Genomic DNA, 139,670 nt, shown 5'->3' with positions numbered 1-139,670 from the left:
CAATGTTTTATGACACAGGGGTGTTTGATTGCATGGTTGTAACAACACTTTAATTTCAGTGACTCTTTTAGAAAAGCTACTAATGTAGAAAACTTACAAGGTATGTAAAGTACTCTACTGAACCATACAAATGAATCTGTGGGACTCAAATGTTGCCATCTTAGATAGTCCCTGAGTCAGAACAAAATCTGGTACTACCAGATTTAGTATTTTGCAAAGTGTCTACCTGAAAATTACTTTAGAAACTTCATTATACATACATTTGTTTACCTGTGATCAGCCGAATGGGAAGAGGCAGAAGCCTACGTGTCAAAGTGTAGCTGAGACAAGTGTCTTGAACCATGGCAAGAAAATGACATGTCTGGTGTGAACCAACACTACTTAACATGGCTCCATTTGGAAGAGTTGATACAAATCTCATGGTCAAAGGATTTGGTCCTTTACGTCCAAATCTATGTTGTTGTTTGACAAAAACTGCCGCTGATGTATCAGGAGGATTTAACAGGGGCTCGTGTTCCTCACAGGTTCTGCTGGCAGGGCAGGGGCAGTGCCCCTTTCCCCCTCACCCAGCCCTGCCAAGGCTCTCCTGTTGGGACATGCATATCTTGCACACTCCCACTGGCGTTGCGAGCTTCACACCAGCACCTCCCTCCCACTCCAGGATGCTGCACATCAGAGCATATGTCAGCCAAATCCATGAGAAGGTGCCAACCAACAACATCCTGCAGCTTCACTCCACAGCCTCCTCTGCGCCCAGGCACTGCCAGGTTTTGGCATCGCATGACCTGATGCATGTCACGTTGCACAACGGGACAGAAAAAGGCTGAGAGATCATTCCCCATCTGGAAACAGCAGTAAATATCACAGCAATAAGTAACCCCTCTCCCAAGCAATGGTATTCCTTCACATCCTCTCAGCTTCCACATGGGACCAGAAGAATGGTGGCCAGGGGAGATACCACCTGGCCAAAACTGCCTGCTAAGTGTCCTGTGCAGCACTTCTGGGTACAGATAGGCCTCATCATTACATGTTTATGTGCACAATTAATGCGTTTCTTCTTTAGTGTCACTGTTGTAGATCCCATTAGGCTCTCGTACTTGGTGTTCAACAGTCACAGATCCTGGTTTTAAGAGTTTACAAGTGAAATTAGATGAGACTCCATGCAGTGAAAGGTGCTAAGAAAGGGGCAAGAGAATGACAATGATATTTGTTTACATCAGCTGGTAATTTCTACACCTCTCCAATTATTTAACATTAAATGATTAATTATTAGCATAGAAGGAGAGTGACAATCATGGCAATTCAATCGCAATGGGCACATATAGCAAAGAAAAGAATTCCAAGGTGAAGAAAAAAGAATCTTAATAGCAATCTTTTTCTGAGAGATAAAGGAGTTATCACAATTAGAACAGACAGCTGTAAATTAATCCTGTCATATGCAAGAAGCTGCTTTGCTGGGGAGATTCTCTGATGCTGATGTCTGTGCATGAATAATTATACTTGCATTTTCCAGGGTGCATGGCTTTCTTCCTGGATATGTTTTGCTGTGGATCTTTGTGACCAGGGCCCAGTAAAATTAGGATTTCAGTGCATCAAATTCTTTCTGTGGTGCATTTGAATTTCTGATTCCTCTGAAAGGTAAATTTGAGATAACACAATTCCCTTGAGGCCTCAAGCCAAGATCTCTGTTGAATCCTGTAGAACTCAAGGGCTTCACAGCAAAGGCGACTGGCCTGTTTTCTCTACTGTCTGACAAGTGTGTGATGTGAAATAAGTCACTTTATTTACTTAGATCACTTTGACCAAGCTCTCTGCCCACAACTATGTCACCATTCACCACTGTTGTTCAGAAAGTTCTGTATTCAAGAACATAAAACCAGAAATATGACATGTTGCTAAAAATTACCATGCTACGTCACTGAAAAGTCTCACTCTGACTCTGTATCTTCAATAGCTGGAACCAGCAAATACTTGGGAAATCTCAATAGATGGTCAAATAATTAGTAATTACTTACTTTCTCATGGGTTTATGGGACAGGGCATGTAATTCTACTAACTCTGAAAAAACAGCTTGTTGGTGAACATGAAAAATCAGGTCAGTACAAGGTTTGTGATGGCTATCACAATTAAGCATTCCAATCAATTATAAAGTTTTAAAGCAGACTTAGTGCATAGCACCTAATCTCAAATATTAATTTCCAGCTGTCATCTCAATGCTGGAACTCCCAAGCTTCCAGGGGAAACTCATGGCAAAGTATAATCTACATCAAGGCTAAAAAAGTACCTCCTCATTGTCTGAAATGTGCTTTTCCTAATGATTTTAAAGCCACAGTTGAAGCTTCTCCTTAATATCAAGCTCTCAATGCAGAGGTGGACAGAGCTCTCAGGACATACCTGTGTGGCAGCTCACACACTATCTCTGCACATACTGTTTTTTTCTCTTTGCAACTGCTGATGCTCAGGAATCATACCCACCGAACGAGCCTGCAAGTGTGAAAAGCCTTGAGGTCTCCTTACTCTAGACCTGTTATTAAAAGAACTGATGTGTTTAACAATTCAATTGAAAATCTGAAGTAGAAGCCAGAAAATTTGTATTGTTATTTACTGCTCACTGTTGTGCTACTGAATACAGACAGTGCTTGACTTGAAAAATTCTCCCCAAAAGGAAAAAACTACATTAATTTTTTTAATGCAATTTACAAAGCTTCTGGAATGAGCAAGATGTTAAATCAGAATAAGGAATATGGTGAAGGGTGGTATTACACACTAAATTGGTATGTAACCTCTGTAGTGCTCAGGGACATTGAACTCTCTGTTTAGATAAAGCACATGAAATACAAACCCCTCTCCTGCTAAACTGATAATTTTGGATTTAATCAAAATTTTGTGCATACAATGTGGCATTTTCCAATAAAATGTTAATTCTTGGCTTCCTAAGAAGCTCTTATCCCTATTTTAATTTCTATCATGTCTTTATTAATTTAACTCCTAAATGGCAAACCCACAATCTTTCTAAAAGTTCTTCATTGGTAAAACATCCCACCCCATTCATTTCTCTACAAATCACTTGATGTTATTTAGGCAATAAGCTCAAAAGGCTTCCTTTTTATAAGGAAGCATTAGGCCATCTCTCAGGGTGTTTATTACTGCAAAACAGGTTAGTATCAAGCTATTATTATGCTCACATGTGACATGCAGTGGGCTGCTATATTGACCAATGAGTTTAAACCAACTAAAGTAAACACAAAGTTGCCCCATCAGTGTTTGCTACAAACATATGGAATGCTGATTTCCCAGGGTAGGAGAAAATCCGCTTGCAGAGATTTTTTTTGTCTGCTTATCAGGCCCAAGAATATGAAAGGTAATCTACAGGACATGTCACAGACTCTGGGTCTTCATTGAAGAAATTTCCAGTGTAATTTTAGGTGAGCATTAATGAGCAAGAATAACAAATCAGTAGGGAAATAATGAGGAAAGTGAAAACAATAAGCAGAGAAATGATAAGCTGCATATCCAGGCTTAGTTTCTGTGCTGGCTTAAATCTAGAATTGTCAGATGAAACATATTGTCATTCAAGGAATAGTACTTTGAGTTGTCCCATGGCCCGCCATGACATTACCTGGGGAATAAGGTAGTGGCAGGAAAGTACTGGGACCTTTTGCCAAAGAAGCATGGGGATATTGATAATAGTGATAGCACCTCCACTTTTCATAACTTCATTTTCTCAAAGAAGAACCTTCCTGAAATATAATCTTCCTCTCATTACCAGAGCCTTCATGATCTTCCATATTCTGCCATGCAAACAGCACACCCTTTTATGTCCTCCCACAAGCTTACCCTTCATCTTCACTTCCTCCTAGACCAGCTCTTTGTCTCTTACAATCACCTCTGGCATTATGTCTCCTTTTGTGCTGCCCTCTTTCTTTGACACTATCAGGTGACTAGTATTTGCCTTCCCCTTCCAAGAAAACTCTGCCTGCTGTACAAGGTGTTGAAGCCATCATGTTCCATACTACAGTGTGCTGCTCCTCCAGGTTTCAGGAGTGTCAGTGCAATCAGAGAGCTCTCAAAATCTGGTGTGATGAGGCTGCATTGGTGGGTACCATAGTTCTTTTCATTAGGTTAGTGCTGACTGTAAAAAACTGGAAGATCCACCTGCTGCTCACCATTAATTGCACTGTGATCCCATAAAAGTCATACACAGGACTACTATAGTCACATATATGAAAGTGAAAAGTGTAGGATGTAAACAATACTTAGTTTAACCATCAATAGAAACAAAGGACTAATTACTATTCCTTCTAATACACATAAATTTCCCCTCTATATAATTTCAGAACCAATTCTATTATTTTAATGCTTCAATCACCTTTCATACCTTCACAGAGTAAGGACAATACATTGCTTATCCCTTGTGTAGTGCTATCTGTCCATTTTACTGCTGAGCACCTTTACTCTTCTATCTTTCAAACCCTTCACCCTTTTCTGTGAGACTCTACCTAGCGGGATGTTAGCTTTCTTATTTTTATAATTGAGGGTATATGGGCAAGAAACAGAACTTATTAAGTAATTATATAAATAAATTAAAGGTACATTTGCCCATTCAATCAGTAAAACCACCAACACTTATTTGAAAAGAATTCCAAAGCAGAAAATTTTTCATCCTGCCTAAACCCCATACAGGTTCTGGTACCTCAAACATCCTGGCTGCCCCAGGCATTTCCCCACTTAGTGCTCAGGGTTCTTTAGGGGCCCTTCACCATACGTGTCTGACCTTGGACCAGAATAGCAATGGGATCCCTTGGGATTATATATCTCACCAGTGCAGCAGTGGGTTCTGACTTGTTTGGCTGGAGAGCACTTTTGCACCCAGTTAGTATGGACAGTCAGGCTATTATTTGGCTGGGTGGTATTGTGGAGCTGTGGGTGTGGGTGTGGGTTTGTGTTTGTCAGAGTCAGGCAAGAGTTGCCAGTGTAGTTAGTTAGGGATTATATATAAAATACAGCTCATGCAATCATCCTGCACATGCTGTACACATCACTGGCAGGAGTGGATGACCTAGAACACTGTCATAGCACAAATGCCTCTTCTTCCAGGGTGTAAAGAGCAGCCTTGCTTCCACAGATTTACATGGATGCCAAGAACAGAGGTCCCCTTTGAGTGAACTCACAAACAGTGCACCCTTCTCTATCCAAGGCAAGTCAATATCCTTTGGGGAGAATAAGAAGGTCCAGAAACCCCCTATGGCTTCGACTATCTGGAAGAAGGCACAAAATTAACTTCTGGGTTTGAGTGTGAGAGGGCAGAGCAGAAGAGCAGGAGATGGTTTTACTGACATGGACTGAAATGCCTCCAGCCTAGATATGGGGAGCTTCCTCAGCATGAGGTTTGCATAGGCTCCTAGAGCAACCTGTTCTTGTGAGACCACTACGTTCACACGAGCCATGCATGGCCACGAGGGCTTCTCCCTCTCCTGCTGCTGCTCTGTGATGCCTGTGTGGGTATTTGCTCTGGGATCACTTAAGTCTCCTATATATTTTTAAAGGGTCAAAGATCATAGGATCTGGAACACCAAAATTCACACACAGCGCTTAGTTCTTTAAACATTAAAAGCACTATATAAACATTAGTGAAGCCTCATAAGATGAGGTAGGTAAGCATTATCGCTCCCTCTCAAGGTGTGGTGAAGTGACTTGGCTAAGGCCATAGGCTGAGTCACTGGCAGAGCAGGGTTTACCATCCACATCTTTTTGAACTGGTGTGTCCATGGCTGGCTGGCAAGCACAGTGTGTGGTCAGGCAACGCAGGCAGCCTGGCACCACCACCAACCAGCATTCCCACTGCCACCACAGGGAAGCCTGCTGCGAGGTTACCATAATCCCCCATCCTAAGGCCGTAGGGTGTGAAGGCCTTTCAGCTCAGCCCAACAACACACCTCTGAAACCTGCCTGAATTAGGTTTCACCGCCAGTCTGTTGAAGTTCAGGGTGTCCTTCCTCCCTGTTGGCTACCCAACACCTCTGAACATCAGGCCCTTCTTCACATTTCTCAATCCTGCCTTCTTAGCGCTGCCTTTGTGAAACCAAGGTTGGGAACATTCGGCAGCAGAAAGCGACTTCTGGAAAGGCATGATGCTCCCAAAGGTGACTCCTCAGGTGCCTCACCTGGGGAAGCAGCAGTAGGGCTGTGGGGAGATTTGGGGGAGACAGGGCAAACCCAGCTCCTTTCACACCGCAGGTGGCTTTTCATGACATTTCTGAAAAAAGTCAGAACTACACCCAAGAGAGTAAATCCAGCAGTGAACACTTCCAGGCAGGGGAAGGGTACCTGCGCTACCCTTCTGGAGGGCTGGGCAGCACATAGCAAAGCTGCCAGCCCATGCGGGGATGTCAGAGAGCTTTGCTAGATTGCCTTCTCTTCTCAGAGGAAACTGTCCAGTGGGGAGAGAGGACACCGGACCCCGGGAACGGCAGCCAGGAGACCAGACCTCTGCACCTCAGGCCAGCCCAGGGGCTGGCTGGCAAACAGCTGTCCTCGCCAGACGCGACGCCGCAACACACACAGAGCCTGGGACAGGGCGGGCGTTCGCGCTGCGGCGATGAAATCCACTGGAGAACGTGACGTGCCGGTTTAGGGCTTTTTTTGTTTTGTTTTGTTGTTTTGTTTTGTAGGGCTGCCAGCCAGACGAGGGGGACCGGGAGGGTGCGAGCGCAGGCGGCCCCTCAGAGGCAGCTCCTGTCGGGAGGGCGCAGGGTGGAGTCTCTTACTCACCTCCCGGAGCCACCTCCAGCTTCGGCGAAACCTGTCGAGCAGTTTCCCCCAGTGGCAGGGCGGAGGGCAGGAGGGCGGCGGGAGGAGGGAGGGAGGGAGGAAACGCGCTGCGTCGGAACAGGTTTGTCCTTCTCTACCTGCTGACGTTCGGCCGCCCCAGATGATGGCTGGAAACAAAACCGCCCCGTCAGTGCGAAGGCAGCCTGGAAAAACTGGTCGTGTGAGGGGCGAGGGCAGCATTCCTGGCTGCCGCGCAGGGGACGGCTCATCACCGCGAGGTACTGCGCGGGTATAAAAGGGCCCCGCACGGCCAGGCGCAGCAGAGGGGCGGCGGGGACCGGCCCAGGCTGCCGCCGCGCTGGGGCCCTTTAGGAGAATGGCTTTTTTTTGTTTTGTTTCGTTCTTGTAAAACTTTTTTTTTGTTGGGTTGTTTTTGGGGTTGTTGTTTTTTTTTTTCTTTTCACTTTTTAAAAGAAAGCTTGTTGCCGTCAAGCTCTCCCAGCGCCAGGCCGGGGGGATGCTCACGGGACGGTGGCCATCAGTAAGTGGCGGCGCCGAGTGAGGAGGTTCGGGGCGGGCGGGCGAGGCCGGGCAGGGCAGGGCACCGTCCCCGCGGCGCTGGAGCCGCCAGCCCGCCAGTCCCGTGTGTTCTGTCTCATCCCCAGGTCCGCCGTGGCGAAAGGAAGAGCCAAGCTCTGGGCAGGAGCGGGCGGGAAGCGCTCCCCCGCCCCGCTCCCCGCGGACCCTCAGCCTCCTTGGTGCAGTGGTTCTTAACAGTTCAACAGTTCTCTATCATAATTGTGAAATGTTTAGGACCACTTGACCAGCGAGGCCCGGGCATCGGTTCGGCAGCGCCGGACCAGCGCGCCCCGTGCGCCGCCGGAGACCTGCAGAGCCGGCGGCGGAGCGACCCGGAGCGGGGAAACCGCCGGGCCGGCCCGGGGAGGAGGAGCCAGAGCCAGGTCTGGAGCCAGAGTCAGAGGCCCGGGATGCTGCCCGGCCTGGCCCCGCAGCACCTGGGACGGGCAGCGAGGCGGGGGAGGCGGAGGGACGGGCCGAGGACCTGCCGCTGGCCACAGTTCCCGCTCCGGGGATGGCGGGACGAGCAGAGTCAGTGCAAGTGCTTTAAAAAACAAAACAAAACAAAGAACAACAACAGAAAAAGGAAAAGGTATTGCAAGTCCTGTGGGAACCGAGGAGTTTAATAACTTAAAAGGAACAGGTAGGATAAATCCTGCTGCTGCAGCTGTTGTCAGCTGGCTGTGCTAGAGGCAGGCTGAACACTTACTACGTACGTAACCATCTGTTCTCTCCTTTATGTTCGCCATACGCTCAAATGCACAGATTAAAAAAAAATCATATTGATTCTCCAGGCTGCATTCTTTAGAGGCTTCCCACCTTTCCACTGGTGATAATATGTGAGATTTATTCAGTGATAGCACTTATTTTTTAATTTTAGTGCCTGGCTACACTTAGGGCAGTGTAGCCTTTGTGTTGTGCTAGTTTATACTGTATTTTCTATGTATACACTTATTGCAGGCAGCTGAAGGATTATAGGTACTTTCTGTCCTACCTTCACTGAATTACTTCAGAGGATATCTGCTTTCAGGACTGTTGCATTGATGGCTTGGCTTGAAGGTCCATGGGCTTAATCAGATGGACATTAGCTACAGTGCTGGCTCTTTCAAAATTAAGCTGAAGAATTCTGAATTTTAAAAAAAATGAGGGGGGAGGAAAAAAGTATGGAAACTGTAATTATGCCAATAATTTATTTTTCTTTCAAAAGTGTAGCTTTGTAAATGAAAAGTTCTTCCTACCTTCTGCTTGTTCTTTTCACCCTTATCCCAAGTTATCAAATTGAACTAGCAAATGTAATGGGTTTCTTCCTTTCTTTTTAACTTGCATCTAAATAAAACAGGCAACAGACTAATGCATAAAATCGAATTTTACTGGTTTAAGTTTGACAAAAAAACCCTAGTGAGCCTGCCTGTGTGTATGTTTTAAATCTTTAAAGCCAACAAGTTGTATATATGTATTTTTGCCATCACTTCTATGGAATTCTGTTTGCTCCAAAATGTGCCATCTAGCTTGAACTTGAGTATATTTGCAGGGGATTCTACCCTCACTGAAATCAAGAAGAGTTCTCATGTCGTCTGCAGTTGAGCTGTGATCTTCGGAAGAAGAGCTTTCAGGAGAAGCTGGAAATATTTGAAGAGTAGGCAAGCCTGATGTGTAAAAGTTCTTCTCAGGGACAGCCTAGCAAAAGCTTGATTTTTACCTACTGCTGTAACTCAGAACAAGTTAGGCAAGGTTAATTACAGCATAATAGGGTTTAATTTAGCTGGGAATGAGGGTATGGTGGCTGCTAACAGTGTTTCTCAAACTGCAAGGCTGGCCTCCTTAGGCAAGCTTACACAAGCCCAAGGCAAATGGAAAAACAGACTTTGTCTGGGACTTGGCAAAGGTAGAACCCCCACATCTATTAATGATGATTCCTCATTTGCCAAGGCAAAAATTGAAATGTTCTCCCAAGGAAGAGATTAACGACCTGTCCCACTTAAAGGTCTGATGATTCAATACCATTCTGTCTGTGTTTAATATATGGTGCTCATTATCATGGTCTCTGAGCACCTCCCAAATATTTAAAAAGAAGTAACACTAGTGTTCTTCACAAACAGTTCTCATTAATTTCAGTGGGTGTTGTGGGTGTTTAAACAGAGCAGAGCCCTTAAGAGTTGAAAATAGACTTGCAAAACACACTAGTAGTTAGATCCACAGCTGACTTGAATCAACATAGCCCTTTTAAATTTCAGTGGAGTTACACTGATTTACACTAGCTGGGATTTGACCCAGTGTTTTTTCCTCTCCTGCCATACGTCCATTTGATAAATCTGATCCTCTCAGATGACTGTGTCTAAGCTGTCCACTGGCTTCAACAGGAATACTAACTACAGAGTAGGATTTCCTGTTTCAAGAGATTTCTCCTTGCTCTTCTTAGTGCAGCTCAAGATGATTTTTTCCTGTATTTGAGTGCAATGTGTGCTGAAAAAGTTTGAAAGAAACCTGCTTGATAGGGTTAAGAAATGAGTTTTGTTTTCTTAAGGATAGTATTAATCATTCTGGAAGAGCAAACCTGTGGGAGAGATTCTGCTTACACAAAGGGAAGACCTTGATGTTCATGTACTGGGGTGCTCATGTCAAGACAAACCTCTTCTGATTACTTAGACAAACTGATGTTTCATTGTAGGCCACGGCTGAAATTTGAGTGTCATAACATTATTGAAATGCCTCTTTTACATGTGTTTTATTCTATGACATTTTAAAGGTATGGGATCAGATTGACTTCTGACCATTGTTTTTCCTCCCTCAGTCTGGGTGAACTCCTGATGACAGCCTTGTAGTTTTCATAGGCTGGCAGTAAGCCATGTGGGTGAACAAACAAACAAACAAAAATCCCCAACAAATATGCAATGAAAACCTCTGGGCAAACAGCCCTTCCTTGTGATATTGTCTAAGCTAAGCAAAAGCCTGAGGGGATGAAGGGAGGAGACTCTTCTGCCAAACTTGGTAAAATGTTGCCCCGCAATTGCAGAGCACGTCTTTAGCTCTTACTATTAACACCCTAGATAATATTTCAGTTGCTTATCACTGGAATTTTGGCCTTTGGATAAGAACATTTAATTTTCTTACTCCTTTTTAAAATGAATAGCAAAGGTGTTATGACCAGACTGGAAGGATAGGTGGATTAAACCTTCTGGTTCTGGACTAACCCCTGGTCTAAGGAGGTGTTTCTCATTGTCTGCTCTCCCCAAGAAGAGGAAGTAGAAGCACATTCCTCCCTCCCCACCCTTTTCTGTAGGCTGCTTATGCTTTGGCAGCATCTCAGAGTTTTAGTACACACAGAGAATACATTGGGTGGGATGCTGATTGGCTAGAGATTCAGGTAGGAACATCAAGTATGCATTCAAATCAAATCCACATTTGAATTAAGAAAGGTGTGTTTTGGGTTGCGCTGTCTTTGTAATCTACTGAACAATGTCCCTCTGCATAAGAGTAATGTAGTTATTGGTGCTTCTCAGCTGTTGAGTAATGCTGTAATCAGGGCATCATAGGGACCACACTTGGGCATCATACTTACCTTCTTGAACAAGAATAATTGCATCTCTAAAAATCCTTAATAATAACAGTAAAAGTTGTTGTATGACCAACTAATAAAAAAATTAAAAGTATTCATAGACATCAGTAGCCAACATTCACAGGAGGTTTATATTTTAACTCCTGGGATTGTACTTGAAATGTTCTTCACACAGTAATTTTCATGCTGAGAGACTACACATCCACCACTTGGAGTATCAGAAATTCTTGGGCCTGATCTGACCATTTGCTTTATTGACTTAGGGGACACAGAAGGTTAACTCACTGGTGGAAGCTTTTAATCCTATAGGCATGAATTGATGGCCATCTTTTTCAGCCCATGTAGATTGGCATTTGTTCTTCCATTTCTGTATAGCTATACCAGCTTACCCCAACTCAGGTGCAGGTTTTGAAATCATTTCTCGTTGCAAGTGAATTTCTGCTCAAAACTGATGATGAAGAATGCAGATAATTTTTGAAAAATGTATTTTCCAAATACAGTTGATTGCCCCTATGAGCAGTAACAGCATCTCCATAAGATAAATGGGGTGACAAAGTCTGCGCTTGGTAACAATGAAGGCATGATTTCTTTGATAACTGCTTTGGTTTTGCTTCCTTCCTTTGCCAAAAACTATCTGAGAACCTGTAATTTAGAATTTCCATTATGCTCATTTTAAAGGTGTTCAAGATATCCAGCAATTTCTGAGAATAAAATTACTCAGTTGCTACAGTGTTTGTGGGAGTCCAGGGTGAGAGACGTGGTGTTGGGTTAAGGGTTGAACTCGATGACCTTAAAGTCTTTTCTAACCTAGAGATCTCCCTTTAGCTTACATGGTTCCTCATTATCTTTTTTATGTTCTCAGACAGATGCAGCACACACATAATTTTTGTTTTTAAAAATTATGTTTGGGAATACCAGTAAAACAAACAGCTTTTGAAAACACTAATTTCTATAAGCACTTTGTCAAGGTATAATATTTATTGTTCAAGCTTGTTTCTTTTCCTCCTTTTTTTTTTTTGGACATATTTGAATCCCACAGGGTGGAGGTTAGCAGTATTTGTAGCTGGAGTAGTGTTCTGCCGATTCACCTTTTATTGGACACTTGGATAATGTTCACCTGAAAAAGAAAAGGTAAATAAAATTTCTAGTTGCCTGAACTAATTTTATGGTTAGTGCAGACAAATGGCCATTCTCAGGCATGATTCAACACATCATCTTAAACTGGGTGGCTGATCTAAATGAGTCTCATTCTACCCTAAAAGTACTTGTTTCTCTTAGTTTGCTAGAAAGTGGGACAGCATCACTAAATCAGCCTCAAGACTTACACATTGTGGACCATGGCGACTTGAACCCCCTGTGAATCCCCCATCAGTCTTAGTCCAATACAAACCCGGTAGCTGCTCTGCTCCATCAGTTATGTCCATGTAGTTCCTCAGCTGCTGGGTTTTTGTGAATCACCTTTTTTCTTGCTTCCTGGAGTGCAGCAGGAAGCAATTTTTAGAACAACAGGCACTAAAATTAGAAATAATTCAGTGACATTTTTATAGTAGCCACATGCAGGAGTACATGTTCTGTAGTAGTTTAACCTTCACAGTATCATAAAACAGCTGTAGAGCTGGTGTTGGTGTTAAGATGAAATAAATTTATAATAATGTTTACTTACAACATTTTGTGAATCCTACACAGAACTATTTTTGCCAGTAGCTTTTTTCCTGACTCCATAAGAAATCAGGACTAGGAGAACTGGTCTCAAAACAAAGCCCTAACTGCTTTTGTGGTTTTGGTTATTTTTTTCTCCAGTAATATTTTGCATGGTTGATCTGGATTAATATAAAAAATGTAGTATATTGGCCTTTTTTTCATTTCAGGCATTTTAAATCTGTTCTAGCAAATGTCATCTTTTCTGGGTCTTGCAGCACACCCAGCCTTATGAACCTGTTCAGTGTCATAAGTTCATTAGTTGCTCGGGTATTTCCATTCTACGTATATTTTTAGCTTATTTTGTTAGATGTTTTTTCCCCCAAAGGCTGCACCTTCAGGATTTGTATGATTTAAAGATAACTGAGTATCTTTATTAAAAACAGTTCCTAGCTCCCATTGTGGCAGAAGGGTTTGAAATAGTAATCTGACGACATAGAAATCCTCAGAAACTGGTAAACAAATGGAATCAAAGCCATTTTTACTCTCGTGACTTTTGTTGAAGGGTGGGGATAAATGATTCATTATGTCTTTTTCTTCCCCTTCATTTTCCTAATACTTGGAATTGGCAATATTGCATTATAATAAGCCTCTAAAGATGTTCTCTATTAATATTATGACATCCAAACAGAAAGCCAAATCTTTTCTCTTTCACATGGGCTTAAAACCAGAAAAACACCAGTTATTTGTGTACACTTATGAAACAGAATAAACAAACAGAAGATGCTAAAACTGCAATGATCTGTGCATTTGTCATTTCAGGTAAAACCAGTGATTCCCAATCCCAAATTCCATCTGGCCTAGTCTCTGTTTTGCTGATCTGTTACCAGGTCAGAAGGCTTGTGAAGCTTGACAGGCACATGGAAAGATTACTTTGGGTGGGCTACAGAGAAGGCCAATTAAATTCTGGCATCAAGAGATATGGGAACAGGTTCCCTCCATGACTCTGTTGCCTGGGGACAGAATTCATAACCAGCTGGCTCCAGGCATGGGAGGATGTGTTGTAGGCAGAGATGTCTCTGTGCACTATATCCTTTCTCTATCCAATGTCTTGAACTTCCCTTCTGAATTCTCAGATCAGCTTCCTGAGCAGTATGATCATGTTCCTGGGCACCTTAATCTCCCTGATAGATGGATGAGCTCTAAAAGGTGATTTAGAATTAGAAGGAGGTCTGAGAAGGTTTTTATTCCAATTTGATCCATCTGCTCTCACTACAACCTGTATGTAAACTTGCCTCATTAGACCATGCTGTACTCTACCATATTCACACATCTTGATTTGGATTCAGCAGAGCTGTGCAGGTTTCTCTGCGACCACTCTTGGCTTCCTACCTCAGCAGCACATTTCCAAGTACTAAAGGTCAAAGTGGTGGCATCCCAGGCTCCCTCTAACCAGATTCAGATGTAGAATTGTAAAAGGCAGTTTTGTGCTCATGTCAAATTAAAGAATAGTGTTTTATTGTTTTCATAGACTCAAATTTATAAGGCCAGAAAAGGATATTCACATGACATTAATTTTAGATGGCATGTGTGAGAGGCTTATCTTCCCAGACTTCTCCAAAGGGAGGACAAAAGACTGTAGCAAGGCTTCTGGACAGAATCCCCTTTGCTATAGATGGAGTGTAGAAGACCGGCTTACATCAAATGCATGTCAGGAGGCAGTGTGAATGCCTTACATTGGAATGATCTAGTTCCCCCTCTTGCATAACACTGCTAATAGGATGTCCCTGGAATATTTATGTTTTGGAGTAGAACACATCTTTAACAAGGACATGTGGTCCAACTGAAAAGATTAAGGCAATTTCCAGACTTTCTAAAATAAACAGGAGATTCAGCACATATAATAATGTTGTTCACATCTTCCCTCTCTATTTTTCTTTCCCCAGTAAATACAAACATATTTTTCCTGGCTCTTCTTATGCATTCCATTTGGTAATGAGGGTTTAAAGAAAAAACAGACTGACTGCACTACTTTAAAAACACGCTCTGTATTTTTATATTTGTGCAGACAGTGTGTTAAGCATCTAATACTCCAGGAGAGACCAGCCTCCTACAAAGTTGTGCCTTTCCAGACCCAAAGCTTAAATTTAGCTCCAAAATCCATATTTAGACCTAAAATTAGGTGGTCTAGGATGTCAACTTGTAAGATACTGCATCTTTGAGCCTGTCAGCATCCAGGAATACAGGCATTGCCAGTATTCACTGGCTGTCCAATACTCATCGCATCTGGGCTGGTGTCCGTCTGAACCCATGCAGCTGTGACTTCAGATACTATGTAGGGATGCTACAGTGAACAGTGTTTCTAGGGCAGGGTTTTCAGCCTGTGGACATGGCTCCATGAAAACTATGAATTATTATAACTTGTTATTTATTGATCAATAAAAACAAATATTGAATGTGTTTGCATAAAACTAATTTTTTGTCAGAAAACCAACTTCACGCAACTTCCTACTGAGAGCAAGTATCAATACTCTTCCATGTACTACAAGTTTCAGAAAGAGCATGAAGACTATAGTCACCTTATTATACAATGTCTCTTGAAAAAATGTCTGAATAAAATGGTAATAATAATAATAATTTGCTTCCCATCTTCCTTAAAGAGCTGAATTTTCAGCATGGCTAAGCACTGTGCAACAGATTACCTTTACTGCTGGTAGCAGTTTCTCTGTCCTGGGGCAGAAGTTTGTTCATCAGAGACAAGAAGAGACACCTCTGGGACCTGTGTGCCTGTAGCCACATTTAGCTATACCTACATTCATATAACTGAGGCAGTTAAGGAAATAAAAATAGTCTATGAGCTGACCTAATTGTATTCTCAAACCATCCACTCCTGTGCTGCTCCTTCTCATGTGTAGGTTGTTAGTTAAAAAAATACAAAACAAAGAGCCATGAGTTTGGTGGTAGCATATGCCATGTCACCCAAGCTGGAGAGAAGACAGAACTGTTGAAGTCCTAGCGCCATAGGCTCTAATCTAGATGGCTTTGGTCTTTCATTCAGGTGCTTTCAATCATCACTTTTGGGTCACTGGTGTTGATAAAATGGAAACTATCATCTTCACCAAAGCAAGTCAGCATTATAAGTGAAGACTTTACTGCTGTCACCATCCCTCTAGATGTGAATTTGGCTTCTGAGTGGCTGGGAATCTCTAGTGAGTACGTGCAACTTTGTATAAACTGGGATTATTCCAGATGGTGTACTGGAAATTGAGCAAGATCTACTAAGGACCTGAAAATAATAGGTTATTGTGGGGCCAGAGGAGCTGCTGTTTTGCCAGAGGAGCTGGAAGCTCTTACTCTTTGGGAAGCAGATAAATGATGGCTTGGCAGTGGGTGGATGGGTATCTTTGCTGCAGGATTGGTGTGGTGCAGCACTGGGCTAGGAAAGCAGCCAGCCAATGTGTTTATTTTGCTGCACTAAGCTCATGCTTCTGTGTACATTTAATAAAAGAGGTGAAAGGAAGGCAAGAAGAAGATGGGTGACCTGGTGCAGGATTTAGGATAAATGTGTTAGGAAAGGGGTAGAAATAGAATGGGTATTTATTTATTTTGGGGTCTTTTTCAATTAAGGTTTGATTCCTTATGTCTCTCCCAGTGACATGTCTTCCTCTTTTTCTGCCCTTTGCCTTTACTTGCTCTCTCTGCTTCCCTTTTTTCCCCTCATGTCTTCCTGACACATCTGCTTCCTGACTGCATTTCTGAAACCCTGTTTCACTCTGACCAGTTCCTCCAGTCCCACCTGCCAGAAGGATCATCAGAGAAGAAAGTGATCTTTGTTGCTCAAAGCTGTTGCTAGTTTTTCCAGGTTAGACCCAGTTATGGTTTAGTTAGCAGAATCAGTGAACCAGAGAGATTGCCTCTCCCAGTTATTGTTTCAGTCTTCCGAAGATGATGTGTCTGAATTCTGTCCTCCCCCACTGGAAACAAACTTTTCCTTTGTTTCAGTGATCAATTTGCATCTGTTATGTGATGAACTGTTTTGTCTTGATGTGTTTAGCAGAGATGGATGAAGGCTTCTTAGCTATGCAGGCAAAGAAGCCAATCTGTGATACATTGTCCTGTAAGCAGGGGTATTCACCAGGAAATTAATGTGGTGGAGAAGAGATGTATGAGGGCCAAAGAGATCTTCCCTTTTTCCACAGCAGGGTCTGTAAATTCTGGCCTGACTTTCTAGAGCCTTGGTAAAGGGAGTAGAGGCACGGGAGATCAAGGTCATTTGGACATGTCTGGTTGCCTGTTGCACTAAACTGCTCACTTTGCCAGTAGCTGGAGCTGGTTCTGCTGTTCATTTCCTCCACGTATATTGACTACTGGTTAAGGATGCCCCAGAGATGCATTGGTAAGCCCATAGGAGCCTCATGTACCAGTAAAGTATTGGTAGCTTGAAAATGTCTGGGTCTGAGTGGGTACAGAGGGAGTGCTTTTCCAGTTTAGGGAACCATTTGTAGTTTGAACTGTCAAATTTTGCAAGAACCTGTCATCACTTTTTGTGTCATAGGCTCTCCAGCAATGTTTTCCATGTGCAAGACTGATGCTTTCTGCCCTGTTTCACAGAAAACTGCATTAATTCTCCTTTTCCTTCTCAAGCTGTCAGCGCCCTGACAGTGTTTCAGGTCTTCACCCTTTCTATTTGAGGACAGAGAACAAACAATTTACAGCCAAACTTCAGTGCCAAAGTTGAATAGCTAGAAAAAGAAGTTTTTCTGAAGAAGGTCAGTCAGTGATTTGGCTGGTCACTTGATTTTAAAACTTCTTTTGTAAAGCACCCTAATACAGGATTGGATGGGGTGAGGTGGGGAGAGAAAGAAAGAACTACTGATGGCCTGCTCTTTGACTTTTTTATTGTGACATTGTGAAATGAGAACTGGCTGATTGGCAAGTCTCAGGACATTGTGACACAGAATGTGGTACTGAGTCCAGTTCTGGGCCTCTCAGTGAAATAGAGACATAGAGCTACTGGAGTAAATGCAGAGGAGAGCTGCAAAGATGATGAGGGGACTGGAACATCTCTTGCTGGGAAGGCTGGGGAAGCTGGGGCCTTCTCAGCCTCAAGAAGAGACAACTGAGAGGGCACCTCATCAAAGTATCTGGGTATCTGAAGGGAGGTTGTCAAGCCAAGCTCTTCTTGGTAGTGCCAAGCAATAGGATGAGATGCAATGGGCAGGAACTGGAAAGCAGGAACTGCCACCTGAACATGAAGAAGAACTTCTTTCATGTGTGGGTGACTGAGCACTGGAACAGAAAGGCTGTTGAGTCTCTTGTTGTCTGGACACAATCCCTAGTATGGATTTTTTTTTAATCGGGACCTGTCTCAGTGTGCAGAAGGCAGGTCCTCATTCCAGCAGTTGCCACGCGAGTTTTCCGTGTCCCGTGCCTCCTGTCCCGTGCCCTCTGTTCCGCGTCCCCGGTGCCGCTCGGGCCCCGCGCCGGTCCCGGGTGGTTCCTGGCGGGGCAGCGCCATCTGCCGGGGGCGCCGCGCACCGACCGGCGCTGAGGGCGGCCCAGGAGCGAGGCCTCGCCTGGACGGGATGAGGGATGGATGGATGGATGGATGGATGGATGGATGGATGGATGGATGGATGGATGGATGGATGGATGGATGGATGGATGGATGGATGGATGGATGGATGGATGGATGGATGGATGGATGGATGGATGGATGGATGGATGGATGGATGGATACCCGTGTGTCTTTCCCCGGGTTTGGGATCCCAGCATCTCTCAAGATTATCAGTGTTTTTCAGTCAAAAAGTTCTTGGGAGTTGCTGCGAGTGATATCTGCTCTGAGGAGCCACTTACCTGATGAAATACAATCACCTGCCTTGTCCTGTCTCTCTTGCTGGCAAACCAGGCTCTTTTCGGTTGAGATACATAATTTTCTCTTTTCAGATTAGTATATTTAAAAACTGAATTTAGAAAATTGAGTCTCTCTTCTTGGTTAAAGGATTAATAAGGTGCTCAGCTTTGGTTGAGGCCATAATAAAAATGCACTCAAGGCCCAATGTGATGAAGGAAATAAAAGAGCAACTTCTCCAGTAACAAAAGGTGAGCTGAGAAGAGATATGAGGCCACACCGAGCTCTCTGTAGCATATTTCCTGACTTTGTTCCTTACCATGTAGTCTTCGTTCTGTAGAAAGGGATCAGGGAGGGGAGGAGGCTGCACTTTCAGGGCTGTGCTTGATATGTTCTCAAGTCACAGAAGCAGTAAATGCTTCTGCTGTTCATGGCCAGCAAAGCTGATTCTTTCTGCAACAGCTCCTTGGGTATTCTCACATTTATGATGCTATTTTATCTTTGAGGAAAATATGTCTGTGTAGAACTAGATTCTTACTTTTTAAATGAGTCTTTTATCACAAAGCAGACTGTTCCTGGGAATGCCTCCATGTGTGCTATACTGGGAAGACAGGGAACTATTTGTTGAAGACTAGAAGCCAGTGCTGCACTGTTCTCTTTCTTTTAGCCCTCCCCAATGCATGAAGTCTCCCCTAGGTACCGTTTGCTGCTCAGGGGTCTTGCAGCCCCACAAGAATGTTTCCCAGTCATCTGGACTCACTCCAATGTTGAGAGGAGGAGGAAGAGGAGTACACTTGATTAATGCCAGTTCATGCCTCTGCAGTGGAGTGAAGTTTACCGGCCCCCCAGGGGTGGGTAGCATGGGGCTGTTCTCTTGTTTAAGGAATAAACAATGATTTTTCTTTCTTCTCATGCTGTTTGTATGGGCTCGTTACCACAAACCTGTCACAGGAGAGAGCAGAACAGTCCCCAGAGCTCCCGCCCCTGCGGGAGAGTCCATTACCTCCCATCCCTTGAAGCCCGCGGAATTCCTCTGTGGGGATCCTCCCCTGAAGGAGACTAAACCACAGCACCCAGCTGCTGCAAGAAGCAATTCGCTTTTTGGCCTCTGCTCCTCACGTCCACTGAGGCCGAGTCGTGCGGGCATTATCTCCCGAGTCTGGTTCCCCGGCAGAGCGAGCGGCCGCTGGCGGAGGGAGGCTATAGCGGGGCCGCTCTCCAGGGTGCTGAACCGCCGCCCCGTTTAGCCCTGGGAGAGGCCGCAGGGACCCGTTCGCAATGGCAGCACGGAAAGGGGACTAGCCTTTGTGCCCAAACTCCGTACTGGACATCCTCGCCGGGGACTCCCCGGATGCGTGACCCGCACCGAGGGAAAAGGCAGTTTAACCAGGCGGGCAGAGTACGGAAAAAGTAAACCTCACTCCTACTCTCCCCTTTAAAAGTCACCCAACCAAACAATGAACAGAAGGCAGTTGTGGGGTTTGGTTTGGTTTTGATTTTTTTTGTTTATTTGTTTTCTGCTCTTCCTACGGGCTGTTGCTGTTCAAATGCATCTGGGCAAAAGCCATTTGAATAATGTTAGAACCCCAGATCTACAGTAGAAGCAGGGCCTTAATGTGCCTGGATAGGCTGTTTCACAGAGGACATAGTAGCTAGGGCTTAGCATAAGAAGCACCTGTGCAAGCGAGTGAGGGTTAAACTGGCATGATTAGGGTGACAAGAAATTAAATGGGAGACCATGGACTGCATACTGTCTCTCTTTATGACTTGCAAATTAGAATGGAAATTAAAAAGCTTGAACACAGAGATCCCCACGCCTCCCAGACACGGACAACTGAGCAAAAGATTGTCTGTAACTGTCTTTCATTAAGTGGTGTCAGGCTTTCCTTCCCCTGACCTTCACCAGTTGTTTACAGGAAGGTTTTCGATCTCCCCTCAGAGAACAGGGTCACGAAGAGGCAAGAGACTGAGACAGAGCAGACCTGAGATCTGCTCTGAGCTGCCAAGCCCAGGCAGTGACAGGAGCACCCTTGCACCAGTCTATTTTACCCAACCCTCCCCTACAAGGCAGGTCACGACCTAGGGCTTTCTTAAGCCCTTGCTTTGCTCCAGACTTATGAGATCATCGCTGTGGCCTGAATTGCCCCAGGTGCAGGCAGGACATGGTCTTGGCATGGCAGGGAGCCCCATTACTCTGGTGGGAAATAAAAACGGTCCTTCAGGCTGGGCTCGATCCCCCAGGACAACAGGTGTGGCAAAGAAGCACCATTGAAATGAGGAGAGGGGCGAGCTCCAGGGTTGTGGAGAAAAGGTACCGAAGGACAGAGCTGGAAGGAGAACTACCCAGAGGTAGGACAGATTTGGCCAGCCTGGTTTAGCTCGGAGGCAGAGAGGAAATCTGCCTCGGGGGGTGAATTTACGCACTCTTCTCTGGGTGTCCTCTCCATCCTTTCTGGTGCAGGCATATGCCGCCCGCAGAGCCACTGCAATGTCACAGCGGACCCGGCAGCCCTCAGACTGTAACTGGCGATGGGGAGAGGGACGGGGGCTTCTCCGAACAGACCCCGGGCCCCAGGAATGTCCCATGCGGTCTGTCCAGCCCTGCAGCTTCACCAGGGCACCCCCGGGTCCCTGGCGTGGCCGCATCCCCACCTGCGTGTGAACACGCGGCGGGGGGTAGAAGGGGCGAGGTGGCTGTGTTTGCGTTTCACGTCGGTTTCAGCCGATACGATCGTTACTTTCTCCACAGTCTGCAAGGGCTGAAGTTTCCCTTGATGGTCTCAACTGCCCGCCCCACAGATCAATTAAACCCAGCGCCGGCCTGATCGACATAAAGGGCAGGCCACATAGCAAACAAACAAACCAACCCAAAACAAACCGGCGCCCCCGCGGCTCCCAGGGCCGCCCCACGCCCCCCAGGCAGCCCGCGGTGGAGAGCGCCCGGGAACGCCCCGAAACCTGCAGCGCCCCGCGGGGAAAGCAGCTCCCCCTTTCCCCTCCGCAGGGAGCGGGTCTGGACACCCCTGGAGCTCCGCCGACCTCCCTCCTCCGCTCGGGCTGCCCCGGGGCTCCGCGGCAGGGACGGGACCGGGGCAAGCCGCCTGCGGGACGGCGGGGAAAGGGGTCCCCGAGGGTCATTGCTGCCCTCCTTCGAGGTCCGAGCCCCGCTTGTGTTGCCTCGGGGTCCGCTTTGAATCGGGCCGTGCCCGCCTCCCCTGGCCGCGCTCCCAGCCCCCTCCGCCATCGCTCTCTTTAAAGAACCACTCATTTATCGTGTTTTCCTAATTATGTTTTATTTAGCTATTCATGAGCTATTTGGTGTTCCACTGACTAGGGTTATTCCTGCTCTGCTTTCCTTTCTCTCCCTCCCCCTCTTCCCGCGCTTTGATGTCCTCTTGCATATTATACAAACAAGATCAAAAGCTACTTTTACCACCTCCGCCCACCTCACACAGTATTTGTTACGGGAGAAAGTGTGTTTCGGGTCAAAACGCTGCCTTGTTAGAGAGCGTTATTACCTAGCTGAAACCTGTGTGGGGGGATGGGAGAGGGTGGGTGTGAAGAACGGGCAGAGGGGACACAATACCAAGTACATGAACTTTAAAGTGAGCCCTATTACCACGTTATTTAAAGGTCTGATCGTGTCAGGTATAATACTGAAGAAAAATGTTATGTTGGACAAAATGCTTATATTTTCCTGCAGTATTAATGAGAAGCTTGCCCTGGGCTATTTCCTCATCTCAGAGGGCAGCAGATGCAGAAAGTCCTTGGGGAGTAGATCTTTGAAATTTCATCAGCATTCATGGGTGACCTAGCCTTTTCAAGCACAATGATAGACATGATAAATCATCTTTGCAACGAATTCTAATTATCCTTTATATGGCCAGGTTGCCTCTTGAAAAGCAGAAATCTAACACTTTTCCATATTGTTTCCGGATTTCCGTGAGGGTGTTAAGTCTTGTGCCAACCTTCTTCCCTGCTGCCGACCACGTTGTGTGACATTAGTCCTAAACCCCTGAGTGTGCCTGAGTCAAACTACTCTATTAAGTTACACGCTTGCCTGTATTGAACTAAATTTAATTCCTTTCCTCTCTTACCCAATGAAATTATGTGGCACAGTGTAAGATAGGATTAGAAGTATATCATTATAGCAATTAATACTATAATGCCTCCATGATTAGTGTGCTACATTGAATTTCATGGATTTTTGCTCACTGTTGCCTAGATTTCCCTTGGGTCCTCTAGCCCAAACCATTGTATTCTTAGTAAATTAAATGTGAAATCACAGCAATATACTTAATAAATCCACTATCACCTGTATGGTGCATTAATAAAGGAGTCCAGTGCAACCTGTACAGCATCACCTTGCAGTGTGGGATGTGCACACTGGGAAGGCCATTTCCCTTGAGGAGATGGCAGCTGTCTGCCATCCTGCCTGCTCTCCTGCTCAGCTTTCTCTCTGCTTGCAGAGCAGGCCCAGGGGAGCAGAACTGTGAAAGCCCAGCACTGCTCACCCTAAAGCAGGGAACAAGGGGGATGGATTTAGGCTTGTGGCTTGCAGAGGGAATGCCTTGCTCCATGGTTAGTTGCAGATGGGAATTCATTGCAATGCAGTAACCTCACACCTTGCCTGGGTACCTGGATGAAATCCCCCACCCAGGGAGGTTCAAGCCTTCTCCTAGTTCCCCTCGGGGAGGAGGGGGGTGGTCTTTAAAGAGAAGCCTGTTTGAAGTGGCCCTGATGGAAAGGGGGTTATTTCAGAGGTACAGCAATGGCTGTCTGGTTATCTGCAGCCAGGGCTCTGTGGTGGCGAGATAAGATATTTATTAAGAGACCTGCTTTAATGCTCAGGGATCGCTTTCAGAGGGCTCAAGAAAAATGGACTTTATCTAGTCTATTATTATGTACAGTCACCCTGTTGATGTTTTACTTGAGTTTAGACACCGTGAATAAAAGGTAATAACTTTCCCTTCAGCTTGTTTATCAGCAAGACACCTGAGGGCAGTGGGGTGGGGAGATGCTTGCTTTAATAGGGGTGATTCAAGCAAGATTCCAGAATTAGGGGTGAGGTTGGGGTTGCACAGGGCCCCTTAGTGCCTGACATTCAGGGCGTATTTTATACCCAGACCTTCCTAGGTTCTTTGCCATGAGTCAGGGAAGAAGGACAAATTGTGGTATGGAAGGGAAACCTGGTGGGCAGGAGGTGGCCTGAGGACAGTGAAGACCTCGGCTGTTCTTGAGGCTAGAACAGCATGATGTGAGTGCTTAAATTTGGTTGGCCTTATGATGTGGGGGATGGGGGCAGATGCCTCAGGCCTTCTCCAAAGCAGGCAACAAACATCCCTGGCCTGGCTGAGTTTGTCTCTACCCTTAGATGTTTCCAAGCCAAGGTGGGAAAGACCCCAGTGCATGGGAAATGACATTTCATGCTACTGGTTCTGATGATGAGCACTATTCTACCTCATGCTGAACACCTGAGCTGAGGGCCTGAGTGGGGATGCTTTTTGCCTGGACTGTTGATGTCCTTAACACCATTTTTCTTTGTTTTTCCTACTGCCCTCCCCTTCACCCACTTCTTCACAACCCCTTGATACTATGACACCTCCCAAGCCCAGGGATCTTCTGGGGCAGGCGAGTGTCCCACTTGTGCAGCAGAGGGTGGGGGAAGACTTTGAATGCACAGCAAGACAGGAGGCTGGGACAGAGTTGTTGGGATGTGGGAGGATGAGTCTGTGCAAGGTGGCATAGGGATTGAGTCCCTACAGACACCATTCCCAGGTGGGTTCAGGGACCAGCTAACACATTGGCACATCTCTGGTCTGATATATCTACATCAGGAAGGGATGCAATGAGAAGCCAAACAAATCCTTGGACCTTTGCTATATCTCATCACTCTCACCTGCTCTGCTTCCTCACAGCACTGCTTCTATGCCTGCCTATGACATCTGTATACCTCCATCCTACAGAGACACCCATTAACCCTCTTCCTTCATCTAACACAGGATCATCATCATCTAGAAGCCCGGAATAGGCAGCCCAGTAAATTCAGGATAAAGACAAGTTATGGTGTCCTTTTGTGGCCATAGAGACTTGAAGACATGTTCTGTCTTCCTCTACTTCCTTTTCCTTTTTCCGTCTCTTCTCTTCCCTGTCTCCATTCCCATTCCTCTTCCCCTTCCTCATCTTTATCCATCCTTTCCTCTTTCTCTCTGCGGTCCCCTGAAGCACCCACTGTCCGGCAGCTCACCCAAGACGTCCCAGCCTCCGGCCGGAGCCAGCCCTGCCCAGGACGCAGCTGCGGATGGGAGGAGCGGAATCCCCGCCCTCCACCCAGCAGCACCGGTGTACGGGAGGGGCGGCCGGCGCGGAGCCCGCAGCTACCCTGCGGAGCCGGGCTAAACAGATTATTCAACTCCCTTTCACTGCAGGCGATATGAAGCTGGATAATGCTTTTGTCAGGGAGGGATTATTTGTTTAGCGGGAAAGTGCGCGGGAAGGGATTAGCACTTTGCCCGGAGTCCCTTCTCCGCTTCGCCGGGAAGCCCCAGTCATCCTCCCTGCCCCGATGGGACGGGCCGCGCCTTGGCGGAGACACTCGATCCATTAGCTCTGTCCGGGCCCCCAGGCCGGGACTCCCGGCGGGAGAGGCAGCCTGCAATGTGGACTACCCTCTCCGGGGGCAGCCATCGGGTACCCGTGTCCCGACCTCTCGATCCCTCGACGAGGAGGAGCTTCCTCCATTCTGCCGTCGGCACCCACTGCAAGTAAAATTAAGCAGTGGGAGAGAAGAGAGGGGGAAGCTTTTTGGAGGAGTGAAAAGCCGGTTCCTTTCCACAAAGTGCTGCACCTCTGCTCCCTCAAGCTTTTCTTTTTTTACCTTCCCCTATTTTTTTTTTGTGTGCCAGTCTTTCTTCCCTCCTAAACTGACTTCACTGGCAGCTTTTCCCTCCTTGCGCTCATCCCAGAGGAGGAGGAGAAGGAGGAGGGAAAAAACAACCCACCAACCCAGCCACTAAACCCACCCAGCAGTGGATGGGGGGAGGCAGGAGGCTCGCAGTGCGGGCTCCTGGCCAGCGGGCGGTGGAAGCCCCCTCACTCGGCGAGCTGATGGCCAGCGGCGGGGGATCAGGGCGCTGCCGGCCCCGCGCACCAAGCGCAGCGACGGTCCCGGTCGCGGCCCCGGCGCCGGTGGGGCGCTGAGGGATCCGCGCCCGCGCTCGCTACTCAGGCAAGGTGTGCTGAGCGGGAATAAAACGGGAGAGAGAGAGGCAGGGAGGCTGGCGGGTCTGCCCGGCTGCTGGCTACCTCACCCCGGCGGCGCATCCTGGCAGATGACGGAGTAACTCACCCGCGTCTAGCTTTTTTTTTTTTTCCCTTTCCCCCCCTCCCTTCTTTTTCTTAAAGGGGTGGGAGGTGTTTGCTATTTTATCCTTTTTTTTCCCTCCCTCTGTGTGCTTGTGTGTATACAAATACATCGCCTCTGCTCAGGGAGCCGGATATTTCCAATCCCAAACTATGGCTTTTCAAAAATCGCCTGATGCCTCCAATGCCACAAGGAAAAACCCCAGCCTCCTGGAAATAGGAGCCTTGTGCTTGGACTCGGAGATCATCTTCGGCTTCACCAGCCACCTCCTGAGGAGGAAAGCCAAGGTAAGGAGACCTTGCCGGCGTTCCGGGGAACTGGGGACCGGGAGGGGGTCGGGCGGTCCGGCTGCCTGCCCCGTCCTGGGCTGGCTCACGGGAAGGGGGTGGCAAACTTGGCGGTGAGAAGTTGCGGCGGCGGTGCCGGGCAGGTTTCAGCACCAAGAACAGTCCTGGCGACTACGCGGAGCGGCTCGGGGCGGGGGGGGCGGAGGGGGGGACCGCGCCGCTGGCCCGCTCCTACGGCTCCCCAGCGGGCACTGCGGCGCCTTCTGTGACCCCGGTTTCAGATGGAGAGTGGGGGCACTGCGTTCCGCTATTTCCAGGAGGGTTTTTTTACTTGCTATGAAAAGGATGTGGCTCAGCCCCGCAGCGCGGCTCAGCCCAGTGCCGACCGGGGAGCCCACGCCTTTACCCCCCGCCCGGTCAAACCCGAGACTTGGAGCCAAGGGAGGGTTTTGCAGCCGTTGTTTGGGCACAGAAAATTTCGGAGAAAGTTCCCGGAGACCAGGCGGCACAAGGGAGCCGGGGCGCACCGCCCGGGTGCGTGTGTCTGTGCCAGACCCGCTTCCCCACTTTCCCCAAGAGCATCTCGTGGCAGCCCCCGGGCAACAGCCCGCGCCCTTCCCCCGTCTCTTCTGCTTCACTTCCCCCCTCCCCCCACCCCCAACTTTTCTAGGGGTACTGGCGGGCGATCCGGGCAGGCGGGGGACAGCGGCCGCAGTGGATGAAGGATTCGACCCGCGGTGCAGGGAGCGCCTCAGGGCTGCGCCTGTCGCTCACAGCCCCAGCCCTACTCCAGGGCACGCATCCTTGGGCATAGTGGGGGGCTCTTCAAACACGTGCTTGGAAGAGCCAGAAAAGTTTAAGCGGCAGCAGGTCCTCTTGGGGAGGGGATTTGTTTTTCCTCCCATTTATATGCATTTCCCCACTCTTTGTGCTCGGCGCTGCTCACTCCGCCGCAGGCCCTGCTCCACGGTTCAGTGTCACCAGCACCCACCCGCGCGGTGGCGGGGAAACGGCCAAGGAGGCGTGTTGGCATCGCCGGGGGAAGCCGCCGGCGCAGCCCCGCAGGGCTCTAGCTCCGGCTCCGTCCCGTGCGGGAGCGGCGGCGCCGGCAGGTGGCGCTGTGGTCACAGGGACGGCGCCGAGCTCCCCGGGCACGGCCCGGCCCGGCGCGGCCACCCTGGCACCGGCACCCGCGGGGGCGCGACAGACAGCGGCTCGTACTCCGCTCTCTGGGGGGAAAATAGCTAAAAAAGGGGGGAAGTGCTAAATATACGAGCCGGAGCGGCAGCCAAGTAGACAATTAGCTGCGAACGTTAATTTCTCCATCTGTCAGGTCAATTCTCACGTGTAGGAGCATCCCCTCGCGCCCGCCGAGCGCCTGGGGAGCTGTGCCCCGCGGCACTGCGCATCTGCCCACGAACCGGGGAGCACCGTACCCCAACCCGCTCAGGAGGGCACCAGCCGCAGGGCGGAGTGGGGGGAGCGCGCCCAGCCCGGACCCTCGACCTGCACTGGCGGCTGTTCCGCACCCACAGTGCCGCTTTCTTGTCCCCGCGCTCCGCAGTGGAACCCGCAACCTCCGCCCGGCCTTTTTCTCCCCACTTCCGAGGAACTTGGGTATTGGAGTGTGAACAGGGCAACGACTTATGTCACACTGGATTTGGGACTCTCCCGTACGGTCACAGTGAAATGGCATCTTTCGCCCTCCACCGCTATCCCTATCCCAAACCTAAACCCAAAACGCAGCCCGCCCCGGCAGAGGCTCCCCCGCCCCGCTTACCCCACCTCATCCGCCCCCGCCCAGCCCCTCCTCCCTTGCCCTTCGAGCACTTTTCCAGCTTTTTTTTGCCGACGTGCTCCCGCGTTCTGGGTCCTTCTCCGTGCCGCCGTGGGGAGCTCACTCCTCCTCCCTCTCCCATCCCAAACTTCACTCCCGTCTCAACATGGGAGGCAGCATCACCTAGAGCGGCGGCCTGGGCGGCGGGGAACGGGCGCGATCAGTATTGGCACCCCCGACCCCTGCCCGCCATGGGCGCCCCGGGCTGGCCGCGCCGCCGGGCACCTCACCGCCCGCACTAGCGCAGCGGGGCAGGGGCGCATCCCCCGCTATCATGATCGCGGCCGCCGTCAGGAAGGGTCTGGGACCTGAGCCCCGGGCACCGGGGGTAAGTTGTGACAACACTCCTCCCCACGGTTGAGCTCTTTTCTCCCTTTTTTTTAGTTCCCCCAGTTTTCTTTTTTTGTTTGTTTGTTTGTTTTCTTTTTGGGTTTTTTCCCGTTTTTGTGTTTCCCCCGGGAAGGCGTGGGGGGAGCCGTGTTGCCTCCGCGTCCCGCGTTGCTGAGCTGTGCTGTCTCCGCAGGTGGCGGAGGGGAACGCGCCGCGGGAGCTCTCCCCTCGGAAGAGGCCGCCGGCCGCCGCCGAGGAGGAGCGCTGCGCCAGCCGCCCGCCGCCCGAGGGCGCGGGGGCCGCCGCGGGGGCCGAGCCGCGGCCGCTGGAGCGGGCGGCGGCCGGGGGCTGGTGCCGGAGCTGCCAGGCGCAGCTGGCCGAGCTGAGGAGGCAGGCGGCCCGGCTCGCCGCCGGCAGCTGCCCGCCCAACGCCCCGCCGGTAAGTGCGCCCGCGCCGCGCTGGGAATGCGGGGGGTGCGGTATGCGGGAGCCTGGCCCCCGGCCTGGATATGGGGTCAGAGGTACATCCCCACGGATTTGGGAAGGGAGCGTGACGCCAAAGCCGGCGATTTCCAACTCAGGACGGTTCTTCAAAAGTTCAACGATTTTCCGTCACCGACTTTATCAAAAAGCGAAACTGTGCGGCAGGACGGTCACCCGCTGTTGCAGCGACCGGCTGCCAGGAATAGTTAAAATAGGGAGTTTGGGCAGTGGAGGGAGAGAGCAGAGGAGCGGCTGTGCGGGAGCCGTCTGGGACGCGTCCTCGGAGCCGCCTCAGAGCTCGGGTGCTGGGGGAGCTCCTTGTGCCTCTCCGCAAGACCCTGTGCCGTCCAGGCCTGCGGACACTGCCCCGAGGATGCCGGCTCGGTGCTGCAACTGGGCTTTGCCTTCATCTTTCCTAAGAGTAGCTGCTGGTGGCAGCAGTTCGGCTCCTCCTTCCGAGAAGCCCATAAAGTGCAGCTGAGAATCACACACTCGTGTTTGTGGCGCTGGAGGAAACTGAGTGGGATGATTTTGCTGTGCTTTCGCCCTCTGGGCACTTGAACATACCTGCCTGGCTGATGGGCTCACTCCTGTCTTTAATGTCCCTTGGGCGAGCACTGGCTGTGCCATTTCCCTCCAGTTTATGCTTCACGATGGCACTTCGTATCTGGTAGGGAACAGAGAAAGTGCATGTGGATGCCAGAGGTTGCCTCTAACACAGGTGCAGCTTCATTTGCATATATTATAATTCCTTCTCATGTTTATTTTCTGTGTATCAAAGGCCATTATTATCCTTGTCCCTTTTCCTTCAGTCAAAGCAGGTGAAGCAAAACTTTTGAAAGGTGGCCCAGGTGAAAAAATACAGTCTTGACACAGAATCTTGTCTAGACATCTGAAGAGATCCTGAGGATCAGCTAATGGGGCAAAATGCAACAGAAAACCCTGAGATTCTGTTTCAGGACATACAAAACGTGTGTTGGGTTTTTGATAACATTTGGAAGTAATGTATTGTTTTCTAAACAATGCTTATCTGGATGGTTGCAAGAATGGGGGGGAGGGTCTGAAGAGGAAGCCAAACCCTACTGACCTTCATTTTCATTCAAAGAGTTCCTGTATGATCTACAGAATTCCCATTGAATCTAAATATAGTTTTGTTTGGAAGTACATTGTGGAGCAGTGTCCGAATGCACAGTGAGGTTTGCATTTTCAGACTGGATCCAAAGCCCTTTGAGATCACCAGGAGTCTCCCCATTGACTTGCTGGGTTTGGAGCAGGCTTTTATTTCTGCGGTGTGAAAGGTCACGTATCTTATCTCATTGGATTCAGGACTGCTGGACCTTTTGTTTTCTGGATTGCTGCAAACGGTGGAAAGTTTAATTTCACTTGTGAAGTGCCTGCGATAGCCTCCTTCAGCAAGGAGCACAGAAACCCCTGTTCCCATTGTTGGGGTGGGACTCTGCCATAAAGCATTGTGTCTTATCTGGGAGCGGATCTCTGCCATGGGAAAAAAAATTTGCCAGTTCAGGAGAGTCTGGGGCCCTCCAGCAGGTGTTCAGGTGAGGAGACCTGTGAGCAAAGGCCTGTTTGTGTGGTCTCCTTTTCCTGCAAGTCTCAGGGGACTTCCTTGATACAACACTTGATGATGGGTAAATTAATCCCCCTTTTCTGCAGGGTTTCAAAGCATGCCTAGGAACGTAATAAAATAGTAGTCATCACAGTGTCAGAACCTTGACAAACCTGAGCACAGAGTAACAGATACCTGGAGTTTACTCATTGTGTAGCATACACTAGTGTTTTATGTTTGAAATTTTATAAAAACTCTATTCTCTGATGCTTGTGAGACCTGTAACCTAATTGCAAAGCTGAGACCTCCACTAATCCTGGTGTAGTGAGCAGCTCCTCAGGAAGGAAGATACAATAAACAGTCATACTTACTGCCTTCTGAGCGTGAAGTAGGTTAGCAGGAGATAACAGTCAGGGGTTTGGCTACTCAGCTGCTGTGAATTGGCCTTGCAGTGGGAATCTGATGCAATATGCTGGCAGGGTGAGTCCTGTGTAATGTTTGTGCCAAAAAACCAGCTTGCTCGATTCCCCTCCCTCCACTTTCTTGTTTAATTATATAACAAGACATCTGAAAAAGCAGCTCCTCTCTGTAAGAGTTTCGTGCCCATACAATGCAAGTCCAAAGTTTCTCACAAGAGCTTCTGATGCACTGGCAAACTAAGCAACTACTGGATGAGTAAACACCAGAAGGCTACTGCTTGGAGCATGCTGTTCTCAAAGGATTTACCTCCTTTGCCATAATAATTAAGAGATCTTTCAGCACAGATTCAGAAAGATTTCCACACCTGGCTGAAAACCCTTTGGAAAGGTGGGTGGGTGCCTCAGAGATGAAAGAAGGGCTAGTTTCCTGCTGTTGATATCTTTCCTCATGAAAGAGAGGAGGTGTATTCTCATGCGTGGGGCAGCTGACAAGGAATTGAATTCACATTAGAATAAAAAGCCAACATACTGTTTGCAGTCTTCAGGGATAACAAATCTAATTGCTTGAGAGGGCTATGATTCATACAGTTTATATGTTGCTGTCCTTTCAATTAGATGTATTTAAAATATATAAATAATTTAAAGTTTCGGTGTGCAGATGATGTGCATTGATTGCAGAATATTGTTAGTTGTTTGTGTCTCTTCAAAGTCCTCCAAATCTCTGTGGACAGCTGATAAAAAGATACTCCTCTTTGCTTATGTTAAAACTCTTTTAACAGTCTCCCAAGTACAAGATTTACTGCACCCTACACTCTCAATTCCCCTCGTTTTACTCCTGCTGCCTTTACACTTTGTCACCACAGTGAGGCCTGTGTGTGAATCAACATGTGATTTTCATCAAGCATGAATGGAAATGAGCAAAGTTTAATTTGAAGTTATTCCAAATTAGCGTTTTGGCATTGCAGTATCAGCATCAGTTGTTGGGTCATGTACTGAAGTAATGTAGGAGGGAAAAACAAGGTGCCTTGGTTTATCCTTAATTAAAAGTTTTGCAGGCTGTGTCCCTGGGGAGTTGGTAATGGGATACAGGATCTCCTACTACCAGAATTCTGGCTGGAGTGGAGAGCAGGTTGCTGTGCCTGGAAGTTGTTTCTGTTGGCAGCTGTGGGACAATCCAGGGGAAATGAGTTGGTGGTCTGTGTCTCGCTCCCAGCTGGCAAATAGCCTTGTCACAAAACCACCACAACAATTACCACTAATTGGCATCACTGTTGGCAGTTTCACAGGAGAGGCTGAGGACTAAATGGGATGTAGATTAAATTAGTAATAATAATACTTAGAACCTAAAATCTTCACAGTGCTTCACAAATGCTAATTAATCAGTTTGTGTGATGCTCCTGTTAGGTAAAACCTAAATATGCAGTCTTTTCTAAAGAAGTATATGTCGAAAGGAGGTGTGTGCTTCCAAAAGGAAGGGGACAGGGAGGGACTATTTATCATGAGAGATGTGCACTTGTAGCTGCATTACTGGAAGTAAACTCTGTGCTGCCTCTGGTGCAGGCAATAACTTTATGAATATACAGTACTGTAAAATGGTTTTAGCTAATCCCTTATGAGCAGAGGAAGAAAGCTCTCTTGGTGTGAGGAACACACACATGGATGCAACTACATCCACAGAAGGGTTTTATACTGATGTAAATATTTGGTTCTAGAAAAGTAGTAATTGTACCCAGCATACTGAAATAAAATATCTTTTTTATCAGTACCAAGGGGAGGCCAAGACCAGTGGAAGTTCATTTTGGAAGTGTTTTTCCCAGCCCGTGGATTCAGACACACTATTTCACTTCTCCCTAGCCACCCTCATCCCCAGCCCTACTAATTGGAAGAGTTTATATTGTACCTATTGCCAGAGGCAACTTTAAGCAGGATAGAAGCATTCATATTGCATTGTAGCTTGAGTTCAGGAGGTTCTTACTGTCTAAGTTTTTAAAAGCTTCTTTTCTTTCCTGTTTTATTGTTTTGTTTTTTCTTTTTGCCCCTATTGAATTATATGCATTGTGTGTTACATGAGACACACCACTGAATGGCTTCCAAGGGCCTGAAGGACAAGGAAGTGAGTGTGGCTCTTTATTGCTGGTGGGGTGTACATGTTATTCTCAAATACCTAAAAATCTCTGTATTCCCAGTTGCCCAGGTAAGCTATGGCTGAGTACAAAGGAGCACTCTGCCAGCCCTTGTCTGCAGAGAGTCTTATGACCAGGACAGGTCATGCTGTGGTTGCTAGAGAACCATGAATCATTCAAGGGAGCTAAGAAAGTCCTATAGGCTTTAGATCTGCTGTTTATATGGATGTGTATTACTTGTGCAAATGCCAGGCTGTGCTGCTAGACTGAACTCCTATCACTCTTCCTTCTGATCAAAGTGATGGTCTCTTGGTGGCACACCTGTATGTGCTGCTGATTGCATCACCTGAAGGGAAGATGAAGAACAAAGTTTTGGGAGGGGCGTACTCTTTTCTATGGGTTTCTCCTGTATGTTAAATAACCCCCACATGTTTCCATGAGCAGCAAACTAAGGGAGGAGGGTTTGTTCACTGCATTTGTTCTCCTCATCCTTCTGCATTAATCCCAGCTGTTCCCTCCTTGTCCCAGAAGACTGCAGCTGCCCACCCACAGTTTGGTTGACAGTAAGCTAGTACATTGACATCTGGCTTCTGCCAAACAACTAATAACATGTGGCTCCTGCCCAATTTCTATCATAGGCAGTCTGTGGAAGTTGTAGGAACTTGTTCTGGGCTTTCTACCTCAGTTTCAGATCACTTGACAGGTTCAAAAGCTGTTAAGGAGGCCTGGCAGTAAGGAGGATGGAAGGAGGGGCAGTGCAGCTGTTCTTATTGCTTTGGAAAACTGGGCTGAGAGGACAGGCATGGGATTGAGGACTGTAGTTTTAATGTGTGAGAGTCAGGTATGCTTTGATATTCCCACTGTGGCCACTCTGATGCCATGGTATCTGCAGAAGTAGTGACAAGGAATGCTCATGTGATCTCTGACTGCCAGTACCTGTATTCTCACTGTGGTGTGCACTATTGGTTGCTCAAGAAGCCTGTGCTGCCTGTGGACCTGGGAGAGGGCTCTGTGTCCTCAGTGCTTGCCTGCAGGCTTATGCTTCCCAGAAAGAGCAAGGATTTAGAGTATATGGGGACTTCTTACAACATTTGAGGTGCATGTGGAATAGGTCTAAACTTTTACAAGCAATACCTGTCTTCATTGAGTTTTCCTTTTATGCCTATTGTTTTCTATTATGTGTCAGCTCTTACTACTGAGTATCATGGTCACCTGGAATTTGGGAGTCATGATGGTGAGGCTGCTGGCCTTGGCTAAGTTTGGGGTCCTGTTACCTGAGGACTCCTTTTATTTTCATGGGATGTCTTTCTGCAACTGGACTGATATAGATAAGGGGAATTGAGTGGGAGAGCTGTCTTTTACAGATTGCTCTCTAGAGGAGTCGAATTTTCATATCTCTTTACAAGCACTAAATGCACCTTAAAATGTTCTATATTTAACATTCAAAAATGTGTAAGTGGAAAAGTAATGTCTTAGTTAATAACTATGAAACTATGGGGCATTTTTTTTAAGATGCGCATTTAACATTTAATTTTGTGAGAGAGACTCTTGCAGAGACTTGGCTGTGGAGTGCTTCAGGCAATGGTCTCAGATGTGGATTTCAGGTACGAGTGCAGTCTCATAATAGGGTTAGTGATAGCACAGTGTCAAATGTGTTGACACGAGCAATTACCTTGTTTCAGTCAGTCCAGGAGTCCCTGTGTGATATGAGAGGCTGTGGAAACTAATTGTATTGAGTTTGCTTTAGACATTTAGAATTTTCAAGCATGCTCTTTTAAAATACAGGTGAATGGGATTATCTTGCAGTTCAGATGCTGGAGACAAGAGAGCTTCTCGCTGGGGTAGTCAGGGGATTGCACAATTAACTGAAGGTACTTTGGTCTCCTGGATAGCTGAGTATTGCTCTGGCTCTTTCTCTAGCTAATTCCTTCAGCACCCTGACCTATTAGGGAAAAGGGAGGAAACATATAAACCATTTCAGAATCCCAGGGGGTGGAAAAGAGCATCTGCTCCTAACATCTGAGGTTACTTTGAACCTGTTGAAATATGTAGTAGCTGCTTTATTGTTTTTGCCAAGAGTTTCCACCTACAGTGATCCCAACCTCTGCCTTGTTAACAGTGAGGTTGTTGGAGGCAGTAGTCATCCTCCTCTTCCTTAGCTCAGAGCAGCTGATAGTGGCTGCTGCTCTGGACCTGGCACTGCAGGGTATAGGAGTGGAGATGACTGAAACCACCAAGAGGTGCTTTTTTTCCCCCCAAGACCAGGATCACCCACTGTGTTTAGAGTTGCTCTAAATGTCTCCTGCTGCTTGGGTACCCCACCACAGCTGCCCTCTGTGGGCCTGAATTGTACTTCCCACAGTGAAGATGCTAGTGTAGAGAAGAGCCACCAGTTAGTCCCTGGGTTTTCAGCTGGCAGATGAACATTTTTTTTGTGAAAAGTGAAGAGAGATTTTGCATCATCCTATTTAGATGAGGAGAATCAATCTGGAAGCATGTGCATGTTTTGTGGAAGATTTTTATGTGCCAGTGCTATTGCCTTTCTCAGGATTGGATTACCTTGAGGAACCTGATCTATTTGGATATTGCTCATGCTGAGTATGGCAGGCAGCTATCCAGTTGGGAGTATTGTATCCGCTTTTTATTATGCACTGGAAATCAATGGAATTTAATTTGTCTGGATTTGTCTCCTTGTTGTCTGACTTCAGACCTGCTGCACTGGAATAACTATTTTGTGTTTACATGTCCAGTGTATCCTGAAATGGAAGACATCATTAGGAAGATGGGAGTCTTGTCTGTTGCTGGCTGAGCTTGTGATCAAGAACTGTCTGACTTTTTATACAAGTGTCTACTAATTTTATACAGATGAGTAGCTTATGGGAGAAAACTTGGGCCTTATTTCCAGAAGAATCATGCCTCCTTCTCCCTTTGTTAACAGGAGGGATTATGTCCCATAGTAGAGATACAAGACCTGAGTTAATCCCTAGATCTGTCACCAACTGTGAATTTGAGCAAGCTGTTTAATATCCTTGTGCTTAATTTCTCCATTGCTCAGCAAAGAAAAATGCTTCCATCTTTTGTCCATTTCCAGTAAAAACTTTTTTTTTTGGTGGTGGTAACTCTCTCTTATGTGGGGATTGAGCATCGTCAACTGCTGTTCTTAATTGAGCTGACTGTTCCTGTAACATGCATAATAAGGAAGAATACACAGGGACACAGGAAACAACAGGCTCTGGGACTTTAAACTGAACTTTAAGGTCGAGTGTTGAGGAGGGGATTCTGGAATTGGGGTCACTGCAACAGTAGAAACATCACACAAAGCCAGGGACTTCAGATAAACCTTAAAGATAGTAACAGATAGTCCTGAAAATCTGCCACTTCACCATGAGTGGAGTGGTGAGTCTGTGGAAGGGGTCTGAAGGTGCTGTGGTTTACGTCCAGTCAAAGTGGAGCTTCATTAAATAGCAGGTATTAGATCAGCTCAGGGAGCAAGGGTTAGAGCTATGCTGGTGGTATCTAAAAAGGGTGTATCTGCATACTGCACTGTGCCTCCCTGTGATGAAGCTGGAAAGCTGCCTTGTGGAACTTTGGTGTGGCCATGTAAATAGAAAACTCTTCAGTGGCTTCAGTTCCTTGTACTGCTGTTGAAGTTTATATCAAAGTGTATTACTTATTAGTTTTTCCTTAAAAGTGTTTTATTTTTAAATGGAAAGAAAGGTAAATTTTATAGGGGAACAAAAGAGGAAAGTTTCAAATTGTTCTTTGAGTCATTTTGGAATATGGTGGGAATCTGTCACTTTGCAGGAGTAATTTATTCTTCTCTAGGATAAGTTAAAGTGAATGTAAACCTTTGGTGTATAGTTCTTTGGACTGACTGCTTTGAAGTTGCATGAGCTTTTAAGATGTAGCTGGCAGATGTTCATTTTCATGCTGGAGAAAGAATGTTAGTATAAATATATCCACCTATTTTAGGCATCATAATGCCATTGTTGCGTGCTTGTTTTATCACTAAGGATCTGACTGCTGTATACATCACCCTACTGTACAATGAATCAGTGAAATCTCAACACTTACTCACAAAAAGAGGCTTAGGTGAGTACATCTATCCTTCTTTGAGTCGAGTCTTAAAATTCTTCTTTGATCAGCATTCCTGAGTTTGGCAAGCTGCTCCAGATTTCAGCTGGAGTTGGGCTGGCATTACCATATGTCAATACCTCTGCAAGATTGGTTGGAACACCGGACAGCTGCCAGAAAATGATCAATTTTCATTTAGCAAATTTTCCCCTGATGTTGCTGAGGGATTTTACAGTGCTGGGTGACTGGGATGGGAAGCCCTCTGTACAAAACTGAAATGTGATACTTCTGGCTAGGCTGGGCATTTACTGGCTTTCAGCAAGAATGGTGAAAGCAAGGCATTAGTCCTAGTTCTCACAGCATTCCAAAGGTTATGTTTAAATGTGTTTCCCGTTTTACTGTTGTTACAGTGTGGTTTGTGTTGCTGTCTGTGTGTATATATTGATCAGTGCTGATTATACTGTTAATGGGCAGTGTTTGGCTTTGTGGTTTAAGTCATTTGGGAAGTTAGATGTACTCGGTTTGTATTGTACTCTTTTTTATTGCCTTGTGTTGTTCTTACTGTATTGTATGTTGTAGCATATATTTACTCATTTTGGCATTGCTGCTTGTCTCCTGGATCTCAGAGTACAGCAGTTTCCTACAGCTTTATCAAGTAAGAATTTGTTTGCAGAGTTTTCCTGCTGCTTTTGCATCCTATGTCGTTCCCAAATAGTTCAGGGGTGGTGGCTATGCCCAGGTTGCATTATGGGGCCCTCCTCAGAGTGCTGCTGCTGAGTGTTTTGGAGGAGATGAGGCTGCCAAAGTGATTGAGATCAGTGGCACTTTGCTGGAGCGGTGGCGCATATCCAATTCCCAACCCAAAACAGGGCAGCAGTTGCCGTCTCCAGACCATGAGCTCTCTCTGGGGACTCTGTGGAATCTGACGGTCTTTACAACTGTCAGAAACACGAAGGCAAACAAGTTGCTTGTACAGTCAGGAAATGTGGCCATCCTTGTTTCAATTGCTTTACTACTTTTGGGTCATCTGTAAAGGGTTTCTGTACTGCTTTGTGTTGCATGGTGAAAGCATTGTGCTTTTCTTTGTAGCTTCTGTGTCCTCTTTGAGTGCACCTGGATAAAATATGCTGGTGTTGCCACAAACCCTCTAACACCAAATTATTAGTGTGGAGTGTGAAAGCAACTGCTTATACCTACTGCCCAACTGCAGCCAGTCTGTAGTGACTAATGGCACAGTTCCTAGGAGGGCTTAGTGGCTGAGGGGAGAACCCTGTTAACATGCTCTGTGCTTCATCTGTGGAGTGCTTGGTAGATGTTGGTGTGGAAGTGGCTCCAGGAGCCAAGGCCACTGCCAGGCCTGAGTGACCAGTCACCAGCCCAGACTGGGAGCATGAAATGGCCTGTTTTCATGCAAATAAATGATTTTCCGCTGCAAATAGCTAAAGTGTTCAGCAGGTGAAGCTTTACAAATGATGCCAGAGCACCTGCCATTGAAGTGATTGATGGAAAGGTGGGGACATAGTTGAGAGAGCTAATCCATGGCAGCCAGGACAGGAGTATTTTGCTTCCCATGTGGTGAATGTGCTTAAGATAGGTGTAAAGAGTATGCCATTGTCTGCCAGTGTTGGACTGTGTGTTGTGTTGACACAGCAGCAGAGTTGTGTTAGAGTTTTGGCCTGCATTTACTAAGTGATCACTGAGCATTAGGAAAAGAGATATTTTGATGACCTGGGTATTATTTGAGAAGTGTTACCCACGTTGTAGCAATGAATCACTTATGTGTTGAACACGTGTATGCTTGCTTGTACGGAGACCTGGCTGCTCCACTGTGACAATGAGTGCACCAACAACAGAGGGAAAACTGAGTTGAATCTCTAATGTGAGCCTCACTTAATCCCCACACATGTGCCATAACATTGTCTGTGTCATGAGGAAGAGTGGTGTTCCTATACTGCTGCGTAGCCCTGGGCCATTTGGTCCCAAGGAAGCAGTCATTAATGCTGAGAAACAAATTTGCTTACAAAATTTAGCCTTCAAAGGATGGAGGTTGAGGGACAAGTGTCTTTGCCACTGTTATTTCTGGACAATGTGGGTGCTGCTTTTCTGATCGGTGAGCCGTAGATGGAAGAAATGGTTTGTCTCAAATACTCTTTCTAGAAGTAGTGCCTTAGCCTTAATATGACCTATAGGTGCTGCAGAGCTTTTGTAAGCTATCTTGAAAACTATGCTGTGGGTGAAACATGGACCAGGATTTGACCTGTAACTATTTTACCTGTAGCTTGAAATACAAAATTAAACCCAGAATCTGTAGTTAAAATGTTCAGGTGTTAGTCTAACTTGTGTAACTGTAAACTGTGAACTATTTTTCTGTCTTTCTCTGAAGATTTTGTTGCAAAGGCAGGCAAATACATTTGACGTTCTTCCAACAAGCCCTCACAAGGGTAATTTTGTGTGGATGATTGAGTGGCATGGAAACACTGTAAGATATTGTCCTTTTGTGGATTTTATAAAGAGGAGATACAGTTGAAGTAATTTATGATATGCACAGTAACTCAGCAGTCTGCTGAGAGAGCTTCTTTCAGCAATTACCTGTGAGAATAAAGTAAAAAGCATTTATTATTGATATTCACATTCTACATATTAAGAAATATTTCTTTTGATATTGTTGAATTTTTATTTGTAGGCTCCAAAGGAGTGTAGAGTAAGACAAATGTGTTTGAGGAAAAAATATGAGTTAATATGCTAAGTTTACATATTTTTCATTTGATGGATTTATGGTTTTTAATTACACCTTCATGTCTTGCACTGGAATCCCTGGGGGCCCTTTCTGAATTTCATACTTGTACTCTTATACATAAGTGATCCTTTAACTTGCCACCTCGTGCAGTCTTACTGCTGCTTGACTGACCTCTGGTAAAGTTACTTGTTATTCAAGTTTAAAATCTGAGACCTCCATAAAGAGCTAAATTAATAGAAAAATACTTGAGTGATTGAGAATTTCTCATCCTGACATGTTGTGAAACACAGGCTGTGAACGGGTTTCTGTGATTTTTGCGTGGGAGGGTGCACTTTGTGCTCAGCATTTGCTCAGTTGATCATGAGTAGCAACACCCTGGCCTCAGCCTTACTGGCTCCCTGAGGGCAGTTTGGCAGTGGAAAGTAGTCATGTCTTTGGTAACGACCCTTTGGGGAGCCATGACTGGGTTCAGGGAAGAGTATTTTCATCAATATATCATCGTGAATTTGGCTGTGCATCTCTCTGCTTCTGTCTTTGGTTACATATGATGCTGGATTTTAATTTTGTATCAGTTTGCATTGTGGTTCTTTTATTGTCAGTGGAATTAAAAATGTGTTAACAGGTGGAAAATGAAGCCTGTTGGCTCTGTGTAGTTTCAGTTGATTTACACAGGTGAATTGAAGAAAAAGCCAGACAGCAGAACTGGGTCAATATCTGTATTCCAAATCTGTCTCTCTGTGTGGGTATCATTACCTCTGCCTGCTTTTTTCTAGCATATCCTCTTCATTTCACTGTTCAGGGGAAACATAATTACCTGTTTATGTGTATATGTCTGGAAATAGTGCCAAGATCTGTTTGTTCTAACTAAGAAATAGCCTCTTATTGGAGAGGCAAACAACTCAGGCTGATAATATTCAGGCTTTTCAAAAGAAACTTGCTTTGGGACTGAGTAAGCATGAACATTCAGGCATAACTTGAGCCCCCTTTCTCAGATTTGTACTGTGTGTCCTTTTACTATTCGGGTCATGGCTGCTCATAAGCACACGCAGCTCAAGAGCAAAATAGCTCTGATATGTGCTGTAAGAATGTAGTTGGGTTTCAGCTTCTTATTGTCAAGTCTTTTGATAACATGAAAGATGTGTTATACACAGGGCTGTTTTTTCTGACTTACCCTGAGTTCTTCACTGAGCATTTTATTCCTGTGGGAGGGCTTGCCTCTTGTAGAGATTGTGTGCAATGAGAAGTGTGGAGTAGGTAGTTAAAGAACTGCAATGCAGAACAAACACTTGACCCTGGGAAGTGAACACAAGTGAGACCACAAAGGCATTGTCCTCTGAGGCGACACATCTCTACTTTTCAGTTTTTGTAGTTTCTCTTTTAATTTCTTGTACTAGAAGGGACCCACAAGGATCATCAAAGTCCAACTCCTGGCCCTGCACAAGACCACCTCAAGAATCCCACCACACTAGTCCAGGCTCAAATCTGATTTTTCTGTCTTCTTGTCACTGGAGCAACAGTTCTGTTTGCTAATTTTGGGAAATAGTCCATGGCATTTCCTCCTTTCTAAAGGCTGTGCTTGTGCTTTCTTTGAGAAGGCTGTCTCACCAATGATACACAAATGGTTCATCTGCTGCTAAAGGAGTGAGCTGAAAAATGTCTGTGATGGTTTGGTAAGAAAAAAATATAAATCCACTGTGTGACAAATGTACTTCTTTCTATACCTAAACCAGATTTCTGAAGTTTATGCAAGAGCAAAGAGTTAAGGTAATCTTGATTTTACAGAGGGGTTAGTTAAACCCAGAGTTTTGTAGCTCAGCTGAGTACAATACAGGAGTGACATCACTGAGAGATTAGAATAAGCTTTGTTATCTTCAAAGACTGTTTACTTAATGGTTGAAGAATCACTGTGTTTGTAGATAGAGGTAGGAAATGTCCTCGGGCAGGTAGGATCTGATAGCATTACACAGAGCAGTAGTGTTTCTCCTCAAGCATCCCTTCATTGCTCTGTGCTGCACCCAACCTGCTGGCTGCCACTGCTTTTGTATACACAACCGCTACCGAGGTCTTTAAGAGACTGCCAAGGTAATTTTGGATGCTAACCACTGAACTCAGGCAGTATCCTTAGCTTTTGGGTTATTTCTTCCATTTCCTGGTGAGTTTGACCCTATATAGGTTAACTATATCTACAGTTTGTAGCCTTTGGCTTGTGTTTTCATTGTCTGCCTACAATTTTGTTTGAAATAATTTTCAGGGAAGGTGTTCTTGCAGGTTAGCTTCTGAAAGCCTCCCCTGAGTTACTGTGTCTGTTTGTGGAACAGTGGGGAGGGAAAGGAGAAGGGAACAGAACCAAATGTGCTGTCTCTCAGTGCTGGGCAATAAGCAGCCTGTCCTGCTGCATGATATGGTGGGTACAGGGCCCATGTCATTCTGCAGCCTCTTCTGGGAAACACCTTCTGTCTGGGGAACGAGTCCTCTGGATAGATAACCCTGTCTGACACTCAAATCATGTAACAACCTGAGGAATCAACTTCTACCAATCCCGGAACAGTATCACTTATATTTTTCCTACATATATACATCTATAAGTTTTCCTTAAAATATCAGCTGAAGCTATTTTAAAAATCTCAGATCTGAGTTCTGAGGATAGTTATCTATCCTTGGGTATTTTGGCTATTGCTTGTTATCACATGAAAGACAGTTTGGATTTGAGTTTTTGGAGGATTCTTGTGCACCTCTTGGGTCTTTTCTGCAGAGTTCCTTTTGACAGTGAATACTGAGATACATGTCCCGCATGCAAATATTTAGCAATTCCTCTTTTTTTCCTCATGAAAATATTTGTGTAAAAATGGTCTTGAAAGCAAACTTTTGCCTCATTGGCATTTTTTCTTAAAGACAAAATATAGTTACAGTGTTCCAGGCAGATATATTTTTGTTCCCAGCTGTTTTGAATGCTCATTTGATCTTAAGCCTTTGTTCAATCCCGTCCTATGTCATTAATGACTCTGGAGTAAGTAGGTGTGCAGAGCCGGAGGAAATCCTGTTTTATATGTTCCTATTCTAGGAGAGCCTCAGAAAGACTAACAATAATTCTGCTTGATGAGGTAATGGGTAAACATAGTAAGAAATAAAATGTGCTTATTCCTTACTGAAGCAGAAAAATAGCTTATGAAGCATAATATTGCCTTTGATAAGTGTAGATAATCTGACCTGCTTCAGTCTGTGGATTAAGACATTAACTGGGGAAGGTGAAACGGCTTCTCATAAAGAACCAGTCCCTCTGGTTGTAAAAGAGGTGTCAGCAAATGTTAATGAGAATTAAAAAGAAGTAGGGGCCCAGTCATAACCCAGCAGAGTCACTTGAAAGGCTTGCGTTGCCTTCAGCGGTCAGTTAATTCCCACCTGAGGTGGAGGGTTGCATTGCTCAGTTTAGTGTTACTGTGACTCTGTTGTGGGTGCTGGTTCCAGTCAAAGGGGTGGGTGATGCACAGCAAAGCTCTGCTGGAGCCTTGGGTTTGTATGTGCTCTCTGCATGGTCCTTTCAAGATGCTGTGGGAAAAGAAAATGGGAGCATCCCCCAGCTTTTCTTTCCCTCTGCTGAACAAGTGAAGTTTGATAGAAGTGTTTGTTTTCAAGAGGAACCGGTGTTCTTGTATGAATTTCTTTACCAAATTCTTGAGGAAGTTAGGGCTGGATTTAAAGCTTTTGATCTTGGTCAGTAGATGGATAGCAGACAGAAAAACAGGATGGAATTTTGTTGACTTTTCTTTTTTGAGAAGAAAATGTAAAATGTTGTAGTTTTGCTGTCAGCCAGCTTCCACATCAGCATGTGTGAATACAGTGGAAACATCTGAACTCCAGCCCACTCACACTGTGCTGCAGGCTTCACTTGGGAGCCAGGGCAATTCAGCTAGTATTACAGTTTTAGATAAGCTTACCCCATTTAGCATAAGCATTTTGATCAGCATGTGATTACTGACTAGTGAGTTCCATGCATATACATCAGAGCCTTCATGCTGGTGTTCCCTGTATTTGCACTGGTTTTATGTGTGTATGTACTTCAACTGCATTTCTAATCCCTCTCTACCTTCATCTTTTTGACTGTGAAACAGCAGTGATCCCTTTTCTTTGAATGAGCGGGCAGAATCATACTTGTGACATGTTTTAAGACCACTTAGAAGATATAAACTTATTTAAGTGTCAATGATTTATCTTCTTTTGCTTTATTTGATTCCTTAAATGTCAGCCACTCTGAACAGTTCCTGGATTTTCCTGCTTTATATGGGAAGTCTCAGTTTATGAGATTGCAGCTGGTGTGCTGAAAGCATCATTCCCTTAAGAATTTAATGTGTGGTATGTTTAGCTGGGAAAAAAGCCCCATGACAGTTACCCTTTTGTTTTTGTTTTCTTTTTCCCTGAAAAGTTGTTGCTTTGCCTTGATGGTTTAATGGTGAAAGAATGCTGCAGTGTTGCTAAGCTGTGCAATGCCTTTCAGGTAGTGAGTGGTATCTGAGGAATGAGAGAGATCCCATGGGAATAACTGGCTGGCACTAGGTTGACCTAAGCTGGCGGGTCTATACATAGTCCTGATTGCTGCCTGCCAAAAGAGCATCTGATGCAGACAGCTTCTGGGTGTGTGACCCCTTTTGGTATGGGGTGTGTGTGGGCATGTGCCTTCCTACCTATTTGGTTGGTGTGCCTACTTCCAGTGCTTCCTGCTCTCCCCTGCTCTTGGAAAAGGCTCCTGACTTCAGGAGACCTTGTCCTAGGTGGAGGGAGCTGTTGGACCCCTGATGGCAGGAGGGAACTGGGATATCTGTGCTTGTCTTCTGTAGAGGAGCATCTGATCATGGCTCCCTTATGCAGCCAGTGCTTCTTGGTGGAGTATTTAGGGGAAAGGACGGAAGGGGTAAACACGTATTTGACAGCACAGGTTTGTAAATGCCTGGTGGGAAGTGCAAAGGGGAGGTTGCCTGGACTATCTCCTTCTAGACCCCTATAACTGTGTTATTGTCTCCAAGAAGGGCCAGTAGAAAGGATGGAAACCATCCATTAACTACCACTTTCCAGAAACACTTGAGATCAGTCTTCTGAGTATGTATCATCTCTCCTGTATCTTGCTTGTTTCAGGTTATGTTGTGATGGCAGTCCTGATCATTATCTCACATTAATTTTCTAGAGCATGATGTATGTGGATACACCTACTGCACTCAGAGATTTCACTGCAAGATTAGAGACATGTTTAGGAAATTAGTAATGAGAGAAAAACACATAATTAAAAATGATATCAGTTTGGAAGCTCATCCATCTTCAGCCAGCTTGCTGGAAGAGAAAGGAGTCTTACACAATGTTTCTTGGTGGGAAAATGCATTTGGCTTTCTCCATTTTAAACAGGAAGGAACTATTTAAATGACAGACTTACAATAGTAATCGGGGGAATTTACTTGAGAACGCTGGATCACATATTGTAGTTGCATAATGTCACAGTAACCCTGTGTAAAGTTAAGGCAGATCTCATTGTATTTGTTTACTTTTCATGATGCCTTCAGGTACTTTTTAAAACTTATTTGGACCCTTTATAAAGTGATTAGGTCATTGTACAGAAAACATCATTCGTATTTCGAGGTAGCCAGATTTATGTATGCCGTAATATTATGAGGATGCACACTTAACAATTCATTTGTTTTCTGAGATACACAATTTTATGTGAAATGTCTTAAATTCAGAATCTGCAACAGAATTTTAGCTCTTCATCCCCAATGACCATTATAAAATTGCCATATGCCTAAAAATGTGCTTACCACAACTGCAGTTGTTCAGACTGTAAATTTCCTCTCATTTTGTAGTGGGATTCTTAGTTTAGAATAATTTTATTATTTACCAGTAGGAGAAACACCATTTGGTCATCTATGGTTCATTATAAAATGCAGTAACTTTTAAGCATTTCAAACAGTACACATGCTTTATTTGAGTTTTTATGCCATTTTTCATGAACAGTTAACAGCACCTTGTTGTCATTTTTGTCATGATACATCCATAAACTCAATTATCTTTCTCTTTGGTCCAACTTGCAAACACACAGAAAGCCTAAGCAGATGTCAGAGCAATAACCAGGTGCACATTGTAGTACTTTGTAAACTTTTAATTGCTGCGGGGATGTTTCCTAGTTAATGACTCTGTTTATTAAGCACTCCTGTCTTTTGTGTCTTATTCAGGAGTGTACCTTGCATATGGTATTTTCAGGCTGAGGCTGGCTGGTTTATCTGGTGACAGAATATCCTTACAGAAAGATGTGCTTTTTCAGTTATGATGTTTGTAGTGTAGTTGGCAAAACTGCTGAATTGCTTGTGGTGGAGTGTCCTGTGTAATTTATGATTTTTGATAAAATCATTAGGTGCTTTAAAGTCGCAAGTTTGAGAGGGTCTAGGTCCCTTACAATCTAAAGGATTCTGTGATCTTTGGGTAGATGTGTTAATGGTGGCTGTTGAGAGATCATGAGTGTTGTTATCCGGGAGAATGGACAGTAGGTGAGGATGGTGTGGCCAAAATGACTTACCAAAGATCAGTTCTTGATGGTGCTTTGAGCAGGGAACCATTAGTTGGTGGCCAAGAGACCCCTTGTGTCTGTGAGCTGGAGGTCAGCAACAGTGGTGGAGAGTTTGGGCAGCTTCCTGGTATTCCCTGTGGTGCTTACCCATGGAGAACCAGCCTTCCTGGAGAGGTGTGAGGGAAAGCACAGTCTTGACAGCCACCTTTGTTTCTGTGATGTTGTGCACGAATGGGGAGATACAGATATGGTCTGAGGATGTCTCATGCATGTTGGCATCTCCCTTTCCCTTTGAAAGCAAGTTGTTAAATGGGAGCGTCCTCAGTTACAGAGTTTTGCTCCCCAGATCATTACATCCAAAAGATATTCCCATGTACATCTCATGAGATACAAAGTACAACACAAATTTAAGAGAAGGAATTGTATTCAAGATATAATGTTTCCAGTTGCTCTCTAGTCACTGCCTGGAAGCAATGGCACAGTGCGAAAAGGAGACCCTGGGTTCATGCCCCTGTGCAGACCTGCAGATTTGTACCCAGACCAGGCCAGGGAGCCAGAAGTGGGTAATTTATGAGATATAATATGTATTGATGAAACAGTGAGAAAGTATATATTTTCCTAGGAATTAAATAATTGCTTCCTTGATGAAAAGACCCAACATCTGGCTCTCGTGTTTCATGTATTTTGTCATGTAGATATAACTGTTTGCTTTGTTCCTGCAGTAATGTTAACTTACTAATGTATGAAGCTGTTTCCAGGTCAGTGAAAAACTGCATATAAATCTTTATTACATGTACTAGATTGTCTTTAACTCTTTATAAGATATAATTAGTGTCCAGTAATCATATTGCGGTGCTGTTTCTGTGATTACACTGGTAGTGTGCAGTGCAATTCTGATTTTATAGAGTGAAGCTAATGTTAGCTTCATTAAAATGAAGGTCAAACATCAGCCAGTGTTGTTGGCCAGTTAATTTTCTCACCTTTCTGCTACCCAGTTTCATTGCCTCCTGCAATTCTGAGATGTGAGGGACAGCCATCAAGCGTCTTCTGATTAAAAAGCTGTGATCTTTAATATGTGGTGCTTCAGGTTGAAGTAGGACCACTTTCAGTAATGGTGTCTGTGATGGCAGGGAAGGAGTGGATTGCAGCAGGTCTTCAAGGACAGTGACTTGGCGAAGCACTAGTGCCTAGAAATGTTTTGATCCTATTGTAATGAATAGCTGCTAGTTCCTGTTGTTGTTTCTGTTTTGATTGAGTGCCCAGCTGGTGTGTGGTGCAGATAGGATGTTGGGGCAGGGAAAGGAAGCAACTGTCGAAAGTGCATCTCCCTTAGGAAAGCAAGAATGTGGAGGCATGGTAGAACTGGTGTTTAAATAGCACTTATTTTTCCTTGGTTTTCATAGTGCACTGACCGTATGCAATTTTCCACATGCTGGGTAATGGAAAGTTGGCCCCAGAGGAGGTCACTTTGTAAGTCAAGTTCAGGATTATAAAATCAATCACTCTTGGGTCACTAATTGGTGTGGTAGATAGGAATTTCCTATACAGTATGATAAGTTCATTGGTTTTCTGGCAGTGTGCGCGCAGTGCACTGTTTAGCCAACGATACTCTTTCCTGATTCTGTTGTTAACTCAGGAAAAGCATCAGGTCATTTATAGCTACACCCAAATCACTCGTTTGTTTCTGAGTAGTAAGGGGAGGGTGGAGGGAATTTGATGTCATGTAGAATCTACATGTGTTTCATGAAGTTTGTTTTCATCTCTTTGTGGCATAATAGCGAAGCTTGCCAGCCACATGGGAATTGTGAAGATAGATTACTCTTGGTGTTAAGCATCTCACTTCTCTGAGTTTATATCAACACAAGCCTTCTTCCAGCAGCAGCATCTGGTTCGTTGGCAAGATCTGTGGGCAGTTGTTCTGCTTGCTCTGGAGATGCCTCTGGCTGTCACGTGACTGCTGCTTTGGCTGTGCTGCTTTGTTATTCTAGCTGGTCCCATTTTCAATTATTTATTTTTTGGCTTACCTTTGATTCTGAAGAATTGCTCCTGAGATTATAGTCTTGAATAAATCTTGCCTAACTTTTTCATAAAGGGATTTCCATGAGATGCTGATGCTAATTTATTTCAGTGGCTATTTGCTGATGGAGTTTGGAGCAGTAGCATCCCAGTCTGTGCCTTGTGTGCAGGTTTTGCCTGTGAATCATAGCATTGGTCATGTGAGGAAAAATCACAGATCTTTGAGCATCTCCTGCATAATAGGTTTCTCTGAGACTAGAGCTGCAAGTGTACATCAAATATTAACAGTACACAGTCAGTGTCGGTGATGGTGCTGAGAATCCTGGAATCAGCCACTCGGATTTTTCAAGTTGGCCAGTGGGAGTAGAGCTTCTGGCCCAGCTGATATAAACTGGCATAGGAGCAAAGAATAATGTGTGGTGGCTCTGGATTACATCACCTCAAGTACTGTCCCTACCTGTTTGATTACTGTATGTTTTTTATTCATAAACCTTATAAATTAAAAACGATTTTTTGAACAAGTACTGTGGCTTTGGAAGACACATGGACTTAAATAAAAGGAAGTGTTTCTTAAAATACTAAAGCATCTACTTCCATTAAAGAAGCCTATCAGGATCACTGCTTCTACTGGTTCAAATTAGCAGAGCTGTGATGTGCAGGAGGCCGGACAAGATAGTTATCTTCCCTGGCCTTTAATGATCTGTAGAACTGCTTTAGTGCTGTCCACGGCTGTTTGACAAGCTGTCAGATTTTATAAGGATGTTAGCTGGGCATCATTACACACACTTTGCTGGTTTTAAATGTGTATTTACATCTGTAATAATAATACTAAGACAACTTGGGTGCCTTTTTTTTTTTAATGATTTACTGCAAATCTAACACTTAAGTTGCTGCCACAAAACTTTGTTTTGAAAAGAAGGGTAAAACTTGCACACTAATATGTAACTTAATTCATCACTCAACAACTACAAACATGCATTTCCTGAGCATTTTATGAAGTGGAAAGGCAGGTTGGTAGAAAGAGTTCACTGCTAATTCGAAATTAGGAACAGGGACACTTCAACTGAGAGGGAGAATTATTGACTTAGCATTCAGTATGACTGTTGCCATGGATTTCTTTACAGCCCAGGTCTCATTCTGGGTCGGTAATTTCTGTTCATAAAAGAACCCTTTCTTCCTCTGTACTTGGCCTTTTTCAACAGGTGATGAGGCAGCTTCTTTTCCAAGGTCCCAGAACACAAAGTAAAAACGTCCTTTTATGTAGTATCTTCAATTAAAAGGAAACATTAATGTACCCTATGATGTTAGGCATTGTCTACATTTGTGGAATTTCTATAGAGGCAACATTAGATACAGTAAATATTTAAGAGCCCTGCTACATGTGACTGGTAGGACAAGCTAGAGCCTTTCATCTCTTAGTTGCTGGTTTTAATAGGATCTGGCTTGAAGGGTTTTGAAAGTTGTTGCCAGGTATTTGATTGCTTCTGTGTCTCAGGAGATAAGGTTTGCTGTGTGTGTGAGTATGAGAAATGTGAAAGAGCTTACAGAGGTATTTTTGCCAGTCATCTGTGGGTATGTCTACATGGGTGTGTTGTATGCAGATACAAACTCACTTTGCCCATGGGTTTAATATGTTTGTATCCTGTGCCTTAGCAGAGTTTACAAACCATATTAACATGGGTTTTGAGATGCTTTGAGCATGGGTAGAGTGGGTTTTTGTCTGCCTGTGGGCATAGCCCCATTGATTATGTTTGTAGAAGAAAGACCATAGGCAAAGGGAGTAGCTCCTCTTGAATTATACTAGCCCTTTGGATGACGAGAGGTTACAGAGCTTGTAGTTTTCACAGGACCACTGCAGGTCTTCTTAATATAAGGGTTACAGGTGGGTATTGATCAGCAGACTGTTGTTGTTCAGCTCACACAAATGTGATTTGCTGGGCTGATAAAGGCAATTTTTACTTGTTATTTAGGTTGCATAGAACATGCACAATGCCTTTTGATGCCCAGTCAGGTATTTTAAGCATTCAAGGCTGGATATATGCTTTGTTGTCAACAATGCAATACAACCACTGAAAGGCTTGTTACAAGACTGTATGATCAAAGGATAGCAGCCAACTTACAAAAAGGGGTATTAGGGAAAGCCAAAGTACTCTCATGCAAAGTAATTGATTGATCTGACATAGGACAACTAGAAAACAGTTGTTTTGTAGGTAGGATTATTTAATACTGTTCAGGTAGCGGCTATTGAAGACAAATAGTATCAACAAAACCAGCAAGACTATCTTGCTCCTAATCCAGTCTTATTCCTGCTATGAGGCCAATATGACCTGGCAATGTGTGCTTGCATCCCAGAAAGCCAGTCATATCCTGGGCTGCATCCAAAGCAGCGAGGGTAGCAGATTCAGGGAGGTGGTTGTCTCTAGTCTGCTGTCATGACACCCCACCTAGAGCACTGTGTGACTTGGAGTGAGTTCAGAGGAGGCCATGAAGATGATGAAAGGGCTGGAGCAGCTCTCCTCTGAAGACAGACTGAGAGTTGGGGCTGTTTGGCCTTCAGTACTGGAAAGCTACAGGTAGGTCATCACAAAGCCTTTTCTTTTCCAGGCTGAACAATCCCAATTCTCTTTACTCTTCCTCTGAGGAGAGGTGCACTATCCCTCTCATCCTCTTGGTGCCTCTTGTGGACCCTCTCTAACAGGTTGATGTCTTTCTTGTGCTGGGAACCCCAGAGCTGGATCCAGTGCTCCAGGTGGGGTGTCAGGAGAAGAAAGTAGAAGGAGACAGTCATCTTCCTTGTCCTGCTGGCCACACTGCTTTTGATGCAGTCCAGGACACAACTGGCTTTCTGAGCTGCCAAGTGCACACGGCTGTGTTGTGTCCAGCTTCTCATCCACCAGCGTGTCTGAGTACTTTTCAGCAGGGCTGCTCTTCACCTGTTTTTTTCCCAGCCTGTATTAATACTGGGGGTTGCCCCAACCTGGGTGTCTACCTTGCACTTGATTTTGTTAAACCTCATGAGATTTCCATGGGCCCACTTCTTGAGCTTGTCTATGTCCCTCTGGATAGCATTCTGTCCTTCCGGTGTGTCAACAGCACCACTCAGGTTGATGTCACCTGCAAATTTGCTGAGGCTGCACTTGATCCTTTTATCTATGTCATTAATGAAGATATTAAACAACACTGGTTCCAATATGAACCTCTGAGAGACATCAGTTGCCACTGATGTCCATCGAGATGGACAGATAGGAGTGGATGGACTTGCAGCATCTAATTTAGGTATCTCATTTGTATTCCTGAAGCTATCCACTGAACTTGTAGGGACTGGAATGTAGCAATTCTATACTTTGTAGCTGTGAGGGAAGATTGAAAGTGGAATATATGTGTAGCATAGTTAATAATGGAGAAAGCTTTAGGTATGATGTCAGTGGGCTGTGAGTATTTGACAAAGGCATTATTTAAGGCCGATAGAGGGTCACAACTAGGACGAGGTATGAAATGAATATAGGAATGATGCAAAGTGAAAAACTTGGTGTCAGGAAGATAGCGTAGGTTACTGAATGATCATCCAAGGAGAATAGTGTTTTCAAGTCTGTATTCCTTGTCTGTGACACTTGGACCCAAGCAACAGGTCTGTCTGCGGATGTAGTACTCACCTTTCCTAAACTAGGATCATAAGAACATAGGGCTGGGAAAGAATCTTCAGACCTTTAAAAAAATAGTCCAGCTTCTTCCACTCAAATGGGGTCGTCTATCTTTTGATCACTTCCCATGGATGTTTTTCACCTGCTCTTCAGATACTGTTTTAGAGGAAGAAGATTTTTTGATATTATTCTATTGCAATTCCCAATATTCCTTTGATAACCTTTGATAGTTTTTTCTTGAGTCATATTTGCTGAATAGTAGCATGTTTTCCTGTTTTCTTTTCCCAGGTGGATATAGAAAGTAATTTGTCACCAGTCTCTTTGTAACCACTTCTTGTGTATTGGGGGACTGATCAGTTTCTCTTTTCTAAGCTAAATAAACCACACTCCTTTAACTTCCTACAGGATTCTTGTTTCCTAAACTGCTTTTTGGCCTATAGGCACTCCGCAAATGATCTTTCTCCATCTGCATTTTGTGTGTCTGGGATCATACTTCACCTTAATGAGATTTCATAGGAGGATCATTTGATTCTTTGGGCAGTATCTCCCAATTTATCTTTTCTTTCTAATACAAGCTGGGTCCAGCAGAACGGGGTTGATTACTTCTGTGCACCAGCATCTTATCTGGAACTAAGGGATGACTATGGACCTTACTTCCATCCCAGTCCGGAGATAGTGGAGGCACAGACCCCACTATCCAATACATAGCTGATGGCAGATTTGTGAATTTACTTGCTGAAGTTCTTTTGCTGAAGAGTGCTATTTAAAATGGATGGCTTTTTTAAAGAGCAGCTGTGGGATAAACAGATTCGAGAGGGAAGTGGGTTGTCACACGTGTCACCTAGTAAGAAAAAGAACTGGAGCAGACTCTTCAAGCACAGTGTGGCCTGCTTGTGGTTGAGGAGTTAGATATTCTCTTCATCATTCATTTTTTACTCATCCCTATTTAGAGGGTTGTTTTATGTAGCTTTTTTTGTTGTTATTTGGGGTTTTTTGTTTGTTCCTTCCTTGATTAAGTCCAAGCAAGGAAAAAAATGAAAAACTGTAACCCACTACATTATTGCCTAAATTCAGATATAAACCCAAAATTTTTCAACCAACAAGGTGGTGGGTTTTTTTTTCTTTTTTTTTTTTTTTTTTGGCAGAAGCAGTTAAACTGAGGCAGTGGAACTTAATTAAGATGAAGAATAAGTGACATCCACTTTTTTAATAAAAACTGCATGGTGTGCTAACTGTGCACTGTACGCAGCAATTTGTAGCTTGCAAGAGGAGTGCACAATGGGCAGCCTTCTGGTTGTGAAAGCTAAATCGTTTCTGTGTGGTCCTCAAGTGTTCGTTTACCAAATAATTGATAAAATGAGCGAGTGAAAGAGACACTAGGAGAGTGTGATCCTATGCCAAGCACTGGTTTTCATAGTTGATTTTAAATCTACATTATGCTAATGTTGTTCACTTGGAAAATGTGTCCACTCCCTAACTTCTGCCGCTGCACGTTCTTTTAATTGGATTCAGATGGTTGAACTGAAACAGTTGCAGGGTTCGTATACAGAGCTGTGTTCCAGGCAGTTTTTTTTTCTATTCAGTCTTTGAGCCAGGGTTGCTTTCACTACGGCTGGTGACCAGAAATTCTTGAACTCTCTCATTAAAGGTCTGTCTGATACAAATGGGCATGGCTTTACCAGAACAAATGCAGTTACGATCACTTAATCATGCTGAAGATCTCATCTGAGGCGTGACTGGTCTCCCAGTCCATTGAGCTGGCTGAGCTCTGTTGCTGGTCTCTGGCCAGAGTTCATCAGTGAAGGGAGTCCATCTCACCAGGCTTACATTGCAATTTGTCATTCTGAAAACACAGGCTGTTGCCTAAATAATGCTAATGGTGGGAGCAGTTTTTTGTTTCCAATAAAATGATACTAAGAGTTGATGTTTCTGAGGCATTTTGACAAGGCCTCATGTTTCTGCGTGCTGGTGCTTTCTCTGATTCTCATCCCTTTGCTGAAATTCAGAGCTGCTTTGTTATCTGAGCAGCCTGATTGAACTCAAACTGTATGTGGAGTAGTTATCACTCATTGTGATGAAGAAGATATCAGACAGCATCATTTTCCCAAGTAGCTGTGCTAAAACATGAGCACTTGACGTGCTTTAAAGAGAAAAGGGAAGTTGTGACTTTTTAGGCAGTTGTGACTCTTATAGGCAGAGTTCTTATAATCTGATTTACTGTGCCCATAGACTAACCAAAATTTACTCTCTGGTTTCAAAGAAAAAAATAATTACGTGTGGAAAGCTCTTTATCTTTTAAATAAAAGTGTCTAATTTCTGTCAGAGGTTTTTGTGTGAATTCTGAAAGGCAAGTTCATCTAAGTGGCTATTTCTGAAAGTAGAGCCAAACAAAGGCTTTTCAGACACTAAGTGTTGTGTGGTAATAGATAGGCAACTGTTTCCCTAAATACTTGCTGCTGTTCAAGGTGATAATACTTTGCTGAAGGTTTATAAAAAATATAAGTGGAAATTTAAAAATGTTGGAAGATTGTGTTTTCTTATGAGCAAAATCAGTACTGAATTTACATTGTGAAGTTACAGTAAGCCACAGACCCAAGAGGGAAAATTAAAAGATTGCTTAAAACCAACAATAAACATGCAAATTAAAAGTCATCAATTTTAAATGAAGTCGTACACTATTAAAAATAAGCACAAAATTACATACTAGTTTGGATGTGTAGTTTATAGAATACACCAAATGTTAAAATTGAATTAAATTAAGAAAAACATTTTCCAAAGGCAAGTAAAATATCTGTTTAATTAGATTGGAAAGAAAGAAGATTAAAAGTAATATTTTGTGAAGCAGTAATTACTGTTTTTCAGAAGGAGTCAGGTTCCTGTGTGTTGATCTAAATTTAACGGTGATAGCAGATCTCTTTGGGGTCTTTTGTTTTGTTTGTGTCTTCTAATTATTTTAAATGGCAACCACTACCTTTATTTTGTTTTCTTTGCACTGAACACACTGCATAGCTGTTTGCTCCAATACTCTGCAAGCTCATGAAAACAAATCTGGGAGATCAGCTCATACCCTCTGTTTCTGTGAGGTTAAAAGCCAAATCATGACTGGGGACTATACAGCAAGATAACAGGAAAGGCAGCTGAGACCACTGGGAGGTGGGTTGAGGTGCTGATGGGAGCCTGAGATGTAAATAAACCAGATTGCTCTCATTTCCTCTTTCCACTGTATTATGCATTCCAATAGCACTATTCATCTTTATGACAGACACCTATTGGTTTAACTTTACTGTGGGCCACTGAAGTACATTAAAGTGGGCAGGAAATGGAAATAAATAGAGTTCAGTGGAGGCTGCTGAATAACTAAACACACCACAGTCATTTTTAGTTTGGGGTCTTGTGCTTTTTAGCAGATTTATCATATTGCTTGACTTTTGTTAGAAAGATGGGCACTGTTTAAAAAGAGATACAGTGTCCTTTTTTCTTTTAAGTAAGAAGATGTGCTTGGATACTTTCTTTTCAAACTCTTTGGAGTACCAGAGAAGAAAAGAAATTGAGTTGAGTCTCAGCTGGGCAAAGTCAGTGGAGTATGCCTGTATGCACTACCTCAGGCTGTGGTTAGAAACAGAACCATGTGATTGGAGATATGAAGAAATCCTGCTAGTAAATGGAATGGGAGGAGGACCATAGGCCATTGGTTTAAATTAATCTTCCATGTAAAGGTAGTGAGACATTCCTGTAGAGAGGCCAAATGGAATTTGGCTTTAAAAACGTGTTTACTTGTTTTCTAATGCCTGCACATTTTGCTCACTTTGGAAATATCGATTGCTGTCCTGCTTATTCAGAGGGATGTTTTCAAGGACACTGCAAGTTCCAGATACTCTTAACCTGCAGGAGATGGGACTTCAGGAGAATTCTGTTTTTGTGAAGGCTTCACATGTTTGTTTTTCCTTGATTGTTTATATTCTGATAAGATTAGGTCAGTAACTGAATACATTCACAACATGGGTTACTTGAAGACTTAGAGCTCATATTTTCACTTCCTTGAAATAGTCAGATAGTTGGAAACTTAAGAAAAAATTAATCATTAGTGCTGTTTTTTCCCCCTTGGTTACGTTGAGCAGCCTCTGGGTTTGCTGAGTAGAGTTCTTTCAGGTTATTTGTTTTTTGACAATGACTGCTATATAGTTGAAAGCAAGCCTCAGACTTCAAAGTATTTGTCAATATAGAAGATATTAGTGGGTATTTCACAATGTCATGTAAGATAAAAACTAATTTGTAAGCAGCACAGCAAAAATCTGGAAAGACAATTAAGACAAAAAATCATTAACATTGATTCTTTAGCACTGGGATAATACATTCCTTTCTCTGAAAGCATCCTTTTAAAATGTTGTTCGCCTAGGTCTGTATTTAATTATATATTATGGTGTGACATTCAGTGATTCTTCTTTCTTTTTAATTATATCAAGAATTTAATTTAATTCAGAATACTGCTCCACATCCACTTGCATTGCAGAAACTAGTGCCAGGCAGAATTGCAGGTAATTACTGAGGATGGTTGTTGGCAATTTGACTTTTCATCATTTGTTCGTCATCGTTTGTTCGCACTCTGTGGATAGTTCCTCACTGAAAGGATTAGGTTACAGATGGGTGGGTATTACTTCAGGGACTTCTTAAGTGAGACTCCAGATGCTTTTCTGCCTCCTTTCCTCTTGCTTAGTTTGGGAGTTACAAGTCAGTAGCTGCAGGTAAGTTTCAAAGCTTGTATCTGTTTCTCTTTTGCAATGGAAAAACCTCTATATTGCGCCTTACTAATTGAACATAAAATCTAACTGTAAACTTCAAGTACTTGGAAAATTACAGATTGAGCTAAAATGTCTAAAGGATCCCTGACAAACTGTTTTCAGAAAAGTTCAGCTGCAGTAAAGTAATTTGGTGTTTCATGCTTTGAAAACCTGGTTATGACTTAGGTGCCTAAGCTGTAGCGGGGCTTTTGAAGAACTTGGCATTTGGCCACATCCCAGATGCTTTATGTCTGTAGTTTCCAGGGCAGTGTCTCGGGCTGTGGTGTTTTGCAGTTGTGAGGTGTGGGTTTTGTTTGTGTGCCGCACAAGCAGCACATGGTGTTATCTGAATAGCTGGAACCCTGCTTGATGCTCACTTGCTTTGGTGTGGAGGCAGCACAGGTGAGGTGTACGTCAGAGAGGGAAGCGTGAATTGCAGGGACTGTTTCTTTCTCTCTGTTACATGTTGCTGGTGTGTTTTCAAATCTGTGCTCGTTTTCCCTTTGTCTAGCAGGAGAACAATCCTGGTTTTCCAAGCTTACTGTCCTGCCCAGTTGAGCTTGGAAGGACCTGTGAGCTCTTCTCACATGGGCAGTTTGCATGTCTGTGTTTAATCTCCCAGCAGCAGTTGGCAAGCTGGCTTGTGTCTGTAAGAACTGCTTGCTGGAAAACAGTGGTAAATTCAAGCACTTCAGAAAATTTGTCCTCATATGACAGTGTAATTATCTCATGCCTTGACCTTGCTGGGGGCTGCTGGACTCCACAGTACATTTGCTCCATTTATTTTACAATTCTAACAGTCTGTGATGTATGAATATCTAAAATTTGTATGTAAAAGTTAATAAGTTGAGTTTGAAACAAGGGGTTTGATTTCTACAGTGGGAGAGGAAGCTGTGAATGTTACAGCATTATAGTATTTTGCTTATCCTACTTGTTCAGGAGGTAAAGAACAGCATTTGGAAAGTAGGTGTGACAAAGGCAGCATCGTTTATTTATGCTGTGGAGGAACAAAAGAGTCATGTTCTTTGTAGCACAGCAGACTAAAGTGGTTTTGGAGTACTGTTTGTAATAGAGGCTTGGATGTTGTATGTTTAGTTTTTGTGCCATTCCCTGCAGTGATTTGCACAGCCCCTTTTTGGGGGGCTGCCTCTCTGCTAGTGGAGCTGTAACAAGGATGGCTTTAGCTGCTTCACCCCTCCCATGTGTGTGTCTAACACATTTGGTCACTCCAGTTTTATTTCTTCCCTCTGTAAAACCTGAGAGGGTACCTTCCACCCCAGCCTTGCTAGGATGTGAGCTGCTGAAGCAGGAACTCCCCAGGACCAGACATTGTCACTGGGTAGTAAAACCTCTTTAATGGGGTTGGCTAAACTTTTAAGTTATGGTTAATGTTTTTAACAGTAACTTGTGTTTCCTTCACACCCAACCATTAGCCAGATGTTTTTGTAGCACAGAGTGGAAAAATAAAAGTAAACTGTCCAGCTGGGTCCTCGCTGAGGTGCTGGAGGAGGTTGGACACAGATGCAAACTGGGAGTCACAGAGGGTGGTTGAGTGGGTTAAGAGGCTCCTTAAGAGGTCTGGAAAAATGTAAGAATAGGAAAGTAGATGCCTTTTATTTTTTACCATAAATAAATTACAAGGTTTAAATATGGCATACTATGTGCCTATGTGCTTTTGCTCTGTGTAATTTTCTAAATATTTATCTATTTTTTAAAAGCTATTTTTGTTCCCCCCTTTAATATGGCATTCACTTGATTTCTTTGTAACTGCAAGACAGGCCTTACTCTGATCTGCCTTATGCTGTAAACTGTGTTTATGGAGCTAGAATTGGGGTCATTAATTTTCTTTACATCAAAAGAAGTAATTTCTTTTAAATGAGAAGCCTGTTTCACCTAGTAATTCGTTTTAATTGCTTATTTGAAACTTTTGACATTTGATAGCAATTTAAACATTGCCAGATGAGGCTCATGCAGTTGGGACCTGCAGGTGCTTCCTTGCGTGCCCAACTTGGATCAAAGGAGTGAGCCCACGGATGTGCCTGGCCACAGCCAGGGCGCCCAGTGCTGTAAGGTGCTGTGTTCTGGGGCTGTTTGAATAGATGTTGTGTCTCAGTCTCAGCAAGAATTTGCTCAGCGGGCTCTCCCTTGGTGAAGTTTCTGCAGAGCACAGAGCATGGTGCTGTTTGTTTTTCTTGGGAGATAGACTGTGTGGCCTTCACTTTGCCTAAGGGTAAATAGTGCTTGCAGCACTGAGTCTCTTTTTTAAGTCTAACCAGTAGCACTTTCTGCTGAAGGGTTAGAAAAAAAGTTTCTAAAATATTAATTACTCCTTTTTTTTTCTGACTAATATCTGTTAATTTAGTATTGTTTTCTTCTGGGACATTTGGAGGGAAAGAATTTTCTTCCTCATGAGGATAAGCAAATGGTGTTTCTTCAAAGGCATTTTTAGTAGGATCTAAACCTCAGTGAAGAGACAAAAATGAAAGTGTCTTTCCCTTAATTTTTTATACTGGTTCACTAATGTGAATGCAATTTGTTCTTCAGTCAGCAGCAGGAGTAGCTTTTCTTAGCCTGAGAAGTATTTTTTTTAAGTCAGCAAATAAACAATAATTTAGATTATTGCAGAAAGAGCAACTTTTGTTAATGCCTTTGCCTGTGGAATGCTAGATACACTCACAGTGGTTTCTATCAACACTTTACTGTGTCTTGTGGGAGATTAAAACTATTGCAGGAGTACTCCAACAGCTGAACATGAGATAAATTCTGTGCTACTGCTTCAGAAATTAGGCAGTGTTTTAGAACTTTCTGAATTCAGAGCAAAGCAAAAGTACCAGTGCCAAGACGTCTTTAAAGGGTTTTATTCATGTGCGTTGTAATTAAAAGCAGAATTATTTTTCTAATAGGACATTCATTTCCTAGAGAGCAATTGCAGCTTGGCATAAAGTAATACACTTTTAAAAGCAAGTACTGATCTGGGGATATCCCCAGCATATGTGGGATGGCTGACTTACTAGCTGTGTGTGCCCTCCTTATTAACAAGCAAATTAAATATTTTACTTAAAATAATTATACAAATAAACCTTTGGCTGTGCTGTGATTTCATTAAAACATTATTTGTTCAGAGAGCTCAATGAATGTGTGTGATGTTGGGTCAGTTTTACTGCATGGCATTAGTTCTGATGGCAGATTTACAACGGGGCTGAATTTAATCTCTTGACTAATCTTTACAGTAGCAGGCTTGGGATGGGAAGGCATTTGTGTGTTTCAGGAGATAGGTAACTCTGTCTCTGTGGTGGAAACACAGTGCTGGGTTTAAAAATGTCTGAGCAGCCTTAAAATGAACTGGCAAAGGGGTGGTGGGGAATTGCTCTGTGGAAACAAAATAGGTGTTGCTTTTAAATCAGCTTCTTAGCCTGCACATTGTCACACCTTCACACATGGCTGTAGGCTCAAATCTATCTCTCATCAAAGCAACTGTAGCGTTAGGGAATATTATGACCATCTGGGTTGCAAAGATCAGTCCTTGCTGGCAGAGGAGCCAGCTGTGGGCAGTGCTGTGTAAACTGGCTTTCATGCCACTTGATTAATAATTTCTGAGGGTGAAGACAGCAAAACGTTTACCAGCTCATGCATTAATTTTTTTAAATACTTTAAAGTCTAATTTTCCTGGGCTTCTGGTGCTGGTATGCCTTTGAATCAAGTTATGATATTTTTAGGTTCAGCATCTTGACTAACATTGTTCCTGAGCACGGGAAACACAGGCGCTTTAGATGTCTCCAAAGGAGAGATAATTAGAAGAATGAGCAGTTATCAAGGACACCACAGCTCCACTGTTTAATTCTGATGATGATTTTCATGCTGGGTCTGATACAAATGAATTAACTTATGGTTTATTAACCCACTGTGACTTGTGAGCCTGTGAGGGTATTCAGGGTAAAAAAGATTAGGAGTTACAAGAACAGATTTAAAGCACTACCATGAGTAGAGAGCAAATGAGAGAACTTTTTTCTTTCTTTCTATCTTTTTGCATTGCTTTCACTCAGTTTGTTTTGTTTGTTTTTTTTTGCCTTTCTCCACTTCTTTAGGACCCACGATTATCAGCTTTAATTTTTGACAAGCTTCAAGTGCCTGACTATTTACAGAAAAACAGGAATGAAGGAGAGAGCAGATGTGAAACTTGTGCCACTCACTTGAATCAGCTGAAGCAGGAAGCCATTCAGATGATGCACACCCTCAGTCAAACCAGCTACCCAGAAATGCCTGACCTCCCACCTGGCACCGGGGGAGTGACCAGCATGGTACCCAGGATGGTCACTGTCTCTTCCCAGAGAGACCTGCCACTCATTGCTGGGCAGGTGGGCAGGCAGCCTGGAAAGTCGCCAAATCTCTTCTCTGCAGCAGAGAGGAAGAAGGGACTTGGATGGTCTCAAGGCATGGGCAGTTTTCCAAACTCCAGTGTTCAAGTGACGGTGGCCCCCAGCGGCCTCAGTGGCGCACTGAGCTCGGTCACCATCCAAGCTCAGCAGTACCTCGAGGGCATGTGGAGTATCTCCAGGGTGAACAGCTTCCTGCCTCAGGCTTGTCTAGTAAGTAATAATAATCCAACTGCTTGAGTTTTGTTTACATGTGTGTGGACATTACAGAGAGATAAAGATAAAACTTGAGATGTATACATGTTTATCTTAGCTGGGATCACGTAATGGTATTCTAAGCCATGTTTCAAGAGCTGAAGAGCTAAAAAAGAGTTTTGAATGATATTCTATCAGATCTCACAAGAAATTTGCTTTCTTATCTCAGATGGTGAGATCCTTTCCTCAGATGTTTTTATAGCTATTTTAGCTTCACATATGCAGGTGATGTTATTTGTCTGTCACATAGCTGGTAACCCCTTTAAAAAAAACATAAAAGGCCACATTGGTCACGTATGAAACTCTGGGGGCTTCATGGAATTATATCAAAGATGAATTTGACCCTCAAGTCTAGCACTGGGCTTCTAATGCTGTGCACACTTCAGCAGTTGCTGTTGATAGGCTGTGATGAACATTAATCTCCAGGTTAGATGTGTTGCAAAACAGTTTGCTGCTGCAGAGGTGCTCAGAAGGTTTCTTCAGAGCCACATGCTTGTAAATGTCATTGCACTTTGATTTTAAGCATTGATGTTGATTTCCTGTCTTCTGTGTGTAAGAACTCCTGTGGGAAATGAAAAAGCTTTATAGAGGTACATGTTGCCTTTAAAACCAAGTTTATTACATGTTTGTGCCTATCCATGGGACTGTGCTAAGAAGAAGGATATAGTGACTGGTTTTGACTAAGATTTATTTCCAACCGGTTTTCACATGGTACTAAACAGGGGAGTGTGTGTAATGCTGAAATGTGTACAGTTTGAAGTAATGTTTTTCACTTAAAGATGCTGTAGCAGGTCTTGCAAGGCCAGGTATGTTGGTGTTAGACAGCTTTAGATTTAACATAATGCCTTATGTGCTGTTGTGTGTAAACACTACTGAATATTGCTTGGTAGCTTCAGCTGGTTGAGCTCCAAGATCATCAGAGATAAATATTTAACAGTGCTGCTGTGGAACATTACTTTTGCAGCCTGACTGTTGTGTTTCCTTCCAGAAAAGGCTTTGGAGACATGATTCCTCCCTCCCATGCTTCTCTCTCATATGGAAATTTGTGAATTCACATATATCCCACCTCTGAGGGGCTCTTATTTAAACCCAGTGAATATCCACTGATGTCAGATCACTCATTGAGGAAAGGGTAACAACTCTCATTCAGCTCTTTATAGTTTTTAAGCAACTGCTGCTATAAGAGCTTTTCTCTAAAATGTTGCTCCATGTAATAGGTGTAGATTTGGCCAATGTAAGTGTATGATGTTACCTTTAAATTATCTTTTAAATTTTGTTTATTATCTCAGAAACATAGAAGGAAAAACAGGAAAGCTACTGGGTTAAGAAACGTGCACTCTGAAAGCAGAAGTATTTCAATTCGCCTGCTCATTCCTTGTCTGCTCTTATTCTTTTCCTAAATAATTCACTAACAGCCAGCTCCAGATTTCTTCCTGCTTTTAACCATGCTGCCTGATAGATGTGGTTTTCCCTAACCACTGTGCTGTTCTAACATAAAACTGTTGCCTCATTTAACCTCTGTGAAGGAAAAATGTGTATAATGCAACAGAGCTTAGCGTGATCTAGAAATGTGCAAAGAAACTCAGCAGCTTGGAAAACAGTGACCTTTAATGAAAGGACAAACACCGTGAGTATTTGAGACAGCTTGGATATGATCCAGTGACCTGCAAGAACAGTTTGGATTTATAAGCAGTTTTTGGAGATGAGCTAGTCTTTGGTTGTTTTATCTCTTTTCTTTTTTTTTTTTTTTTAATTAATGTAAACCCAAACATAGTTACTGAAGACTGTGTGTGCATGTCTTTCCAGCCTGTGCTCCTTTTTTCTGTCTGAATTCTTCTATTGCCTTTTTATTGTTAAGAGCCTTGAGTCTGATGAAACTGTTTGGGTGGGTGAGGCAGAAAGTACTTCCCCTACGCTCTTCCCCTGAGGAATCACAGGTGTTGAAGGAAATAGGATTGGAGAGATTTCAGGAAAAAGCTAGTATAGCCCTTGCCTAGAACAGTATCCACTGCAGGACATTCTTGTCTAATGCTTGTCTGACCTCATCTTACAATTTCTCAAAGACTGGGATTTCCCAATTTCTCTTGATTCTCAAGTGTGAACTTCCTTTCCTATTAGAAAAGTTTACTTCACTTATTTTTTTTAATGCCGTTTAGAGAGATAAATTTGGCTTTTCTTTTCTGAAGTCAAAGACAGGATTTAGGCTTCATATTAACCCCAAAGAGAGATGTGGATGTACATACTTTTAGTGATGTCTGTCTTCAGTAACATTCCCCATCTTCTTGTGGAGCAAATCTGGTCCGGCTACAGGAATTCTTGAGCAAGAAGAATAGAAAGGACAGCACTGATGTACTATTTATTATGTGTGACTGCCTCTTGTAGTCTTCGGCCCCAGTTTAGGCAAGATACTGCACAAATGCAGAAGAAAAAGATGGGTCTTTTCCCAGGGAGTTTACGCTCTTGGTTGTGATACCAGTTATTTTGACCTCTCTGTAAATACCTGTTTCATTTGGAATATGTACTTTTGCCTTTTTTCCTTACCAAAGGGTACTTAAAAGAAGTGCTGAACTCCCTGATGGGTAGCTATTACCCAATTCCTAACCTCTCAGTGGTTTAACTCACTGCTGCATATGAAGTGAGTGTGATTAATTTTCTAAAAATGGGAAGGTGGTCACAGATGAAGGCTGGGGGGTTCATCGCAAGTATTTTTAGCTGCCCAAAAGACAATTGTTAGTTCTAAGGTAATTACTGAGGCTTCCCTTATAGACGTGAAAGAACAACAGGCACCTCCAAGAGGTGCTTTGTTCTTCTTATCTTAGATGTCTGTCTTGGCTCACCTTGTCCACTGAAGGTCCCTGTGACTTTCATCTGGTGCTGGCAGAGCCCAGGTGGGTGATGTGAAGCAAATCCCTGTGTGCTCAGTGGCCTCTGGGTGTGAAAATACACTCCAGCATAGACCTGCCAAACTTCTGGAGACCTTGTATCTAGAGACATTTCTCCAGGATCCATATTTTTTTTCATGGTTAGTTTTAATAGGGGTGGTAGAGGAATTGTCTGCAGAGAGGAAAAAAATGACTTGATTTTTTTTTGCTCCTTTTACCTCCCTCCCCAGACTCACATTTATTACCTTGTAATGTCACTTACGATTGCGAAAACACTTCTGGGCTGAACGTTGGGGGTCACAAGTGCAGGACATCATAAATTTTTAATATATGTTTGGAGTTCAAGTGTGAAAAATCCATTATATAGATTATAAATTTTTTGAACAGGAACATGTGTTTGAAGCACGGAGAGGGTGCTGCTGAAACCAAAATAATAACTGGGCTTTAGGAGCCGTGAAGAGGAACAGTAATTAAGGATCTGGAGGAAGGTTCAGGGAGGGGAAGACTAGGATTGCAACCAAGGTGCAAAAGGTGAAGATGTAATCAGCTGCTTTACCCAAGTGGCCTGTTGTGAAAAATTACAAAAAATAATCACCCACAGCAGTGATAAGTTGTCTGACCAGACAACGAGCACTGTGGAGGGAGCTGGTATAACTCTGGGTAAGAGAGCTGATTTGTAGTGGTCACCTGACAACTTTAATTAATAAATAGTTTTATATTGATGTTTTTAGTTCTAGACCTGACAGGTGAATAGGGTTACTATTCAAATGAAAAAACATTAGCAGTGCTCAGCATTGCCACTCAGTGTAATGGAAAAGCAGAGATCTGAGGGGAATTTAGGCTTCCCAGATGTGTTGGAATTTGGCCGAGAGGTAAAATATTAAAACCATTGAAAATACTCCTATCAGAAGTATCAGCATTTATTTTGTGGAAAAAAGAGGTGTTACTGTATGTTTTAAATTGACTGTGTTGTTATTTTGCAGTGTTATGTACTGCATAAAAGTGCTAAAGTAGCCATGCCATGTGCTATAAAGACATCACGGTGAAATAGAGGTTATTTGCAAATTGCTTTTTCTTTTATCTTATGGAAAATGAAACTCATGTCACACTGTATTTCTTACTTGAACGTATACAATTGGTTCTGCTTATAAGTCAAAATACTGTGGCTCCTTGAACCTTTACCAGTTCGTAAGTTGTTTTAAAAATGTATTAAAAATGCATCACTATGAAATGGAAAATTTTAGTGCATTGAAAAATTTAAAGTGACTGCAGTAAAAGTTTTAAAGCATATGTATGCAAAACTGTAAAATTGTCAAAAGCTCAGTGTATGTCCCTGAGAGTATTCACAAATTTAAAGTTAGGTACAAGTTTATGGCCTGGGTCTGTGAGTTTCAGAAAGGGAGGGTTCACCCACAGCACACATAGATTCTGAAGTTAAAGGACTTATGTTTGTTTATTTTATGTGAAAAACCTCTGAGTTATTTTAATCACAACTCAAGCTTTCCTGTAGTTTCTATGAGTAAGTCTTCTCCTTACCCTAATCTAAACCAGATGGATTCACTGGGGAGTAGTTCAGCCTCTGACTTTCCTTAAAGCCTCTTTGTTTGTTTATAGCAAGGAGGACTTACATTTTGTTTAAAAGATACTAGAAAAAGCTGACTGTGGAAAACAGAAGAATGACAAGATTTACTTTTCAGCATTTACTTTTTTTGTTTGATAAATGTCATGCCAAATGGATTTTTAAATTAATTTTTAAAATCTTTCTTGATAGCTTTCTCAGTGACCTTTTATTAATACAATGTGGGAAATATATTTTGTAATGAAACAATTAAAATACAGTGCATTGACCATAAATCATATGGGTGTCTTTGAGCTTTGGGATATTTCTGACTCCACGTATACATCATGAATCTCAAGATGTCAATGTCAGACAACTGCTGGGGCCAGGACTGCATAAAGGCTTTTCTTGTTTTCCTTTTAGCTTCAGTGGTGTTGGTGACATTGCTCTTGCAGAGAAAGTACGTAAAGGAAAGGCGGTGGCAAAATACACTTATCTTCAAAGTTACTGTTGGTCCCTTTCCATATTAAGTCTTAACAGCAGAAGGAAGATTTTTGGTCCATGTTACAAAATGCTTTCTCATGCTAACTGACTTACAGCTCCCATGGAAAAGACCTTCCCTGTGACTGCTGCATCTTGCCTGGGCAGTCAGTTGTGACTTCCTTTCCACTGTGCTGCCTTAGCAAATGCAGAGCGTGGGGTGTGATGTGGGAGGACAATGTTGCTACCATCACTGAGACCCTGCCCCAGCAGCCAGGTAGCAGACTGGCTTGGAAAGCAGCTTTAAACATGCAGATGAAAGCTGTAGCCCTCCGTTTTGTGTAGCTGTAAAGATCTTCACGCTCTCTTATTCTAGGTTGTCCCCCGTGTAGGATTCTGAAGGTGAAAATGAGGTTACTTTTTAATGTATTTTCAGGTATCAGAGCGATTTAGGAAAAATGTTAAGAATTAACAGGAAGATTATTGGCTATAAGATGAAAATGAACATGTTCTTAGGTGAGGGTGTGGATTGCATTTCTTTATATTGTGGGTTTGACACTTCCGCCAAAGCATTGGTTTTATAGGTGTGGGACAGAGTAACTATTTGTAGGACTCAGACCCTCTTGTGGTTCAAATTACAACCTGAAACCAGTTCTTTTGATCTTTTACCCCTGCAGGGTAAGCGGTTGTTATTACAACTCTCAAGGGGAAACAAGTCCATACTTGCCTTTGTTGACAATTGAAGTCAACAGGCAATAATAAGGAATGTTGGCCCAGACTTCACCTGTAACTCATCAGAAGTAGATTTAAGACAAGCTGACTTCAGAGATAACATATAAATGATAATCCACTGGATTTGCCTTTAGCCCACGGGTCATTCTCTCATCTGGCAAGTGTATCATAAGCTACACTAAATACCCCAAATATTTAAATTTTTTCTACTTGCTTTTCTACTAGTTTGTTTAGAATGACCTTTTCTGTTGACTCTGTTTCCTTCAGCTTTTTTTTTTTCCTGCTGGTCCATTTCTACTGTGAATTTGCTCCCCTATGAATCCTTCAGTGAACTGATTGTTAATCAATGCATTCCATGCCATTCTAACATTAGAAATGACCATACAAGGAAGGTTCGTATTTCTTGTCTGGAGCTCAGAAGTGTCACCCAGCCTTTGAGAAAGGTTTTCTATACAACTGATGTAGAACAGCTTTTAGGAGGCTACTGTTGGCTCTGCACTGGCTACATGGGTTAAGGATGGGCTGCAGCTGAATGATGCCCTTTGTTTTCAGAAGGTAATGCTGCAGAGAAACCAGATAATTTAGGGCTGAGTTTAGACCTTAGCTGTGTGCAGGCTGGTGGAGAGAAAATCTTTTGCAGTAGTCTCTATACCACATGGAAATGGAAGGAAATGACTTGTGATTTACACAGCTGGATGCAGGTGTGGATCACCCAGTTGTCCTGCTTGGCTAAAATAGGATTTGAACTTTTTTTTTTTTTGAAAGTGCTTGGAATTTAACATTTGCTCCATAGGCGGTTTGCTATAACGATGGCATTTTGAGGTTGTGGGACTCCAGGCAGTTGAGCTTTGCACAATGTGATCTTTGCTGAAAGCATCTCCCATTGTTTTGTGGCATGAGTGGCTGAGCATGGGGCAAAAATTGATGAATTGATGCTCTTTGTTCCTTGCAACTAGAATCACTAAAGTGCCTTGGGTGGTAGCTTCTGAGAGCAGGTTTAAAAAGCATCAAGAGTAAATGTATCTATCTACTTTTGTGTTTCAGCACTTAGGAGAGAATTTATGATGTATAGATAGAGTTCATAGATATTTCAAGCATTTCATGTGTGCGTGTTTAATGGAATGGATTGCCACTTTACTGAACATAGCATCAAATCAACTCTGCTAATTGAAAAAGATTTTTCACATTATTGCTAATGATGTGACACAGTTTTGTTAGAGATGGTGCATAAAATAGTGCTGCTTCAAGTGACATTAATGTATGCATTTAAGTTCCTTTTTTCCCATTTACGTGCATTATTGATTTTATTTCATTGTTGAGCTGCTAATGGATTTATAATTTGAATACAGTCACTGTAATCAATGATGAGATTATTACACTTATAAATAGAACTTTAAAACTACAGCGAGGTAATTTCCCAGTGACATTATAGTGAGTGGGCTACCCAGCCAGGAAGACTGAGTGGATCAGGTCCTCTGTAGACTGATAGGAGAAACCTCATGTTGAGAAGCCCTGGTCCTCATGAGGGACTTCAGTCACTCTGATACCTATTGGAGGGACAGCACAGCAGGGCATAAGCAATCCAGGAGGTTCCTGGAATGTGTTAATGATAACTTTCTTCTCCAAATGATAGAAGAGCCAACAAGGAGAGTTGCTATGCTGGACCTTGGCTGTGATTGGTGGCACAGAGTCCAGCTGAAGTCCTACAGCCAGTGGTATTCCCCAGGGTTCAGTACTGTGTCCAGTCTTGTTCGTCTTACTCATCAGTGCTCTGGATGATGGGGCAGAGTGCAGCCTCAGGAAGTTTGCTGACGATGCAAAGCTGGGAGGAGTGGCTGATACCCCAAAGTGCTGTGCTGGTGTTCAGAGAAATGTGGACAGATTGGAGACATGGACGGAGAGAAACCTAATGAAATTTGACAAAGGCACGTGCAGGATCCTGCACCTGGGGAGGATTTAAAATTCCACGTACCTGTACAGACTTGGGGCTGACCTATTGGAAAGCATCTCTGGGGCTCCTGATATAGAATAAATTAAGCAAGAGCCAGCAGTGTGCCCTTGTGGCCAAGAAGGCCAGTGATATACTGGGCTGCATTAGAAAAAGCATTGCCAGCAGGCTGGGGGAGGTGATCCTGCCTCTCTACTCAGCCCTGTTGAGGCTGCATCTGCAGCACCATGTCCAGTTCTGGGCTCCTCTGTTCAAGAATGACATGGAGCTCCTGGAGAGGGTCCAGTGGAGGGGCTCTGAAAATGATGAGATGACCAGGACATCTCTCTTATGAGAAAAAGTTGATGGAGCTGGGCCTGTTTAGCCTGGAGAAGACAATTGAAAGTGGATCTTATCAATGCATAAAAATATCTTAAGGGCAGGTGCAAAAGGATGGGAGCAGACTGTTTCCAGTGATACCCAGTGACAGGGCAAGGGGTAATGGCCACAAATTGAAATACAGGAGCACTGACATAGGCTGCCCAGAGAGGTTGTGGAATCTCCTTCTCTGGAAATATTCACAGCCTGTCTGGACACAATCCTATGCAATTTGCTATAGTGAATCTGCTTAAGCAAGGGGTTGTCACTAGATATCTCCAGGGGTCCCATCCAATCCCAATCACTCTGTGATTCTGTGTAATGAAGGCTGAATGATTAGAGGGTTTTTTTGCATCTGAAAGTAATATTTGTAAGATAAAGTGTGAAATACTTCTAGGGAAGTGAGTCCATATAAATTATTATACAAACTGATGTTGTTGTCAGGCATTTTCCAATGCAGATCTAATAGTGCTATTACTTTGGTTTGGTCCCCAAATGCTTCTGAATTAATTCCTCTGGATATACTTAGCTGCCACTATCTCAGAACTGGATGAGTTTGTTCTTTTCTGATACCTTATTTGAAGGAAGTGTTTGAAAGATGCTTTTGGCAGGAGTCCACGGCTGTGTTTTTTGTGGTGTTAGGCAAAGATAATGGATGTGCCATTCAAAACTGTCCCTGTTCTGCTTCTCAAAGGGAAGCTGATGAAGTTGTGAAAGGCAGCTGGTTGTTTTTGGAGGGAGATGGCAGAGGAAGAATGAAGAAGGGGAGAGTGGCGCTTGTGATACCTACCTTGGGAAGGGTCTGTGTTTAGTTTGTTCATGCAAGGTAGCCATGTGGATATTCCCTTGAGTCTTGCCAGCTTCTGATGACTCTGAAGTACTCATGGGGGCCTGCGGGAATAGCACAATCTTCTGTTACTAATTAAGCTAAGATTTTAGTGAAAAGATTATATGGGAATGATAAGAACATTAGTAATATCCTGCTGGGTCTCAGCTGCAGCCCATCTTGCCCAGGGCTGTTTCTAGCAGTGAAGCTGGAAATGGTGTTTAGGGGAGAGCTGCTTGCTGCAGTCTGCTCATACTCTCCAGTGTGTACAGTTGGAGAATTCACAAGGACAAATACCTGTTTGTTCCCTTTACTATTTCTTTATGGACCTGCTGTCCAGGAATTGATTTAATTCCTCTCTGACCCTGTAATTGCTTTCTACTTCCACAGCCTCATATGTCAGCAGGTTCCATGAGTTCACTGTCCCAGTGCAAAGAAGTACTCACTTCCATTCAACTTCTTCAGCATCTCCATAATTTGGTAAACCTCAATCAGGCCACCCTTAGTCTTCCCCTCTCCAAACAAGAGTTTCAGCTTCTTTCATCTCTCCTCCTGGGATAGTTGCTTCGTCTTCTTGACTGTTTACTTGTTTCATCTTCTTGACCATTTATTTGCTTGTCTCTGTCATTTCCCTTACTTTACTATCCTGTCTTGAGATGCAGGACTAGGACTCATAGAGGAAGGGCAGACACTCTCTTCTTTCTGGTGACCAGTGACAGAACCTGAGGGAATGGCCTGATGTTGTGTCAGAGGGTGAACAGGTTCCCTGGAGAAATGGTCACAACACCAAGCCTGACTGTGTTCAAGAAGCATTCAAGTGATACTCTTGGGCATATGGTGTGACTCTTGGGAATGGTCCTGTGCAGGGCCAGGAGTTGGACTTAATCCTTGTGGGTCCCTTCCAACTCAGCATATACTGTGACTCTGTGGTACTCAGTATATGAATGACCTCCTTGTTTCTTTGTGACCTGCACTGTGATGTCCAAAATTTTTTTCCTGGTGTTTTTTTTTGTTTGTTTGGTTTTTTTTTGTTTTTTGGTCTGCTGCTACATCTTGATTCAGAACTACTCAGAGGAACTGTCAACAACCCTTAGGTCTTCCAAGTTGTAGCTGCAAGTTTTGGGCTCAGCACTGTTGAGGAGCTATTTAGGTTATTTTTCCATACATACATGGTCTTATCCTTGTCAAATCTCACCTGATAATTCTTTGCTTGCTCACATTTAGGAAGTTCTTCAGGAATTCCTTATCACTGACATTTGCTACTTGAAAGAGCTTTGGAACATCTGCAGGCTTGCAGATTTCACTCTAGTCATGGTGGATCACGACTGTCTGTGTGCCTGGTTTACATGGCTCCCTCATTGGCAGCAAACAGCACGCAGCAAGGAACAGTCAGAAGAAAAGAGCTGCATCTGCAGAACTCCATCCTTTTTTTGGAACCTTGCTGTCCTTCAACAATGATCCCAATGATCACAGCTGTCCCTGTCTTTGTAAACTTCGTGCTGCTTCATAAGCTTGCCTGTAATTGAATCTTAGTCTCTGGATTTGAGTGAGACCCAGTTTTCCCTTCAGATAATGAGGGTTTGTGCCTCTTCAAGTGAGATACTAGTCAATGGGTGCCTTGCATGTGGTAGCTGTCAGGCAAATTGATCCCAAGGGATGTTCTTTTTAAAAGAAGTTACGTCTAATATATAAGCAGTTCAAGCATAATTGAAATAGAAATTAGCTATGACAGCCTCTGTCCACCTTTGCCTTTATTTGATGACATTGTATGTCAATCATTATAGCAATATAGGGATTATAATAAAATTGATAACATGGTTAATTCCTCTGCTCAATAGAGAGTAATCAAAGTATAGTGAGATTTGGTTGAGTTTCCTAAATCATTGTGAAACTCTGTTGTGGAGTCAAGGTGACACAAGTTCTCCCAATTCAAAGCTCTATGTGTGTCCTGTGTTTTAGTGACTGTTTGAAACACGTCTGGCTCAGCGAAGTCAGTCCTAATGGAAAAGCATTTGACTTCTTATGGGAAACCCAATCCTAAGTTGACAGAAATTTGCATTATTATGAGCTTGTTAATGAATTTCTTTGCTTGCTCATATCAACCTCTGACAAAAAGCAGAGATTCAACTGTATATTTGCCCACTTGAATAAATACCCCGAGTACTACACAGCTATATTTTTTGGCTTTGGAGGCTGGTAACTATTGTAATATATGTCAGCAGGGAGGGCTCTGGGCAGCACTTTCTGATGCTTGCCTGGAGGCATTGGAAGAAAAAGTTCCTCCAGGCCGGCTGTTTTAAATCCCCTGCACATGAAAAGTCCTTATTTGAGAGTGTTAATGTGCAGCAGGATCTACATCCTTCTTGACAGCTCATTTCATGACCTCCTGACTTTCCAGGTGATAGATTTACATGAGAAAATATGAGGGTGAGGTTTATATTACTGGTGGTCAGATAGCTGTGAAGAAACAAAAAGTAAAAGGAGCATCACTTCCTGTCTGTTTTAGTATTGGTGTCCTGAGTAGTTGAAATGTGGAGTAATTTTTCTATCACTGCCTGACAGCATCTTTGCACTACCAGAGCCCTGGCTTCAGAGGCTGAGAACATGGGCAATCTGAAGGAAGAAATGACATTTCATTTTGTAGATGGAGGCCTGTCCAAAACCTTAATAAATTTCTCAGGGACAAAGGATCATGATTTAGGAGAGATCTGGCTCAGATTGAGAGCAAAAGGCCATCATCAGAGAGAAGAAGCTGCTAATCCTCCATCCTTGTACTGTCAGGAATGTCCATGCTGGATGTAGCTGGGTGCATGTGCCCTGTCCTTGAAGGATGAGGGCCTTTCTGTGCATGAAGCACAGACTGCCAGTGACTTTGGTGGTGAAAATCCAAAACTTCAACCTGTTCTAGTAATTCAGATATAATTTCAAAAAGCAAGAGCTCTGAGATTGTCTTTGGATTGCCTAAATTACTTTCCAGTCTGTGACAGCAGATGGGCCCTCTTATTTCTGTTTAATTCTGTTTCTCTATAATTTTTCCCCTTCTGCCTCATCTTCAGAGATCAGTGGTAAACCAAGCATTAGCAACTCTTGTAGCTGAAAACCTTTTTTGAGAGAAGGGATATTATGCTCTACATTTGATTTTCATTGAACACGGAATGCATATAAAAGTTTGACACTACAGGTTTAGTCATTCTGGTTACCACATCGCAGCTGCAGGTTATAAAATGACTACAGTAGTGTATTGTATTTATAAAATGTCCTAGTTATTTTATAATGAGCCCTGGCAGAAACAACGTCAAATGGCAGTAAAAAAGTTTATCCAGAACATGTTTCACTTCAACCTGGCATATGCTGCCCTGTTAACTTTATGTAATGCTCGTCAGTCAGGAGGAGGCATTTCACACAGAAGACGTGTGCAGGACTTATCCACGCTTACTTGAAAGAGGGGTTTATAGCACGAGCATTATCCAGCTAGAGATTTACGTCACATTTGTTCCAGTTAGTGGTAGTATGTCATGAGAGTCTTTGCATGAATCATTTAAGCGGAAAATTATTGTTTTATTATATACAAATAGTAGCTTTAATATATTGCAAAATTGTTAGATCAAACAGTTTTTACAATTTAATTGACTGTGACATTCTAGTCAGAAAGGGGAAAATAGTAAGCTAAAAGCAAATATTCAAAAATCTGTATGTCTGCCTGCTACTTAGAAAGGGGCAGAAACAAGAAGAAAAGGGGAAAAAACCCACCAGTACAGACTCAGGCTGTACAACAGCAGCTAGAGCTTTACCTGCAATACACTGTTGAAACCTTGTTGAGTGCTTTCGTTATGGGACTAAATTTTTGAAAAAAAGTAAATTGTATTGAGTTCTGACTCTGATTACACAGATGTCTGTCAGACTTGTTGAGGCTCTTGTAATTTTCTTCATTCCCTCTTCTGTGATCTGTTCTTGATGTTCTTTAGCAGCTCTACCCAACGTCTGGTTTTCTTTTGCCATGACAGTACTGTCCTGGGACTAGACTTGGGACTAATTTTTGTTTGTATTTTTATAGTCCTATGTTTTTTTTGCCTGTCACCAGATACATGTTTTGCACATGTTAACATACATAGCTTGGCTTTTTTGGATCCCTGGACAGACATCAGTGTTCAGAGAATGGAAATATTCAGGAAACTGGGAACATTATGGCTTAGTTTTTGGCTTTGCATTTCAAACTTGTAAAGAGCTTGTTAGGATTGTAATTGCCCTTTGGGTGGTAATGGCCTGACAGAGAACAGTGTACCTGGAAATTTCATTTATGGCCAACTTCATTATAGTGGAATTTTGGACTATTCTGACTTGTTTAAACCTGTACAGAGGTTTCCTGCCATCTAGTCATGTCAGGGAATCTGTGTGGGAATCACGGATGGGGCAGTGAATGCCCCTGCCCAGCACAGAGCCTGGGTAGCCTGAGTCTGTCAGATCACCTCCATCTCTTCCTGTCCTCTCCCTGCAGCCTTTGGCCATCTTAAGTGGGAACAACTCATGTTGCAATTGCTTGTCGTGGCCCTGCAAACTTCATCTGTGTGTGTGAATGCTGCCAGCTGGGAACACAGCATGTCTAGCTCTGCTCCTGTGTCCTCAGAGTGAACACTGGTACATGGTACCAAAACCCTCCTGCCTGTGACAAAGGCATTGGTATGAAGCACCAAGGCATTGGTCGTTCCTCCATGTACAAAATGCTTGGTGTCGCATTTTGAAATGTTGTCCTTGCTGTGCTCTTATTGGTACCAGTTTTCATGTGGCTTTGAAAAGAGTAGAGGGAAGGGGTCCCACAGAGCAGTTTTGGAAATCCTTCCATTGATGTTTAGCTTGTTTCCAGATGGTTAATGGCTTTTCCAGCAAACCTTTTCTTATAAAATTAAAACAAACATTATTCTCTGGATGTGAAGGCCTATGACACTTTAAATATTCAGTGCAGACACTAACACTTCATAGTGACAAGATGGTGATTTCAGCATTTGATCATGAGTGATTTATGAAAATTCAGTAAATGGTGAAGCACGGTTCCCTCTCAGCTGCAGTCTGGAGTCTTCTCTCTAGGCAGAGTTGCATGCTTGAAAAAGTCATGCAAAGTTACTTTCAGTCCTCCAGAGAACTATGTCTTCCTTACACGATCATGAGAAAAGGATGTGTTGCAATGAGGAAAGAACATGAAGTAATTTCTTCCTTTTTCTTTGGGCTGAAGTGCCCAGGTCCATTACTTGTCTTTAGTGTTCTTGCCTCAGGGCAAATGTCCTGGAACTAGCAATTTCCTCATACCTGAGTCCTCCTCATCATCTGAGAGATGTAGTTGTCTCAGGGATAGCTGAACAGGGCTGTGCTGGAAAATCCTGTGACTTTGGATTGGGCAAGCAGTCCTTGAAACGAGTCCTAAACTTGGAAGAACTTTGGTGTTTATTCAGCTTCTCATGCAGCAAAACTGATGTTACCTCTGTGTTTAAGAATACAAATTGCGTAGTTCAAGACAATGATTATCTTCTGCAGTAGTTTTCTGATTATTTTATTGTGCATTTCTTCACTGTTTACAAGAATCAGTGCTTCTGCCTTGGTTTCCCCTCATCCTCCTTTCATTAATGCACAGAACTGAGAATAAACTTCCCGATTTATCCAGAAATTACAGCTTGAGTTTTCAAATGTGCCTAGTGTGGGAATGGCAATTTACAGACATCCAACTTAGATATGTTGTTCTGGAAAGTATATTAACTATCTGCTATCTGAAATATCAGATTTGATTTGGATATTTCAAGTTACATGCCTATTATGTCCAAAATAATTGGTCTCAGAAATACAGGCTTCTAAGTTCACATAGAAATAAAAAAGTGGTGTAAAAGGAATGTGTGTTATACATTGATTGTATTTTTGTTAAGTGTGAATAGCCTTTCCAGGAATTAATCTATTAAGAGATTCCATTAGTTCTTACAAGTCTCCTACACTTTAAAATTCAGTGACATTTCATACTAAGTCTACAGATTTCATGTTCAGCTTTAGATCATGCCATCATTTAGATTATGCATTAGTAACTGTGATTGGTTAGAAATACACTGCTGCTTCTGCCTTTTTTTTTCCCAAAATTTTGCTTAAATGTGATTTTCTTTGCTTCAAGGTCCATTGTCTAATATAGGCCCTGTTGGAAATCAGTGGAAAAATATCTTGGGACCTAGTCTTGAGCCTGTAATTTTTCATCTGAGACAACAGTTTATGTGACAGAGAGCTATGGTTGTATTCCTAACAGAATGTGGAGGGGTAATCAGACACTAATGTGACAGTGTCTGTCACAGTGGTTACTGGTTGGGTGCTATTCTCTTGCTGGCCATCCTGATGTGCCAGTTTTTAAACTCCATGTACTGGCTTCAGAATTTCTGGTGTGGATATTTTAAGTCTGCAAATTGCTAAATCCGGTTATTTTTGTGTCAGTTCATGTAACTCTGAAGTTCAGATACCACAATGGATTTTACCCATCTACATGTTTTATCCCATCCCATATACTTTCTGTAGCTGGTATAGGTCAAGACCACACATTTGTTGCTTCAGTGCATTAATGATCAAATACCTGATTTATTGACCCCCTCAAGGTTCATTACTCCATCACTTAGTTATAAACAATTACCCACATGAGTGGATCTGATCCTTTTCCAAGCATCTCTGTTCCTGTCTGTCATTGTCAGTAGATCATGCATGGGACAGACAAACTCCTTTTTTAAAGGATGTTTTCCTGCCATACCATTTCTATGTGCCAGTCTTGATCTCTAGCAGTGCTTGGTCTCTGTCTTTCTGCCTACATCACTAAGAAATCTGATCTTATGAGACTTCTGTCTTACAAACCTGAAGGGTTTTGTAGAGGATTGTTCAAAGTTTCCAGTTTGGCGTCTAGCATGAGTAGCTTTGTGAGGATTAAGTTAATCTTCATGAATAATGTTCTGTGTCTCAGCCTCAGATGTCTCAGGTGAGCTCTATAAAAGTACTTTTTTTTTTGTGTAGCACACTATGGTAGAGCATTAGTCAGCCACTCTATGATACTGATAATAGTACTAATCTTTAAAGAGCAGACATTAAAAAGAGCTGGGTACATTTCTTCTTGTTGACTTTGCTGGGAACTGGGAATTCAGCACTCAGTCTAAAGGAATGAGTCCAGAGGAGACTCCAGACAGCTTTTTGTGCACCTGTTGAGCACTGCTTGGTTGGCAGTTTTCTTTTACTTGGTACTTAATAACCAGGTTTCCTCAGTTCTCATGAGAAAATCTCTATTTGTGTTGTTGGTGTATGAGAAAATTGAGGGTGTGTATCTAACTGGGAGAGTCCTATTACCATGTCTGCATATCCAGAGTTGTAAAACATGATCTATGGCAGCTCAAAATTTAAAATTTGGTGGCATCTCAGGAAGTACCTAATTGCATTTGTGCTTCATTACAAAGCTGTCTCCTTTCCTGGAATTTATTTTAGCTAATTAGTTGGAAATGTCAAAGTAGTATTTCAGATGACAAAAACATCATATATTATCATACATGAAGCAATTAACTTTTTTGACAAATATTTATTGTGGTGTCGTCTTTAATTAAATCTTAAGAACTCCTAGACATAGAGCAGGTTCTTCCAAAAAGGAAGCATCCCAGCACTGTCAGTGAGCCTTTGACTGATGGGGCTTAATTGAACTCTGTACTTGAAAGAGTTGATGGCCTAAACATGAAGATGTAGACTGACACAATTTCAAAATACAGATGTCTGATATTTGGCAAAATCTCAAAACAATCACCTCCCTTCCAAACTCTGTCTCAGACACTGCAGATGCATTATGCTGGAGAAGATTCATCTCCAGTTGCTCCTGTTCTTCCACTAAAACTATTTGCAGGAGAAAAAAGTGTTGTGTACTTGTGCTGCTAAGATAAATAATTCTGAAAAGCAGAGTAGTATATATGTTTTTTAAAAAAATCAATTTTTTTTTTATTTAGCTCTTGGGGTTATTCATGTGGAAACATGTTACAAATGTGACTATTTGGTCAGTTCCTCTTAGCCAGATAGGTCTTGTAGATGAAGTGCCACTGAGAAAAAATTTCTGACAGTTACAACTGAACCACATAATCAGTTCTGCCAGGTCCCAAATAACACTGTAAAACAAAAGGGTTCTGCTTATTGTTTTCCATTTCTTCATGCCTGTCAAACTATTTAACTGTGCATTACCCATCACAAAGGTTCTCTGTGCTTTTCTGCTCCTCTGCTGCAGTCATGGTGTTTACATTCTCTGTTACCGGACCTACCATGGCACCTTTGTCCTGTTGTATCACTCCTCAGCTGCTGCTGGTCTTCGCCTTCTCCCTTGCAAGAACCCTCTCTGGAAGTGCTGCATGAGATTTTCCCTATCATGGCCATGTATTAACTTGTACTAACCTGTACATATGGTTCTATTTTTTTTTTTCAGGCAGAAACAGCACCAGAAAGTAGCCAAGATGTTCCCAGTGTTCAGATCAGCTCAGGGCAGAACAACTCCGACCCCTCGGGAGCAGGAGGCATGGCAGCCTCCCAAAGTGTGGTGGCTCCAGCCGGGGTCTCGGCAGGTACCTCAGCTGCAGCTTCGTTCTTCATAAGGTAGTTTTTCACCTTTCTGGTTTCCGTAACTGCTCATGGGTCTTCAAACAATTGTGAAATGCTGTAGAATCTTTGCCAGGGTAGAATGTGTAGTGTGTGGTGCTAGTTGCTGAGAGGTGGAGTTGGTCACCTGGTTATGACTGTGACTTTCTGGCCCTGTTTCTCTCTCTGGAGATCTCAGGAGGAACTTATATTGACTAAAATCCAAGAAAACATGTGTTGGGCTTTGTCTAGTCCTTAATGGCCATTTCTACCATAAGTCTGTTATTCTGTAGGTTTCCTTGGGGCTAGCTGAAGTAACAAGTTTTTTTCACTCAGATCTGAGTAAAAAAAGTTGGACACAGCCTATATGTCCAAATGAAAGTTTTGCAATAATTAGTGGCAACAGTCAAAACAGTTTGAGATATTTTTTTTTTTACCAGCAGCCAAGAACAATCTTTTTCTTTCATTCCTTCGTCTTAAAACAAAAATGATATGTTAGTTGTGTTTGCATGTTTGTTGTAATTAGCAATGTTGATTAAATGCAATACGCTGTCAAGCAGATGGTATTTCAAACAACAAAATTCAGGGCTTTGTACTTACATTCCAACTCCTTTTTAATTCAGAACTGAACATATTTTCAGACAATATTGAAAAACGTATGTCTGTGAATGGCAGTAAAGTCAAATTTATGCACGGACTGAGACTACTTCCTATCATTTAATCACAATGGTAATTGTGTTGTTTCTTTTCATTGGTCTTTGATATGTTTTGTACCATTAAGTAAATGATGTTTACTATAAGTTACAACCTGACTTCAGAAGGAGTTCAACTTCCCAAGTTTTGGTTTTTTAGAAAAGTACAGTACAATGAGCCTTAAGTCTTAAATGCCTACATATCACATTTGTCGTACACGAGAGGTTAGAAAGTGACTGCCCCAAGAGTGCTCTGGGTAAGTTAGTGATTTGTTTCTTTGCTGCAAGGTTGAAGTCAACACAGCAAATGGCTGCCTAGAGAGGATGATTGGTTTAATTTAAAGATAGGTGTCTGAAATCAGTGGGAGTGGAAAGGAAAAGGTCAGGCATCTCTTTTCTTGTTTAGTTACCTTGGAACTGAGAGAAAGAAATCTGTGCCTAGTAGTCTGAAGTAGGACCCAAAGTCTTTTCTCCCATTGGTTTTGTCAGTGGGCAGTAAAACTCAGTTCCGTTTTTATTGTGAAGAGATTATCATTGGCTTGATTCAAACATTGTTGAAGTCAGCAGCAAGACTGCAAATGACATCATTGTGCTGTGGATCAGGCCCTAATTGCTTCTCATGAATCTGTCTTTGCCTCAAGTGAATCAGAGTTTTATAGCTTTAGCAGCTAAATGTTAGCTAAAACATTTTAAAAAACCATTAGTACATTGCTTATTCCCTAACCATGTTTCCTCTCTTCAAAATTTTTTCTCTTCAATTTTTTAACCAAAGAATGAAGCTGGTTGAAATTTTTGGTGCACAAAGAACTTCTGTTTCTTTTTCTGTTGTTGTTGAAACACAAAAAAATCTCACAAAGGCTGGGAGAGAGAAATCAATTATTGATCCCTGGCAGTCATAAATGTCTTGAGCAGGTCCTCGATGGATACTGTTGCATAGTCCTGGCCAGGCTGCTCTCCCACATAGGCATTACCCTCGGGAGTGGCTGCCTCTCCCCACTGCTCCTTGTCTTCTGACTCCTCCTGCCCTTAGGACCTTTATGGATCAAAGTTCCCACACTGAGTCTTCCTCACACCCTCAGGCTGTACAGTCCTCAGCAGGAGGGGAGAGGAAGAGGAGGAAATCTTCAAGGATGAGTGAGTCACTACAGATGCTGGGAGAAATGTCTTATCCAAGGACCATAAGTATTAGAATATCAACAGTTTGGAGGTTTTTTTCCACAATTGGTGGGCTGTGAGGCTTCTTTGCTTCAGCCTTTAGAGTACTGTCTGCTTCCCTTCACACCATCCAGCACTGAGCATGTTGAAGAAGAAGGTCAGCCTTGCCTTTGGATCCTTTACAGCAGCATCTACTCCTCTCTCCTTCATCTCTCTGTTCAGCTAATCCTCTCTCAGGAGGCATCTGGAGATGAAAGAGGAGTCATGGCAGTAGTGTTGTACTGTAGTCCCTGTTCATTATATTCGCTGATTTTTTCCTTGCTGTGTTTCACTCCTCAGCCACTTAAATTCAAAACTTCATAGTAAGGCCAGTGTGTTACACATAGTTTGCCGAGTCTGGCACGTTTTGTTCTTGTTCCCTACTAGAATAAATGCAGTTAATATATTGATAATCATACAGACACACACACACACATATATATATTTTCTTTGCAAATCATTGACCTCTCTTTGACCAAGTCTGCTGAGAACCCTCATCTTTTTACATAAACCTTTTGTAAAAGGAGTTCTGGTTGAAACTTAGGCTAGTGATAAGGGCTGTTTTGCCCTAGAAATAGAGTAGCTAGGTAAAAATATTGATACATATTAATGTTCAGTGTAATTGAGTGCAGAGTTAGTTACTGTGAAATACAAAGCCTTCATAGGATGTTTGTGGAAACTGCATCTCTGATTTCCTGAGCCACGGTGACACCAGATGTGGATTTTTTTTTTTAACATGGATCAAGTGTTCCAATCTGATTCTTCATGAGACAGCATTAACTGTGTTTGTACAGCACAATTAACTTTTGGATTGTGACATGGTTTCCTGGCAGCATATAAAGTCTTTTTCACATTAAAACTGTAGTCTCTGTTGGGGAAAATAACAGTTTTACACTCTTGCTTGTGGACTGTCTCATGCCTGGAAAGGGGTATCTGTGCAGGATTTTTTTCTGTTGGTAGCTTTGTTTTTTACTCCAGTTTGTTCCTTGATGAGAGTCAGAGATTTTTGTTTGTAAGGTCATAAATTCAAAAGACAGTACAGAGAGGTCATGTTCTCACCTGGAAAATAGCAACTAAGAGCTGCAGCACAAATTTTACCTGGTGATAAGAGGTACCCATGGTTAAAATTAGTATCTTTCAGGTATTCTTTACAATGAATGCATTGATTTTGTTAAGCATATGTGCAGCCCGAATCTACATATTCATCCAAAGCTCTTTTTCATTTGAATGTCATATTTAATTTCTTCAAGCTTAATTATCTTCTGCATAAAAAAAGTATTTTATTCATTACCAAGAAATGCAGAGAAGTGCTAAGTATTCAAAATCAAAGCCAAATATTAAAGACAGCAGACAGAAGCGTATTAAGAAATTAAATCAGTTTTAAGCTTTTTTCCACCCTGTGATCTGTCACAGAAGGAGGAAAGCTTTGATTAACATCTAACTGTGTCACGCAAGCAAATTGCCAGACATTACTCAGTGGTTGTGTTACTGAAGGACCAGAGGATTTAGAAGGAAATGGAGCTTCTCACTAGGTCACTGACAGAATAAGAAAGCCAGAGCAAAAAGCACAGCTTATGCTCATGGATGACTGTGAAGAGACTCCCAGTTTACCCTTACAATTCAAGAGAAGTTTATTTGCATTCTTCAGATTTAAGAAGAATGCACCTGGGCTTTGTCCCTTGGTGTGACATGAACTGTGCCTTGCCTAGTGCTCCACACTTTATACCTCTTTCCAGGTGTTTTGGGTTTTTTTTGTGTATAAGGATCCTGAACAAACTTTATATTACTAAGTGAAAATATGTGAGGGTTGTAGGGCTCTTCTGTGGGCCATGCTTGCAACTAAGTAAATATTGGCATATTTTATTATAAAGCTGAAATAAGCTCTCGGGTTTCTGTGTCACCTGGACACCTGGGAAAGGGAGGAATGGTGTTTCCAAAACCAGGCAGGAGAAGGGCAGTAAGGAGGAGAAAGGGCATGCACTTGGGAAGAGTTTAATGGGATATCTCACAAAAAAGAAACTACCACTCCATTGGGAGGAGAATGAAGACCCCCAATAAATTGAAGCTGTCACCATTAACGTGCCATTTCCACCTGTGGGGGTTTGGTGGCAGTGGTGGCAACAGGACCTGTGCTGCTGGGCCGGGTACTGGCTCTGGGTGAGACTATGGGGACCTGCCCCAGTGCTCAAGCTGGAAGGAAGGTTTGAACAGTGACAGGGCAGCTGCAAGGAATCAAAGCCGTTTGGAAGAAAATACATACCAAAGCAAGCAACGCTGAGCAGTGTTGAGCAGAAAACAAATTGTATTAAGTCCCTCTTCTAAAATTTTCATGTTCTTTGATGTTGAGTTGTTAATCTTTTCCAACTGGTTTGGTCACAGTGTTGCACTTGCTGCTGTTGGACTGTTGCATTTGAAGCCGGGATATATCTTTATAGTTGCAGGTACTTTCCCTTGTATCTGCCTGCTTTTGCTTGACAAATTAGTCTTCCAAACATATAGCACTCACTAAGCACTCACTGGTTTTCGGGTTTCTAAATTATTTGCAATGTTGCTGGGCTTTGTTAGATGAAAACCATTTAAATTAATAAATGTGGAAAGTCATGGCGGTGAATCACAGCCATTATCTTGCCACTCTTCCTGCGTGTTTGGGAAAACTGTGTCAATTTAGACATGATATAAAACATTGCACATGGCATGCTTTTTGCAAGCAGCTTTTCTTAACAGAATATACAATCTCTAAGTAATGTAATTGAACATCTGAAGAGTTAAAATAAGCATAGTTGTCTTTTTCTAGAGTCAGGATATTCCATCATATTTTAATGCCTGTGAGTTTGGATTAAAAAATCTAATTATTCACTAATGAGCAGTAATGGTACATATAAACTAAGGGTCACTATCCTATTACAGGCACCTGATGGTTCACTGATAAGCATTTGGTCATTAGATTGACCATAAAATATAGTCAATAATTGAGGTTACTCATAGAGCAGACACCTTATCAGCTTTAGGCATGGTGGGACAGCTTGTCAGTACTCTGTGTCCTGATTGTGCTGTGACTGAGCATATGATTAGGGTATTGAAGCAGTCTGTATCTAATGAAACTGCAGGAAAGGCATAGCAATATTAGCACAACCACTAAATGACTAATGCATTTTTGTTCCAAGCCTTAGACACTTCAATTAGTTCCAATAAACTCTGATCTAGTGTAGTGGTAGGCAGAGAATTCAGATATTTTGTGTACAAGCTTTCATTACACTAGTCAAAATTTGTAACATTTAGGGGACAGATGAAATCTGTGTGGCTTTGAATGAAAAATGGTGGAAATAATAAAGGCTGTCGTTAAGGTTTTTACTTCATTTTTTTTTTTAGTTTTACTTTTGCATTTTTAAAATTTAGAATACAGAGGCAATGCCTAGTGCCTGATTTAAAAGATGAAGCTGATAGCAGCAAATTAGATGTCTAAATTTTGCTTTAAGATCCCTTCATGCAGTTCATGTAGGCTTGTGCATGTAGATCTAGACTTAGAATATGTTCCTTAGCATTTTGTACCATATGGAGCATTAGTCAAATAGTCTTGTCTTGAAAGCTTTTGTAGAGATATTGATTTTACTGTGCTTCAAACTGTTGCTGAGAAAATAACCTCAGAACCTATGCTTTTATGATTGTTTTTTCCATGAGGATGCCTTAACTTTCATAAATTATTTAATATGGTGAAGGGTTGCAAAATGCCTTTTGTCTTTCTGAACTGCTGTTCAGGCTTCTGTGATGCGACCTTGGAAAGTAACCATAGAAACATATTAAAAGCATCAACTGAAAATCAGTAGTTCAGTTTGACAGTGATGCAAATTCTGTGAAAGAAGATTATGATGTATTAGGAACATTTGAGGCATATATTACTGCTAACCTGTTAAACCTGATTATTCCATGACTATCAGTACTTTCAGAGTTTAATGCAGGGGAAAACAGAGGGGAAAAAAAGAAACATACTTTTTTTTTCAAGTTGCCATGTTAAAATGTTTCTAGGTAAATCACTGCAGCCTGTCATTCTCTGTCCTGTTAAAAGCAAAAGTTATATTTCTGCTAAGCTCATAATGTATTTCACAGTTCTCTGTATTTAAGAGCTGTAAACTTTTGCCCAGCGCCCTGCTGGGTTGCCCTGGTATCCTGTCTTTGTGCAAAGCTGGCACGAATTAAATCTCTTTGACAGCTAAAGTGGATAACTGGGTTATGAATAAGTAGTAGTTCACCAAAAGGTGAAGGAAACATACGATTCAGTGGATCCTGAGTTAGAGATTTTTGTGCTGACCTGTGGTAGTTAAGCTAGTCTGTGAGGCTGAAACAGAAGTGCTTGCTACAGTTGCAGGTAACCATAGTAAGTTCTTGATGAATCATGGGTCAAGGAAAGATGTGGAATCACTTGTTAAAGCTTCCTCAGTAAGCATTAACCCACACCCAGAAAATCCTGTGTTGAGGTGATGTGGGAAAATATTGTTTGAACTGGTTACATAGGAAAGTGGGGTACCAGCTCTTGCCAATTAAGGCTGGTTTGTGGGCAGATTTATCCAAAAGCCACACAAGGTTTATCCCTGCTTTGCAGTGTCGTAGAAGCATCAGGAGCTGCAGGCCTCCTCAGGGACGTGATTGCTCGCTGACATTAATGCAGCCCAACAGCCTCTCAGATCTTCTTTGTTAAATGCTCCACAATGCCCCACTTTCTCTTGCTACTATTTGGTCACTGGACAGGAAAGGTGGCTGAGAAATTTGCAGCTTATGAGGAGAACTGTGGATGTGCAGAGGAAGTGGAGCACCCAGCTGTTTTGGGGGCAACCAGACACATATTTAGATAAATAATTATTCTTTTCCCCTTAATGACTCCCCACTCTGGAATTAGTGGGCTTGAGCAGCTGGGCCTCTGCAGTGTCCTCCCCACTGCATGGGCCTGGAGAGGGGGATGCCTTCCTGTCCCCTTTTTCCTCTCTGCATGAGACTGGGAGAGCAAGAAAGCCCTTGTTCAGATGGAGAGGGTGCGGGTGTCAGTAAAGGGCTTGCCTTGTCTTGCTGGTGCCATGCCCTGGCTGCTGGAATGTGGTTGCTAGAGAGCAAACATGACCTGCGCGTAGCACAGTGCTGTGTGGGGACAGGAGATGGGGCAGGGTGTGCGGCATTGTGCAGTATCTTGTATCAACTCAGGGCAGCTTAAGCTTTCCTAGTTGCTGTGGCAGCATAATACTGCCTGTAATTAAGGACAAACAAAGAGTGTATGCTTTAGGTATATCCCATTTCACATTAGCCCATTAGGAGGATAAATTAGGGGATAAGCCTGAATTTAGTAGACTTTGTTCTTGGGAACACAAATGACTCTTAGGACAGCGTGTTTAACAGCGGAACATCATTGCTGGTATCCTTGCTAATACAGCATCATACATTTACACAGTGCATTATCAGTGTATGGTTGGCCAGACCCCCTGCTGTGAAGAGCTCATCTATGATGACTGAAGGATTGATGCAGCAAACAGGGATGAGACACAGAGCTGTAGCTCAGCAAAGGCAGGAGGTAAAAAATTGGAGTGCCTGAGAGGAGAGGGAAGGTAGAGTTTGGACATCAGTGCTGCTGAGTTAGAACACTACTGAAAGCATGAAAAATGTCCCAAAGGCCAACAGATTTGCGATTGGGGTATGCCAGTTGATTTAGCGGGGCAGGCACTGAGTAATCAGCCAGGCTGGAGAGTGCATGGTGAGGATTCTAGAGAGCCTCAGAGAGAACTTTGTGGTGACCAGTTGAAGCAGCACTGTGCATCTGTGAGTCATTGCCTTGCAAGATGAAGCTTCCCTGTACAGAATGTTAGAGATCGTGGTATGAACCAAGGAGAGATCAAGCAAGGCATCAGTGTCAGGGAGTTATTTGGAAGGAGAAACCTCACTTGGATAGCATGGGCTGTAGGACTTGTGTGAGAGGAGATTGGACTATGCAGGAGGTGGCAGAATGAAAAAAAGAGGAAACCTGGTGCTGAACGGTTTGGCAGGAAATATGAAAAGGAGGAGAGAGGGAAAGAGGGGAATCTAGTAATGGGGGAGCTTCATGATGGTCATGATTTTGGAGAGGACGTTCTAGGTCTTCAGCTTCATAGCAAGAGCAGAATTGGGGCATGACAAAGCACTTGCAGTGTTTTCTGCTGACCAGATGCCTTAAAGACCTTTATCGTGTGAGGCTACGTCTGAGGAGGACTGATTTTTGTCAGCTCTGAATGCCTTGATGGATGATAATACAAGAGGTTCTGAAGCACCAGCGGCAGCCATTCCAGATATGGTGACTTTTTGAGGTGCTGTAAGTGGTTCAGTATATATACAGGTTGCAATGGTTGGGTCTTGGATTAGCTGTGTATTCTGAGACATCCTTGATGCCCTTGAGGAAGGGCAAAGAACAATAACTTAATACAGATGTGCCCACAGGTATGCCAGAGGGGATAATCTGTGCCTTAAGAGCTACCCAAGTTTGAATATTTTTGTAGGTGTCAATGTCAGTCAGTGAATTTTAAACTAGGGAAAAGTGTGAAGTACCTGACTGGAGTCATGCAGATATTTCTTCTTACTTTGTCCTGTCTTGTATGGTATGCTTGCCTGGACTTCATATTTTCCCCTTTACTTTTAGGATTTTTATATGATCCTTTCTATATTTTCTCTTTCCTCCCTAGCTGAACACGCTTGATTATTCTGTTTTCCTGAATATATGGAATCTTGCTGTTGTCTAGCTACCAGAGTCTCTCTTTCCGTTTGGCTTTTTCCCTTCTTTCTGCCCTTCCTAGCTTGTCAAGAGGAGCACTTCTCCTGCCTCCCCCTCACCCCAGCCCTCCCAGTCTGCCTGCTTTTTTGGTTCCTGGACTCCTGAATACCAGCGCTTGCTCTGACTCCGTTATTTGGGGCTCCTCCGCTTGGCAGCAGTGGCAGCTGCACTGGTGGTTTTGCTGCAGTGGGAACGGAGCATTCCATAGGTAAAATGATAATGGTTACTTTCCTGTGGGGATGTAATTTGACAGTTTGCACCTGTTTTACAACTTTATTAGTGAATTTCAGACTCTTCCAATAACATATTTAACTATTTTAATATGTTGTTAAGACAGACATTTAGCAGGTGAATAGTTAAATCAGACTGATAGTTAATTGAATATTTAGTTCTCATGGCTAACTTGCATTCACTCTAACACTAAGTTTGTGGTGTGCAGGATGTGGTTTGCAGGACAGATGGACTTTGAAGTGACACTTTCTGTATTCTGAGCAAGACTGCTTTGCTTGCTTGTGCTTGTGGCAAAATAAGACATCCCCATTATCATTTATAACAAAAATGAAATGTCAAGCCAAAATAATGCACTAGCACTATAGGTGCAGTGGTTGATCTACTGCAGGATTACTCTGAATGTACTTTTAAATTCTCTATGAAATACCATTGAATTTTGGCTTTCTAAAACTTCCTTCATCTTTCCTGCTGGAGGATGGAAGATGTTTCTTTTGGCAGGACATTTCAAAAAGCTTAGCCAATACCTCACTCTACAGCAGTTAGTGCTACTCTTGGGGTTGTTTTCTGCTTTGCTGGGCTTTTTGTGTCCACAGTGATAGAGCTCACTTATTAAGAAGCACTGGCCTATAGAGTTTTTACTGGGAGGAAATGACTCAGTGGAAGCTAATCAGCATTAAATGAATCTAATCTAAGTGTTATTAGTAAAGCTTGTTGGAGTTCAGGTTAAGCTTTAGAATATCCTTTGATACTGTGCCTGGAGCAGGTCTTCAGGAGTCATTATTTTCTACTGAAATTTGAAGTTATCATCTTTGGGTCAGAAATAGTCAAATTTCTCCATCTGCACAGATGGAAGAACACGCATCTCAAATTTTCCTGCTAAGTGCTGTTTTAAATGGTGCTGTAATTTCAGCCCATTATACCTCTGAGAAATACGACTTCAGAAGTGATGTCAGTTAAATAAATCATAGAAACCCTGGGCTTAGAAGCCTGTGTGTCCCTCCTCTGTTTAAAAATAGTCATTGTGTGAGCACATGACTTCTGTACTTGGGTGATTTCCACTGCATCATTTAGTGCTGTCAGTGACCATTTAACTCAATAACAGTAGGAATAAGTAAATGCTCCCCTGAGAAGTTATTTGCCTGGCAGTATAGGTGTCAAGACTTTGACTAAGCATCTGAAATAAAACCCAGCTGAAGCTGGAATGGATCCTCTGTGGATTTTCTAGATGTGCAATCAAAAATGGAAGTGAGGGAGCTGAAATTGATGAGAAAGATATGCCTGTGGGCATAGTGCATTGGGGCAAAAGAAGAAAACTTGAAAATGTAACCCACCCCAGAGCTTTAATGGTAAAGGAGGCATTACAGTCACAGATGCTCACTTGTATTCAGGCTGCTATATGCAATCAGGAATGTGAAAATACTGAATTTTCCTCCATTTTAGTCTTCTTTCCTATCAGATACTTGTCTGAAATCTAGTGCTTCAGATGAACCTTGTTAGCAATGTCATGTATTTTTCTTTCATCTTTTCCACTTGCAAGTGCATCTATTGCTTCCCTGGAGCAGCCTGAATGAGCAGAATGTTTTTGCATTTCATAGTAGATTGTTTTTGATGAATAGCATGGAGCGTAGTGTCTTTTGTAAAAAAAAAAACTATTGGCTTCTTTTTGTACACCAGGAACTGATACTACAGAGCAAAATTTTAAGTGATCTATTTAACTGATTAATAATGAACGACTAGTTAGCACTATTGTGTAAGTTTCATTACTTTGTAGTTTTAAAAGTGTCTTTATTACATTTTTTTAACAGAATACAAATGAGGCCAGAATTCTATTTTGCTCAACCTGACTGTTTCATGGGTCTGTCTCGCTGGTAAATAAGTCCAACATTTTTTGCCTAAGGAGTGTGCTTAGATTGATGTGGTTCTGCCTGCTTTAGATCAGTTAGCTCATGAAACAGAGCTGAAAATACTGCTGGTGTTCAGGTAGTTGTATTTTCAGTACATAGCTATGCAGTGTGCAGCTTGGGAACTGACATATTTCTATATTAGGTGTTGACAGTCTTGCTTACTTAAAGATTAACCTACACAGGTTTTCAGCAGTTTGTCATATGGTACAATTGTAAACAGTGAGTGTGGAAGTGCAGCAATATGTTCGTCTGCTCTTGCTTTGTTTAACATCATTAGTGAACAGAGCTGGAAATGGTATGTGGCAGGCTGCGGTGAATAGCTGATATTCTGATGTATGTGTACGTGTGTATATATATAAAGGTCAGTTCCTGCACACTGGTCCTGCCTGCTGAAGCAACGTTCTTTGGCCAGAAAAGTGTCTTAAATCTACAAGCTGAAGAGGATATGGAGCTGACATTACCCATGACAGTTTTATAGCAGCAACCTCAGAAGCTGCTGGTTTGGAAGGGCAGAAAAAATGGCTGAAGTGAAACTGTCAGCATTTGTGAGGATCTGCCCTTAGGTGTTTTGCAAATCTGGGGAAAAATTATGGAGAAGCATAATGAAAAATTCCTTCTTGGATTACTGTATCCAAGTTCCTTGAATGCTTGAACATGGGCTTGATTGGTTACTTCTGCTAAATTAGTAAACACATAGCTGAGAGGAGAGATCAGATCTTGGGTCTGTACAGCGTGAGGAAGCTCTTCCAATGTCAGGGGTACCATCCAGGTTCTTTTTAGCTTGTCATCATCTAGAGGTCTTTTTGAGTTTATCCCAAAGTGGCCTTGCCTGGCCTTTCTGTAGAGTGCCTGAATTCAGGTGAGCCTGATTATTTCTCCCTGATGCATGAAACCTTGATTCCATACTTTACAAAGTATGAAGTGAACTGAGTAGGGGGAGAGTTATAAGGATAGCCAGAAATCAAGGAAAACTGACCTGTGAGGAGACGCTGGAAGGACTGGAACTTTTTAATTTGTAAGACTGTGGTGTGGTAGAGGTTTTCATACAGGTAACAGCTGCTGCAGGAGAAGGAAATGACCTCCACTGCATGTCTCCTGGTGAGGTGGAGGGAAGATAAGGAATGAGAGACATGAGACGTGAATTTTCTAAGAGTAAGACTAGTTAAAAACTGGAATTGATTGCCTTAGGAGGCTATGGACTTGCTTTCACTGGAGATTTCTAAGTACAAATGGCAGAAATATATATTGGAATGTATTATGTAAAGTTCATCCTACCCTGAAGTATTGAGAAATTGTAGATAAAAATATCTTCTGGACTCATCTTCACCAATCAGCTGTGAGAAGATGATGTTCCTAATAAATAGCTGATTTTTATTTCTGCCTTGCTGATTTTAATAAGAGATATTAAGAGAAAATTAAGACGTTGAAGTGAAATTCAAGCCTGAATTGTAAGATTATGTGATGTGCAAGAGGCAAGGCATGAACTTAGTCTCATATTGGGGATTCTTATAATGTTGGTGTGGTAACATCTGGACAATATGAAATGTGGTTTGACATTTTGGAATATTTCAGAATAATGGGTTTCTGTTGCAACTTTATTACCATCCTCCTTTATGAAAGTGCCATTGTTTGAGGCTGTGCATTGTGATCCAGATGAACTGATTATTTATTGAGGAAGTTGAACTACAGAAATAAGGAACATTAATTGTTTGTTCTTCCTGACAGTGCTTCTCAGCAGCATTGCTGGGACAGCTAAGCAAACAAAGGTTTAGTGCTGTACTTGTGGAGGTACTAAGTGGGGAAAGCCTTTATATCCTCCTGGAGCTATATGTGCATCCCAGAAACCTCGTAACCTTGTTCTAGTGGGAGGAAGTGTAACCTAAAAGTGTTACGTATACTTTTTAAGTGGCTTCTTGGACAAAATTTACTGTAGGAATACAGATGGTGCCTATCCTTTTCAAACCTTCACAACAGATATAGACATTCCCAGTTTTGTCTTTAAAACTTTCGTTTTCTAAATCACATTTTATTTTCCAAGTTGAATGCTGGAATCAGATACCTTATTAATTTTTAATTTTGCTTAGGGTTTTGGGTAGCAGCTGCACTTTTTCATTGTACTACCTTTCTAATTTTAGAACCACAAATCAAACAGTAATAGCGATAAGAAAAATAATAATGCCAACCAAATTTATTCTGTGAGTTGCGGAAGGCTTGGGACAGAGCACTGGAGGGTGTATTGTAGGACATCCGTTTATTTATTATCTGTATTGATGAGTAATTAAGGAAACAATAACTGGAACTGCAGATACGATGATAGGTCGTGACTTTCCCACTGCTTCTTTTGGAGCTGGCTTGCAGTGGGAAAAGCTTGGCATATTGGTTATGTGGAGGGATAGATGCCTTGTTGGGCTGGGAACTGGGAAACTTTGGGAAAGCTTTGCTTTAGAGTAAACTGATTCTCAGTGTAAAACCTACATGAGGATAAAAACTGCTTCGGTGTTGTCTGTCAAGGTCAAACCAAAAGTCTTGAGTAAGCGTACTCTTGAGTAAACTCTGATGTTCAGCATATTTAAGTCTTGGACTGTACACATCTTTGGCCTTGACCCTTTCAGCGAAGCCCTTAAACATTCTCACAATCTGAATAATGATAGTGATCTCTGAAAGATAAGGCTGGCTAATAACACTAAAACTGTTAATATGTAATGAGTCAGGCTGAAATGAATATGCAGAAGTTTTCTGTTTTCTTGTCAGTGGATGTTAATAACGGGAAGCAGGACTCCCAGTTCTATTTCTGACTTGTGGCAGTTTGTCCATAAACCCATTACATCAGTTAAGCCCTCTGCATGTATCTAAGTTGACCCATTTCAAATATGCATCCCAGAGTATATTTCATATCCCTCTTCCCTCTGAAGCTTAATAAATTCCACAAAATGTTTAGCAAAAATTTTATAATTTTGCATAGTTATAAAAGTTTCAAATCTAATTTTCTTTTTCGTGGAGAAATTATGCCCAGAAGGAATGCTTTAGGGATGTAAATTGTGCTGTTTACGTTCACAGCTATAATGTACAGAACGTGTGCAGTGAGTATAAGCTAGAAGGAGCTTGCTGTACATCAGACTGTCTGAAATGTCATGCTAACTACATACGCAGAATTTAAAATAAAAAATGGTATGGTTCTTTCAGTGAGCAGGCTGTGTAGCTACTGTTGTTGCAGTCTTCTTCCCTAGATGCTGAGCATTATGCAACTGATCTGGCTGTGGTTTTCCTCACTGGTCTCATCCATGTGGCAGAAAACCCAGTAATCTGTAAATTGTGTGGGGAAAGGCACAGGTTAAAGACTGTTCCTTGTCATTTGATATTTGAGTGCCCCTGCATGTGCCATATATTAGTTTTATTTTCTACTGTGACACCTAGCTATGAGGAAAGAACTCTCCAGAGCATCTTAAAACACATCTTCTATTAAAGAGGGAAAGAGTTAAGCAAAATATAGACAGTAGATCTCACAGCTGGAGGTAAAAGTAATATACATGGATGTCTCTTATGCTCTAATTGGAAGAGAAGCTTAAGAGTATGGAGCTTAGTTTTCCTTGCAAGAATGTTTTATAGAAGAGTTCCTGTGAAGGGTGAATGGGGAAACTGAAGGTAGGTGGAAGGTATACAACTGTGTTGAAGTTGTGACAAAATGCTTGGCAAATGATTGGTAAAACAAATGACTGTAATGCTTAAGTTCTGCATAGTATTCTCTACACAGAAATTGATGCTGGAGAATGTCAGACAGCCCACTGTGGTGCTGAAGATGTATGTGAGGGCCTCTTGTGCAAGATTAAATTTGAAAACGAGAAGCAAACCTGGCAATGGGCATGGCACTCAGGCTCCTCCAGAAAGTGATCTGGTATGAGCCTGAATTCTGTCTTTCTGGTGCTAGGCAAAAAGAGCCCAGTTTAGGAGAGATTTGCCTGCTGTGTCTCCATGGAACAAATTTCTCCCGAGAAAAGGAATGCTGAAGAAAAGACACAACTTAAAACTTAGGTATAGATTCAGTAATGGGTTGTTGGGTACGCTCTGCAGAAAATCCAGCACTTGAGTGTTTCAGGATTGGCTCCATGTAAATACATCCTCTCATGAATTTTACTGAAGTAAAGAGATTTGTGAAGTTGGATTTTGTTTAATTTATTTGGGCCCATGTCCAGACCAGCTTGGCCTATATTTTGGCCTAATGACTACTTGGCTGGGATGCCACTGAATATATTTTTGGTTCTACAAGGAGTCCATAAAGATTGAGGAGTCTTTATGTTGAACTCTTTGCCTGGACAAGTCCAGGAGCCCAAGGAAAGCATTTGAAGTCTGCTGCCCAAGTGGCTTTTTATTAAAGAACTGACTGTGCTTTTTATAGAAGCTGAGGATGAAAATTACTTGAATTAATATTCAGAGTGTAAGGCTTGATAGTGATATTTGGTCTTGCCTAAATCACCCTATTCTTTCCATTAGATCCTCAACCATTCCCTTTTACAAAAAAACCCCAAACAACAAAATAATCCCCCAAACCCAGCAAGCTGTTTCATACTGCTGGTATAAGATGTCTGTGATGTTCCAGCTCTAGAAAAAACCTTGTTTTAATGTCAGACAAAGTCATTCTTGCATTCAAATAAAAGAATTTGTAATTAAGCTTTGTGATCTGTTACCTAACAAGAGATGCTTTTTAAGTGTGGACCACATACATCATTATTAGTGCAGTTGGCCTGTTGCCCATCAAAGCACTGGTTATTTTCTACAACACCTACTCCAGTTCCTCAACTTTCAGTTTCCTGTTATCTCATGTGGACCTCAGCAGTCCCTTTGCCAAATTTCTTAGTAAAACCATGGCACCCCAGACTCATAGGAAGAGGATTTATCAGCACTACAGCAGATAATTACTTTAGCTAGCATATGGCACTGTCCTTTGAACAGTGGAGATGCAGAAAGGTGGTGCATATTGTCAAAAGTGAACCACTTTGAAAGTTGTTCTGTTTAGTGTGGAAGTTAAGACAACTAGTAATGGATTCAGTATCTTATATCTGCTTATCAAAATGTCGCAGAAATGGGCTACTGAGGTATTTTGAGAGATGTTGTACTTCTAAAAAGTGGAATTTTATATTCCTTTGTATGCCTTTTTGGGTGCAGTTACTCATTGAGTGTTGATGCTTAGCTGCTTGAATACACAATTGCTGAGTAAATTTGTCCGCTGTATCTCATTCTTTTTCATGTATGTTTCCCAGAGGAGCTCCTTCAGCCAGATCTATTGCAGGAGTAATTATTTTCATCAGGATTTAATGTATATCTTGATTGCACTTTGAAGACATTCTCTTGAGGAATTTTTATAATTTCAACAAGGGATCATAGCATGTAAACAAGAAAATAAACATTATCTTTCATATTAATCAACAAGATGATTAAATAATAACCATAGTTGTTAATTGGTACTTGGAGATAGAGGCTAATGACTGTCTTGAGTTCCACAATGACAGTACCAACAGGTAGAGACTCTTTTCTGCACTGTAAAGCTGTATATAATTTAGGAGGCATTATGGTTTTAATGTGCAGCTGCAACCACAGTGAAGTTGTGCAACTGTGTGCCTGGTGTCCTATTTCAGGCATATGTTTTCATACTGAATGAAATATTAGCCAGGGGATTTGAGATATAGGCAGTTAAATCAGTTCTCATTGCCACCAAACCCCCAAGGTTCTGTATAAACCCATGCTTGTGGTATTTTGCTTCACTGTGGGATCTAGTTCCTGCTGGTTTCAGGATGCAGTGGGAGTCAAAAGCTGCTTCTTTCCTCAGAGGCAAAAGTCCAACTTGTTCCTCAAAAGACAGTGGCTTTGAACTCCTTCCGAGTTTGGAACTAGAGCTTCATTTTTAAATCACACAAATCTTTGTCTCTTTCTGAATACTACTGTGTTTATAGAGGGAGAAGGAGGCACGTAGGGAGTCTGCATCTCTGGAAGTTGAAGTAAAAAGGTTCAGGAGTTTAACGCACAAGTTTGGCAATATAGAGCATAGGACTGGGAATATTGGAGATATGTATTGAGAGTCCTGCCTTTCTACTGACTAGCTGTCTAATTTTGACTCAAGTAATTTTGCTTCTCAGACACAACCAGTTCTTTGAATTGTTACTCATTTGAAGCCAATAGTGCAGCTGAAAGAAAATGCTCTTGGTGTTAATTTTTGCATCTAACCTTCCATAAATATAAAAAGAGTTTCCATCTCTCATCAGCTTACAAGGCTGACTTAGCCTGAGGCTGCCTGACAACAAGATTCATGGCAAGGTTGGGGTTCTAGATTTAGCCTTAATTTGGTATGACAGCAAAGCACTGACTTAGTTTCTCCATAACTGTTGCTTATAATACTTCACAGATGCTAGTGCCAGTTTGATCTCACTGAAAAGTACTTGGAGATCTTGGGCTGAAAGCCATGATGAAAATATAAAGTAGTCATTGTATAAAGACACTTTTGGTCATCCCATATTTATAAACTAATTTGTTCAAAGTGACAAGTCTTTTTGTTACAAGCATGGACCAGAATAGTGGTTTGTCCCCAGAAGACCTGTTGCCATCCGTAGTGTGGTCTCAGATGCTGGCATTTTGCATTTTTGCTGGCTTAACAGTTGTTTATAGGAATGTTAAAAAATAATGTGTTGGATGCTTTTACAATATTTATTTATGGGTGGACTATCTACTGGCAGCCACATGGTCAGATCGCACATGTCTTATTTGAGTGGTAAAGCTCTCCTTGACTCTGAGAGAGCTGAGATTTCACCCTCACTGCCAACCCCAGATTCCCAGCATGTGCTCACTAATACATGTTTTTATTCTACTTAAAATCTGCAGAGTAATTTTTTTTTCTCATGTGGGTTTAGATGTAGAGCTGAGTTTCTGTTGTTGTTTCTTGCTACATTGTTTGGTGTTGCTGATGGAGAATGGCAGTAAAAACTGATTATGTTCCTATTTTTATTCACAGGGAAGAATGTTACAATTTTAATTGTATGTTCTAATTTTTCCTTCTTCTTCATCTTTTATGTTTTGAAATTCTACATTTCAAAAGCAGAATCATTATCATTCAGCACATTAAAGCATGTCTTTTTAATAGCTTTCCATTTTAATGTAAAATAATGGAATTGGGGAGAAAAAACCAATCTGTCTTGAAGGAAATTTTCTGTTATCTAAGGATTTTCTGTGCAGCCAACAGGAGAGGATCTTGAGCTTGGCTGACTTGGAGTGTTATCGTCTGCCTTGAGTAACTTGTAGAGTATAAAGAATCACTTTCATAATGTTATCACCAGCAAAGTCCATCTGGTTCTGCCAGTGACAAGGGGATTACTTCAGCTTTTTATTATGTCAGTGAGATGTTAGCTTTTTAGGATTCAGATGTCAAGCTGTTGGGAGAAAGAAGGGAAAGTTAGACTATAATTGAAACTCTGTTGGTGGAGAAGTTAACTGAATATTTTGCGAGTAATTTTCCTACCCATATTTCCTTCTGTTAGTGTTCTGATGGTTTGTCCTTATGAAATCAGATTAAAATGCAGTGACTTGATTTGTTTAGCAGGCAGTGATGACAATGAGCATCTGTTTGTCTGATCCAGATTCCCATTAAACCCTAGTAACTTTGTCCTTTCTTGCTATTACTTTTATACAGAGCAGCACAGAAGCTTAACCTGTCTTCGAAGAGAAAGAAATGCCATCCGCCCCTGCCACACACACACGACTTCTCTATTTATGCTACTAACTTTAGTGGCATCCTGCAGCTCTGTCCGCCCCCAGCACCACCATGCCTTCTGAGAGCTGTGTCCAAAATCAAGGACAACCCTGGCATTGGAAAGGTAACTTTGGATTTCAATTTTTAAAAACAGTTTTCTAGACAAATTTCAACGGGGCTGGAAGCTTTCAGCCTGGAACAGAGTTGGGTAGGCTCAAGAAAAGGTTCAAGGAGAGGGTCTTGGGGTAGAGAGATGGCCACAGCATTTTAAATGTTCCTGAGCACTCTTAGCTCCTCTTGTCTTTGAGATGAGTTGGCAGGTTCAGGGCAGATTCAGTGCTGGATTGGAGGCTTCCTCAAAGCCATTTAACATCACTGACAACAGTATTGGGAGATGTTGTTTTATTCCTCCTTCTGTTCAAGTGAGAGACAAAATTTCCTTTGACATCATTGGTCCTAAAACAATGCATGTACAGGCTTTGCCTGTGGAAGAAATAGTGTCTGCATTGCCAGCAAGGCTCAGCCACTGGTGATGGTGCTGTCTCTCTGCTGAGGTTAAGGAGATACATTGAGGGGCTTTGTTTCCCTCTGCTTCATGTGTCATTGTAAAGCAAGAGCAGGGAAATGGAGTAGCAAGAGAAAAGGGTATGTCTCTCCAACTTAGGAAATGCAGCACCTTTGAAATTGAAAAATTGGTGCTATTTTATCTAAAATTAATTAAACTACAACCCAATTACTTAAAGCTTTATTCATATTTATAACTGTTTAATCATCCACACAGCAGAGTCTGAACACTTATTTACATAGGCTATAAGAGATTAGTGTTTGAAGATAGAATTGAAGTATGGTGTGCCCAGGAGAGCTAAAATATGCACCTAAAGTAACTATACAAATCAGCATTAACATAAAGAGATTGTCAGCCTAATTACCTAGAGCTGACACTTGCTCACAGAGAATACTCTGCATTTCCTAACTCAGTGAGTTTGTGCTAAATGGAAAACAAAGGAGTAATTTTGGCCATTTTAAGCATGTGGAAACTCACAGAGGAAAATGTGGCTTCTCCTGCTTGTCCAGTGTCTTAGAAAAGATGATGTAGTATTAAGTGGTTGAATACAGCCAACTGGCACAGTAATTTAGAGATTGCCAGGTAGAGGAGGGTTTGCTAAGGAATGCCCTTTCTATATGTGTGTTTTTAACAGAGATCATTTGTTGTGCCTGACTTTTTTCTGTGAGACTTAGTACTTGTCCATGGCAAAATAAAAGGGAGCATGGCATTTCTGAGGCACTTTGCCTTGGCAAGACCTTTAAAGTATGATTGTATATCCTTGTGTCTACAACTTAATAAAGCTGTCTTTGGACCTCATTGCACTTGTGTGCCTCCAGGTATGTCTAGCCTAGAAATTTCAGCCTTTTTTCTATGCTCTGAGGGTTTCTAGTGGAGCTTCCCAGCATGACTTGTAGCTCATGGAAAGCTCTGTTTTATATGGTGTCTTCAAACAGACTCACAAAGCCTAAAATGGATCAAGTGCATGATCCTGGATAGCAGGAGATTGTATGCTTTGGGTCGTGTGCCTTACCTACTTTCTTCATTTGTGAGTGGAGCAGAGAGATTTTCAAGGGAAGAGCTTCACCAGAATGCCAAGGACCTTGAGCAGCTCAGCTGTGGAAGCTTCTCCTTCCGTACAGGTTATATATGTAGCATACTGGAGATGTGGGTGGCATTTCTCTCCTGCCTGCCACACTACATCAAGAATTTCCAGACTTTATGGGCCAAAAAGTTACTGTTGACCCTCAAAATGTCTGTTTATCTCTCAGCTGAAAACATTAAAAACACAGAATAATAGAATATCCTGATTGGAAAGGATCGTTAAGTATTGAAGATAATGTTTTTTTGGGCCCAGGATTTCAGCTGTGTCCTTCTCACCACTAACTTCTTAGTCACAATTTGGAAGAATCCTTTGCTGTGCTGGAGAGGATAAAAGCTCTCTGCTAATTGAATCAGCCCTGTAGATCTTGAGCTAAAATCTAGACCATCCAAATGGTGATCTGGTGTGCTAGTCACTAGTTTAATGCTCCTCAAAACCCAAAGTATCTAGGCATCTTCTCTAATCCACACTTTGATATGCAATACCTGTTAGGTATTTTCTTAACCCATTCCTCTTTGGCAACTTTATAAATATCAGTGTTTGCCACCCCCCCAAAAAAAAAACCAAACCAAAAAAACCCCAACAAACCCTCCAGCAGTACAATTTTTTGTAAAAATTATGAGGCAGCACAAATGAAATCTCATGTGTTTGAATTCTTAGAACCTTTGGTCAAAGGAACAGACTCATTCCTCTGTAAGTGTTCTTTATTACTAAATCCTCGTAGTTTCACGTTTTCTGAGCAATGCCAAATAGCTTTTGATAGCATTTAGGTTGTTGTGCATTAGCACTCTCCATTATTTCCTATTCATCAGCTTCTGCTGATCAAGATTTACTCAGCTGGTATCTCATGTTGAGTGTGATAGGAATAAAGTAATCACTTTTGTTCCTCATTGTTTTAAGTATCATAACAATTGAGAGAACCATCAGTAAACACTGGCAGTTGTCCTGTGGTCATCTATTAACTTCAGTCTCTCTTCTAACTGCCTTTTACTTTATACTCCTCTTGGTTATCATTTGCCTCAGCTTTTTCTTGCAGCCTGTCCAATAGAGAGTATAAGATACACATAGGGCACAGAATCAGTGATGAATTCTGGAGTCACTTTTTCCTACCACAGCATCTGTGTCTGTGTCTGATGCTGTTCTTGGTTTGTGTAATCATTCCCATGTCAGCAGGGTCCCTCACCCAACTATTGCTGTGTGGTTACAGTGGGTTAAGCAGCTTGTGGGGCAGCCTTTTCCTCCCTCACCTGTGAGGAGTAACAAAGTGGAGACTCATGAAGTGTCCAACATCCTTCAGGGAGAGCCTTGTGGTTTCCCTCTGATAAACTGAAGAGATGAATGATATGCCAACTGTGCCAAATACTATTTATTAAAAGTGAGTAAGGCCTGAATACTACAGCAACTAATTTATCTGTACTGACACATTTCATGTAGTCCCATTTCTTTTGTAAATCTGCTGGAAGCTTAGAATAAAGTACACATTGAGACAATTGCAATGGCAAATATGACTGACCTTCTATGTTGTCCCTTCAGTGGTAGTTCTTTATTTCCCCTCAGTGCCATCCCCCCCCGCCCCCGATGCTCAAGTTTGTATTTTAGCTGGTATTCAATATACTGTAAGAGACACAGGAACAGAACAGAATGTGGAAAATATGATGTCACTTTGGGGCCAAAAGTGAAATTAGGTCTCCAGAGGGAATCAAGAAATACATAGTGTTATGAGACTGACTTTCAGACCAGGTATCCAGGCAAAGTGGTTGAAGCAAGAATAAAGGTAGAAATTAGCAGGCAGGGAATAATGTGATATAGTGGGGATCAGTTGATGAAACTTTTACAAATGGGGCACACACCTTAGCATTTTGTGGGTGAGTCAGTGAGCATTGGAATAGGATTGGTCTGATGTATAGAGTGTATTTGGATTTTGAAAAACATTTTTGACATGTGTCTTGACCTAGGTTTCTCAAAAAATCCTGATTTGTCAGGTATTATCTAGTGGCTCAGTAACTGCTAGGAAACAAAGGTAGATTTCCCACTGAAGCAAAGTTCGCAGTGTTGTCATATAGAGATCCATACTGTTTGGTGTCACCTTTTTTAAATAGTTTGGATGAGCTGGTGAAGCTGTTTATTCACAGCAAAGTTAAAACTGACTGGGAAGATTTGGAAAAAGATGTCATGACACTGAAATTACTGGGTGAGTAAAGAGGCAGATGAACTTTTCATACAGATTAACACAAGGTAATGTACATAAGAAAAGCAGCTCTAACTATGCATACAGAGACAATAAGCTGTAAGTCAGTCAGCCACGACCAGAACCCATTTGAATAGCCAACATGGAAGCTACAGCATTAGGTTTGTCATTATGAATCTGAGCTTCTAAAGAAATGCTTTATTGACTGGTCAGGAGGCAAAACGATTAAGCATAATTAGATTTAGGCGGTCTCTAACAATATGGGATATAAATACATGTTCCTCTTCAAGCTCATAATGTTTAAATAACAGCCACTCATTGATGTTTTTTTCTGTACTGGCCTTCTTCCTTGAGGTGATACCTTAAAATAAGTTTGAGAGGATGGTTAGAAGAAAAATGAAGATGTTCTCTCCTCTGCCATGTATTTATGTCTAAATTACCTTCTCAGAGGAGAGGCATTAGGGCTAGATCCTGATTCTAGCATGCAGAAGCAGCAATGGTGTGTATTTTGCTGCTGACATAGAACTGGACCCCAGTAAACCTAAACCTTTGGAAAAAAGACCTCACTAAACAAATTGACATCTGTACCTGGGATTTTATCTTCCTTATCCTTACTTGATATACACTTTAAAAGCCGTCCTACAATGATTATTGGTTTATGCTGCCAAAAACTCCCTTTGGCCAAAGCACCAATATAGAGGTGAGATGAAGACATTAATCCCTTTTAATTGTTTCAAAGTTAAACACAGAAATAAGAGTTATTCTGAACTGAGTGATGGGACAGTTGAATCTAAGGAACTGAATCTAAGGAAATAAGAGTTATTCTGAACTGGGTGATGGGACAGTTAAGTCTAAGGAACTGACTGAAGGCATCATCTGGACTAACTTGTGTTCTGTGGTGTCTAGATTTGGATAGGTACTGCCACTGGTTGTGGAACCTTGTCTTGAACTTTTGAGCCCAACAGACATTTGGGGAAATGAAGAGGCTTGAATTCCTGCTGTTCATAAGCTGCATGACTACAGCAAAGGCAGTTACTGTGCTCTGTGAGAACAGGATGTGGAGAGATTATGATGGCCAGTTCTTGCACTTGAACTGAATTATTAATTATTTGAGCCCAAGATCTAAATTTATTCTTATTCTCACATCATCGTCTCCATGCATATCATACAGTTCTGCTGTGGTGAAATTGCCATACGGCTTTTATGGATGAATACATTTGTTATTAGAAACTTCAGCAGAGAGCCTATATGTTTCTTTTGCAATTGGTATTTATAATTTCTCACTGTTTCAAATACTCTTCTGGAAGGTGGAAAACAAATATGTTACTAATTTCTTTTACATTTCAGAAATACCAAATTTCCCCATTATAATAACTTCAGCAGCAGTGTGTGGATTTGTCCTGTAATAAAAATCTTTAATTAAGCCTTTTGCTTAATTTTCTTTCCTAAAATTGCAAAATGTTATACACTCTCACAGGTGCTTGCAGAGATTGTCAATATTCAAGAATACCAAGCAGGGAAAAGTTGAAAAAAAATAATTTGGAATGGTAGGTCTTTCTAGGATCTGTGTTTCATATAATCAAAAGTAATCAAACTCATGCACAAAGGAAAATCCCACTACCAATTCAAAATGGATACTGAAAGGAATTTTGCTCACTACTGATGTTATGTAGTAAAATTCATACCTTTCTCTTGAATGTGCCAAAAGCATCAGAGTCCAAATCATTTAGCTGAATCCTACTTAAAAGGCAATGATCCAGTGCAGTATGATTCTTGTAACTGAATCATTTTTGTGGTCTCTCTGGGTGTTATTAAATTTAATGTCAGAATAGTAGGAAAGATGTCTGAAAGCCATTTAATATTGTCATTGGAAAGAAGTTAGATTATGCTCAATTTCTGACATTAATGTGCTACTTAAGATAATTTATCATATTGTGGTATTAAAAAAGACATCCTTTTTACAGTGGCTGCTGTGGAGAATTCTAATGTGCTGTTTTTCTTTAGCATGGTAGGAAGCCTTTTTCATGCAAAATGTTTTTTCTGGGGTTCTATTCAGCTCATTCTTTACAATACTGCATCACTTACAACAGCAACTTTAAGTGCTTGTCTCTTACAAGGGTTCTGTCAATTTTTTTTTGTTAGAATGACAGAATCCTCCTATGTAAGACAATTGAAGTGGAGCATTTAAAGGGAGCTTGAGTTGTCAGACATGTTTGTTGGACAGGTATATGCATCCTGCTCTCCATTTATGAGTTTGAGACATTTACTTTCATTTATGCTTTACCAAGCCATAGCTAAGGTACTGCTAATATGATTTACTGATCATGCAAGGTTTTCTTAAGTGTGCTGTGTGTCCCATTCACTGCTTCTCATGAGGTTTGCTGATGGATAACAAATAGGTACTTAATTTTGTCATCTTTATTGCTCCTTGTTTCCTAATGACTAAAACGTTATTTCTGATATAACTCATGTGTCATACTAAGTACTTGTCTATCGATGTGTGTAGCACTGTATCATCCAAAGTATGTGCATCCCTGCCAAAATGCCTTGAACTGCTTGAACAAAAATGTGGAAAAGTTAGATAAAAATACATAAATTCTTCTACTTTTGTTTTCACCTTGAAAAAATGATATAGTTTTCTTCATGTTTTCTGGGAGCAGAGAATCAATTCTTCCTTAACAGAGTACAATATAGAAGTGATTTCTTTTTTCCATTTTAGGTTCTCCCAGGGGAGCTAGATGGTCTATGCTAGCATGGCAATTTTGCATATAAATTTGCCATCCATTGGTAGTGGCAGTGTATGAAAGGCTTGTAAAAACTACCCACAGTAAACCAATTTAGCAAGGATTATATATCTGTCAGTTACAATTAAATCCATGAAAAATATTGGCTCTGAACTAGTACTTTTGTAATTTGATTTACACTGGAGTTGAAAAATAAGTGATTTCATTTGAAAATGGTCTTTATTCAACTGGATGTGAATTCTTTGTAATTTCTTGGTGAGAAATCTTAATTCAGAATGGGGGGTGTCTAAACATAGTTATTTAATTAACCTGCTGTTACATGCCATTTTGTGAACATTGGACAAAATTAACTTCCTGACTGCACGATGCCTGTCAAAGATGTGTGTTTCCAGGGAATATTTAGTGTCCATTCAAATTTCATATAATGACATTTATTGCTAAAGACCAAATTGCTTGTTCATTTAGGGATTATGCTACTGCTGTAATGCAGAATATGGTCAGCATTTTTGAAATGGATTCCAGTATAGTGCCAACACCTTCCCAAAATACAGACAGATTAACTCAGAGTTTTTTTCTGGTAAAAAAGGCTTGAGCCCATGTATTTTAAAATTTTACATGCTTTTTAATCCATTCCTTTTACTTTTTCCTTCTCATTCTGTCTAGTTTAAAACTTGACATCATAAGCATCAAATGCTAACAAAGCACGGCTATAAAAACATAAGCACTGCACATCCATTGATTTCAAGGGAGGTACAATATGTTACAGTTATGCCTGTGCTAACATACTTGGCTGGGTCAGGATCTTAATTTCCTCAGCACTCAAAATGCCATGGAATCTAGTAATTACCTAGAGAATTAGTGGAGTCTTCTCTGTTGACATATCTGCCCCTAATTAAACTGCGTAGAGTATTTGGCACCCTTCACTGAGAGATGAATTAAAAACTTTCTGCTATCAATCTGTATCTATATCTATTTATCTATAACATTTTTTGTATTCATTGTGCAAAACATGTAGTAGAGGTCCATTTAGTCTTAGGAACAGAATTCAAATCGTGTTTTTAGGTGCGAGATGGTCGTTCCCCCTTCTGTGGTCTCAGAGTTTATAGCCCTTCTCTCTCTCTTGGTTATGGGGCAGTAATCTATGACAACCTCACTGTCAATCTCCTAGCTGTTTCTTCGAAAATTATGAAGGACTGTGATTCTCTCTGTTATCACAGGCTATTTTCTCTACAAATCCATCCTGGGGTATGCTTTCTTCTGTGACGATGCCTCTCTGGTCTTGGGGGAGTTTTGTATTCATTGACGTGTGGCTTTGCCATAGCTCTATTCAATTCAGCATATCCAAAATATATGGGCTTCATTAGACAAAATTGCTAGCTTGCCTCTGACCATCAGTCTCACATTCATGTCTTGCTGTCAGAGAGTTACTTTGAGTTTTTGATTTCACAGATGTTTTGGTCTGTTTCGTAACTTTTGGCAGACTGGCTTTCTGACAGTGACATACGGCTGACACTCTGCACTGCCTTGATGAATGTGGAAGTCAGCCTGTTATTTTGCTTGCTGTGACTCCCTTGTCCTGTTCTCCTCAACTCCAGCTCATGCAGTATGTTGGAGGGAGGATCTGGAAATCACAAGTTGGCTGAAAAGGGGTACATGGGACTTGCAGCACTGGAGAAGGTCACAGCATGGGAACAGTGATGGCCACTTGGAAATGGGGAAGGAGGTCGGTCCTTGTGATCCTTGGGTGTAAAATGGAGTAGCCAGTAGTGGTGAAGGACGAGAGCTGCAAGAGGAGGAAGGGCTGGTACCAGCCAGGATGTACATCCCTCAGTTTCTGAGATATTTCAGTGTTTAGATGAAAATTGTTAAGTATGTGTTTAGATTTCACTTTAATAAAGGTCTAGAGTTTTGGCTCAGGACTCCAACAGGTTGCTGAAATTTGAGTAGATCTGTGATTCTTTAGTGATCTCATCAGATGTTTCTAAAACTTTGTGGGGGTTAGCTCCAGAGTATTCCACATTGCCCTTGTCCTCCACACATGGGACTTTTCTTTTTCCCCTCCTTCATTTTTTTGAGAAATGTTCCCTTTTGCGAGTTTGTCTCCCTTAAAATTTTTTATATTTGCATAAAACCGTGTTATGGTTTTTGTTTTTATGCTTCAGCATTCATCCATGAGGCTTGCCCTTACTTAGCTGGAACAAAAGAATTCTAGCTTGCAGATGTTTTCTTTTGTTGCTTTTATTTCCTGTGACTTCCACTGTAGGCTGACAGACAAATAAATGTTTAAAAAAAAATTCCTTGATTGCTCTCCCACCCTTGCCAGTGAAGGTTAAAATTACACCCATTGTTGTGCTGGGTGAGGGGTCTCTGACCTTATGCCACTGATTTCTAGAGCTTTTGCAAATTCTTTATTTATTTATATTTAAAAATTCTTCATCTTGTAATGACATATTCAAGATGTATTTGCCATCTTCTTTTCCCAAGCACTTTTGATTGTAATAGGATTTCCTTCAGCAATTCTGCTGACCTGCTGTTTTCTGCAGAAACATGAATTTGGAAAAGTTCAGCAATGGAGTGTGAACCCACAGTACACAAAGCCTACAAGATTAGAGTCAGTTAATTAATGAGATACTTCAGCGGTTTGCATGATTTAGTCTGTCTTCAGGCACTGATAAAAAAGTTACTAATGTGCAAGTGTTGTGATGTTTGTGTTTATTTTTATTTGCAGAAATGGAACTCAAATACAAACCTAGCCTCCTTTTCTATCAACATCCTCATTAAAATAGGGCCTCTATCCAGTATTCACTGTCTGTATGAATGTCTGTGTGCAAAGTCCTGTATCCTACACGATTATAAATTTCCACTTTTTTCCTCTTTTTCTTACTCTGCATCATTCTCTGCATTGAAGAAGAAATATGCAAAAGGCCTAAAAAAAAAAAAGGGAGTGTGCTGGTTTAAAGGTAAACTGGCAGGAGAAATGAACCCAACTCAAAAAACCCGAAACCAAACCAAAACAACAAAAAAGAGATTTTAAGTCAGTTATAAGTGGTACCAGAAATCCCCAAACCCCAAGATTACATGTGCTCAGGTTCAGGTGGGAATGCCCAGTACCTCCCCCAGGGAAAGGAGCTTGACAATGGGTGATTTACTCTGTGAGTCATGGGATATTTTTGGACTCCTTGATTGCCCATTAGCAGACATGGTCCCTCAGGCTGGGTGTGAAGGTGTTAATGTCTTCCCTGAGGGGACTTACCACACCTGAGTCATTGGTGTGAAGACCTTAACTCACAAGGTTCTCAACACCCAGCTTAAAGTGTGAGGGGTCATGTGTGCCCTGGGCAGCTGCTGCAAGTGAGCCATTATTAGCAGTTTGTTAGAAATGATATAGAGGGCGTAGAATACACGCATACAGTAATAGCTGGTCCTGGCTGCTCTAACTGGGACAAGGAGTTAGTAATGATATTCAGTTCTAGCAAGAAGGGTCATTTCCATCACAGGATGGATGTGCTGTCTTAGTGCTTCTTAAAGTGTCTAAAAGGGGTCAGAGCAGAGATGCCTTGAGCCTGAGATGACTTTTTTGAAAACACCACATTTGTATTGTCTTTCCTTTTTTGTGTTTTGTTTTTTTTTTCTCTCTCTCCCCTTTCCCCCCAGTCCTTTTAGCTCTTTTCTTGCCCTCCTCCTCTAGTTTGTTCTTACTCCTTTTGGCTTATCTTATTCTTCCATTTCTTTGTTCATTCTCCTCTAAATTTCTCATCTTGTGTTTCCTTGCTTTTTACTATGTTAACAGTAGCTGGTACCACTGCAGCTGGAATTGACCACAGAAAGCTGGTCATATTGTCAAATAATTTCCTGTGGAAGGGTGTGATCCTGAGTGGATCTGAAATTAATGTTACTCCACTTAATTCTAATAATTTCTTTTTGTAAATTAATAAAAGCATTGAAGTGCAGCTATTGCTGATTTGCTCCCTAGTTACGGGCCAAAGTTACTTTCAGATTTACAGGTTTGCATGTTATCTTGAATCCACCCCTCTCTGCAAGTCCTTGTATCTGGATGATTTCCTGCACTGCACATTGCTTTCCCTCCAGGTGAGCATGGCTTTTGTATGAGAAGTAGATAAAGAGACTCAGGAGAAGCTGCAGATAAATTGATCCTTAAGGGAAGAGCCATGCTGGCTCTATGCTACAATGCTTTTCCAGCAGTATTCATTCCAGAAGAATACTGGGATGAACTTCAGAGCTGAGAATATAAACCTGTCACTTAATATTGGTCGTCAAAACACAATCATGCAAGAAGTGTAAGAAGAGTAAATAGTATTACACCAAACCTTTCCTTTACACACTTGAAAGCGCGTGCATGCACTCGGGATCTATCTGCTCTTAGCTTTCGCTGTTGTAAAGGGATATGTTTGAGTAATCTTTGTGCTTGTTGTTACTTTTGTGAGCATTTCAGCTTTAATTCTGAGTGAAATCAGTCTGGCTCAGCATCATGAATGTGTGTGACACATTATAACCCTACAATTTCTGATAGATGTCATTTATAGATATGTTTAGTGGGCAGGGAAACTAGAAGTGAAATCAGTGTTTCTCTGCTTGCAAATCTGCTTTTATACACAAAATATTAAAAGAGGAAATCTCTTAAGCTGCTTTTTTCTTCCCCCTGCCATTTGTCTTGAAAGCTCACTTCCACTGTAAAAATGAAGATGACCCTTGAGACCTGTTAAGTTTGGGATCTGATACATTATGGGAAGCTATTTTAGTATCTCTGCTTAGAGAGGTGGTCTTAAAAAGCTAAGTTGATACACGGGATTTTTCTGTGGGTGATGCCATCAGTGTTTAGGGGGAGCAACACCCTGATGGAGATAACTTGATGTTTAGGTCAGGAGCAAACCAATTTTCCTCTTACCTTAGCTCTGGCTGCTATAATCTAATAATAGGTGGAAGAAAGAACAGAAATGACTCTTTAGATAAGTGCTCTGAAAACAGCATATATTTTAAAATTCATTTTAATCAAGTGACCCTGGAGTGGGCCTTTGTACTTATATATATGTGTATATTTAGGGTTTGTTTCTGTTTTTTTGCCCCGAGGGAGGCTGTTTCTATGAGCACCTTGGTAGTGTGTCAAGGTTGAGCTAGCAGGCTAATACACAAAGCTGGCTTCATGCAGCTTTTATGGGGAAACAGCCTTGAGTATGTCACCTCTGATGCACTTTGCTTTTGAGGCAGCTGTTTCATTTATTCTAAGGTTTGCTTATTTTCTGGGACTGTATTTTCATATTCATATTACTGTGAAAGGGGAAAGAAAAGAAAGTGTTGGATCAGAGGCCTGCTTGAGTCAATAGGTGAAAGAATTTGCTGCTGCCTTTGGTGGAGCTTCCTTCAGTGCTTACGGGAAAGATTGGTTGTTTCTTAACCTCTTTGTTTGGAAAAAATGTTGGGGAAAAGGTTTTATAGCTGTTTTGTGGAAAATATTTTCTGTCAGGGTGCTTGAGCAATTGTGCAGGGATGCCTGTGTGCAGCTTAGCCTCCATAGAGAGGAGGACATAGAAAAATGGAACAGTTGAGAACTTAAATAAAATGTTCAAGTTAACTGCCCTCCCCAGATGATAAAGGCAGGGACAGTTCAGCGTGGTGCTTCTTGCTGCTCCCACCTGTCAGCTCTGGATTGCCCTGGCTTGGGCACTGTTTGTTGCCTGCATTTCCCACTCTGTGCTTTGCTGTAGTAGGTTTTCAGCCCTTGTTCCTCCTTTGCCAATATTTCTCTGGATGCAGGAGCAAAGGGGAAGTGATGACTGTAAAGTACAGTTTTTTGTAGACACAAAGAATGTGTCAGTGTAATAAGTGCACACCATTTTAATGACAAAACGTTCTCGAAACATAGTAAGTAGGAGTCAAATTGTTCTGGAAGATTTAGTGTTAAATTTAGCAAAAAAATTAGAGAAGTGGAGAATCATTCTTTATCAGAGATGTGTGTTTTCGAACTCAGCTTCCATATGCAATGTCCTGCTCAGGGCTAAAAGTGGGCCTGACTTGTAGGACTATAGAATTGTTTAGGTTGGAAATAGAGTCCAACTGTTAAGCCTGCACTGCCAAGCCTACCATCAAACCATGTCCCCAAGTGCCACATCCACACAGTCCTTTAACTACCTCCAGGAATGGTGTCTCTACCACTTCCCTGGGCAGCCTGTTCCAGGGCTTGACAACCCTTTCTGTGAAGAATATTTTTCTAATACTCAGGCTAAATCTCTTCTGTTGCCACTGAGGCCATTTCCTCTTGCTCTATCACTTGTTACTTGAGCAGAGATCAACCCCCACCTTGCTACAGTCTTTCAGGGAGTTATAGGCAGTGATAAGGTCCCCCAGAGCCTCCTTCTTTCCTGGCTGAACAGCCCCAGCTTTGTCAGCTGTTCCTCATAAGGCTTGTGCTGCAGACTCTTCACCAGCTCCATTGTCCTTCTCTGGACACAATCCAGCACCAAAATGTCTTTCTTGTAGTGAGAGGTACAAAACTGAACATAGGATTCAAGGTGTGGCCTTACCAGTACCTGGTGCTGACTCATCAGTAGGTGACTCTGCTTTGTGTTTGGAGGGTTCAGCTGTAAGATTTGGAGTGGAGTGGTTCCTTAATGTCACTCTCTTTCCAAATCAAGTGCAAGTGCTTTAATGGGAGTAGGTGTTTAGTGGGTCGGTAGCTGTGTTGCAGAAGATGAAGCTCCTGATGGCTGCTGTGGAATGTGCAAGTGTAAATTGGTCCAGCTGTGCCAGATGTAGTATAACACAGCCACGGGGGCTGTTCACGCAATGAAACTGGCCGGTTAACAGTGGTACTGTAAGAGTTGTCTGGTAGTTGGATAAGGAGACAATACTGTTGTTCAGTTTACTATTGAAACAATTTGGACTGGCCATGGAAAAAGTAGTTCTGGTCAAGCATTGCTTTTCTCTGAAGTTTGATCTGCTGTGCAGTTCAGAGTTGAAGTTGCTTCTGTAATGGTAATTTACTTCAATGCAAGGTGTATAAAACATGCTGGTACTGACCTTGGGAGCATTTAACAAGGATAAATTGCAGTAAGTGGGTGTGAGGAAGTATTTCACAGGTTTTTCAAGTACTAGTATGATTTTCAGGAAGCTTAAAAGAAGCAGGTGAGGAGCTGTTGCTGAACTTGCCTGAGACCCAGTCACTTGGCTCCTGTAAGCTGCTTGAGAAATAGCAGCTAACATGTCTGAGCTTTCTAAAAATATTGTCTTAAAAATCTATGTGTAGGATAGCATCGCTCGTAGTGGGGTTTTTTTCCCCATTAAATCTGCAACTAACCACCAAAGGCCCTAGCAATGACAGTATAAAGGCATCTGCCCGGGAAGGTTATAAGAAAAACACCTTTTTATTAGAATAATGCAAAAAAGCAACTGAAAGTTTCTAGATTTACTTCAAATACACGAGCTGTCTGAGTGTTTTTCAGACTGATTTTCAAAGTAGTATGTCCTTGTGGTCACATTGAGTACTTGAAAGGTAGAAGACCAGAATTTTCTTTTCTTTGGTGTGGTGTTACACCTACAGTGGATCATACCTGCAGATCAGACATGTATAAATTGAAATGGTAAAACCGGAACAGAATCAACTGAAGAGACAAAGTGCACCTTTCAAAGCTAGTTAGTTCAGTGAAGACCCCAGGCTGGAAAATCTGGCTGTTTTTGTCCCACAGTTGTTCTGACACACCTAAACATTGCAAACAAATGCATCATAGGAAGAAGAGTGGGTTTGGGAGGAATGCTTTGCATGTGTTTAGCTGGGAACTCAAATTGCTATTTTCTTCTGAATTCTTGCAGGTGAAAGTGATGGTAAGGATTTGTTCCTCTCAAGGAGCACATGAAACATCTGAATCCATGTCCTTCCTAAAGGTAGACCCACGAAAAAAACAAATCACATTTTATGATCCAGCAGCAAGTGGGCCTTCAAATGCAGGTCACAGAAGAGGTGTTGTTGCTGTCCCAAAGATGTTTGCCTTTGATGCAGTTTTCCCCCATGATGCTTCACAGGTACTGGAGTCATTTGCATAAACCTCCTGAGTATTCTCATGGCCACTGAATTTTATTGCCTGAAGAGTTTCTTCTGTTTCTTGGGAATTTTATTTAAATTATTTGCCTTAATGCCTGGAAAAAAAACATGGTAATTAATAGACAAGTGGGTAAATTCTTACATTTTCTGTTTAGTTGAGATGTAAAATTATGAAATAATAGCTGGGGAGATGGATTTGCTGACTGAATTACCTTCCTGCATTTTCTCTTGTTAGGGGAAGACACACAGCCAATTTGAAATTCAGTTTCTGTCTATTTGATGGCACTGAAATAAAGTCCTTCCCCATGGCTTTCAATGGGAAATGAACATGTGCTTAATGTTAAACTAAATGTTGTTAGGAGCAAAGATAAAACTAACCCCTTGGGATTGCTGTACTGAAACAGGGAGCCTTTATATTCTCTTCACCTTTTCCAGTTTGTTTATACTGTGTTTTTGAGTAATTATTTTATCCTGATGGTTGTGCTGATGGTGGTGCATGCCTTTCTTTTTGCCTGCAAAGGGGTGTGTTTGTACAGTAGTAGCCCCAGGCCTGAAATCCCCTACACCAGCAGGATGGCTGGTCTTTGAGAATATTTTGGTCTGCAGTGTATTCAGTATGGTCATACTCATAGACACCTGATATTTTCTTCTGGAAAAGAATCTTTGGTTCAGAAAGAAAGTCCTAGAACAACTTTTAAAAAGAACAAATTCAACAGCATATCAAGAACTATGCCAAGTTTGAACTGCTGAAAAATATTAGGGTGAAAGACACCACAAAGCATCCAAGATGAAAATTCTCTATTAATGTTGAGAAAATATGACAAGATCTACTTCATAATCCTACCCTCAGATCTTCTCCTAGGGTTTTGTTTAATTTTTTGGGTGCCATATTATACATTTGAAAATATCTGTTAAGTCTAGGTCCTACCCAGGCCCTAAAGATGGAGAATGATCTCCCCCACACAGCAGTGCCCAGAGCAATGGTAACCACATCCAAAGGCTTTTTTTTCCCATCCTGAATATGTTCAAACAGGGTCTTTGTGCAGAAATTTGCAACAGTGATCTCAACACTAGTCCAGAACTGGAAGTGAGTTTTTCCTTACTTGTGCTGTCAGCCATGCTGCAAGGTGGCTGGTCACAGACTGCTTCTCTGCTGGTTTTGGTACCAGTCCTTCAGGCTGTTGATCCCTGTTTTGGGCTGGCTTTTCAATTCCTTGTGGTGGACCTGTTGGGTGGCCTGTTGTGGTATTTCTGGGTGACGTTGGCCAGTGCAGGCATCGTTGCTGGAGGCAAACTTGCTGCCACACACTTGCAAACAGAACCTTATCATTTCACTGTAGTTACATATTTACACCAGCCCTCTCCCCTGCCCCCAGTTGCTGTGCTTAATAGATCATCATATTATGTATTTGAAACCTTCATTGATGTGGATAAACTGGTTTTAGCACATTTAAATATTTCAGCAAGTTCTCTTTATTGATGATGATGTTTCCCTTGGAAGAGGAAAATGTGATGCTATGAAATCTTATTCAGGGATCTTAATGCATTTTCTTCAGTATGGATGTCTTTTTAATTCCTGTGAGCACTCCTCAGTAGCTTAATTTCAGTGGAGTTGCTACTATTACTGAAAAGCCTTGGCTAAGCTATTATACCAGCAGGAAGCCTGGTTGGATAGCATTCAGTCTGCTACATTAGTCATAGAATCAATATTCCAAGAGAATAGGTTTAATAGAATTGAAAACTATTTTAGGCTGTAGTAGCATATTTTATTATTTTTTAAGATAGCATAGTTAGTAAAATAATAGGACTGATGCCATAAAAATGGGGAGAATATTGCACCTAAAAAATATTGAGTCATTCATTTCATTACAGAAGAATAGTAAAAACCATGGCAGTGTATGCTCTTTCTCTTATGTGTCTCCAATCTTTCTTTCAGGCTGAGGTATGCTCTGGAACAGTAGCAGAAGTAATCCAGTCTGTTGTGAATGGTGCAGATGGTTGCATATTTTGCTTTGGTCATGTCAAGCTTGGTGAGCTCCCAAATTCGTTACAGTTAATTACTATGTCAGTCTGGTAATTACATGCTGTCAGCTCCTGGAACAATAAACCTGGAGTATATGAATAGATTAGAATTTCTTTTTAATTAGCTTTGCAAACTTATCATGGTTTATTTCTACTCTGTGATTGTAAGTTTTAATTTGAAAAGGTAAAATGTGGCAGCAGATTAGCTTATTCAAGAGCAAGTTTATGTATGTGCATTGTGATGAAAATCAAAAGATCAGAGGTGTTTTTAACATTAATTTGCTGGGGGTCTTACTTACAAAAATTGCAAACCTAATTGAATAAATAGTAATAGATTAATAATTGCATACTTTGAATTTTTGCATCTGTTTTTTTCCCATTATCTGCAGCACATGGCATTATATGTAATGTGCAGTGGTGATATGAAGAGACACTGTCTTGTACAGGAAAGGTTCATTGTGTTAATGTTAGTCTTTTCATTTTAGGAAAATCTTTTACCATGATTGGGAAAGATAATTCCACACAAAGCCTTGGTATCATCCCCTGCGCAATTTCTTGGCTCTTCAAATTAATCAATGAACGTAAAGAAAAGACTGGAACTCGCTTCTCTATTAGAGTATCTGCTGTGGAGATCAGTGGCAAAGATGAAAACCTTAAGGATTTGTTAGCTGAAGTAGCCACTGGCAGCCTTCAGGATGGCCAGTCTCCTGGGGTTTATCTGAGAGAAGATCCAATATGTGGAACCCAGGTATAATGAATATCACAACACAGATTTTTCTGAGCCTGACTTTCTTCTACTTTTTATTTCTTTTTATCTGACAACAATTATGACAACTTTTAAGACAGTAAAAAAAATGCTTTTAATTTATAAGCCCTTATCCCATGGTGTATATATATTTGTTTCCTTTAGTGCCCTGGAGATTTAGCCAGTTCAGTAAAAAAATAATAATAAAAAAATGCTCCTGTGCTAATTAGTCATTTTCTTGTTTATATTCAAGCTTCAGAACCAAAGTGAGCTAAGGGCCCCGACAGCAGAGAAAGCTGCCTTTTTCCTTGATGCTGCAATTGCTGCCAGAAGCACCAGCAAACCTGAATGCGAGGAAGAAGATAGGAGGAATTCACACATGCTCTTTACTCTTCACATATACCAGTATCGCATGGAGAAGAGTGGCAAAGGAGGAAGTATGAGTCTTTTTACCATACTGTTTATTTTTAAATGATGTGGTTTTGGGTTAGTTTTAAGAATGTTTGGCAATAAACTTAACAAGAAAAAATCAAATGAACTCTCAAGCCAATTGAGTCACCTTTAACTTTCGTAGCTGTGGCCAGTATCTGGTTTCCTCACAATTAATATTTAATTTGGTCATTATCCCGTGCTATATTAATTATTTTCCCCATTTGAATACATTTTGAGTACCAGCTTTGGCTTGAGTCCATGAAAGAACATGATGTAAACTGTTTGTCCCCTTTTTGTTTCAGTGTCTGGAGGACGCAGTCGTTTGCATCTCATTGATCTAGGGAGCTGTGAAAAAGTGCTGAGCAAGAGCCGAGATGGAGGAGGCTCTCTGTGTTTGTCTCTCTCTGCCCTGGGCAATGTAATTTTGGCCTTAATTAATGGTGCTAAGCATGTGCCATATAAGTAAGTGAATTCTTGTCTGCATTAGCTTAAATTTGTGGCTGGTGTTACCTGAGAAATGAATTGCATCAACAATTTACTCTTTACCTAAGACCCTGTTAAATGAAATTCTGCCAGAGAGGCATCTGTCTTCTCCTAAGGTCACTTCTATATCACAGATACATGTACCTATTCATCTACCAGTCCACATGTACATACACACAGGTTTTTAAAAGTTACAAAGTAACATGAAATTCTTAGTTACATGGCCAAAAAAATATATGCTTATTGGTATATACTGAAGAGGGTGAAATGTTGGAGATAGTTTGGTTGTTGAAAAAAACAGAGGGGGGGAAAAAAGGTCAAACACACCCATTCAGAGACCAGCTTAAAGACAACAGCGACGTTGTCAATACCCTTACCAGAACTTGGCCTTCAGTCTTGAAATTTAATTGCTGCTTGTCTTCATGCATTATAACTTTGTGCTCTTGTTATCAATCATGTCATTTCACATATTTTTCTAGTGATGCATCTCAAACAGGTGTTGTTTCTTTTGGTATCAGGCAGAAAGATATTTTACTTGGGCTAGTTGTTAGGTTTGTCTATGGAGTAGAGGATAGATAGGTTAGAGTGGGGAAGGGCAGATCCTACTGTGGTTTAGTGAGCAGACATGACAATAGTTTCCTCATGCTGGACCAGCTCAGGGAGGCAGTAGGAAGCAGCCTCCAGGGAGCCCTTGGGAGAGATGTCTTGGAGACCAGTAAAGGGCAAAATGTCTTCTGTCTTGTCAGCTTTGCTGTCCATGGTGGAAGATTTGTATCACCAGGAGAGCCTTCAAAGATAGGTTCAGCTTCCCATTTGCTATGTCATTGCAGACCACAGGTGGCAGAATGGAAAGTAGATTAGCTGGGGTGACACTTACATTTCTGGTATCTAACATTGTTTAGAGAGTTCTTACCATTTCTACTGACTTATTTTTCTCTTATTATCAAAATTGTTTGCATAGAGCTCACAGAGGTACTAAGTCTAAAAATACAGCACTCATAAACTTTTGTGGGTGATATGGGCTAAACCTGAGATAAGTAGTTATCAACAGATTTACAGTTTTCTAAGTAAAAAATAAAATGGCTTATCATACTGTAAATAAACAGGCAGATCAATTAAAATATCGATATCCTTGTATGTGTACATTTAGACACATTTTAAGTGCAGTCAGTAATAAGAGCATATTTCCTGTCTACCTGTATCATACATGCACATATCCTATAAAAGTGAAAGGACAGTTTGTAGTGTAAAATTCTGCAAAACAAGATTGTTATTTTTTTATCATCCTGGTGTTCTCGTTTGTTGCACAGGGACAACAAGTTGACAATGTTGTTGAGGGAATCACTTGGGAACATCAACTGCAGAACTACTATGATTGCGCATATTTCTGACTCCCCAGCCAATTATGCAGAAACTCTCACCACCATTCAGCTTGCATCACGAATCCATCGAATGAGAAAGAAGAAATCCAAGGTTGGTTCACTAACAAGCAGAAATTAATTCATTTGAAAATGAGTTTCCCTAACCTCTCGGTAGGGGAACGTGGGATTTTGTGATGGTAAGAAGTAATGCAAAATGCATAAAGGCTCAGGAGAGGAACTGATAAATGAATTGGCACTGAGCCATTGTCCTGCCCCCAATCCTTAATCCTGAAATTCCCTTCTTTTTGTTTCAAACACGTATTCTTTCTTGGCTTACATGTGGAACTATCTCAAAAGCTTTTATTTGTATTAATTAAAAATCAATAAAAAGGAACAGAAAACTGTTGAAGAGAAAGTCAATGCATAATATTTAATGGAAATTATCTGAAAACATGATTGTTGTATAACTCCTAATACAGTAAAATCTGTGTAGCATGACCTTGTTATTGTACTTCACTCTCCACTCTAATAATTTCCCACTAGATGTAGTCGTGACATTATACACAAAGCACAGAGTATATAACAAACTTGATCTTTTAATCAATTACATGTACATATATATATACACACTTACTTATAAATTAATATTAATAACTTTTCCTGTATTGATCATTTGCAGTATGCATCCAGCTCTTCTGGAGGAGAGAGTTCATGTGAAGAAGGACATGTCCGGAGACCGCCCCATTTGCGACCATTCCACCCACGAACTGTTGCCCTTGACCCTGACCTTCCTGTCTTGAATATATCCAGTGATCCTGATTATTCCTCCAGCAGTGAACAGTCCTGTGATACTGTCATCTATGTTGGTCCCAATGGCGCAGCTTTGTCTGACAGGGAATTGACGGATAATGAAGGTCCTCCAGAGTTTGTTCCTATAATCCCGTCCCTAAATAAAAAGAGAAATAAAGACAATTCTGCGGTTGGTAGGAGTTCTGACAAGGACCATTTTAAATGCAACACTTTTGCTGAACTGCAAGAAAGGCTAGAGTGCATTGATGGAAGTGAGGAGCCCATGAAATTTGCTTGTGGAGAAATCTCTGTTGGGTCCAACGGTAGTCCTGTTCCTGGAGGTACAGAAAATGCACAGTCTAAGCTGATAAAGGAAAAAATATCCTCTCCTTCTGGAGGATTTAGGAAACCAATTCCTCAAGAAGCTGCATCTCCCAAAAAAGGACATAATCTTCCCTTTCAGTCTGTTGCACCAAGGGGTGACAATGGCAACTGTCAAGAAAGTAGCACACCTCACTTGAAAGCAGAGGTTTCCAAGCTACAGAACAGAGCTGATAACAAAATAATAGACTCTGTACTGGAGGGAGAGAGAGAGACAATCACTGATTCCCTGCAGTCCTCAAGGTGTAGCCCTTCAAGAAATCCAGAGCAGAATAAGGCCCCAGCTGAATGTGCCCTTAAGGAAAAATCACTGTACATGAAGAGGCCCTTGCCAAGCCCAGCACCTCCCCCTCCACAGCAGAAAGAGCACTCACCGGGCTCCAAAGTCGAGAACTTGGAGCTGGACAACAGCAATGCAGTTCGGACTCCTCCTGTGGGAATGAGCAAACAGATTGGGAACAACCCTGAGCAAAACCCTGTAGGAAGCACATTTCTGGTTGGTAGCAACACCCAGAATCAGTCAGGTGCAATAGAGGTACACAGCTTCAGGTCAGCGTTCAGAGGGAAATGCTTTGATCGGGATATACTGACCACTACAGTGACTTTGCAGCAGCCTGTTGAGCTGAATGGAGAGGATGAGCTTGTTTTCACGGTGGTGGAAGAGCTGTCTATTAGTGGAATTATGGATAATGGGAGACCTTCCAGTATCATTAGCTTTAACAGTGACTGCTCCCTTCAGGCCCTTGCATCGGGTTCAAGGCCGGTCAGTATTATCAGCAGCATAAATGATGAGTTTGATGCTTATACCTCACAGGAGACTTCTACTGGTGTAAATATTGATATTGTTGTGCCCTTTGCTAAGGATTCTTTTACCAGCAGCAGACGTTCCTCCATCAGTTCATGGCTTAGTGAAGTCAGCATCTGTACAGTTGAAAGTGATGGAGCTCAGTCTAGTGACAGTTTTGTTGCACAGACATCTTACAACTGTAATAAGTCCGAGGAACCCTTCAACTTGGATTCATCCCACTTATGTGTCCCCCTGAAAAGCGCTCTGAATGACAGTGGATTTTGCTTCTCTGAACTGGAGAGTGAGAGCTTGAGTTCCAGCAAGCTGTCCTCAGGCATCAGCAAAAGCCCTCAAACCTCTGAAACTACCAAAGCATCCCAGATAAAAAGTGCTTTTTGTGTTACTGATCAGCCTGTAAAAATTAAATTTAGTCATTCTCGTGATATGCCTGTGATAGAAACAATACATTCTAGTCTTCCTAGGAAAATGAAAACTACCTCTTCTCCAATCCACAATAATACTGTCCTCAGCTATAAAGAGCTGCAGAATCCACATGGCATTTTTGAAGATCCTTGGCTATTACGCACCGATTATCAGTTGGAAGCAAAACCCGCAGACTCACTGCTGTCTCCAAAATCTCACACATTTGGTACTGAGAAGCAGCCGGAAAAAGCTGCCCAGTATTTTGGCACAGCATCTAGGCCAATGAAGTCACAGACTATGCTCACCTGTTCGCAGAGGGTTGTGGATGGTTGTGAAATGGCCTGCAAGTCCTCCAGTGGAGCTGCAAAGAAGTCAGAAGTTGTGATGAAGATGCCACAGCTCAAGCGAGGTGCCACTACACTTGGAGTGATGTCAATGCCACATGCTAACAGTACTTTGTCAGAGTCTGTGACCCGAGGGAATTCGGATGCTCCCTTGGCCACTGGCAGCTTGAAATCGTCACTGGGAAAGAAGAACACCCCACAGAAATCAACCATATTGCCCAGAACAGGCGGGCCAACACCTCCAACACCTCCTGTACGTAAGTCAAGCCTGGAGCAGAAACCTATTGGTCTGGGTAATGGTGGAGGAAAATCCTCTGGCCTGGACTTTGCCAGAGCTGCTACACCAAAGGCAGAAGATGAAGCAGATTTGCGGTTGAAAGCTGGATCTTACTTTAGTGAAAGTGCCAGCAGCAAAATGAACCTAAAGGGTGACCACTCTTTGCCCAAGATGACATCCAGCTTAAAGGTGAAGGCATCAAAGAGTGAAACTGTACACCGGTATGGGAGCCACATGTCTCTGGAGAGGTGTGACAGCCTGACATCAGTTGGATCCAAAGCAAGTGTGGCAAGAGAGAGTGGGAGCATCAGCAACAGCCGGGCAGGGCGCTCTGTCCCCAGGCTGGGGGTCCCCTCTGCTGCTTCCAGCATGGGTTTGCCTCTGCCCTTCACTGCTCCTGCACCTGGTAAAAACAGCCAGGCAAAACCCACAGCTAACCAGAAGGTGCAAGCTAATGGGAATAAAAACCGGGGCCTCTCTGCCAGCGGGTCGAAATCTCTGAGCTCCTCTGTGAAGTCCCTGGCACAGCCTGCAGGAAAGGGCTCTGGCATAGCCCCTGGTGGGAAGGCAGCCCCCCGTTCTGTGCAGCCTGTCAGTGGCAAACCTGGCCGAGGGACCATTATGGGGACCAAGCAGGCCATGAGGGCAGCCAACAGCCGTGTGAATGAGCTGGTGTCAGGTGGCTCTGCCAAGGTGGGCCACTTCCGAGGCTCCACTGACTCTGACAGTGGCAATGACAGTGGTATTAACCTCAGCGATGAGAAGTCACAAATTCCGGTGCTGCCATCTCCATACAGCAAGATCACGGCACCACGGCGGCCACAGCGCTACAGCAGTGGGCACGGCAGCGACAACAGCAGTGTCCTGAGTGGGGAGCTGCCACCAGCCATGGGGAGGACAGCTCTCTTCTACCACAGTGGGGGCAGCAGTGGCTATGAGAGCATGATTCGGGACAGTGAGGCCACTGGCAGTGCCTCCTCGGCACATGACTCCATGAGCGAGAGTGGAATGTCATCGCCGGGTCGGATGAGGAGCCTTAAATCTCCCAAGAAACGATCAACAGGTAAGAAATGAAGAAGCAGGTGTCCAGGTGTCTGCTGGTGCTCTGCTGCATCCCTGGGGTTGGAGACATTTTGTGGCGTCTCTTACGAAGAGGGAGAGGAGGTTTGGAGGGAACTCAAAGCAGGGAGGTGAACTGACTGCATCTACTTGTGTGTGCATGTGTATTGCTGTGACAGCAGCTACTTATCATTTATTTCACTTCAAAGCTGCAGGTGTGAGACAGGTGCTGTGGTGGAGAGGGCAGGAGAGGTGTGGGGTGCCCCGGGGTACCGGCAGCCTCCCTACGAGGGAGGAGGCAGCAGATGGCTGCCGGCAGATGGGGGACATTCCTTCCTCCCTCAGCAAGGCTGACAGTGAGCACAGTGCAAGGATGGCCCAAAACAGGAGAATTGGGAAAAGTGAGGGTGCTGGGTCAGTGTTGATGAGTTTTTGTGAGGATCAAGTGATCCTGGAAGACTGGTGAGAGAAAGGCAGTGAGGAAAGGAGGAGGTTTGCTGTTAGGCATCTGTGAGGGAATGTCAGTGAGACAGGCTGGGACTGCAGTGTGGAAACTGAGGAATAGGCCTTGAGGGGAGAAGAGTGTTTATGAATGACTGAGGGTTGCTGAATGTGCCTTAGATTACCCAAAGATAAGGCTTAGGGGCAGAGCAGCAGGAGGGCGTGTGTGTGTAAGATGCAGTGACTTTTAGGTTAATGCTACCAGCTGATTGCAAAATGAAGTGTATTGCACTGTAATAGTATTTATATAAAGAAATTTTGGTGTGTATATGTTGATACTCTAAGCAGAAGGGATCTGACTGTGGGAATTACTCAAAGAGGAAACCTGCTCACTTACTGTGTCTGACCACAGCTTGCAGAGCCAGGTCCCCTTTCCTTCTCTCTGGTGCCTTTCCTTATTGCTTTTGTAGGTGGTGCTCATGTAAGTGCCATTATAGTTGAATGTATTTGTAGCCAGGTTCAAAATCAGGCTCATATAATCGCTGTTACGTTATTCATTTTTACTGATTCAGGGTGAGAATCTGTGGCAATTGGTGCCATGTAGCTGATGACCAGCAGCCTCCTTCAGCAACCTGAGCATACTGATTGTTGGAAATTTAATAGAACTTACATCAGTAATGCACTGAATCTGAACTTTCGGTTGGAAAGTGGTAATTATTGCAATCCCCGTAGGTACCCATGGTGCTCAGTTCTGGCAGTAAAAACATATGAGTGAAGCTGATGTAGATCTCATGGAGCTTTCTGGTCAAGGCTACTGAGTTGCTTCAGCAGGTGATGAATCATTCTGGAAACTTAGTGCAAGGCGTGCTGCAGTTCTCTTTCCATAGCATGTCAACCTCTTAAACCTTTCCTACAAATCAATATTAACAGCTGTATAAGTTGCACGCATATTGAGAAGGCATTTCCCACTGATGGATTTGTATTTGTTTTTGCCCCAGGAAATGCTTATAAGGTCTTTAAAAATGGCAAACTATTTCTTTTTCCAGTCATAATTGCTCTATATCAGTAAATTATGTATTACTTTTTTGGAGTGCTGTAGACTTTGAGAAAATAATGTGGTTTATACATGAAATGAGGTTTGCTAGGAAGTGCATAAAATATTTCTTATGAGAAGTGTTTGATTCAGACCCATTCATGTCCTAAAATAATTGTAATCTTCGTACATTGTTGGAGACTCTTGGAAGAGCTTATGTTGCTGCAAACTGTGCTGGAGTCATACAGTCTTCTGCATTTAAGGACTCCCATATATGCCACTGTAAACCTTGTTCCCTTATCCTTTAACCTCATCCTTGAAGAAATGATGTTGACCCTGGCTTGTACAGTGGAAGTATATGAAGTTTGCCTGCTTATTGCAGATGTTTAACGGCATTTGTTTTGTGTCCCCTTCAGAAGGATCTTGCTGTCACCAAAGTGGTTACAGGATCAGAGTTCCAGTATGTGGTTTCATCTGACAGGACGATAGTGGTGTTTCAAGCTAAATGAATTGGGGTGTGAGAATGAAGATCAGGTGGTGTAGAAGTAGAGTCAAGTCTTCCTCTTTTGAAAACATACCTGTTTTGTTCATTTTACTTAGAAATTAGCAAGGATTCAATTAAGAATGGGGCATGTTTTTCTTAAGAACATGTAAAACAGGTAACTCTTCAGATATCAGTGGAGGTATGTTGCTTTGAGGGTACGTGCTGGGATTTTGTCATCTTTTCATGTTGAAGTTCATGGCAGGGCTTACCTTACAGCCTTAACTTGCACTTATCTCTCCTGAAGAGTCTCAGTCCAGAAGTTATTTTGGCAGCACTGTACTCTGAGCAGTGTCCTTTCCTCTGTTGATGTGCTCTCTTTTGTAAGAGCAGAAGAAATAAGACTCCTTACCTCTGAGTTTATTTTTTTAATTAAGAGGAGGAACTTAAGTACTAAATGTATTGTCACCAGTCACTCCAAGCCTGTTTATACGTGCTGCTACTGTGTGCCATTTCACCTTGTTTCTGGTGGCCTTCAGCCCTCCTTTACCTAGGGATTGAACTGCAACCTTGTGCTCTGCATGTGCTCATCCTTGACATAAGTACCATAAAGGTCAACCTTTTACAGGATGATGAGAGACTTATAATCACAAAAAAATGCTGGACACTGAAGTGCTAACTCTTGTAATTAAAAGTATCGGTGTTTTTGAAGGACATAACTCAGTCTCTGCTTCATGAAACTTGAGACCTAACAGATCATGGTGGCAGTATGATGTTTCTTGGTAAATCTGAGAGTGCTTTTATTGAGGCCTGGCAGAAGTGGTGAGTTTTGTCATGCACTGAATTTGAGTGCTGGTGCAAAATGATGTCTCAACATTAGAGGTGGCTCAAGTTGCAGATTGAGTGGTTGATACCTTCTAAATGCCTCTCAATCCCACAAAAGTACTGAAAACTGCTGGTATTTAGCACCCTAAAATATCAGTAGTAGTTTTGGAGGGACCTGTTCGATCTTTGTGAAGAGGCTGTACCATGGGAGGGATCTTAGCCTTTCTTGGCTTTAACTGGAGGAGCACGAGACTTCCAAATACATCTGCCATTATCAGTATTGGATTGCTTACTACCTCATTGTCTTTGCAAGGTAGTGAACACCATTGCAGTATGAAAAATATGAAAAATCAATTCAGGCAAAATAGTTTTGCAAGGAGAGAATAAAGAACTGATGTTCAGACATCTGCTTTGGGAGGGGAACTGCTGTTGCTCCCATCTGTGAACCAAGTGAAACATACTTTGTCAAGGCAGTAACTCAATTAGCAGCCTGAGGGTATTTTACTAAAAGGAAAAGATCAAGAAAAGTGTTTCTTTCTGAGTATCCTGAGAACGTAGATCTTTCTTTAATTCACTGCAGTTTGTTCTGCAGTGTGTTAGTCTCCTAGAGTCTGAGGAATGCTTGTTTTCTGTATTTTAGGTCTCCAGCGTCGTAGACTGATTCCTGCTCCACTGCCAGATGCTGCCTCCTTAGGAAGAAAACCCAGTGTCACTGGCCAGTGGGTTGATCTACCACCTTTGCCAGGCACTTTAAAAGAGCCATTTGAAATTAAAGTTTATGAGATTGATGATGTGGAACGATTACAGCGACACAGACAAGAGGAAACTGAGGTCAGCGCATATTTTACAACAACTGTGGACAACTTAAATTACAATATACAGACATAGTCCTTGCTTGAATGCCAGAATGGTGTTCAGAAAATTGATTGCAATTAAAGTACTATAATTGTTAATTTTACAATTCATATGTTGGGGTACTCTTAACACAGAAAATGAAAATGATGACTGTCTAAAATTAATTGTGTCTAACATGAATGATGGTGTAAATGGAAGTTACCAATGAATACATTATGAGAAGACTTCATAATCTTAGCCTGACTGATGAAACCTTACAGGCTCCCTCAACAATAGGGTCATTAACTCTTTATGTAGATGACAGAATTCTATTAGATCAGGGATACACTGAGTTTAATTTACTTGTAATTGGAAAACACTTCAGCTAATTCTATTCTGGAGACCAGAATTCTATGTTCTACTGATGCCTTTTTCCCATTTTTTTTCATAATAGCCTTTCCAGGATGTTGAGAAGGTAGGAATGCTTTTAAGAAAATAAGAATTAATCTGTTTTAGTATTAACTGTAACTCGAATATTATCATTAGGCTTTTTTATCATTTTCACTTCTGGAAAAAATATTTATCTACAAACAGTGGTAATTTCAGAATGTATTAAGAGACATTTGCCAATTTAGAGAAGGGAACCAATGCTCAGATGATGTAGCTGGCTATTCCTTTACATTAGAATCCGTTAATGTAAACTTCAAATAAAAAGACACCCAAAAAGCCCTAAAAACCCTACAAAAACCCCACAAGCAAACAAAACAACCCACCTGCTAACTCTTACAAGTAATGATCTGAGAGCAACTTGTGTCAGACTGTTGCAGGTCAGCTCACAACAGGAAAATTCATGGAATGGTCTTTCTGTGTCTTAAAAGGGTCTGATGTATTTCCATACCAAATTGAAAATACTAGAAAGGCGCCAGCAGCGAATAAAAGAAGTAAAGGCAAAGCACGAATTTTTGAAGGAAGAGTTGGAAGAGACAAAGTGCAGGTTGATGATGGATCCAAATAAGTGGAAAGAAGACTGTAAGTATTTTGCAAAAACAGCACTATGATCAGCATCTAACAGGTTTTCAGCATGTCAGCAGTGCCACTGAAAAACTTAAGCACTTGCTAAGATATTTTGCTGAATTGAACCCTAAATTGAGCTCATTCGCTAAATTGAGCCCCATGACTAAATCTGTGTTTCTCTAATATGGGATTTGAAAACCAATCCCTCCAAACCAACTGGAAGACAGCTTCAAAACAGTGCAGAGATACACTATGATGCTTGTTAATATTAAATATTTATATAATCTTTTATTATCCTTCTTTCCAAAGAAGGAAAAAGTTGTTTCCATGTCTATATTTGAGCTGGGAAACTGAGGCATGAGATTTGTTCACAAACTGAGGACTGTGCTTATCTGGAGCCTCAAGGTAGAGTTTTGCATCTGCTGAACCATGTAATAAAAACGTCTTAGTTCTAGAGAAATTAAATTTTGCTCTACATTATTGTATCCCTTACGGTGGAACTATGTTTTGCAATGAGCTGTTTCTCTTACTCTGTAATTTTTTTCTCTGACAGTCGAAGTGGATCCTGATCTTGATAAGGAGTCACAGGAGTACCTGGAGGCACTGGAACAAGTGACAGAAGAACTGGAACAGTGTGTTAATCTGTGCAAGTCACATATCATGATAGTGACGTGTTTTGATATTGGAATAACAGATGCGCAAGAAGGAGTAAGGGAAGTGGAGGTTTGAAGAGAGGTTTTTCAAGGGACTGAAGGAAGTGAAGCTGGGTCATCCGACATGAAGAAGTAAAGACATAAAGTAGCTGGGAAGTGAAGGAGGAAAGGTGAAGACTAAAAAGCAACAATGAATGTTGTAAGAGAAAGAAACTGAGGGATGAGAATGTTCATAAATCATTTGGTGCCTCAATGTGACCTGAGCTGTACAAAGATAAAAGTAGGATCAACTATTGCTTCTACCAGAGCTAAGTGAAGAAATTTAGTACAAACCAAGATGTTAATTAACAAACAAACAAACATACAATGAAAGTGCCTTTAAAGTTAATTTGATTTTCACTTTTGTATTTGGTGCTAGAATTAAAGCCAGCAAACCTAAGCAGACCACAAAATGTATTCCTATGAAATATTTTATACTGTATAGTGTATTTATGACTATATGTAAAAAACAAACAACATTGTAGCAAAAGCAATAAGTAAATTATGTTTTCGTACCTGAACTTGCCTTCTTGTTTCATAGAAAAGCTGTTTTATGTAGCAGAATTAAAATTGTATTATAATTGTTTTCTTGGTTAGGGTTCAAGATATTTTTATGAACATTTATCTATTGAAAAGGAGTATTATGACATTTTGAGATGATTGTTTTACCTTCAGGTTTTGTATTATTACTTTTTCAGATCAAAATAAATGTTTGTTTTCCATTTTATATATACATATATAGATATATATTAACTGCTTACCTACTTCCTTGGTTACTAACCTCACTTTTCATAGACCTGGTCTTTTTGGAGTCGCAAACTTAGTGTGAGGAAGTCTACAAAGGGCACTGTGGTTTGTTTTGGTTTTCTTTTTTCCTCTTTGACTGCAGGAATTGAGAATTATGTTTATTACCAAAACCATAAAACAAACAAAAAAAGGAGCAAAATGTTTTTGTAAATGTTAAGTTAGGTCCATATTTTTATATAGTTTTGACTATAAATATAGCATTTGCATTTTGAACTTTTAAGACAAATAGTATATCTTTTTACAGTTTTTCTAAGGAAGGCAAACCCTCAGGATCAAGTTTATACATGCTGCATGAGATTTGTGCTTTTTTGAAGGAGGCCACTTAAGTGTGGAAATATTGATAAATTGTTGCCAAACAAATACTTTTGAAAAGGTTTAATAGTGTACGTAATGCCACATTTCATAATGAATCATATTTTCTAATCATCTTCCTTTTTATGGTTTTTTCAAATCCTTTGTATAAATATGTATTATAACAGCTTGCTTCAGTTTTTATCTGTGAATAAAAGATTGTTATAACTATTGTTATGAGTGCTTTTTTGCTATGTATGAGATTTGAATGTTCAGAAGAGAGAGGACAGTCTGTGGCACACTGTATTAAATGTCATATTACATTGTCTCTTTGGCCAAGAGATATGTAAGTGGGAACAGAATTCTGACATTAGTCATCATAAACTAATCAGGAAAGAGAGACAAAACACCAAAGAATAAAATAAATATGGATTATGCTGCTTATATTCTTTTAGCACTTCACAGAAGAGAGACCTGTAATTCACATACTTGTTTTCCCCAATGAGAATAAGCAATTAAAATGGGTCTAAAAAGACAAGAAAACTAGGAACTGGAATCAAACCCTGGGCTCTGTAGGTCCATCATGGCAAACAACTACATTAATTTCTCTGTGACACTGCTGTATTAGACAGTAGTTATGCCTTTCCCTCAACTCACTGGTGCTGGCTGGAGTCAGTACAGGCAAGGTTAATGTAAAGCTAATGCTTCCACCTGCAGTGATTTTTGCAGCCATTTGGCCAAACAGCCCATAATGTGTGAAATTTCCCCCTCCCTCTTTTTGTCTCCTTGTGTAGCCATAACAGCATGGCATCCATGCTCGGAATTTTTTTACCCTCACAAGAGGCCTGTTAGGAGAGTATAAAGTCCTACCTCCTCATTCTGCAGCTGAAGAAGGGGGAGAGTCAGAACAAGTGTTTGATGCTTAAATGTCTTTGTGACTTTACATGGGTTACAAAGGATGCCTTGCTCTACCTCTCTGATTTATGCCTGGAAAAGAGTGCACCTTGTTTGCTTACTGACATTTGGCACTGTGTTGGGTTGTACACAAGGGAATATGGCATCTAGAATTTCTAGAGGATCCTCCTGCTAATACCCTTGAATACCAGATATATTTATTAACTTGTAAATCCCAGCTATATTTACTTCTCTGTGCAGAAAGTCACAGTTCTTCCAAAGATAGAATCAAAACCATGTAGCGATTCAATACATTGTAAATTTTTTTCAGAACAAGGATCAGATAAATAAATACAATCAAAAGAAAAAAAGGAGCAGCATGCTGAGGAAAAAATATTTATTAGCAAAAGGTAAAACCTCCACAAACATGAGAACAAAAGGAGAATGTATTCATGGGGACCTCTGCACTTGGTGTTACGTTCTGCACTGGTGCCGTTACACGGTCCTCTGGAGATGCACATCTTAATGGTGCTGCAACACGATGAGTTGACCTGTGCTACCTCTGAGCTCTGACACAGCAAGGCTGGGTGTGGGAAAACGAATAACGTATGAAGAATGGAAAAAATATTGTCAGCAGTGGATGGGTGAGGATCGAGAGGAACCAGAGCCGAAGGCAATAGGGATGGACAGTGGACTTGAAGCTCTGCAAATTTGAGTGTTGGATGTTGTGGAAGATTTTGTATGCGTTTTTGGTTCTGTATCCCCTCCCCCGCAGTTTTCACTCCCCGTGTTCATTCCCCTCCTGTGTTTCCCCCCCATTCAGCCCCAGTCCCTGAGTTCCTATTGGTCTGTTCTCCTGTAATTTGATGAGTGTTTCCCCATTGGCTAGCCGGTTGTCAGTTATCCACTCTGCCCTGGCTGTCAACCAATCATGTCCAAGTTCCAAATCCCTCCCCTCAGACTTCCTTTCTCTTTCTAAGACCCTGTTCTTATGGGATGTTTAATCATAGAATCATAGAATCGATTGGGTTGGAAAAGACCTCCAAGATCATCGAGTCCAACCCTTGGTCCAACTCTAGTCCATTTACTAGATCATGGCACCCAGCGCCACGTCCAATCTGTGTTTAAAAATCTCTAGAGATGGTGAATCCACCACCTCTCTGGGCAGCCCATTCCAATGCCTGATTACTCTCTCTGTAAAGAATTTTTTTCTGATATCCAACTTAAATTTCCCCTGGCAGAGCTTAAGCCCGTGCCCCCTTGTCCTATTGCTGAGTGCCTGGGAGAAGAGACCAACCCCCACCTGGCTATAACTTCCCTTCAGGTAGTTATAGACAGTGATTTAATGGTTGCCGACACACTGTCACCCAATCCCCTTTAAGTTTCCACCCAGTTCCAAGTACCTCCCCTAACCGACCCTTTATAGGTTGGCTCTTTCTTTAATAAAGTGTTTATTTGTTCACCCTCTTGCTGAGTGTGGAGGGTGTCTTTGGGAGCCATCTCCCCTCAGTCGGCGACCATTAGCTGGGCACACAGTCTTTTTCAAGCTAACCTGTAATGCCCTGTTGAATGGACACAAGAGATTTTATTTCTTTTACTTATTTGACAGCCATTTCATCCTCTCCTTGGAGGTCTTTGTTGTTTCTCCCCCACCCTGGCAATATTATCATCCTCTGAAATAAAAATCAAGCTACAAATGATCCAGCCCAATTTTCATAAACCTGACAATTTGTTTTAATATTCCCCTATATAGTGTTTGCTGATCGGACTTGTGCTCTTTGATACTGTCTCCTTATTTCTAACTATGGTTATGTTTGCCGCAAAGAAGCAAATGAGACATTTCAGGACTGCTTAGTTCCACATCAATGTGGCAATAGTTTGCTTATTAAATGCATTTAGCCTCTGGCTTAGTGACACAAAACAAGCCTTAGATGCAAAATAAGGTGAGGCACTGATGGATGAAATACAGAGTCTTCCCTATGCAAATGCTGTTCTTTTTGGTAGTTGTAGGTAGTAAATTATCTTTCATACCTCAAGGGCTCAGGTAATACTTCTTTCTTTTAGGTAACTTTTGCAGTTCTGTCCAGTTAAAACTTATACAAATATATGCTTAGCTTATTATTCAAGTCTATTTTGCAAAAGGCTTAATTATATCAGGTTACAAATGATAACTTCATAATTAGGCTGGGTGCTTTATTTCATTCCTTTTCTATTGAAGTGTAAAGATTTGAAATAGCCATTAATTTGCACACTTAAAAACCTGATTTTGTTGAGTTTTTTATGGTGTCAAATAAAACTTTAGAAACTCATTGGCTTTGGAGAACTGCTTGAATTACTTTTGGCAGGCATAGTTCATACTAGAATACTTTCTCCCTGGCTTGCAGGTCTTCCTATGAAATCCCTCACCTCCTCCTAGCTGGTGCAACCCTTTTTAAGTCCCTTGATGGCCCAGTTGACCAAGCAGCTCACATCACACTTATTTTGCAACAACAGGAAAAAAATGTATTGGCAGCTGCTGGGTTTTTTTGGTGGTGTTTTTTTTTTAAACCAATGCAATGGCTACTCAAAGCCTACAAATTAAATTTCAAGGACATAAATTCCTTTTTCCTCAAACCCCACCTCTCACAGGTTTCACAAACCAGAAGACCAGAGTTGATCTTGCCTGTGTATGAGGGACAAGGAGAGGAGAGGTTCTTGCATGGTCAGGCATATTTCAGGAGATGAAATATGGACTGGAAGAGAAACCAAATGAGAAAGCAGGACTCTTATCTGGTGACCAGGGACTCAAGAAAGTGAGGAGAAACTACTGGACATGGCTTCCAGGCTTACTTCTGCCTTTCCCATCCAATGGTCATGGTTGAATACATAAAGCTACTCCTGGGAGATGGGATTTTAACTTACTTGTACATCAGAGAGGACATTGATACATTGATAAAAGTGTTTGGAATAGCAGTTACTACAAACACAGATTCCATATAGTGAAATCAGATGCTCTGTAGAAAAAAAACACTTGTTTAATGTATATGCAAACCCTTTTTCCATACTGCTTGTGATCTAACCCATTCCAGCTAAGGGAGTTCTACTAAACTGTAACTGCAGTATTGAAACATCAGTACTAAAAGAGAATGCAATAGAAATATGAGATTATTTGTTCTTTTCTCAGCATACAGAATGTGTTTAATTTATTTCTATTTCAAGATGCCCATGTATTCTGTTTCTAGTTATAAAAACGTTTTCCAATCACTTGCGTTTTATTTTTAAAGTTATGTGTGGAACATAACTCCACAGGCAGCTGTTCTGTAGTGTGGCTATAGGCAGGGTTTAAGGCAAAAATGTTAGCTATAAGATGACTTCTGTATCAGATGTCCAAGCTGGTAAAAGTGGACACAAATTAAAAAATGGTGCCATATTTGGGCCCCAGTTCACTAGAGCACTTAGGCACCTGTTTAAGCAAGCAAGTAGATCTGGTTTGCATACAGCAAAACACTACAATTTTGGTTTATATCCCATTGACTTGGATTTTTTTTTGCTCCAGGGCTTCAGATGGTGTAAATTGCTTTAGCAGTGGTTCAGCAGAGCTGACTTTCAGCAGATGAAAATATTTTACTTATCAGTGGTATTTGGAAGAAAGAATAGTTCTGTTGATGTGCAATGATATCACAAGTGCAAATTAGAAAGAAGAAACTGCCTCCCAGGCTGCTGCTGTATGTAGCATTTTATGTCTTCATGCAGCGTTTGACTTGAAGAAATATGTTTGTGGAATATATAGAATAAGACATAACCTTTGACAGTGTAGGTGTGTGGAGAGATTTATTATCAGACCTGAGGGGACCTGCCTGATGACAGGGTGTGTTTGGCATGACTGTAACCTTACAGCAGCTTACAGAGGAGCCAAACACACCAGGAAGGCCATTGCTTCGCTTGTTTCCCTTTCCCAGAGTCTTCCCACAGGAGAGGGTGGATGGGACAGCTGAAGCAAGGCAGGAGGAGGGGAATATTTCAGAGCAACCTACATGGGACTCCATGTGATGCACACTTCTTCAGTGGCCTGAAGAAGTTTATATGTCTTTGTATGTCTTTTGCTTCTGATTGTTGCATTCAGCTTGAGGCAGGTAGGGTATGGTGTGGTATGGTATATTCTGTGACCGCCATGTGAGAGGGAAGGGCGGGTGTCACTTGACTACATCTCACATGGGGATGGACAGCAAAAACATGCTCTTACAGCAGACACAAGTTAAAATTTCTGCCATCTCTCCACTGCATCAACACTTACTCAGTAGCATCATTCATTTTCTACACTTTTATATTAATAAATTCTACTGAGAATAGGACCTCTCAAATCTTGGTGTTAGGAAGGTGTCTCTGAGTCATTTTTTGTTTGTTTGATTTGTCTTCCAAGTGGACAACTCAGTCCCTGGAATGAACAAATACAACTTCATTGTGCTAAGGTTTTGCTTCATTTATTTCTTTAATGTAAACATTTCTGTAGAAGTTTCCTATGAGGTGTGGTAAAGGAAGGCAGCAGTGCACACTGTGCTGCCTGAGCTCCCTGGGGTGGCTGAAGGAGCTTGTCCCAACTTTTGAAAGACTGGATTTTGGAGCTTTGCTTTTGACTTTAACAGGAGAAGCACTAGATCACTAGTTAAGTCTTAGCACCCCTGGTATTAAAGTATTATTAGATGATCTTCAGTTCCAAGGCAGGGAAAATACAGGTCTATGCCTTCTTGTTATCTGGCTCTTCCAGCCAGTGGACTGCCTGAGATTTTAGCCTTCAGAGTGTCAGGGACCTAATCAGGCTGTGAAGCTCCTGCCATGGCTCACGTGACTGTGTCTAAAGCACATTTTAATTGATCTGACCTTGTATAGGAAATACCTTTGGAGTCCTCGTGTGCCGCTCACTGGGAGGTAGGCATAGTGCTTCAGGGCACAGGCAGTAGAGAAATAAGCAGACATTTTAGAGTTTGGCCTTTGACTGGAAAAACTGATTTTCAAATATTGGCTCACTGGGACCTTTCCCTGTGCCTGTAACCACGACCCTCCATTTGTCAGCACCTTGCACAGATACACTTGTGAATGCTGCTTGTTTTGAAGGGTGCCACTCATTTTGTTGTACATTACCATTTAAATGAGTTACATTTGTACCTAAAGGCTTCAGTCTCATGGGGCTAAGTGCTGTACAAACACAATTTTTTAGCCTAAATAGACAGGGTATAAGGGGGAAGGACAAAGTGCACTACTGTGTTTCCCTACAAATGGAGTACATAACAGTTCTTAAGAATATGTCTCTCACAATGTCCTTTGCTGAGTACATAACAAAACCTTCAGCCGCAGCAGCTGAAACCCTGCAGACCCAATGGGATGCCATTTTCAGACTGCCCAGTTTTCAAAGTGAAGATAATATTATTTACTTATGCCACAGGAAATGAGGGAAAGTTTTGTTTCAGCTTTTGGGGAGAGAAACAGAGGAAGGAAAATGTAGTAATGTGTACAAATACATCCAATAATGGAAGAAAATGTCAATACATGGACCATGCATTTCTTTGCAAAACCTGTACACTCTGGACGAGCACAAAGGAATAGAGAAGACTTAGGGCAACCTTGTGCTGATCCCCTGCTTATATCTTTGGTCACATTCATGCTCAGCCTCACACCAACCAATCATTTACAAACCACCTATGTACAGTTTTGAAGTAGCAATTTTTAAAAACACTCCTGTAAACACAGAGTTTCCCTGTTTTCTCCTTTTCCCATTTAACTGTGCAGTTTTATGTAATACTTTTCATTAACTGTTGAGTATTGACATTAAGTTGTGATAATTACTAAATCCATATTCAAAAGCTGGAGCTTCACCCTGCTAGGATTTTTTATTTTTTTTTAGGCAACTATTGAAAGAATGCATATGCACCACATATACGTACCCCAAAGAATTCCAGCAAGACAGATTCCAGTTGCATGGGATTTCTGTACATAATATCCAATAGGCTGCTGAGGGAAATGTTGAATGTGGGAACCAACTATTTTTCTTGGTTTCAGAGCTTATTGTATTGCCTTATTTCTTGACTCTTTGGAAAAAACCAAAATTCAGGCTAAGGACTGGTATATTCTTGGGTGCCCTGAAGCTCTCTTCAAAGGTTCCATGACTTTGGAAAAATTCTCTTCTCCAGTCTGGATGTTGACGTTACTTCATGGGGTTGTCCTTGATAGACAGCTGACCCTTTGCTGCTAAAAGAGTAGCAAAGTATTAAACTTCAATGGCAAATCTAATTTATTTTCCCTTTAAGATCAGAACTAGGGAAGATATTCTGATTAACTCTGTAATGAAGGACTTCCGGATATACTGACAACACACTGACTGGTTTAACATTACAACTAAACACCCCTTTTCAGGGGTTTAAATTGTAAATACAGGATTGAAAGTTTTTGTAGAATTGGACCATCTGTGGTTCTTATGATATGGATGTGCTGTTTGAATCACTCTTGTGATAAGATCAGTTGATATAGTAGATAGGCATGCATATGTTGGGAATATGGACAGGAACCTTGTCTGCTTATGCACCAAGCATGCAGCTGTGCACTCCTTGTCCTCTAAGGCCTTCCCCCATTAACAGTGTTAATAATGAGGCTGAAAATGAGCACAGCAGTCTGACAGCACCATATAGAAACAAATCAGGAACGTTCGGAAATGCTAGTGCCCTGCCTTCCCTGGCAAGGGCCCCTCTCTGCTCTTTGCATATATGCAGCTAGTTAATAGTTTTCCAGCTATGGTGACTGAGGTGTAGGGCTGTTCATGGCACTCAAGGACCCATGCAAGTTGTTGCATGCATTTCAAGTGGCTTCCACTGTGTTGCTATTTACACAGAGCTCCCGACACTTTGGAAGGGGTGATTTAACTGTAAGCCTCCCACAGCAACATGCTGCACAGGCAGTAGTTCTGCTGTTTGTATGGAAGTTCAAAATGTGGCAATACTTCAACAAAGCCAGTGTGGCTCTGGGTTTACAAGGGTGTTGCATCAGCCTTGCCTTTGTTGTGTTATCATCTTATCAGAGGAGTTTTGCCAGCCTGCAGTGGGTTGGCACATACTCTTCTAAGGAACCTGTACCTGCTTTGCATTTCTGAAGTGCACCCACTTAGGCTGGGGAGAAGGTCAGTGCCTGACTGAGCAGCTGTACTGGCTGACAGAAGTATCTGTGGCAACCAGACTATAATTCAAATTCTCCTGCTAGTTCCCAGTCTTTTAGCAGCGTCTATTTTAGCAGCGTCACAGACATCAGTGCCAGCACAGCAGGACTCTGTGGGTCACCTGAAACCTTCCAGTTTTTGTCATTACTGCACTGCCATTGCCATTTCTTGTCCCTTGAGTTTTAAACCATATAATGTCAAGATGAGATTGTTAGCATTTACATGCATCAAGTGATGCTCACTCCCATTGCCCAGAGGGATGTGAGACTGGTGAAGAAATAACAGATTTCCTTGTGCATTTGCAACAAGGAGTGAAAAGGCTGTAGTCTATTTGCACGCAAAGAGGGGAGTGGTGACCATGTGGAAGGAATCAGCCTTGTACTTCAGCCAGCTAAGTGACGACTTGACAGCCCTGGCAGTATGCTGGTGACTCACCACACCTATCAATCCAACAAGAGCTGGAGATTTTCTTTGTATAAAAAGAAATTGCTCTTTTAATTTGCTTTATGTTGATTTTTGCCTCCTCTAAGATGCATGATGAACCAAGCACAGTGGTAAGATGTTTTATACCTTAGCAAACAAGTTCCCCCATCCCCCCCCCCCATTTTGTCCAAACCTGAACTTGTCCAGTTTGCTTTTTATATGGGTGTTTCAGACATGTTCTGACTGCATCATAAAGTGACAATAAGAAAACTGCAGAAGACTACAACAGAAGAGAACCTGGAGCTATTAGTCTCTCTCTCTGAGTTAATTGTTCTCCATTAGACCAGTACCATTCCCACACACTAGTGATGGACTCAACATTAATATTAAAGCAAGAGAGCTTTGCCCCATGGTTTACACTTCAGGCTGTGCGAGATATCTGGTGGGAGAAGTGGAGAAGCACAGTTTCTTATGGACTTACAAACACCTCCCCTCCTCTCCTCCCACTAAAACTGTGCTCCAGACATATTCCCAGTGTCAGTCCAAGCAGACAAAAGGTAGCGTGTGCTGTGTCCAGTGCAGAGCAAATTGAGTGCTGGCTGCCCGGCCAATTGCTGCCATGGGGACTGTGAGATGCCTGACTTGCATCTGCCCTTCCCTTGGTGGAGGAGTTAATTTCCTCCTCTATCTCAGTGCCAGTTTTCATGAAACGCTGTGGGAATGTAATTATCACTGAGATTTCTGTCCGTGGTCCTTTGATGTTGGCCAACACTTCACCCAGTTGCTGGGGAAAAGGGGGAGGGTGGTGAGATGTACAGTGCTATTGAATAAAATGGCTCAGCAGTTAGATGCATTCCTATGTGCAGTATGTATCTAAATAATTTGCTTTCAAAGCTAAACATAGTATGAAAACAAAAAAATACACAATGAAGCTACATAGTCCTGCGTGATTTAGCAGCTTCTTGTCTTAAACCTGAGGTCATGTGTTATAATATACATCTGAAAATGGGTTTTGCTTCTCTCAGTAAATAACAGCTTTCTCTGCTTCATTCCTAGGAATGAATTACAAGTAGCTGAGAAGAGAGGATATCGGTGCAGGAGGCTGATCTGTCCTCAGTGAGGTTAGGAAAGCTGAAAATAACTCGGTCCTGGATTTTGCTTATGAGGATTTCATACAGCTCCAGATTCTGGTTACAGATTTCACTGGCACAGCTTTACCTGAGTATACAGTCAGGTAAATGTAGTTTGTTTGAATTTACATCAGCATTGATGAAAAGAGGATTTAGTCCTCAGGCCTTCATTCAGGAAAGCACCTGAATGTGTTTTAGAAAGGATGCTCATAACTGGCTTAGCTCACTGCCATGCTTCAGAAAGCACCCTTCTAATTTACGGGCTTTGTGTGCATTATTGAAGGGAAGCGAATTAACTGGAGGTGAAAACAATTCTAGCACATTTCTTCAGCTGCTGGCAATACATGTAACTCCATTGTCTTTAGTAACAAGTGCTAATTTTACACCTGTTAAGGACTTGATAAAGAGCAGCTTGGCAGTGCTGTGCCTTCTGGGGTAGATAATGAGCCATTTTGTGTCTCTGACTCCTGGCTTTCTCACTTGCTTGTGCTGGCTGGAGCATTATGAGGGTGAGATGCAGATTTTATTTGCTGCCAAGGCTTTTATGTTATTATTCTGTCTCTGCCTTGCTGCTAGTAGCCATATGGGTGACTTTTTCAGAAACATGCAAGCACTGTATTTTGACTTACGCCCCTGTGTAAATGGTTTGAACCCTTTCTTGACCTATGTGACCAGTCCTCATATGAGAAGAACATTTGAAAATAGTCTTGACTTGCACATACCTCTGTCTGTAGAACTGAGGGCAGTCATGCCTCAGCTTTGGAGGAGTTCTAGTGAGAGTTTTTTGAAGTCACTAATTGTATGGGCCATCTGCTGTGGGGGGAGAGCGCTGAAAAATGGTAGGTATTGTCTTAAGTGTGCGTAATCCAATTTTTTTTGGTGAATGCAGCCTTTAATCACCAGTCTTGCAAACTGAGGCATCTGCTTCTGAATTTAAGAAGCTGAGACTAATCAGACTAATTCAAGTCTTTCTGCAATAGTCCTAATTGATCAACCTAATATAATCTTTGCTGAAAAACAAAGGAGAAGTTTACTTTTGTTAATCTTTACAGTAAGGAAGATGAGTCTTTTAATCACTTCAATCTTGAAAGTTGATGTAGAAATTTGTTTACAGACTACACCTGTTCCATTTGTTACTACTTCAAAGCCTGCACTGTGCTTAAAGGGAGAAGAAAGTGCTGAAGTCTGTATTTCCTACCAGAGGTCTCTTATTTTCGTCATAGTGCTGAAAGTTACGTTAGTTTGAAATATAACTTAGCCTGAAGTAGATGTCAATTATTCAGATGTAAATTGTTTGAACTGAAGTACTTAGTCTGAGGAGAAGTTTTCAGATAAAGCTTTTCTCCTGTTGGGTGTCATGCCAAAATACTTTTCAGAGCTGAGTGCCCTGCTGTGAAAGCATTAGTATATGTATATAGGTGCATAGTATATGCACTCAGCAAACATTAAAGCAAGCTATCATTAGAAGAGTGCTATTGAGGGTTAACTGAGGAAAAGCAAAGGCACACAAGTTAGTGAGGCAAGTAGGTTGTATTCGTGGCTCCTTGTTTCTTACTCTGGCTGTTGGAAGATGCCCCAAATCCCAGAGCTACCAGTCTGATAGTGTCTGAACCTGCCCAAACATTTTGAATCAGAGGCAGAAATGTAATTTACAGGACAAAAATATGCTTCTGAGAAAAGGGTACTCATCACTGTAACACTAACAAATCTGAATTGTGCTAAATTTGTCTCAGGTAGGAATTCACCAATATTTTTGCAATTGGATATTGTCACATTCCTAGAGAAAGTTTATGTGGATAAAATAATTCATTTTATTATATACATAGACACACAGTCAGGTGGAAAACTGTGGTAGCAACAAAATTGCATTGGTTTGCTTTGTGATCCTGTTAAAATAAGGTGTTTTGTTTGCTGGTGTTGAAAGCTAGATCAAGCCTTCCTTATAGCTTCAGATAAATCCTGACATCTCACACAGGCCTCAGCCCTGGGCAGATTATTAACCGTTGAGTGAAGTCTAAGGTATACTGGAAGTTTTTCACATACCTAAGCCTTTATCTTAATTATAATTTTCCTGCTGTATTAGGGAACAGTTTAATGTGCCGAAGGCAGAAAGCCTTCTGCATTTCTATGCAGCAAGTGCCCATGGCACCAGACCTTTTTCTTAAAAGGTGTAGAGAATAGCTCTCCTACTGTTCTTATGACGGTAACATAAGAGAGCAAACCACAGTATTGAACATAGCAATGAAATAATGCATGTTGGTTTGTAAGGCTATAGTGGAAAATAATCAAGGGAAAAGGCAAGAGTAATTCAGAGAGAGTTAACTTATAATAATCTGGCATTACGCAAAGTCAGAAACACATGACAACTTCCACCTTGCTTTATTTCTCTTAGTTAATATTTTGCAGAGTGTTTGCATGTGTAGAGCAGATCAAAACTGAGATCTAGTCCGTGTAAGCTTTTTACCAGGTAAATAAACCAACATCCTTCAAAGAACACTTTAGCATAGATAATAATCTTGGCTTAATATGTCATGAACATTTGTTACAAATGTTCTAATTCTTTCCCCTCCTATCTTTTGCAAAGACAGCACAATAGCATTTGTAGAATGTATCTGGAATTGTTTTTAACTCCTGGAAGTTGTAACATAAACAATCTTGCTAAATGATGGTACTTGAACTCTTCCTCTTTTCTATCATGTCACCAGGATATCACCTTGCTATCACTGCAGAGGTAGAGTAAAATATCTTGGT

The 139,670-nt window shown here is 42.1% G+C and overlaps 1 protein-coding gene and 1 long non-coding RNA gene across 2 annotated transcripts; both read left to right on the top strand.

Moving 5' to 3' along the window:
* The first annotated feature begins 7,035 nt into the window (after window positions 1-7,035).
* Window positions 7,036-11,638, top strand: LOC139672817 (uncharacterized). The gene is made up of 2 exons (XR_011697983.1): window positions 7,036-7,312; window positions 7,437-11,638. It is a non-coding gene; the product is annotated as an uncharacterized lncRNA (long non-coding RNA).
* A 16,286-nt stretch (window positions 11,639-27,924) lies between these two features.
* On the top strand, window positions 27,925-127,513 carry KIF26A (kinesin family member 26A). The gene is made up of 15 exons (XM_071557413.1): window positions 27,925-28,210; window positions 28,406-28,651; window positions 60,677-61,177; window positions 78,458-78,624; window positions 97,081-97,264; window positions 111,543-111,752; window positions 113,708-113,801; window positions 114,279-114,541; window positions 114,792-114,975; window positions 115,273-115,432; window positions 116,764-116,926; window positions 117,494-120,878; window positions 124,295-124,485; window positions 125,367-125,517; window positions 126,056-127,513. The coding sequence occupies exons 1-15, from the start codon at window positions 28,157-28,159 to the stop codon at window positions 126,229-126,231; spliced, it is 6,129 nt and encodes a 2,042-aa protein (XP_071413514.1). The 5' UTR covers window positions 27,925-28,156; the 3' UTR covers window positions 126,232-127,513.
* Window positions 127,514-139,670: the final 12,157 nt, after the last annotated feature.

The sequence above is a fragment of the Pithys albifrons genome, chromosome 6, assembly GCF_047495875.1.
Source record: "Pithys albifrons albifrons isolate INPA30051 chromosome 6, PitAlb_v1, whole genome shotgun sequence".
Classification (NCBI taxonomy): domain Eukaryota; kingdom Metazoa; phylum Chordata; class Aves; order Passeriformes; family Thamnophilidae; genus Pithys; species Pithys albifrons.
The sequence above is the reverse complement of the archived record's forward strand: the minus strand, read 5'-3'. Positions and strand labels throughout refer to the sequence as shown.

Bases quoted from the DNA above. Each gene is read 5' to 3' on its own strand.
- KIF26A (XM_071557413.1), top strand. From the start codon at position 28,157: ATGATCGCGGCCGCCGTCAGGAAGGGTCTGGGACCTGAGCCCCGGGCA. The intron at 28,211-28,405 runs GTAAGTTGTGAC...CTGTCTCCGCAG, and splicing joins CTGAGCCCCGGGCACCGGGG to GTGGCGGAGGGGAACGCGCC. The intron at 97,265-111,542 runs GTAACTTTGGAT...GAATTCTTGCAG, and splicing joins ACAACCCTGGCATTGGAAAG to GTGAAAGTGATGGTAAGGAT.